Source organism: Camellia sinensis, unplaced genomic scaffold (assembly GCF_055761805.1).
Source record: "Camellia sinensis isolate YWXY unplaced genomic scaffold, ASM5576180v1 Unanchor4, whole genome shotgun sequence".
NCBI classification, from domain to species: domain Eukaryota; kingdom Viridiplantae; phylum Streptophyta; class Magnoliopsida; order Ericales; family Theaceae; genus Camellia; species Camellia sinensis.
This window is the reverse complement of record NW_028129277.1, coordinates 12,223,933-12,368,111: the sequence shown is the minus strand read 5'-3', so window position 1 is coordinate 12,368,111 and position 144,179 is coordinate 12,223,933. Positions and strand designations below refer to the sequence as shown.

The following is a 144,179-nucleotide window of genomic DNA, read 5'->3' as shown; positions in this document are numbered from 1 at the left end:
GGGCCTTGTTAGCTTTGAGTTTTGAGCACCATAGCATGTTTAATTTGTGACATGTATATGATTTGGCATCATTTACCATGACATTTCAGAGTATATAGACTTGCCATGCTCCCGCTTCTTTCACCCTTTGAATGCCTCTAAGGGTTGTGCATTGTTGCCTAGCTTATGGGCCAATATGTGTGCATGCATGTCTTGCTTTTTGGTGCCTTAGTTTTGGTATGATGGTCACTATTTTGGACCCTCTTAGGTCTGTCCTTATGCAGTTTAAGTCCACTAAGTGTTGCATTACATGGTCCTTGCCATTGCATTGTTGTTCCATGCTTGTTCCATTATATTGTTGTTGCATGCTTGAGTTGCATTGCATGGTGCTTGCATGCTCATGTTGCATTACATTGTTTGCATGCCATTAGCTTTGTTAAGTTGTGCATACATTACATTGTGTTTGGTTTGGGTGTTAAGCCAAACACGAGGAACGAGGGACGTTTCATACTCGAAGTGATGAAACGTGCCTCAATTCTCGATCGCTGACACTCTTGATCATGCATGATAGAGTTCAAGGCATTTTTGTGTTTTTGTGCATTCATTTTACATTGAATTGTGCAATTTGGCTTCTCGGCCATCATGCATCGAGATGCATGATTGGTGGCTCGAGGGTCGAGCACTACACACCTTTGAGCCTTAGACATGATAAGGGGTATAGTTGCACACATATTTTCTTACAAATACATTGCTATGCCTCTGTTTGTGCTCTATTGCAGCAAAAAGGAGAGTTTGCAGGAAGCAGTGGCCGATCGGCTATCAATAATTGGCCGATAGCCTCAAAAGTGGTCGATGACCATTATCCTTTGGCCGATGGCCATACCTCTTGGCCGATGACCTCTCAGCATGTCCATGAGGTGGATCAGAAGTGTTTTGGAGATTGGCACAATTTTCAGTGGTGCAGAAGTGTGCAAACAGAGGCAACATGAGGCATGGCAACGGATTTCGGAGCGAGGCGATCGAACATGCATCTTCAAACTCTTTGAACTGAGTTGAGGCTTTGTAATTTGTAATTAGCTTTACTTGATTAGTTAGCTTTTGAATTTGTAATAAAGCTAGTTAATTTGTTAATTAGTTAACGTGTTGTAATAATTAGCTTAGTGTTATCTAGTTATTCAATTTGATTATGTAATAATTAGTCTAATTAGATTATTAGATTAGTTGCTTAGCTTGGCGTAGCTAGCATAGCGTATTCATTTGGACCCTCCGTCGAGAGGGTGAATTTTGTAATAAGTGTGTGTGAGTGTGTGAATGTCTTCCAACCCCACGTCTTTCTCCCTTTTACTTATCAGCTTTTGATAGTTAGTTTTAGGGCATGTTTCAATTAGCATCCTTATGTTTGCATGCGTGCATCCATTCATTTGTCTTGCATGCACCGGGCTCGGCGCATCATACAAACAACATTATATTTCAATACATTTGCTTGAATACGTGTTCAACAGTATGTTATCAAGTTGCATCTCATATGCCATCTTAGAATAGTCGAGCCTATCTTAGTTGCATTTTGCATGTGTTGCATTAGCCATTTTAACATGAATTAGGATCATGCATGATTTTTAACTAGTTCTCTGTTTTGGCTCAGAGCACACTGTAAGTGTTTATGCTTTAGCATCTTGCATGAGTACAATTTTATGTTGCCATGATAGCATGCTTGCCATGAGGCTAACTACTTAAGTGTTAAATTGCATGAATGCCTGTGGATGAAGGTTGGATTTCTTGAATTGGAACAATTTATCGAAATGCGAGTTCTAAGCCCACTTGAGCTGGCAAAATCATGTTTTCTAAGCCCACTTGAGAGTGGCAAAATCCACGTCTTAGCCTACTTGCAAGTAGCACCTTCAAACCATTTCCAAACAAACAAACATGAGATGTTTTGTTCTAACTTAGTTGGTTTAGTCTATACTTGTATGTTGTGCGCATCACGTAGTAATGATAGATTAATAAACCGGAATAAGAACACATGTGCTTTCAAAAACAAAATATCATGTTTGTAAAGGCCGATCTTTGATCGGGCGAGCGGGGGTGCTCATTGCATGACCTTACCCTCTCGTACCCAAGTTCCCGAGCCGAGGCAACTTTGGTGATGACGGACACGTGGTGTTAGGCACGGGTCAGGGTTTCCTAAATTTCCCAAAAATAAAACACTTAGGTGGCGACTCTGTATCTAGTAAAGCAGTCAATGTTTGGCACTTCTTTATAAAAATCAGTTTTCCAAAACGATTTGCCAGATTTGGACTCTTTGGTGATTTATCCGTCTTGCATTGTACTTTGCGAGATTAGATTCAAAACTGTGACATTGAGTCCGAACTATAGTAGCTTAAGAACAAAATAATTTCGTGCCTTCGCGGGCGGAGCCGAGACGTTCGGGCACATCTACATTAGCCTGTCGGGTTGTTGTGTTGTTTATCGAGTTGTTTTACTCTGTTTGTTATTTCAGTTGTTTGTTGGTTCATTACCTGATTAAGACAATACCAATGGAATGTGCATTTTTCAATCAAGATCAATCTCTTTTTTTATGCTATGCGACACTCAGAATGCAAAATATAACACTTTCATCAAAAGCTGTTTTCATTCCGATCATGGTCACTTTTTACAAAAGAGTAGAAGTTTTTAAGGAAATAAAACTAGTCTGAACCGTACAATATGCCAACGCTACTAGCAAAAAGAAACTAAGTTAAAACGCATGGATAGATCAGTGCCGACTATCTTAGGCTCGAAAGGCCCTTTTCGTCCTCTTCCTCGACGAAGTGGACTCTGTAGCACTGTCTCCATAGGCACCATTGTCAGAGGCCCTTGTATCCGAGCTAGCTGCCAAACCTCCCTCAGCATCATCTCTGCCCTCAGAATCCAAGCCAGCGTCGTCGTCTCCATCCTCAGATGACTCTGACTGTAGACCCGCTGCCTCCTCATCCTCGCTCATCTCATTATCATCATTGTCTACGACGGGCTCTGAAAGGCCACTTCCGCCACGGGTGCCTCTAGCTCTGCCTCGACTGCGTGTTGGAGCCTGTCTCCCTCTCCTCCCTGCTGTTAGAGGAGGTACTGAAGGTCCTGCTGCGGCTGTCGCCGCTGCTGTCGGTAGAGGTGGGGTAGTTGGTATATGCCAGCCACAATATGTGTATCAGATGCAAGTGCGGTGTGCAGAATAGGTACATGCAAAGTATGAATACAATGCGAGAATGCAGTGTGTCAAATGAGCTCTATACATGCAGTGTATCAGTGCAAGGTGAAGAAGTGTTTAGTTAAAATGCCAGTTTCAGTATATCAGCGTAGATATGATGACCGAAATACAAGAAGACTGAAATTTTTACCTCAATACCATGGAAGCCGAGTATCGCCTCCCTCCTCAAGATCATGCCCTCAAATGAGGCCAATATCTTGAGTAACCCCTCGACGTACTCTGTGGAGGCCTGCAAATGCAGTTTGGAATGATCAGTGTCCAGAATGAATGAATGTTTGAGTATCTAAGCAAGAATAAAAAATGAAATGAAAACTGAAGTACATACTGGAGGTGAATCGGCACCCTGACGTATCTATGACAGCCAACGGAGGCTCGATCGGAATCTGATAAGCCTCTCCGGAGTATCGCCAACCAGTCAGCTCGGTCGGAAGCTCTGGCCAACCAGCCTTCTGCTCTACTTGGGAAGCCCTACTGTCACGAGCTATGCTCACCCGACTCGCTCTTCAACTCACCCTCATGGCAGGAGCTCTTACTCCCTCGCCCCCACGAGCGCCGGTCAGAGGCGGCATCAGGTGTGTTTGGATAAAGACCGCATAATCGCTCTCTACACGGAAATACTCTGCCTTTAGCTCTACCATGAACTGGATCACCTTGTCGGCAGACAATCTGTGTGTCACTCTCATGGACACTAGAGGTGCATCAGTATGAATGGGGCAGGTAGGCCCAAAGTCTGGCGTGCGAAGCGCTCGCCTAAGAACCAGGTGCGGCAAATCGGGCCCTCGAGAAGAATGCGATGGCGGGTGATGACCCGAGCTGTATCATACTAGGCTCGGAGCCCTGACGGTATCATGGCCCAGGGCTGCCATGTGATCTAAAATAGAGAAGTAACAAATGATTAGTCACTGTCAATCGTTAATGTGTGGATTAAAATGATTGAAAAGTAGGATAACTTTGTTTTGGGTTACCTCATGCACCGCAACCACATCAAAATACTGGCGGAAAAACATGAAGTTCTCCTAGGTCCTACGGCGGAGCTGGCCGTCGTATACCCGAGAAAAGGAGGCTGTCGCTGGAACCTCCTCCACAAGCTCTAGAGCAAGAGCCGGGAAGTACGCGTACACCCATAGCTGTAAGGAAAGTGCGATGGTATGCGATCAATACAGTGCATGAACAAATGCAGAAAATGTAAAGCAGAAAGCATACTGTAGACCGCCCGAACTCCGCTCCGCGCGCAAGGGCGCGAATTGTAGTTCTTAGCTACTACAGTTCAGACTCATGTCATGGTTCTGAATCTAATCTCACAAAGTGCAATGTGAGACCGATAAATCACCAAAGAGTCCAAATTTGGCAAATCGTTTTGAAAAATCAATTTAAATAAAGAAATGCCAAACATGGACTACTTTGCCAGATTTCAGAGTCGCCACCTAAATATTTTGTTTTGGAAAATTTAGGAAACCCTGACTCGTGCCTAAGGCCACGTGTCCGTCATCACCAAAGTTGCCTCTGCTCGGGAACTTGGGTACGAGGGGAGAAGGTCATGAAATGAGCACCCCCGCTCGCCTGATCAAAGATCGGCCTCTACTAACAAGATATGTTGTTTTTTAAAACACATGTGTTCTTATTCCAGTTTATTAGCTAGCTTACTATGTGATGCGCACAACATACAAGTATAGACTCAATCATGCGGATTGGAACAAAATAACTCATATTTGTTTTTGAAAGTGGTTTGAAGTTGCTACCCTCAAGTAGGCTAAGACGCGGATTTGCCACCCTCGAGTGGGCTTAGAAAATTATGATTTTGCCACTTCAAGTGGGCTTAAAACTCACAATCATCGAGTTCTTCCAATTCAGACAATCAAACCTTCACCCACAGACATTCAGACAGTTAAACACTTAAGCACATAGCCTCATGGCAAGCATGCTATCATGGCAGTCACTTACACACATGCATGGATGCTAAAGCGAAAACACTTACAGTGTGCTCCGAGCCAAAACAGAAGCTAGTTAGTAATCAATGCATGATCCTAGCTATGTTAAGATGCCTAATGCAGCACATGAAAAATGCAATTAAGATAGGCTCGGCTATTCTAAGATGGCTTATGAATGCAACTAGATAACATGTATTCAAATTGGTATTGAAACACAATGCAGTTAGTATGATGCGTCGAGCCCGGTGCATGCAATACAGATGAATGAATGCTAACATGCGAAGCATAAGGATGCTAATTGAAACATGCCCTAAAACTAACCATCGAAAGCTGGTAAATAAAAGGGAGAAAGAAATGGGGGTTGGAAGACATGCATCACACACACGCACACTTATTACAAAATTCGCCTTCTCGACGGAGGGTCCGAATAATAAGCTAACTAGCTAACCTAAGCTAATTAAACTAATTATTACATCACAAAACTAATTAACTAACAAGTTAACTAATTATGAAGCTAATTAACTAACAAGTTAACTAACTAGTTATTATAACACAAATTGAATAGTTAAGCGCATTAACTACTTAAGTATAAAAATGAATGCATTAGCTAGCTTAAGCAAAGAAGCTAAGTAAAGCAGTAAAGAGAAGTCCTCAGGGCGAGAAGCGCATGCATGCTCGGTCGCCTCGTTCGGAAATCCATCGTGATGCCCCAATTTGCCTCTGTTTTCAATTGTTCTCAGAGCACTGTACAAAGCTCCAGATAGCTTTTGCTCCACCATGGGAACCTCCAGGAGCATGGCCGACCACTTAGTGGTGTTTTCAACCACTTGCTGACCACTTGCCTTTGCTACAGACCAGAAAAAGTGGTCGGCCAGCCACCTTTACTGGTCTGCCGACCACTTGTTGCTGCACTTCTCCAGTTTGCTGCAACAGAGAACAAGAAGGGGCATGGCAATATATTTGCAAGATATGTGTGCACAACCACCCTCCCTATCATTTCATGATCTCAAGGGAGTGCAGTTCTTGATTCTCAGGCCACCAATCGCGCATCTCGATGCATGATGGCCAAAGAGGCAAGATTGCACGAATCAATGTAAATGAATGCACACATAACACATAAAGCCTTAACCTCTATCATGCTTGATCAAGAGGGTCGGCGACTGAGAATCGAGGCACGTTTCATCACTTCAAGTATGAAACGTCCCTCGTTTCTCATGTTTGGACTAGCACCCAATCCAAACACATGCAAAGCAACTCAAACATACTAAACACAATGTAATACATGTATACACAATACAATCCACACACAATGCAATACGACATAAGCAACCTATCAATGCTAATGGCATGCATACACAATGCAATGCAACATAAGCATGCAAAAAACATGCAAACAAACATGCTCAATGGACTTAAACCGAATATGGACGGACCTCAGTCATGCCAAAACAATGGCCATAATGTTGAAATAAAGGCATAAAAGCAAGAGAAATGCTTGCACATGCATTAGCTCACCAATTAGGCACAAGAACACAACTCTCAAAAGTGCTCAAGGAGTGATGAATGTGGAAGTGTAACAACACTATAAGCACTAAAATTAGGTATGAAATGATGCCAAATCATTTAATCAACACAAGCAAAGCATGCAAGAGTCCTTAAGGCACAAAGCTACCAAGGAGGACTACTCTAGAGACATACAATACATGGCACAAATGCATGAACCAAGCATGGACAGAGTTCAAATAGGTCTAAGCAAAGGCCAAAACATGCTGAGATGGGGGCTCAAAGGTCTAAACCTTCATGCATGCACACTAGGCCACAAGCAAGGTAACAATGCACAACCCTTAGAGGCACTCAAAGGGTGAAAGAAGTGGGAACATGGCAATGCTACATGCTCTGAAATACCATGTTAAATGATGCCAAATCATCCAAACAACACAAATGAAGCATGCTAGGAGGCTCAAAGCTTGAAACTAGCATAAGCACTTGCACTATAGCTATGAAAAACATGAAGCACATGGAAAATACAACCCGAAATAGTCCTAGAGCATGTTAAAATGATGCTAAAACATGTATGGAAGGAAACCAAAATAAGCTAGCATGGTGAGCATGAAGCATGAAATATGCAAGGCCGATAAGGAGGTTTACACTGCACCTACCAAAGCCAAGCATGAGATGGCTTTGCCAACAAAAATTAGAGTTATATCATGGCAAAATAACCCCAAAAACACACTAAAATGATAGCTCACAAGCTTAGGCATGAAGGCATACACAATGGCTCATGTTTAAGGCATAAAGCACAAACTCTCCAATGCATTAAAAGAGTGAAAGATGTGAGTGTATGGAAATGAAACATACTCTGAAATCACATATGAAATGATGCCAAATCATGAAAATAGTCCAAGCAATGCATGCTAGTGGACTCAATAGACAAAGCTAACGAGCTAAATTGAACCATGGCTATACAAAGCAATGCATACATGACCAAAACAACATAAGTCAGACCTAGAGCATGCTAAAACATGACCAAAAGCTTCTCAAAGTTAAGCCAAAATCATGCTAGAATGATGGTCCAAAGCATGATGTATGTTAGGCCAATGAATGGAATTGCACTACAAGTGCATGGAGCATGCAAGGGGCTATCAAAACAAACCAAAAAAGAGTTATCGAATGCTAAAACAACACCAAAAACAAGCTGAGATGGAGCCAAAACATGCTAGAAAGACATGCTACTTCATAAGACACACAAAGCTAGTTTGCAAAATTTACACTACAAGTGTATAGAGCATGCAAGGGATGACCAAACGAAATCAAAATAGTGGTATGCGATGTCAAAATAACCCCAAATACATGCTAAGATGGAGTCAACATCAGCTTAACAAACATGCTCAAACATGAGGCAAATGAAGCAAGCATCCAAGATATAAGGAGAGGAAATGACCCTCCCCTATTTAAGACCTCAAAACACAAGTTTTACCACTAAAAATCCACTGGATTTTAGTGGTTAAAATGCCAAGAGAAAGTGATCTCAAGGGCCTAAAGTGATGGTGTAAAACAAAGCCAAACAAGGCACAAGAGGGGGTAGACCACCCCCAACACAAAAAAGACCTTAAACAAGCATCACAAGCATGCAAAATCATAACTTTTTGTAGTAGAAAGTCAAGCCAAAATAAGCATGCAAATAGGTCCAAAAGCTTAAGCAAAAACAAGGGTTTAAGAGGTTAGAAGCTCACCCTTGTAGAACCACTTTAGAGCAACAACTCCATCAGCTTTCTTGGATTAAAACCAGTCCAAAAACACCAAAACTAGCTTCAAAGTGCCTCAGAAACAAGAGTATGGTGTTTGAGTGTGTGTTTGTGTGCAATAGTATGATGAAAATGCACTTTTAAGCATAAAACAAGAGTGAAGGAGCAAATATAGAGATAAGTGTGTCTCTACAACTCAAGCACAAAATTCTGAACCTAAGGGAAGAGGGGGGAGGTTCTCTTTTATAGAGAACCAAAGTTTAAGCTTGTTGAACAAGCTTAGGCCTTCAAGCCATCCCTCCATACATGGAGGATGGTTTCTGTGCCCTCTAGCTGTTACAGCTGGCACCAAAAGATCTTCAAAAAAGTGGTCGGCCAGCTACTTGTAGTGGTCGGCCGACCACCACAAGTGGTCTGCCAGGAAAGAAAGTGGTCGGCAGGGGGCAGGAGTGGTCTGCAGCATGAAAGCAAGCTAGTGGTGTGGTGGCCGACCACTTTTGGTGGTCCAAAGACCACAAAGGCCAGTTGGCCGACCAAAAAACTGACTGGCGGGGAAGAAAAGTGGTTTTCAGGGAGAGAAACTGGTCACCCACCCTTATTCCACCCTCCAAGCAAGGAAAGCAAGGTTTGTGCCAAAAACAAACCAAAAAGGATGCAAGTCAAGAGTCCGAAGGTCAAGGCGCGCAGCCGGAAGACTCAAAAACTAGTCTACAGGCACCAAAAGTGGTCTACGAGGGAAAAGTGGTTTGTGACCACAAAAAGTGGTCTCCCAGACCTCAGTGTCCCTCTAGACCAAGGCAACAAGGCATGGTTCGAAAACCGAGCCAAAAGGAGAACGCTAAGCGGTCCCGAGACAAGGCGCGCGGCCTAAGGCTCCGAAAACCGAAAACTAGTCTCTAAGAGGGAAAAGTGGTCTACGAACCTCTCTCTCCCTCCAGGCAAGGTCAACAAGGCTTGGTCCACGAACTGAGCCAAAACACAAAGAGTTCAGAGGCCCGGAGGCAAGGCACTCAGCCGAAAACTCCAGAAACTCGAAACGAGCACAAACATGCACAATCACCGAGCGCTCAAATGATGACGTCTGAATCTTAAGGTTGGTCAAAATTAGGGTGTCTACACATACAGCATGAACAGGTACATAAAATGTAAAACAGAAAGTACATGTGTTGAACAAGTGTAAAGCAAGAAATGCTGAACAGAAAGTGTAAAGCGAAGAGGGGGGAACTAAGTTGTGTACCTCCCAAGCTCGCCAGTAGCCTCCAATCAAGCTCCCAGTCCTGTGGGAAGTCGAGCTCATGTATCCGTACAATGTGGTGAGGTCGGCTCCGCCCCAATCATAGAACTGAACTCGATGAAGCACTACCAAGGCGCTCAGCAAATACAGGCGCACAGTATTCCACCTATTTGAAAACAAGGTGGTACCAAAAATGAACATGAGGAAGCCTCTAGCATACTACTCTATCTCCTTGATCGTCTCGGGTTCAGTCCCCCTAAACTGCTCCTCAAACTAGCTGTACCGGACCATGCCTGCCCAGAGTGTCGATGGATGTGCCCCACGCAGCGCGACCCATGTTGCCTCCCACTCTCCCATATCAGTGTCGAGAGGGATCAGATCACCCCCTATGGCTAAGCCGGTGATCATGGCAAAGTCGTATCGGGTCAGCATCATCTCCCCCATGGTGGAAAAATGGAAGGAGTTGGTGGTGTCCCACCACCTCTCCACTAACGGCTCGCTATAACCCGAGTCAGGCTGGAGCAGAAGAGATCGAAGCCTATCTCATCAATGATGTCGCGAACACCAATTGGGAGCTCACCATACCAATCTCGAGCGGTCGTCGTGCCATAGCCTCTTAAGGCGTGAGACCCGTACTGTGGTAATGCATGAGATACAATACGATCAAGGCAATGCATGAGATGTAATCAGATCAAGGTAATGTATGAGATACAATCGGATCAAGGCAGTGCATGAGATGCAATCAGATCAAAATAGTGCAAGAAGTGCAAACAGTTAAGGGTAGTTGTAGACACCCCATTTTTGACCGTCCTCAAGACTTGGACGTCACCGTTTGAACACTCGGTGATCATCCATGATTGTGTTCGTTTGGAGTTCCCGGAGGTCTCGGCTCGCGCGCCTTGCCTCAGGATCCCCGAACTCGACTGTTTAGTGTCTGGTTTTGCACCAAACACTTTTGTTTTGCCTTAGAGGGGCAGGGAATGCCTTGTGAGATATCCCCATACACCACCGGCAGTGGCTGGAGGCCACCGGCTGGTCTTTTTCTTCCATCGGCAATTTTGTTTGCCGGTCGGCACACTTTATTGCCGGTCGGCATAATATGTTGCCGGTCGGCACTGTTTTTTGCCGGAATAGCCTTTTTGGGCAGCCGACCACTGTTCCTCCACTTTATGGAGATATTTTGTGCCAGCTGTGATAGCTGGCACCAACTCCTTTCCCCTCCATACACGTGTATGGAGGGATTTCCCTCTAGCCAAGCTTGTTGAAGAAGCTTTGCAAGAGGGATCCTTATAAGAGGGAGGCTTTCCTCTTGGTTCTAGGTTAGAAAAACAGAAGCAAAATCAGCCTTTAGAGATATAGATACATATTATCTCTATACCTCTCTCCCTCTCCCTTCTTGTGTGTGTTTCTTGGCCCAAAAGGTGTGTTTTACCTTACTTTTGCACCATTACACACACCATTACACCTTAGTCCGAGATTGAGGGGCTTGGGGGAGTTGTTTCTTGAGTTTTGGACTGGTTTTGATCCAAAGAAGGAGGTTAGGCCATTTGTTCTTCAAGGGTTCTTCAAGGGTGAGCATCTTCCCTTTTATTCCCCAAACTTGCATTGATTTTCTACCTATTTTGTTTATTGTTTTGGCTCTTGTGTATAACATAAAAAAGGCTCATATTTTCCTGCTCTAACACTTTCATTAAGGTCACTTTGTGGTTAGATTGCAAACTCACCCTCATAGGCCTTGTTTGGCCTATTTTGGTGCCTTTTTGATAAGGTTTCGTTCACTTCAGCATTTTGATCTTTTGATCACCAAAAATCAGTGTATTTTAGTGTCAAAAAAGTTGGTTTGAAGTCTTGCATAGGGGAGGGACACCCCTCTCCCTTTATGGTTTTGTTTCCTTGCTTTTTGGGCTCAAAAGGATAGCATGTGTGCTTGTTGTTTCTTGGCTTCATTTCAGCACTTTTTTAGGCATCTTAGGTCTTACATAACCTCTGTTTTTGGCCGGATTTGGCCCTCTTGTATGCTTGTGATATTTGCTTTGTATTGCTCCATCTTGCTTAAAAATACATCCCATGATTAGGCCATGATTTTTGTGTGTGTTGGCTTGGTTCTATGGAGCATTTAGCATTGTTTTTCCATGCTTAACATCTGTTGGTTATCAACTTGGTCATGTTTAGCATGTTTGTTAGAGTTGCTTTGTATTTTGGCTTGGAAGCTTTGAGCATTTTGACCTCTAGCATGCATGGTTGTGTTTACCCTCTTGATTTGGCATCATCTAGGGTCATATTTTAGTCCAAGAATCATGCTTACATGTGTGCATGCATGGTCTTTTTCATGTCTTGAGGGTGTGTCCTCTTATGCCTAAGAATGAGCCTTAGTGTATTTGCTTCATGGGGGATATCTTAGTTGCCATATTAGGAGCTTTTGGGGTCCTATTTTGCATGCATAGATTCTGTTTTTACTTGTCTTGATCATGCCATGAGTGGTCATGTCATTGAAGGTAAGTTGTCTCCTTGTGTGCCTTAGCTTTGGGACCATGAATTTGCTTGTTAACATGAGTTGATTGTCTATCATTTTGAGCACTCTTGGCCACCGCTTTGAGGAGGGTAAGGGTCTGCCCTTTTGCCATTTTTAAGCCCTCTTGCATGCTTACTCCATGTTTGTTGCATAGTTGTTCCATTAAGCTTTGTAGCACATCAATCCCATAGTCAATTTGGTCCATGTTTGCACCATTTTTGTACCTTGTATGCTTAGCATTGTACATTTGTCATGTTGGTTGCATAATGTTTGTTGTGCTTTATATCTTGGTGGCATGATGTATTTGAGCCTTGTTGAGCATTACATGCATTGCATTTACTTGGTTTGGGGTGTCAAACTAAGTTCGGGAATCAAGGACCATTCATACTTCAAGTGATGCAACGCGCCTTGATTCCCGGTCATCGGGACCTTTGACTCTAACTTGATAAGGCCTCGGTTTTTCATGTTGTTTGTTGCATGCATTTTCATATCAAATGGCAAATTCGATCCTTTGACTCATCATGTACCATTGATGATTCAAGGATCGAAAGTCATGCTTCTTTGAGTCTAAAATATGATAAGAAGTAGGACCATGCTTACATGTGTCCAAAAACTCCATACTATGCACTGCCTGTCCTCTGTTTGCTGTCAAACTGTCTATTGCAGGAAGTTTCTGCCGACCGGCAGAATTTAGTGCCGACCGGCACTATCTGGAGTGCCGATGAATCTGATAAAGTGCCGACGGGAATTTCGGAGTGCCGGTGGCAATTCTGTCTGGCCGGTGGTGCTCTGCAGGATGCAGAGAGCTTGTTCCAGCACTTTGGAAATTTTCAGAAAGACAAGGCAGTACAAACAGAGGCGACAAGAGCATAGTACGGGTTTTCCGGGCAGGACGGATTCGAGCATGCATCATCTGTGCGCCCCGAGGCAGAGGCTGTGGCCACCCTCTTCATTCTTTTGCTTCCTCTTTCTTTTTTTAACTAATTAGGAAATTTTGTAATAATTTTATTTGTTCATTATTTTGGGACTGTAATATTAATTCGAACCCTCTGAGTGAGGGTAAACATGTAATAAGTGTGGGTGAGTGTGTGTATGTCTTCCAATCCCCGTTTCTTTCTTCCCTTTTATTTACCAGCTTATGATGGTAGAATAGGGCATTTTTGAAATTAGCATACCTTATGATATGCATGCGTGCATTCATGCGTCTGTTAACATGCACCGGGCTCGGTACATCATGCTAACCGCATTCGTATTTTCAAATTCCAAAATTGAATACATGAATTAGTTGGTTGCATATCGTATGCCATATTTAGGTTAACCGAGCCTAACTAGAATTGCACCTTGTATGTGTTGCATTAGGCAAAATAACATGAACTAGGACACGCACATTTGCTAACTAGTTTATTGTTTTGGCACGGAGTACAATGTAAGTGGTTATGCTTTAGCATCCAACATGCGTGTGAATGTTGCCATAAGAGTATGCTTGCCATGCGGCTAAGTGTTTACATGAGATAAATTGCCTGAATGCCTGTGGGTGGAGGTCAAAATGCTTAAATTGGGATAATGCGTTAAAACTATATTTGTTAAGCCCACTAGATAGTGGCAAAACCGTCTTTTCTAAAAAGCCCACTTGAGGGTGGCAAAACCTGCATTTTAGCCTACTTGCGAGTAGCAAACCATTTTCAAAACAAACATGAAATGTTTTGTTCCAATTTAGGCGATTTGGTCTATACTTGTTTGCTGCGCGCACAACATAGTAATTCTAGGCTAATAACCGGATTAAGAACACGTAAAGTTTTCAAAAACGGATATCACTGTTAGTAGAGGCCGGTCTTCGGACCGGGCGAAAGGGGGTGCTCATAGCTGACCTTCCCCGATCGTACCCAAGCTCCCGAGCCGAGACAACTCCGGTGATGACGGACATGTGGCCTTCGGCACCGAGTCAGGGTTTCCTAAATTTCCCCATTTTAAAAATATTTAGGTGGCGACTCTGTATCTGGCAAAGCAGTCCATGTTTGGCACTACTTTTCTTTCAAAAATCTGTTTCTCAAAACGATTTGCCAGATTTGGACTCTTTGGTTTAGATTAAGAACCGTGACACAAATCGAGAGTCCGAACTGTAGTAGCATCGAGGCCCTTCCGCGGGCGCGTCTACAGTAGTAATGCAGAAAAATAGTTTTCATACCTCTACAGCGATAGCCGACAAATGAGACGCTGGTTCCCTCAGCAAGAGCTCCTCTGGCGCATCCTCAACAAAGTCGGTAAAGGATTTGATGCCTTCCACGGTGGGCACTATGTGTGTCTGAGGATGGTACCTCGCTGGATCAAAAGGGCGTATACTCAACGGTAATGGCTCTGGCTCAGCCTCTGGCTCGACCTCGAACTCCACCTCAAAATCTATTAGAGGAAGCTTGGGGGGAGCCCCATCATGGGGAACATCGTCCACCATCAGAAAATTGGTGCAAGATGGGTGAAAATGAAGAAAAGTGAAGAAAATGAGAAAAACTTTGAAAAAGTCAACCCTAGGAGGGAGAAAATGGAAGAAAAAGTCAAAGCCAAAAAAAGTGCACGGAACTCGAGAGAAACTCGAGGGGAATGAACCTAGAATGGTGGAAATGAGAAAAAAATAGTGGAAATCAAATTCCAATCGGTTCAAAGTGAAGAGAACTACGAGGGTTTATCGAATAAAGTTTGTGTGGGGTGTTGGAAAACGCATAGAAAACGCGGATCTAGAGAGAAGGGGCACCTAGAGAGAGAGGGAGGTCATTTTCGAGCAAGGGTTTGTGAGGAAATGAAGTTTTGAGTGTTGTACTTAAAGACCCGAATGTGAAAAGTCATTTTTGCCCAAATCTACCATCGATGGTCGACAGGGGCACACTGGTGGCCGGTAGGTGGTCGACGGCTCCCCCTGGTGGCCGGTAGGTTTCCACAAGTCTCTCCTGCATCCCTGGCTCTGTTTTGTCTCCTTAGATTCCAAGAAGTGCAGGGGTTGTTCAGTGTTTGATTCAGAACGTCTTCACGGAAGCTCATAATTGCATTTCCAGTGCGCGATGGTCATCGCTCATCAACATAAACAAGGTATATCCTTTGTAACATATGGCAACTCTTCCGAGTGGTAAATCGAAAGTTGTTCTCGAAATCGGGTTTAATGATTATACTTTCATTATTGCATAGAATGTGCATTTTCCAATGTTTCATAGAACATGCATTTGATACATTTGCATAGAATTTGCATTTTGTTGTTGCATTGCACATGCATTTCGCCGTTGCATGTGTTGGATTTGCTAATCTTGTATAAAAATGTGCATTTTGTACTATTGCATAGTTGCATAGAATATGCATTTTGGTGTTGCATGGAATGTGCTCATGTTTTCAACTTTGCATAGAAAATGCTCGTCTCTTGCGTAGAACATGCTTTCATTTTCGCATAGAATATGCTATCACCTTTATACCTCGATTGTTTGTCTTGCATGGAACATGCATTCTTACTATATCACACTTGTTAAATGTCTTTCTTTACATGCACGATATTATATGTACGGTTCATTTAGAGGAATTCCAGGTGAGACCATTCCTGTCCTTAGAACACCTTGATTTGGTTAAAAGCATGTGGGTGTGTCGCGGTGTTTACACCACTCATTTTTGGCTAGAGACACGCGGGCGCGTCCCGGTGTTCTCATTACCCCTTTCTCCTTTCGCGTGGGACGTGTTAGGACGCGTTGTCTAGAGACACGCGGGTGCGTCCTGGTGTTCTCATTACCCCTTTCTCCTCTCACGTATGACGTGTTAGGACGTTTTGTTTAGAGACACGTGGGCGCGTCCCGTTGTTCTCGTTACCCCTTTCTCCTCTCGCATGCTACGTGTTAGGATGCTTTGTTTAAAGACACGCGGGCGCATCCTGGTGTTCTCGTTACCCCTTTCACCTCTCGTATGCGACGCGTTAGGACGCTTTGTTTAGAGACACGCGAGTGCATCCCAGTGTTCTAAATTACCTCTTTCTCCTCTCGCGTGTGACGCATTAGGACGTTTTCGGTTAGTGACATGTGGGCGAGTCCCGATATTTTCGCTACCCTTGCTCCTCTCGCGTGCGACGTGTTAGGACGCTTTGTTTAGAGACACGCAGGTGCGTCCCGGTGTTCTCAATTCCTTCTCCTCTTGCATGCGACGCGTTAGGATGCTTTGGTTTAGGAACATTTGGGCGAGTCCCCAGTGTTCACATCATCCCTTCTTTCTTTCCACGTACGATGCGTCAAAATCTTGTTTGAGACCTCGAGTGTGCCCGACAATTGCTCTTAGCCTTTCTTGCTCGTTGCATTGTTAAGATTGCATAATTTTCTTACATCCTTTCTGCATGAAATGTGGCTTGGTTCGTAAATTCTCCTGCGTAACATGTTTGTTTACTTACTTTCGTGCATGAGATTGTTGTATCTTGTTGGTTTGTTTAAATGTGGCATTTTCCTTGCATAACATTTGCATTTAAAATGCTTAATTACAACCTCATTGCATGATCATAAGTTATGTTCTTGCATTGTGCACATCATTTGCATCTTGCCCCAGCCTGCGAGCGCAACCATATATTGTTATCTTGATGCTTGTCTAAATCTTGCGGCCTTGTCAAAATAGGTCGTCTCTAGCCTTTGACATTCCCTTGCGTCATTTCGTGACTTCGAGTTCTATCAAAGAGGGGCAACTGTAGACACCCCATTTTTGACCGTCCTCAAGACTTAGTTGTTCTTGCAGGTACATCTGATAGTGAGTCTGATTGCTCACCGAATGCTCGAAGTCCACGGCGGAACGCCACAAGTTTGAGTTTTCCAAACCCTGCACCTTTTTTTGTCCCATCTTTGGACCATGTCTAGGTCTTTGCAAAGTGATGTTGTTGATGGCATGCTGGTCATCTTTGAGGGCTGTCGACCATTGATGTGCCCTGCCGACCATCAGTGTATCAGCAGATATTTTGTGATATTTTGTGCCAGCTGTTTGCACAGATTGAGGCATCTTCCAGCACGTGTATGGCTAGATCTTTATGAGGGGATTTTACATCTTCTATATATAGAAGCCCTCTCTTGCATGTGCAAGGGTTATAAAATTTTGAAGACAAAAAAATTCTCTCTCTAGAATTCTCTCTCTCTAGATATTTTGTGCCTTATAGCCTAAATTCTCTACACTCTTGCATATAAACCCTTGATCAAACTTGATCACCATTGAGTTGAGGTTACTTGAGGCCCTCTTTGAGCTTTAGAAGAGGATATTGGCTTGGTTTGGCTTGATTTTGGTGCCTAAATTGCATCTTGTCTTCAAGAGGTAGAACACTTGAGTCCATACATATGTACAAGTTATGAGGCCTATGGCCATTCCGGATAAGTTATTATAATATGAAACAAAGTGCTACACGGAACTAAGTGCTACGATGTGAGTCACCTCTAGAGTCCGTGTGAGACACCTATTGAATTCATACACATGTTCAAGGGCTTTATGCCATATGTTCAAGGGCTTTATGCCATATGTTCAAGAGCTTCATGCCATATGTTCAAGAGCTTCATGCCATATGTACAAGGGCTATATGCCAACATGTTTAAAAGTTTAATGCTAATATGTTCAAGGGCTATCGCCACTTTGTTCAAGGGCTTAAAGCCATTATGTTCCAAGATATTATGTTTCAAGTCAACATGTTTCAAGACTGGGCCTTAGGCCGTTCAAGAATTAATACAGAATCAATTAACCTTATGCCTCATTATTTATGTATGCATTGATATGTATTATAATTCAAGTTGAGCATTGAATCGTTTATGTACTATTATTCACTGAGCTTCGCTCATTTTATATTATGTCTGTTCTGTAGGTAATCACTTTGGGAGTCCGTCTTAACCCTTGACGCTCACCCTTTAGTTGTCAACCTCAATATGCCCAGGCTCCCAGACCAAGTCTATGCATTTATGTCAAGTTTTGTTAAGATTTTGGCTTGCACTTTAATTATTTACCTAAGGTTAAAATGTATGTATATGACCCCTTTCTATACCAATGTTTGTTTATGCGATCATGTATGTGTATGGGTATGTCTAAAAATAAATGGCACTCACGAATGTGATCCTGGCATGTTAGGTTTAGCTCAATGGATGCTTTTCTGTGTTATTTTATTATGTTAAATGCTTCCGTTCAAACCCCATATGATATGTATATCAGGTTAAGTGTCCGTTTCTGTATGGGTCATGCCCGAACTTTTAGAGACGAGTTTGGGGTGTGACAGGATCCCTTCTATGTTATTGAGCCTACCCATGTGGTATTGAGTAATGATTACACTTATGAAGAACAGCCTATTCAGGTCGTAAATCGACGAATCAAGAAGTTGAGAAATAAAGAAATCCCGTTAGTGAAAGTGGATTGGCAAAACCACGGTGGCGTTTATGCCACTTGGGAAAGGGAAGACGATATGATGAAAAGATATCCTGAATTGTTCCCCTTGAATCTAGTGTTCCTCCAAAATGAAGGTAATTCAAGTTTAAAGGACCAAATTCTTTTTAAGGAGGGAAGATTGTAACAACTTTCACCTCTGATTAGTGTTAACCTGTGATTAAGCATGATAGGTAATTGATTAGGATGAAATCCTAATTCGTTTGTGTGAGTGTGTTGCTTAGAATGCATTTCTATCTGTTTGTCATTGAAAGATCTGTTCATGCTTTAATTTCGGATTGCGAATTGAAAGCCTTATCGGCGACCGAACCAGAAATCGATTAGTGTTATATGCTAATTAGGATTTATGTGATTTTATGGTAGATTTAATTAAAATTCAACTTGGAATGATTAAATTAGATTAAATAAAGTTAAATTACATTAGTTTGCATTTACTACCAAATTGCCATTGAGTGGACTAATGCTAGGCCATTTATTTAGCCTTGATTCATATATGTTAGCATCATTTTCATCACTTTCTCTAGACCAAACTGTGAGCAAGAGAGGAAGAGTAGGAGAGCTTTGATTCAACAAGGTTTAGCTTGGAAAATTTAGAGGATTTGAAGAAGATTGCAAAATTAGACTTCCACACTTAGAATTCAAGACTTAACGTAAGGAGTTCTTCCTCTTAATTGTAAATTTAAGTTGTTTCATGCATGGTTCATGGAAATTTGGAGTTTAAAGTCAAGAATTAATTTAAAGAGTTTAATTGAGAATTAATTCATGCATGCATGTACACACTCTTGAATTTTGAAGTTGTTTTCATGAGGATTTCAACATGCATGTCTATATTTTGGTTGTAGTCCATGAATTCACCATGTTTTAGAGTTCAATCTTGCATTTGACCATGTTTTGGAGCATTAGAGTTCATGGGAACTCATGCATGTGATGTTCTTGCATTATTCTTCAAGTTTCTTTGAAATTGGTGTTAAATTGGCTTACTTTTGGGCTTGATTTCATAAATGATCCTTGAAACATGTTTTATTCTGGGTTTCTAAGTGTTTTCCAGAAAAATTAGCCCAAAAAAATCGAATTTGAAGCTTTAGAAGTTGAGTTTTGTGCTTGAGGATCAATCTGGAAATTCCTGATTTTGGATCCACGCTCGAGCGAAGGACTTCACGCTCGAGCGTACACTTTGAGTACATTCACTTCCGCTCGAGCATAGAAAGTCACGCTCAAACGTGAAATGCATATGCCCAGAAGTTCATGTGTTTTGCAATCCGCTCGAGCGAGAGAATTCACGCTCAAGCGAGGGTTTGAGTCTCACTCTCGAGTGGAGGTAGAGCGTCCGTCGAGCGTGAATATCATGCAACCAGTACTTTTCATGAGTTTGCAGCCCGCTCGAGCGAAGGAAGTCACACTCGAGCGGAGCTTCATTGTCTGCATGTCCGCTCGAGCGTAGAAAGCCACACTCCAGCGTGGACCCCTATTTCAGCAAATTTTGAAAGGTGTTTTAAAGTACATTTTTGCATCCTCATTTCAGCCTAGGCATTCCTAGGTCAAGTTTAGGGCATCTTAATGAGGATAATGTTATAGAACCATACCAAGTCAAGTTTAGGGGCTAAGCTATAAATGCCAAGTGTGTAACTTAGTATATGTTCGTTCTGCAACTGTATAGGGTTGGCACCCGAAAACGCTGTCTAGCCTGTCCATAGCCCAGTACTCTATGAGTAACAATGTTGTAAAGATACGTTTAATTATAATTATTTTTCGAACGATTAACTGTACTGCTTTCTGAAGTAACATTACTTACTGAATGGATGTTTGTCCTATTTATGAACTGTACTCGTGGCATCCATAGCAACTTACTGTTACTGTTACTGTTACTGTTACTGTTACTGTTACTGTTACTGTTACTGTTACTGTTACTGTTACTGTTACTGCTACTGTTACTGCTATTGTTATAGAGATCTCTATTAGTTCCAATGTTTGGAACTACTACTGTTTACTGTTTGATGGCCATCAACTGACTGTTCGGTCTATTAAGACCTACTGTATTGTTTTGCTATTGGATGTACCACATATGATTACTATGGTTTCTAAATGACTGATATGGCATTAAATATGAGCCACTGATTGAATAACTGATTTACCGATGCAAATGACTGTTTTAAATACTAAAAGGGCATTCATTCTTAACCCCTTTACGCATTTGTTATTCACTAGGCTTTAGCCCACTGTTTATATTTATATGTAGGTGTCCAGGCACCGGATCGAAGCTAGGAGCGTCAAGTTAAGCTCTCGTTTTGTCAAGCCAACCTTTGTGCCTCACTTCGAGGTTCCAAGTCTGTTCAAGCTAAGGCTGTTTTTGTGGTGTTTCAGATTCACCCTTTTTGTCTCTGTTATGTATTGACTGAATAAGACTTGACTGTACAGTTATGGTGCAGGGATTTGGATCCCTAACCTGGATGTTATGTGTATATGTTGTATGTATATATGTTTGGTTATGAATGTGGCTCGTTCATAAAAGTCTTTTTGCATTCAGATTTTCACAGCTCATTGGGCATCTTTTATTACTGTTTGGCTTCTGACAGCCCCTTACTCTATATTACTGTCATTACTATTAGGTAGGCCTTTGGTAATCGCGGATTACTGGCTGGTTGCGATGCTAAACCCATAGGGGCGGGTTTTGGGTCGTGACATTTAGCCATTTATAACTTAATTTGCATCCGGGATACATCTACTGCATCACAGCTGCTTCGAGGGAGTCATCATCCAAGGCTTCCTCACTGGAGTTATCCTCTTGGTCCACAAAGCTTTTCTTACTTAGTGGTGGTCCCTGTGTGTTCTTCTTTAGGGCAGTTTGGCTGGCCACATGCATCTACACATTGACCTCATCTAATTCCTACAGAGGGAGATTCTCCTCCACCCTTTTAGCAAGGAAGTCTGGTGTACCAACATTTGTTGCCGCTTCATTGATCTCAAGGAATGGATTTGTGTCAATTTCCATTACCTTGTCTGTTCTAGCTAGAAACTTCAATCTCCCTTTCTTGATCTGTTCCTAGATCTTATCTTGAAAAATACTGCAATTTTTAGTTGAGTAAGACCAAGAATTATGCTATTTATAATACATTTTGCCCTTAAGTTCTTCAGGAGTAGGAATCTTAATCCCCTTAGGTAATTTTAGAAAATGTGCTGCTACCAAATGATCAAATATGTCATTTGCCTTTGATATATCAAAAGAATATTTCCTATGGAGGTCTTTCTTTTTAATCTATTGATCTATGGTAGTATCCTTCTAGATTAGTGCTTCGCAGGTCCTAGGTTCTTTTCTATGATCTTCACTACATTAATCTCAAAGTTAGGGTCTCTATAATAGGTCTTATAGGATGCATTACTTCGATCTTGTTCTTCTTCAAGTAAAGTTTCATATCTAGTGACTTTATAGGTTAGCTCTACCAAATCTCAAAACTCTATTAAGTCAAACTTCTTTCGAAGCCTAAATTCTAGGCCATTTTGGGCCAATCTTACAAATTCAGGTTCAGGTAACATGACCCTGCATTTGTTTCTTGCTCTTTTGAATCTGGCAATGAACTGAGTAGCCTTCTCATTAGGCCTTTAGATTAGTCTTGCCAAGTCTACCATAGAAACCTCAAGTTCAGTTTGGAAAAACTAGGCATGAAACACCTGCTTCATTTGTTGCCAAGTTTGAATAAAACCAGGTGTGAGGTTTGTGTACCATACAAAAGCTGCCCCAGTTAGAGAGTTTGGAAAAAGTCTTAATTTCATGAAATCATTATTGGTGAACTCACCACATTGGCTTGTAAATCTGACAATGTGCTCAACAGTTGACGGATTTTCATTCCCATAAAAGAGAGCAAAATCTGGTATTTTATATCTCTTTGGGTACTCATATAACCTATCTACCCATTTTGGGTAAGGCTTTCTATATACAAGGCTCTGGACCCCCTAGGCCATAGGTCCACACATCTCCCTGACTATATCAGCAATTTGGTCCCTGGGTACAATATTTGGTACTGGTTGAGCCGCTATTGGGGGAGTGAACACTGGGTTTGGAGGAACCACTTGTGCTTGGAGTCCCCTTGGTCCAGGTAAAGGCACGTTTGGGATTGGTTGTCCTTATGGAGCAGGTTGCCCCTATTGTACCTAAAGAGCTTGAGGGTATGGTTGACCTCTTTGAGCAAGCATAGGCCCTACGAAAGAGGCCACTGGTGGAGGGGCAGGTGTTGTCTCTCTTCCAATTGTAGGTACTCCATCCAACCCCCTAGGTGTAAATTCGAACATGGGATTGGTATATGCCCTGCCATTTCCTTGTGTTGACCTTATTCCGCCAATGTTCATGGCTTCGCAGGTGGGTATAGGCATACTTTGAGTTAGTCGTACTCTAGGGATGGGTTTGTACCAAGATTGGGGCACTGGTGATGGTCTTTTCAGTACTTGATTACTGGTTTGACCACTAGTTTGTCCATTATTTTGCATAGGCTGTCCATTTTGAGCCAATCTTTGCTGAAGCATATTTATGTTTTCTTCAACTTGCCTAATGATGGGTGGTTAATATGTGTTCATTCGATCCAAAAAGGACACTGCCCATCTCTCCATTGTATACATTAATTGTTGCCCCATAACATCAACCAAACCTCCCCACGGATTTGCTGGTTGGGTGAATGGAACATTCGAAGGTCCAGTTTCTTGGCCTAATCGAATATTTTGCTTTGTGGTATATATCCTGAAGTTCTGGTCTCTACGACCAAGTGTGTAGGAACATTTAGAGCACACCCATCTACTAGACGTGTCTCACTATTGTCCCCTGGGTTATTTAATTCTAAATCTCCTTTTACACCCTCTTTCGAGTGTTCAATTTCTCGTCGTCTCCTTCGTGTATTCACCATTTTAGTCCTACTAGGCGTACCAAAAAATATATGTTGGCTTTTTTGGCTTTCAAAGGTTAATAATGTAATTTAAGCGTGCCAGCAAAGATCAATAAGTCATTACAAAATTTTTAATTGCCAACCAATTATCAGGCGATTGTGTTGAGGTTCTTTTAGCCTTAATGAAGAGGACTTTTTCTAGTGGTTTTACTTAGAAGAAAATCGCAGATGTTAATGATAATAATGAACAAAAATAGTTTCAACAACTAAATTTCATTAAGTAATAAGAACTTACAATGGTGCCTTCGCACTTTCACAGCCTCAAAAAGGTTTACAGCAATAGACTATTTGAAACTACTCCTAGGAATTGAACTGCAGTATCGGAAGTAAAGGACTGGAAATATAAAGACTGGAATTTAAATGATAGGGAAAAGTAAAGTAAAATAAATTGGTTCTGGATCTGAGTCTCGATCCCTCTTTTATTAGTCTTCTCCTCTATTTATACCCTCTGCTAGTAACCGTCGAAGTGGCTGAATAACCGTCGAAGTGGCCCTCCATGATCGCAGGACATGGCTTCACACATTTTTCTCCCACTACGTTACTCTGATAGTTGGGCTTTCCTCCTAAATTTGAATTTGAGTTGTGAACAACCGTCAAGCCACATCATCTTGCATCTTTTAAATGCTCCGGTGTTGTGCAGATCCATCGCCACTAATATAAATTGCCACGTGTCTGTTGCTAATTGGAGACTTGCATTAATTTCCCAAATTATCCTTTACGGGCCTCGTGTCAGGCCGCAATTGGCTTATACAAAATATATAGCCAACAGTAACATATCTAGAATTTCTTTGATAATAATGAATTCTTTGTAAACAATAACAACCATCAAAAATCATTAAACAAACAAAATACGTAAACTTTATTAAAGCTGAAATGGAAATAGGGTTACGGATTGAATTTTGCATGCATGGAGATGAAACCTTGAGATTTGGAGAGAGGTTGTATGTGCCTAATGATTTAGAGCTAAAGAGAAAAATCATAAGAGAAGCTCACAATTCGGGGTATACTGTACATCCAATGAGTATTAAAATGTATAAAGACTTGAAGATGAACTTTTGATGGAATAATATGAAGAAGAAAATTGCTCAATATGTTGCTCAATGTTTGGTATGTCAATAAGTGCAAGTTGAACATCAGAGACCTGCAGGTAAGTTATAACCTCTTCTTATTCCTGAGTAAAAGTGGGAACATATTGCCATGGATTTTGTGACAGGGCTGCCTAAAACGCAAGGTGGTAACAATGATATTTGGGTTATCGTTGATTGATTGACCAAATCCGCCCACTTTCTAACTTTTAAGGTTGGGTCCTCTTTAGAATGGTTTGCAATATTGTATATCAAGCAGATTTGTATCTATGTTTTGGAGGAGTTTGCATATGACTTTAGGTACTAGTTTGAATTTCAATACTGCATTTCATTCTCAAACTAATGGACAGTCAGAGAGAACTATTCAGACCCTTGAAGACATGTTGAGGGCTTGTGTTATTGATCTTGGAGGTTCTTAGGATGAGCATTTAGCCTTAGTGGAATTCTCTTATAATAACAGTTTTCATACGAGTATTCAAATGGCCCCATATGAAGCTTTTTATATGGACAAAAGTGTAAATCACTTATTTGTTGGGATGGTGTAGGTGAAAAGAAGTTGTTAGGGCCTGAGATTGTACGACAAATAGTGGACAAGATCAATCTTATTAGAGAGCAACTTCACACTACACAGTGTAGACAGAAAAGTTATGCATATAACATGAGACGTTATTTGGTGTTTAGGGTTAGAGACCATGTGTGTAATAACCCACGTTCATGTCTTAGTCATGTTCATGTACATTGCGTGATTTTGTCTTGTTAAGCTTGCATTTGCAGACTTTGACTTGTTTTGCCTAAGTAAAGGTGCCTGTCTTGTTTTGTGCTTATGAGATTTGCCTAAGTGTTGTATGCATGTTTTGTTCCTTCCTTGCTATGCCAAGCCTAGGTCATGTTAAGCCTAGGTCATGTTAAGCCTAGGTCATGTCAAGCCTAGGTCATGCCAAGCCTAGGTCATGCCAAGCCGAGGTCATCTTAAGCCTAGGTCACACCTTTGAACCTCTTACACCTTGGACCATCTTGGAACCGATTTTGTGACCTCCACCATCACCTAGGCATATTGGCCGAGATGTTATCACCTAGGCATCCGAGATCCTTAATCCTTGCACCTAGTGATCTTGTTCTGGGACTGGAATGACCTAGACCGAGGTGTGGCACATCTAGGCCGAGGTGTGGCACAGCTAGGTCAAGTGTTATCCTTCCTAGCCGAGGTCATTGGAACCTTACTTGCCGAAGCTTTGTCCTAAGCCGAGATCATTACTTGCCGGAGTTCCCTTGCCATCTAGCTTGTTGAGTACGCCTTGTCAGGGCCTTGTCTTGTCAATCTATCACCTTTTTGAAGAGAACCAACCAACCGTTGCCACGTGTCCGAGCTGAGAGTTAAGTCAGCCGGCAGAGAGAGAAACCCCTCATTTGTTGTATCTTGTTTTGAAGAGTAGAGAGAGAAGCTCTAGAAGGGGGAGAGGAGTTCTTGAGGAAGAGTAGATTTGCAAGCTTGATCCCTAGAGATCGAACCGTTAGATTCGTGTTCTAAGGTTAGATTCTTGATCTGCTCATGTTGTTCTTTATGTTCATGTTACTGCATTGCATGATTGAATATGATTTGTAAGCCATGCATTGCTTTGAAGTTCGGTTTTAGAAAGAGAAAATGGTTTTCATGTGTTCTTCAAGAAAAGTCATGTTTTGATCCGAAAGCTCATGCCAAGATCCATGTTTTTGTGTTTGTTTCCACATGATTTCCAAGTATGGGTACCCAGGTCCATGTTTTCAAACTCATAGCACGAAAACCTCAGATTTGTGATGGCAGATTATGATCAAGCATTCGCATTTTTCATGTTTTCACACTCATGTTCTTCATGTTCATCAACAGAGGGAAACCCAGAGTTTCCCGACCTCTTTCCTTGCATGTGGCCCTCGGGAACACACCTCGGCAAGGAGGTGTGGAACCTCGGCCTAGACCTGGTTGGTGCCCAGCATGTTTTCCGAAAACATTTGTGTATATGAGAGACTTGTTTGAAAGCACATTCAATAGGCTTTGCCCTGTGTTTGTAGGACTTGGGCTTGCCTCAACCCCGACGTGTGAAGAAACTATGTGAGTGGTATTTCTAATAAAGATATGTTCTTAAGGTTTTGATAAAGCTTTGCTTTGGTTTGATAAAAGTATTTGTGAAGCATGAATGATATCCCTATTATATATATCAAGTATAAGCTTTGTTTTGAATGACAAGTTATCAAGTATAAGCTTTGTTTTAATGTCAATCTTTGAAAGTCCGTACGTGCTAGGGGACTTTAAGCATTAGTAGCACACATGTGAAGTCCGTACGTGCCAGGGGACTTTAAGCATTAGTGGCACAAGTCCGTACGTGCTAGGGGACTTTAAGCATTAGTAGCACACATGTGAAGTCCGTACGTGCCAGGGGACTTTAAGCATTAGTGGCACAAGTCCGTATGTGCTAGGGGACTTTAAGCATTAGTAGCACACATGTTAAGCAAGCAAGTTTTGAAGGACCAAGGTTATGCCGAGGTTATGTTATAAGTTTTGACGCATGTTAAGTATGTAAGTTTTGCAAGATTAAGTTTGATGAACAAGATTTATCTCATGTTTTGTACAAGCTATGATAGGTATGGTTTTGACAAAATATATTATGTATTGTTTTGAAAGACCTCGGGAATCATTCATGTAACCCCTTTATTACTTGTACCATTCACTGAGTATCCAAGCTCACCCTCCCTATGTATATATGCAGGTAACAAGCAAGAAGTCGGCTACGCCGAGATGTGTGTTTTGCAAGATGTTTTGGATGCATGTTATGTCGGCAATGTTTATGTCGGCAATCCGAAGATTATATTTCTTAACTTGCATTTCATGTATTTTGTTTATGTCGGCTTGTGAAAGCCCTTTGTAAGATGTAATATGTATTTTTGTAATTGGCTTTAATTGTGTTCAAGTTGTAAAGCTCTGTAAAGATGTATGCCATTCCATTTGACTTATGCACTGCTCTTATGGACCACTTGTATTTTAGATTATTGCTTCCGCACTTGTGAGCCCCCTATATCTATACTCTGATTATGTGTGAATTTTGAAAGTTGGCCTTCGGTAATTACGGATTACTGGCCATCACGGCACCAAACTACTAGGGGCGGTTTGGGGTCGTGACAGAATGGTATCAGAGCACAAGATCCTTATAGTACGTTATTCACACACTTTGAGTCCTAAAGAGCATAGGATGTCCCTTAGAAGAATGTTAGGATTGCATCATGTTGCTTGCTACTTGAAAAGGTGTGCATCATCTCGGCATGAGCATTTTGTTACATCGGCATGATCATGTTTACTTGCATACACGTTCATTTGTTCATTTTATTCTAAGAGTCACACCCTGCATACCCCCAGTATCATGAGAAGAGGTAGACCCCCAGTTGGCCGAGATCAATCCGAGGACAGAATAGACAGATTAGAAAGATTGGTTGAAAGTTTGACCGACGAGTTAAGGCAGGCAAGGCAGCAGAACACCGGTACCACCTCCACCCAGGCCGAGCAGACAGATGGCCAACATGCAGTTCCACCACCGCCAGTACCACAAGTGCCTCCGCAGCCAGCTTTGTATGGAGATGACACATTGACCCTGATCAGAGAATTTAAGAAGATGAAACCGCCAAAGTTCCATGGAGGTATAGAGCCGATGAAGGCAGAAGCATGGATTCTTGAGATGGAGAAGTTGTTCGAGGTTTTTCCCAGCACCGACGCTCAGAAAGTGTCATTAGCAGCATTCACTTTGGAGGACGACGCTCGAAGATGGTGGATGATGATCCGAGAAGGTAACCCAGACTTGACTTGGGCCAGATTTTTGGAGCTGTTCTATGACAAGCATTTCCCACTCAGTGTCCGAGATCGCAAAACCACAGAATTTCAGATGTTGACCCAGGGTAGCAAAACAGTGGCGGAGTATGATCGTGCTTTCACCGAGTTGGCAAGGTATGCACCTCACATGGTCGACAACGAATACAGGAAAGCTCGCAAGTTTGAGAGTGGACTTCGAGGGCCAATTCAAGACCGGGTTAATTTGCTTAACATGCCGACGTATGCTGGAGTGTTAGATAAAGCCATCCTTGCAGAAGCCAACTTGAACAGAAGTCAGAGTTTAGGGGAGAATCAGAAAAAGAGGCAGACCTATGACAATCGCCAAGACCAGCATAATGCCGAGAAGAAGACGAATGTGGACAATTCCAATAACACAAATCGGGAAGGTGGCGCCAGGCCGACATGTACAAGTTGCCAGAAGCGACATTTTGGAGTTTGTCACTGGGCATCGGGGGCTTGCTTTGAATGTGGTGAGATGGGTCATCGTATTAAGGATTGTCCCAAGGTAAAGGCTAAGGATGATAAGAAGAGATAAGAACTCGACATCGGGAGTCGTTTTGGAACAAGGTAAGTGAAGTTTGGGGACCAAACTTCTTTAAGGGGGGAAGTATGTAATAACCCACGTTCATGTCTTAGTCATGTTCATGTACATTGCGTGATTTTGTCTTGTTAAGCTTGCATTTGCAGACTTTGACTTGTTTTGCCTAAGTAAAGGTGCCTGTCTTGTTTTGTGCTTATGAGATTTGCCTAAGTGTTGTATGCATGTTTTGTTCCTTCCTTGCTATGCCAAGCCTAGGTCATGTTAAGCCTAGGTCATGTTAAGCCTAGGTCATGTCAAGCCTAGGTCATGCCAAGCCTAGGTCATGCCAAGCCGAGGTCATCTTAAGCCTAGGTCACACCTTTGAACCTCTTACACCTTGGACCATCTTGGAACCGCTTTTGTGACCTCCACCATCACCTAGGCATATTGGCCGAGATGTTATCACCTAGGCATCCGAGATCCTTAATCCTTGCACCTAGTGATCTTGTTCTGGGACTGGAATGACCTAGACCGAGGTGTGGCACATCTAGGCCGAGGTGTGGCACAGCTAGGTCAAGTGTTATCCTTCCTAGCCGAGGTCATTGGAACCTTACTTGCCGAAGCTTTGTCCTAAGCCGAGATCATTACTTGCCGGAGTTCCCTTGCCATCTAGCTTGTTGAGTACGCCTTGTCAGGGCCTTGTCTTGTCAATCTATCACCTTTTTGAAGAGAACCAACCAACCGTTGCCACGTGTCCGAGCTGAGAGTTAAGTCAGCCGGCAGAGAGAGAAACCCCTCATTTGTTGTATCTTGTTTTGAAGAGTAGAGAGAGAAGCTCTAGAAGGGGGAGAGGAGTTCTTGAGGAAGAGTAGATTTGCAAGCTTGATCCCTAGAGATCGAACCGTTAGATTCGTGTTCTAAGGTTAGATTCTTGATCTGCTCATGTTGTTCTTTATGTTCATGTTACTGCATTGCATGATTGAATATGATTTGTAAGCCATGCATTGCTTTGAAGTTCGGTTTTAGAAAGAGAAAATGGTTTTCATGTGTTCTTCAAGAAAAGTCATGTTTTGATCCGAAAGCTCATGCCAAGATCCATGTTTTTGTGTTTGTTTCCACATGATTTCCAAGTATGGGTACCCAGGTCCATGTTTTCAAACTCATAGCACGAAAACCTCAGATTTGTGATGGCAGATTATGATCAAGCATTCGCATTTTTCATGTTTTCACACTCATGTTCTTCATGTTCATCAACAGAGGGAAACCCAGAGTTTCCCGACCTCTTTCCTTGCATGTGGCCCTCGGGAACACACCTCGGCAAGGAGGTGTGGAACCTCGGCCTAGACCTGGTTGGTGCCCAGCATGTTTTCCGAAAACATTTGTGTATATGAGAGACTTGTTTGAAAGCACATTCAATAGGCTTTGCCCTGTGTTTGTAGGACTTGGGCTTGCCTCAACCCCGACGTGTGAAGAAACTATGTGAGTGGTATTTCTAATAAAGATATGTTCTTAAGGTTTTGATAAAGCTTTGCTTTGGTTTGATAAAAGTATTTGTGAAGCATGAATGATATCCCTATTATATATATCAAGTATAAGCTTTGTTTTGAATGACAAGTTATCAAGTATAAGCTTTGTTTTAATGTCAATCTTTGAAAGTCCGTACGTGCTAGGGGACTTTAAGCATTAGTAGCACACATGTGAAGTCCGTACGTGCCAGGGGACTTTAAGCATTAGTGGCACAAGTCCGTACGTGCTAGGGGACTTTAAGCATTAGTAGCACACATGTGAAGTCCGTACGTGCCAGGGGACTTTAAGCATTAGTGGCACAAGTCCGTATGTGCTAGGGGACTTTAAGCATTAGTAGCACACATGTTAAGCAAGCAAGTTTTGAAGGACCAAGGTTATGCCGAGGTTATGTTATAAGTTTTGACGCATGTTAAGTATGTAAGTTTTGCAAGATTAAGTTTGATGAACAAGATTTATCTCATGTTTTGTACAAGCTATGATAGGTATGGTTTTGACAAAATATATTATGTATTGTTTTGAAAGACCTCGGGAATCATTCATGTAACCCCTTTATTACTTGTACCATTCACTGAGTATCCAAGCTCACCCTCCCTATGTATATATGCAGGTAACAAGCAAGAAGTCGGCTACGCCGAGATGTGTGTTTTGCAAGATGTTTTGGATGCATGTTATGTCGGCAATGTTTATGTCGGCAATCCGAAGATTATATTTCTTAACTTGCATTTCATGTATTTTGTTTATGTCGGCTTGTGAAAGCCCTTTGTAAGATGTAATATGTATTTTTGTAATTGGCTTTAATTGTGTTCAAGTTGTAAAGCTCTGTAAAGATGTATGCCATTCCATTTGACTTATGCACTGCTCTTATGGACCACTTGTATTTTAGATTATTGCTTCCGCACTTGTGAGCCCCCTATATCTATACTCTGATTATGTGTGAATTTTGAAAGTTGGCCTTCGGTAATTACGGATTACTGGCCATCACGGCACCAAACTACTAGGGGCGGTTTGGGGTCGTGACAATGTGTTCTTTAAGGTGTCTCTTATGAAAAGAGTAATGAGGTTTGGTGTTCATGGTAAATTGAGTCTTAGATTTGTTTGGCCATTTGAGGTTTTAGATTGAATTAGAGAGGTAGCTTATAGACTTGCCCTACCACCTTCACTAGCTGGAGTTCATAATGTCTTTCATGCCTCAATGTTGAGAAAGTATATACCGGATCCTAGTCGTGTGATTGATCATGCAACGATGCAGTTTAAGGAGGATTTGATCTATGAGGAACACCCTATACGAATTGTTGATAGAAAGGAACAAGTTTTGAGGCGTCGAGTCATTCGCTACATTAAGGTTCAATGGAGCAATCACTCGGAAAGAGAAGCAACTTGAGAACTCGAGGACGAAATGAGACAGAAGTATCCACATCTTTTTGAGACCTCAGGTATGTCAAATTTCAAGGACGAAATTTCTTTTAAGGAGGAAAGAATGTAAAACCAAGTTGCTTGAAGAATTATTTTTGGATAGATTAGTAATTAAACTAAATTATATGGGTAATTTTAGTTATTTTAAGAAATTAGGTTAATAACCCTTTAAAAAAAAGGAGAAAAAATAAAAGGAAAAAAGGTTTCACGATATGTTTTATCATAATTTTACACAGGATTGGAGTGGAAGGCTGTGGTAGGGAATTGAGAGCTCAAAATTTTGGTGATAGTTTGGCCCCCATTGTTTGAGGTAAGACTCTTCTTGTACCATTGGTTATTAATATTTTATATTGAGGAATAAACAGTTCATATCATATAAGAAAGAAAAGCTTGTGCCTACCTACATTTTGCAAAATCAGTGTATGATGCAATGTGTAACAATGGTGTGTGTGGGCTATAGGAAAAAGTGCAATAGTGGTGTGTGTGTAGATGTAGTTTTGACTGTGGAGTTTTGTATAATGAGTAAGGTGTTGTTTGGTATTTGGTTGGGTTGAATGCTTTGCATTTTAGGATTTTTAAGTAGTGCATAAAACAAAGATGCGGGTTCCTATGGGTGTATGCAAGAGGTAAAAATATTAATTTATTTGAGGTTCTATTTATTAGGTTTGTGTGATTGAAGTGGTGGAGCTGGGTGTTTGGAGTTAGTGTTGGAATATTATTTTAGCTTCTTGAGGTAAGTAACCCTCTGTTATTGTTGGTTCATTTTTATTCCTATCGAATCGCTTGAAATTATAAATATTTATTTATAGTCATCCTATTCTCTTAAAATAAAATACGGGTCAAGTATAAAATAGTATCAAAAATTATTTGAAAATTTTGTGAAACTATTTTGAAAGTGTGTGCCAAATATTTATTCTAAAAATATTGAACACTTTATTTAAACGGAGTTTATTGCTTGAATTTTGAATATCACTCTAGTCTGACTATGATTTAAACCCTAGCCAATGAGGGTTATTTATTGACACAGAAACTAGTTTCTTTTGGGACTTTACCACTAGCCTATGTGTGGTTCTGGGCCTTGTCACGGGCTAAGTGATCATAATCACCAAGATTTGAGTTTTGTAAATCGAATTATTGAACCACCGATTTGAACAACGAAATTATTTTGAATTATCTTAATGCCTTTTTCAATTAAAATGTATGGCTACACTGTTTATCTTCAACTATGAAACCATCTTACAAAATAATAGTTCTTTTATTGAATTGTAGCAAAAATATATTTATTGGTTATCAACTATTTTTTTTATATACTTGATCCAGCTAGCAATGGTGGTTGGTTATTTGCTGAGCTGTCTAACTTACCCTTATTTTATTTTATTTTAAAACTATAAGGAATAGAGCTGCACGGGTTTTTACTTGTGGGAGTGCCAAGAGTAGGACTATGGTTTTAAGTCACTTGGATTATTATTTTGTTAGTGGATTATATTAGTGGACTTGGTGGACAGTTTCATATGATAAAGATTGTTTATTATTTATGGATTTTGACATTCTGATAATTAAATATTCAATTTGAGTATTTTATATTGTTGGTTTATTTGATTGGAATCTTAGTTTTACATGCTCACTTAAATGAGTGTGTGGCATTGTCACGGGGCTTGGGACGTGACACACACATACCTAAGTTCTCGAAATGAGACGCGTTGGTTGTGACGGACAGTGGCCTTTGACACGAGTCATGAGTTTCCTAATTTTTCCAAAAGATTAGGTGGCGACTCTGAGTTTGGTGCTGTAGCTCATTTTTTTGCATTTATTGTGATTAGTGAATTTTCTATCAATTTTCTAGGTTTGGACTCTCATTCTGTTTGACATTGCACTTGTGAAACCAAACCTGAGGGTTCGAACTGTTAGGAGCGCTCAAACCTCTTGTCCAGGAGATCCTACACTTCGTATTGAGCAATTGGAAAAGCGAGCAGTTTGTTGACTTGTTTCAAATGGACATAAGGTCAGCGAGCTAACTTGTTGGGTTGAGGAGGGTCTGCACAGAAGAACAAAATTGGTTAGATATTTGATTATAAGATTAAGTTTAAGACAAAAGTGAAATATTTTCTAAGTTTGAAGCGACCCTCGCCTAGGTTCAAGAGATCTCTTAGGAAAGAGGTGAATATTGTCTTCTAGAGCAAACTCCCAATTGCCTAAGAAAATGAGGTAATCATCCCAACACCCTTGTTGGAATTAGGAATATTGACAATGAGTTTGAACTTCTTGGACTGAGGTTTTAGGTAGAAGGTTTTGCTTTTCTTGGTGGATAGATCACACATGGTATAATAGTATTGGACATCTCTAAGGGTAAGTTTTTTTCCATGTCGATGGATTAGTTCAGCTACATCCATGATTGTCCTAAAGATATTGATGGCTAGTTGTATGGGGTTAAGCTTATAAGATTGCATGACTTCTCGAAACAGAATGTTGAGGGAGAATCTGATGCCATCTTCGACGATGGCTACAGTGGAGAAGGGTATGTAATAGTCACCAGGCATTATAGAGTCATTCTCACTAGCCAGACATATCTGGATGTTGGTTGAAATCTCATTGTAAGATCTCTTGTTTGGTGGGAGAGTATACTCTTTGACTATGCATTCCCATGATGAGTATGTGTTCTTTTCAAAGGGATTTTTGGGGATTTCTAATAGAATTTCTAAGTTTTTAGTTTCTTTAAGCAGATTTCAAATATTAAACTTATATTTGGGCTAGAGAGTGTAAGAAATCGAATAAAGAAACTCGAAATATATAAAGAAATGAAGAACAAAAGCAAGAATTTGAAAGAACCAAAAGGCTAGGGTTGTGGTGACTTACGGGTGGAATTGAGCGAAATAGAGATAAGATTCGAGATTGCCAAAGTTAGACAAGTTGATTGATCGAAATGAAATAATGATTTAGTTACTAGAAATGACTACCGGAGAAATGGTATTGGCAGGTTTCAAACGAACACAATTGAGATTTAAGAGAGAGAAACTCTAAAGAAGAGAGAGAGAGAGAGAGAGAGAGAGAGAGAGAGCAATTGCAGAAGTGAAGAGATAGAGAGAGAGACAGACAGGGGGATTTTGGAGGAAAGAGAAAAGGCAGCAAAAGAAATGATTCCAATTCTTCGGGAACTATGTTGACGGTTGGCATTAGTTGAAACAACGTCTGGTAGTGAAATGACATCTGATAAGCCATTCGTTAGATGTCATGTGGTAGTGGTAGTTATGGTATCAAGCTTAAGGTTTGACATGATGAGACATTTGAGTTCTTTTCTTTTGAGGCCGACAAGTCATGATCTCAGTCGGGGGAAATATCCATCAATATGTGTTTTTAGCTGCCATATTAGGAGATCGGATATAGTAGGTCCCATCACCTTAGTATTGCCAAGGTAATAAGAACTAGGGGCGGTTGTGAGGACACAATTTTGAGTTATCCACGTGGCCTTGGTTGTTAGCTATAGTTGCACAGTAATGATTAGCCAATGTATGATGAGATCACATCGGAATCCATGATATTGAAAGGAGGACTAAAGTCAAAGGTGATGGTAGGTCTTTTGTTTGGATGAGATAGGACTATTGAAAGAGTTTATCTTATTCAAACTAGAGAAGTTTTCGATAACAGTTATCTTCAGAAGGCATCTCCACGAGTCCTATAAAATGAGACTTCTAGGATGATGAGGACACATATTACTATAAAAGGTAGGCATCCCCGTGGATCTAAGGGACGTTTTAATTGAGCGTTAATTACTTAAGTTAATTATCTTGTGAGATATTGCAGGTTGTGGACTTCATCTAGGCCTATGCTCTTCGGCTTGGTTCCCGGAATCTTGGAGTTAAATTCACTGGTTGTGTAATTATATTTTAACACAAACTAATGTAATATTATATTTTAACTCACACAAGATAATCAACTTAAGTTATTAATCCCAATTAAAATGTACCTTAAACCCATGGGGATGCCTTTTTTTATAGTAATCCATGCCTTCCTCATCCTAGATGTCTCACTTAATAGGACTCTTATCCCCTTTTAAGATAACTCTTATATAGAACTCCTCTAACCTGAATAAGATAAACTCTCTCAAGTCTTATCTCATCCAAAACAAAAGATTTGCCATCACCTTTGACTCTAGTCCTTCTTTGAATATCGTAGATTTTGGTGTGACCATATCATGCCTTAGTTAATCACTGCCACCCACTTGCAACTTCGACTAACAACCTAAGCCATATCAAAATTATGTCCCTAGAATTATGTTTCAATATATATATATATTTACAAATACCAAAAATTGTGATTTCCTACACATCTCAATATTAAAAATTTGTCATTTTTTTGTTTATTTATTAAATTTTTTTTACCATATATAAAATCTAATAAATTTATTCACACACACAAAAAATCTCTAATAACATATAAAACAATATTGTCTAATACGAAAATACAATAAAAAATAAAAAACAAATATTATAACTACATCTTGACTGCATGTCGGGTCAACTAATTTATTAAAAGGAGGAAGATCCTCTCCAATTCAGATTTTAGATTAAAGGACGCTATTTGGGCCCATAGGGTCATCATGGATCCCATTTTGATAATTTGAACCATTTATTTTATCAGGCATTTTGTGTATATTATCCATACAAAAAATTAGATCAATCCAATAACTGTAATTTATTTAATTAATCTTGTTTTAAACTAAAAAAATTATATTTTAAAAAATAAATCATATATTTTTTTATAAAAAAAATTAATAAATTTTAATTATTAAATTGACTTAATTTTTATACAAATAAAATATATAAAATACTCGAGAAAATAAACAATATAAATAAGAGCATTGTTATTAACTCCTACATTTTTTCTTAGAGTGATTCTACGTACACCACTATTTTACCTCTTTACACCTTCCATCTCATTACACCAATTAAAAAAATGTAATTCTTATTACACCCCTAATATATTGCCAAAACTAATCCTAAATTAACTATTTCATCTCTTTACACCACTAATTTTTGGAAGGAAAAGAGAGAAGCAGCAGAGGAAAAGAGAAAACAGGGAAGACGGGGGGTTTGGGAGCCCATGGTGAGTTGTCTATTCGGTTACGCAGTACTAGACTTTTTACATTCTTCCGATGCTATGTTGCCGGGAAAAATAGGTTTGTCCAGCGTTTTTTTCTTATACATTTACAGAGCCACTTTCTTCCAAATAATAATTTGGACTTGTTCGATAATACAATGCTAACAAATTTGAATTCATCGAGTGCCATGTTACCAGACAAACTTTTTTTTTTTTTCCAGTAATATGTTGTCGTTCGATTGGATGATAATAAGAAATTAATTCCGGTTAGTTGTGAAGTGCCTATTCAGTGATACATTGCTATACAAATTGAATTATTCTAGTGTCATGTTGCCAAATTATAATAGATTTGTCTAGACACTTGGCGCTATATATTGAAAGATTTACTTTTTACTTCAAACATCCATAACAAACATCCAAAAATCAAAGACGTATCCATAAAATCATAGATAAAAAGTATCCATAAAATTAGTCATTAAAAAATAGTGTACGATTATCCATAAAAGCATCCATAAAATTTGTCATTGTTTGCATCTTTTAATCAAGCATGTTATCACAATTCGTCTATATCGATAGTTTCGGTAGTTATTATATCAGTGCTGACAAGAGTACAGAATTGATAATAGGGATAGTATATACTTTCTTCTATCCACTAGTACACGGGTGATGAAAACGAATCCAATTATTTGTTATTGGAGGTACTGGATGACCAGGTGTTGCAATCGGTACTGCTTTAAGTGGTAGAAATGTTAAGCATTGTTGCATGCATAAATAATAAAGAATGACTCGATAGTATGATGCTATCAAATGGCCCATGTCGAGCATAGTCATCCAATGATTGAATCCAGGGTCAGGTTTGAAGTAAGATAAGATAGATGTAAGGTCATCAATCCTTTCTTGTGAACCAAATAGTTGCACGTAGTGCACTACATTCGAATACAGCTTAGTCAACAAGTTTCAACTAACTTGTGGCCAATCATTTTCATCTAAACCAATCAATCTAGCTATTGTCCTGAAACCACAATTGCATCTACTTGTACATCTTTTATGTGATGGAGATATGGTCTCAACTTCTCCGGAAATTGTTCGAAGTAAGAGATACAATTTGATTTAACCAATATTTCTTCGTTTTAATGTAATCAATATTTCTTTTGGTCGCACCATACTCTTTGACATGTCAACTAATAAGAATGTTTTCTTCTTGGATAATCTGCCAACAAATGATCAGCAGGCGGATGATTGCACACTCCGCATAAGGCATGCAACATCCACTCATTATTTGTAGGTAATTTTTTCCCCTTTAATAGAAATGGACATCCATACTTTTTAGAACCAGTCAACCTTAATCGTTTCCCACTGATCTTCTTGCTGTCTCTATAGTGACCACTTCTTTCACAAGCAAGTGTAAGTCTTGGTTTTCTGTCATTACCTCCCGCATCTGATGTCCTTATAACAATGACAAATCCAGTCTTCTTCCCAACGTTAGAAGCCCATGTAATTAATGCTTGACGACTACTAAAAATCTAAACATAATAAATACAGTTATACATCAAATTATTAATAAAACTCAATATAAATAAAAAAAAAATTGTATTCATAAAAACACTTAACAAATCTCGTCTGTAATGAATTCATGACTGGAGTCCACTAATAATGTAGTACTTGCGTTGTTGCAATGAGTATAAGTATAATCTTTCAAAGAAAAAAAATTTAAAATATAAAAAAAAATGAAACTGAAAAATACATGGTAATGAGTAGCTGAACAAATTTAAAAAATTCGGCCTTAGGTTACTGGAAATGCATTTTTTATTCGACATTTTGTTACCAGACTTATATTTTTTGTTCGACAATGTGATGCCGAACTATTTTATTTTGTTCAATTTCGAAATACCGAACAAAAGTCGAAGAACAGTCTTGAAAAACAAAACAAGACCTACCAAACAAATAAAAAAAACTTCACAATTTCACTTTTTTGATAGTTCCTCACTACCATTTCTTTATCCATTGCTTTTTTGATGATCAAAATACTATGATCCTCACTTTTTAAACAGAGATGTGTAAAAGAAAAGAAAAATTGAGAAAGGAAAAAGAAGAGTATGGATTAAAGACCATGGGGTGTAAGAAGATAATAAAATATATTTAATTTTAGTATTTTGTTCTTAATAGTAATTTCACACATGGATAAAATTAAAAGAAAAAAAGCTCATATAAAGGGTGTAAAGAGATAAAATAGTAGTGTAAGTAGAATCACTCTTTTTCTTAGAACCCCCACCACATTCATTTTTTTTTATTCCAATTTTGTCCCAATCTAAAATTTCACTTTTACCCTTATTCCTAATCTTCTAAACCTAATTTTCCAAACTTTAACCCTAATCCTAACCTTAATCACCTCCGGCAATACCACTATCTCCGACCACCTCTCACCGCTGCAACCACCACCATCTCTGACCACCCCTCATCACTACAACCTCTACCATTTCTGACCACTCCTCACCATCATAACCACTACTCCCTTTGTCGCAATCGACCATCACCTCCACCGACAAGCACCCCCATCCCCTTACTGCAGATCTGAATCCCATTCAGCATTGTGTTATTGAACTAAAAGGATTCATTCAGCACTATGTTGCCGAACATTCAGGATTCGTTCAACACTGTGTTACCGAACATTCAAGATTTGTTTAGCACTGTGTTGCTGAATCCACTCCGCCATCGTGACCTCTCTATCCATTGCGAGAGAAAACGAGCAAGAGAGAGAGAGAGAGAGAGAGAAAGAGAGAGAGATATGAAAACCTATGGTTTTCAAAAGAAGATAAAGAAGAAAAGAGAGAAGATAGAGAAGGAATGGAAGAAATCACTCGCTATAGCCTGTGATAGAGGTTTTAATGGTGGCCATTGTTGATGAGTCTTTCTCTTGCTCTGTTTCTTGCTCATACTTGATTTGAATGCAAGAAAACAAAGAAAATAGAGAAAGAATCCATATTAGAGAGAGAAGTGAAAGGGGTTAGGGTTTGGGTTTGGTTTTGAGATTAGGGGTATAGTTGATATTAAGGCGGGGGTTTAAAAAAAAATGTAAGAGTTTCATTTTGCTGAGTGGGAGTTTAAAGAAATGGATGGGCCAAACTAATTAGGTGGGGGCAAATATTAGCGTTCATAAATAATTGTCAAAACAAAATCCGTGTGAGCAGCTCGAGTCCAAAATGTGGACCAGAGGGGATGTTCTTCCTTATTAAGTGGGTGCTTGGTAAAACTTATTTGCAGCTTAAATCAACTTATAGCTTAAAATAAGTCATGTTGGAGTGTTTGGTAAAAATTATGAGGGACGGATTATAGCTTAACTTAAGCCATTTCAGCAATAATCTGTTAAGTTGGTTCCTAGGTGCTTTTGAAAACTGATTATGGGCGCAGCTGTTTTTTGAGGCGTGTAAGGACTTAAATGACCCTCAGATATTTCAACTATTACCAAAAACCCACTATATGAGCCTTGTTCTCAACATTGTTCACTTGAGAGAGAGTGATAGCGGCGATTTCCGGCTCCTCAACACTGTTCTTAATTCTCTCTCTCTCTCTCTCTCTCTCTCTCTCTCCTTCTCTTTTTTAAACACACATACACACGAACCAGAGCTCTTCCTCCCCATCTCTCTCTTCATCGTGAATCAACGTCATTTCAGACCGGCGGCTAGCGTTTCACGAATGAGAGCTCTTCCTCCTCCCTCCCTCCCCCCCTCTCTCTCTCTATCGCGATCTGAAACCGAAAATCATCTCTGGCGTTCCCTTTCTTTCCGCTGGCTCCCACACCTGCATCGACGGCTCGCGCATCAACGCTGTTACATCAATGACGTTTCAGACCGGTGGCTAGGGTTTCGCGAACGAGAGCTTTGCGATTGAGATGAAAAGGAGAAGGATAATAAGGGTTTTTCAGATCGGCGACTAGGTTTCTACAGTACCAGCTGGTTACTAGTCTGAAATGCAAGAGAATAAGGAGGAGGAGGAGGAGGAGGGGGGGTCGGCGGCGTACGGATGGAGGAGAAGAAAGGGGCCCGTGGCTAGGGTTTTGTAATGAAAAAAAAATTGATTGTTTAATGAAAAAAAATTGATTATATTAATTGATACTAATTAATGAAATCACAATTAATATAAATATATGAATATAATTAATATGTAAGAAGAGAAGAACAAGAAAGAAGAGAATAAAAACAATTAAGAGAGGGAAAAAAAAAAGAAAGAAAAGAAAAGAAAATAAGTAAAAAAAGAAAAGAAAGAAAAGAAAAAAAAGGCAAAAAGGACGTTACACAACAAAATATTATTTTACAATTTATTTAACTAAATACTATTTTGCTAATTAAATTTAGAATTTCACAACTACATTAAATAAATTAACAACTTATATTATAATCAACTTAAGTAATTAATCTCAATTAAAATGTACCTTAAACCCATGGCGATGCCTGCCTTTTATAGTAATCCATGCCTTCCTCGTCCTAGAAGTCTCACTTAATAGGACTCTTATCCCTTTTTAAGATAGCTCTTATATAGAACTCCTCTAACCTGAAGAAGATAAACTCTCTCAAGTCTTATCTCATCCAAACAAAAGATTTGCCATCATCTTTGACTCTAGTCCTTCTTTGAATATCGCAGATTTTCGTGTGATCATATCATGCCTCAGTTAATCACTGCCACCTACTTGCAACTTCGACTAACAACCTGAGCCATATCAAAATTATGTCCCCAGAATTATGTTTCAATATATATATATATTTTTTTTTACAAATACCAAAAATTGTGATTTCCTACCCATCTCAATATTAAAAATTTGTCAATTTTTTATTTATTTATTAAATTTTCACTACCATATATAAAATCTAATAAATTTATTCACACACTCACAAAAAATATCTAATAACATATAAAACAATATTGTCTAATACGAAAATACAATAAAAAATAAAAAACAAATATTATAACTACATGATGACTACGTGTCGGGTCAACTAATTTATTAAAAGGAGGAAGATCCTCTCCAATTCATATTTTAGATTAAAGGACGCTATTTGGGCCCGTAGGGTCCTCATGGATCCCATTTTGATAATTTGAACAGTTTATTTTATCAGACATTTTGTGTATATTATCTATACAAAAAATTAGATCGATCCAATAACTGTAATTTATTTAATTAATCTTGTTTTTAACTTTAAAAAAAATTATATTTTTAAAAATAAATCATATATTTTTTTAAAAAAATATTTAATAAATTTTAATTATTAAATTGACTTAATTTTTATATAAATAAAATATATAAAATACTCGAGAAAATAAACGATATAAATAAGAGCATTGCTATTAACTCCTACGTTATCTCTTAGAACCCCCACCTCATTCATTTTTTTTTTTTTTCTAATTTTGGCCTAATCTAAAATTTCACTTTTACCCTTATTCCTTATCTTCTAAACCTAATTTTCCAAACTCTAACCCTAATCCTAACCCTAACCCTAACCTTAATCACCTTCGGCAATACCACTATCTCCGACCACCTCTCACCGCTGCAACCACCACCATCTCCGACCTCCCCTCATCGCTGCAACCTCTACCATCTCTGACCACTCTTCACTGTCACAGCCACTACTCCCTCTGTTGCAATCGACCATCACCTCCACCGACAAGCACCCTCATCCCCTTACTGCAGATCTGAATCCCATTCACCATTGTGTTATTGAACTAAAAGGATTCATTCAGCACTGTGTTGCCGAACATTCAAGATTTGTTCAACACTGTGTCACCGAACATTCAAGATTTGTTTAGCACTGTGTTGCTGAACCCACTCCGCCATCGTGACCTCCCTATCCATTGCGAGAGAGAATGAGAAAGAGAGAGAGAGAGAGAGAGAGAGAGAGAGAGAGAGAGATGAAAACCTATGGTTTTCAAAAGAAGATGAAGAAGAAAATAGAGAAGAGGGAGAAGAAATGCAAGCAATCACTCGCCATAGCCTGTGATAGAGGTTTTAATGGTGGCCATTGTTGATGAGTCTTTTCTCTTGCTCTGTTTCTCGCTCATACTTGATTTGAATGGAAGAAAACAAAGAAGAAAGTGAGAGAATCCATATTAGAGAGAGAAGTGGAAGGTGTTAGGGTTTGGGTTTGGGTTTGGGTTTGGGTTTGGGTTTGGTTTTGGGATTAGGAGTATAGTTGGTATTAAGGTGGGGGTTTAAAAAAAATGTCAGAGTTTCATTTTGATAAGTGGAAGTTTAAAGAAATGAAAGGGCCAAACTAATTAGGTGGGGGCTAATATCAGCGCTCATAAATAATTATCAAAACAAAATCCATGTGAGTGGCTCGAGTCCAAAATGTGGACCGGAGGGGATGTTCTTCCTTATTAAGTGGTGTTCGGTAAAACTTATTTGCAGCATAAATCAACTTATAGCTTAAAATAAGTCGTGTTGGAGTGTTTGGTAAAAATTATGGGGGATGGATTATAGATTAACTTAAGCCATTTCAGCAATAATCTGTTAAGTTAGTTCCCAGGTGCTTTTTGAAAACTGATTGTGCGCGCAACTGTTTGTTGAGGCGTGTAATGACTTAAATGACCCTCAGATATTTCAATTATTACCAAAAACCCACTATATGAGCCTTGTTCTCAACATTGTTCACTTGAAAGAGAGAGAGAGAGAGAGGCGATTTTCGGCGAGAGGCGATTTTCAGCGAGGGCGATTTCTAGCTCCTCAACATTGTTATCAATTCTCTCTTTCAATTCTCGCTCTCTCTCTCTTTGTCTCTCTCATTCTCTTTCTCAAACACACATACACACAAACCAGGGCTCTTTCTTCCTTCCTCCCTCTCTCTTCATTGCGCATCAACATCATTTCAGACCGGCAATTAGGGTTTCACGAACGAGAGCTCTTCCTCTCCTCTCTCTCTCTCTCTCTTCCATCGCAATCTGAAAATCGAAAATCATCTCTGGTGTTTCCTCTCTTTCCGCCACCTCCCACACCTGCATCGACGGCTTGCGCATCAATACCGTCACATCAATGCCGTTTTAGACCAATGGTTAGGGTTTCGCAAACGAGAGCTTCGCGATTAGGATGAAGAGGAGAAAGAGAAGAAGGGTTTTGCAGATCGACAACTAGGGTTTTACAGCACTAGCTAGTCGCTAGTCTAAAATGGAAGATGAGGAGCAGGAGGAGGAGGAGGAGGAGGAGGAGGAGAAGAAGGGGTCAGTGGCGTACGGATGGAGGAGAAGAAAGGGGCCGGCGGCTAGGGTTTTGTAATGAAAAAAAAATTGATTGTTTAATGAAAAAAATTTGACTATATTAATTGATACTAATTAATAATTTTAGTATTAATTGATACTAATTAATGAAATCACAATTAATATAAATATATGAATATAATTAATATGTAAGAAGAGAAGAACAAGAAAGAAGAGAATAAAAAACAATTAAGAGTTTCATTAATATAAATATATGAATATAATTAATATGTAAGAAGAGAAGAACAAGAAAGAAGAGAATAAAAAACAATTAAGAGAAGGAAAAAAAAAAAGAAAGAAGAGAAAAGAAAATAAGTAAAAAAAGAAAAGAAAAGAAGATAAAATGGAGAAAAAGAAAAAAAAACAAAAAGAAAATATTATTTTACAACTTATTCAATTAAATACTATTTTGCTAATTAAATTTATAATTTCACAACTACACTAAAAAAATTAATAATTTATATTTAAAACTATAATCTATCGACTATTAATTCATAATCTATAAATCACTTCACTAACTTATATTTAAAATTATAACGGTATATTTAAAACTATAATCTATCGACTATTAATTCATAATCTATAAATCACTTTGCTAACTTTTATTTAAAATTATAGCGGATAAGTCATAATTCATAATCTATAAATCACTAACTTATATTTAAAATTATAACCGATAAATCATAATTAATAATCACTATCCAACTGGCTTCCAACTGGTCTACCAAATGGAGCATAAAACAAGTTCGATTTGCACCGGCATGTGGTATAGAAAGCTTACGACTTGCCAGAATAAAAACCCTACCCTAGTTTTCAACTACTTTTGACTCCTTGCCTTGCTTTCGTTAGTTTCAAATTTCAATTAATCTATCCCCTGCTGTTGCTGTTGTGCCAATTATATATCCCAATCTGACTCGATTAGCTTCGAATTGAACCCCCTAAAGCAAGGGTTGATCGATACCAGACTGTTCTCACCAATGGAAGACGAGCAGGTTCTCTGGCCATCAACAGTCTCCAACTCCAACTCCAACTCCAACTCCAACTCGATGGTATCAGCGACGCTTAGTCGAGTGGTGAGCACTCTGCTCAGTGCCCGTCCCAAGAAGCTTCAAGACGCTATTTATCGACTCCACTCTCCTCCCAAAAGAGGCTCATTTGGTACGTTTTTCAAAGCCAAAACATTTCAGAGAGAGAGAGAGAGAGACAGCAAATAATCTTGAGTGATCTTTACAACTTTTGAAGAAAGACAAGTTTACTGAAATTTGGACAGAGAATTATTAAAACTTTGAATTTGTTCTTGTATGTTATTCAAGTTATGAAATAATCTTAACTTGGTATTATTGCATTATTGCAGTTACTTTGGAAGAATCACTGTGGATTCTTCACACCTACGTTTGAGAAGCAGCTCAGAGGGAGGATTCTTTGGATGAAATCCTCGTTCCCATTACTCAACATGTACATCAACTTTCAGAATTCATTCTTGTTTGTCCTTTCTATTTCAAGTTAATTAAATATCAAGAAGAAAATTTAATTTCATATTACCATTTTAAGGGAGTGATGGAATTCTGAAAAAAAAAAAAAAAAAAACAAACCCATTTCTCATTTCAATTTAAAAGTCATTTTAATTGATGTACTATACCAATATAATTTGGAAATTTCTTTTTATCCTTTTGCATTGCTGTGAACTCTCTCTCTCTCTCTCCCTTTTTCCTTGTCTCTTTCTTTGGGTTTATGGGGATTAAAATTTCTACTCCGTCACAGCACTGCACCCATTGTTTTCCCAATCCTTTTACCTGTTGCAAGTCCCTCCCTTCTTTATTCACTAGAAGGTTTATGCCTATTTGTTTTTAATAATATCAGTTTCTTTAAATTTTGTTTATAATTTGTCATTGATATCCTCTTTTGTTTTTTAATTTTTCCCCAGTCATTGAAACACAAGGAATCAAAGCATGGTAACCAAGCAATGCTACTTTTTAATTGGCTTTTTCAAGATGAAATTATTTTCCAAGCTCTTGCAACAAATCTTGCCGGCATCATAAGAAGAAAAGAGGACCGGTATATTGCCCTTGGCTGGTGTATACTTGTGCGTGGTCTTGTAGAGTATGAGATTACCATGAAACAATTTATAAATAATGGTAATATGACAAGTTCCTTTTTTTTTTCTCCCCCCTCTATATTTGTATAATTGATGTGGTTGAAAGTTTCTAATTCTTGAGATCATTAATGTACTATTGTTTTTATTTCATGCAATAAGGATATCCTTTCTTAAGATGTGCATGGAAGGTGTTTGGGTGGGGACAACCCTCCTCCCACCTTTTTATGAATCAAACCTAGGCAAACGCCACAAACCCTCCATAGGGGGAATGAGGTGGGGCTGCTGGCCTTAATTAACTGCATGTGGAATAATTATTTGAACTCGATCACTTACTATATATGTATATGTTGTGGTTTCACTGAAATTATTGCCGATGTTAACATAGGATTCATGCAGTCAACCCCATGGATGGTTGAGTTGAGTTGAGTTGTCATCATCATCATCATAATAGTATATTTGATCTAGATCAGTAAATGTATGTAGCAATGTTATACAAAATAATGTTAGATTTGGAGTGGGGTGCGCATGTGGTGGGGTAGGGGTGTTTAATTGAGATGCGGGGGTGGTTTAAGTGGCAATGTGGGGCTGATTTTGCTGGCAGCTGCTTGGGTTTGTGGTGGTGGCTTGGGTGCTGATGCTGGTGGACTAGTGGATGGGTTTTGTGAATGTAATTACTCTCTCTCTCTCTCTCTCTCTCTCTCTCTCCATATATATGTACTCTGAGTGTTGTGGTTTTTAGTTTTGGTGGCAATTATTGGTTTGATGGGTGTGGCGGTGGAGGGTAGAGGTAGTGGATTGCTGGACTCGGGCAAGAGATGGAGAGGCATGGATAGTGGAGTGTTGTGGTGGTGATGTTTCTTGGATTTGATGGTGGGGTGGAGGTGTGGTGGTTCTGTGGAGAGAGAAGGGGGCATGTGCAGTTGGTGGTTGTGATATAGTGATGGTCATGGTCATGGTGCCTAAGTTTGGGGGTGGGGTGGAGAGAGGTGTATGCACAAGGTAGAGGTGGTACAAGTTGGTTGGGAATGTTTAGCAGAGGTTTATGATTGTTGATGTATTCCAATTAGTTATAGACTAAGCATAGAGGTGAGGGAGAAAATCAGTGGGTTATGGGTTTTCTGGTAGTGGAGTTAGTGATGGTGGGGTCAATATGGTGTTTGTGTGGCAAGTTTGTGGACAAGTTGGAAGGGAGGGGGGTGGGGATCATAAGATGATGGTAGGAGGTTGATGAACGAGTATGACGTGGTGTGGTCAATCTTGTAGTTTTTAAAATGCTCTATTATGTCAAAATATGGTGGGAAGATATAAGTATATATTTTTAGTTATAGTTTGTATAATGTCGATAAATAAGTTATAGTATAGCATACATCTAAGGGCAATTCTTTTTTGAAAATTCCTTGGATTGCCTTGAGGCCTATTTGGTTAAGACAAAGTGACATTTCCGTAGGCTAAGTGGGTGACATTTCCATGGATTTTCCAAAGTGATTATACATACAAAAAGTCAAATTGTGTAAGGGCTCAATTGGGAAAATTTAAAGCTTAAGGGGTGAAGTGAGAATCGGTCAATATATTAACTATGTGAAGTGATATTTACCCTTTAGATTATTAGGATTTATGCTATTTTGTTTATGTACTTTGTTTTTCATAATTAGGTAGTGTCTATTAAATTTGGATTGTTTTGTTTTTTTAGCTTTGTGATGTATCAATCATTGTCAATAGAAAGACAGGGAAAACCTTTAGGGCATCTCGAGGTTTGAGATAAGTTGACCCATTATCTTCTTCTTTGTCTTTTTTTTTTGTCTCCCTGTTTATCTTGGTGGTAGATGTGTTGGGGAGGTTGATTGATAGAGCTAGGGAGGTTGGATTAGTTGATAGGTTTGTTATTGGATGGACAAGATTTGCATGCCTCATTTACAGTATGTAGGTGATACAATTATTTATTATTATTATTTTTATTATTGGAATGAGCCCTTTTACCCTGTTCACACCCTTCCCAAAGAAAACCTCTTATCAATTTCTCAATATTCCTCACAATGCTAATTGGAATTTTGAATAGGGAAAAGAAATAGGAACAGAGCCTAATACGGATTGTACCAGAGTATATCGTCTCCCCCTAGACAACAAAGCTCGCTTCCATCTCTCCAATCTTTTCCCAATTTTGACAAGAATAGGCTCCCAAAAGGACGTCAATTTAGGATCTCCTCCCATGGAAGCCCCGAGTATTTGAGAGGAAAGGATTCAATGGAACATCCCAACATATCCCCCACCCTTTGCACATAGCTATCTCCCAGATTAATACCCACAACACTACTTTTGCTATGATTGACCTTGAGGCCCGATACAATTTAAAAAATTCTCAAAATCTTTAGCAAACTACTTACTTTACTTTCCTCCTTTGATGAGAAAAATATGGTATCATTCGCAAATTGCAAATGAGTGACTCCAATCCTATCTCTTCACACCACAAAACCCTCAATGGCACCACACTCTTATCCCTAGCTTTGTCAATAATCCGACCCAATACATCAGCGACTAGAATAAACAAAAATGGTGATAAAGAATTCCCAGCCTTGCCATTCATAATGACTAACATAGTGCATGACGACAAGTACCCCCAAATCCACCTTCTCCACCTAGATCCAAACCCTTTCCTTTCCAAAACGAAATCCACAAAGCCCAAATCAACTTGGTCATATGCTTTTTCAAAATTAACCCGAAAAACAACACCCTCCTTATGTAATCCCCTATACTCCTCAACTACCTCATTAGCCACTAAGACAACATCCAATATCTGCCTTCCCTACACAAAGGCACCGTGTGTAGAAGAAATGGTTTCCCCAAGGACCACCCTAAGTCTCTTAGAAAGCACTTTTGTTAGAATTTTGTAGAGTGATGTAACAAACTTTTGGCCCTGCCTCTTGCCTTATATCCAGAAACAACTCCTCTCGCCCTAAAGTATAAAGAAATCTGTCCAACCTACAACACATAAGATTCTCCTGAAGATTAGGCCATGTGAACCGAGAACATCCAATATCTGCCTTCCCTACACGAAGGCACCGTGTGTAGAAGAAATGGTTTCCCCAAGGACCACCCTAAGTCTCTTAGAAAGCACTTTTTGTTAGAATTTTGTAGAGTGATGTAACAAACTCTTGGCCCAGCCTCTTGCCTTATATCCAAAAACAACTCCTCTCGCCCTAAAGTATAAAGAAATCTGTCCAACCTACAACACATAAGATTCTCCTGAAGATTAGGCCATGTGAACCGAGCATTACTCAAGGGAAGATCAATCAAATCGCACGCCCTTATAAAAGAATCAAAGTCCTACATACTCCTATTTGTGGAAACCCTATTGAGTTTTTCCGAACTAAGCCGAACCACATTGAAATCCCCACCCACACACCAATTAGGAGAACACAGCCCAAATAAACCCGCCAACTCCTCCCATCGTGCCTGACAACTACTAGGCTTGTTGGGACCATAAACCCCTGTCAACCAACATTTCTTGTTATCCCGGTTTCTAAATCTAATGGACAATGAAAAAACCCCAACAACTATCTCACACTCCAATACAACTATTTTGTACCATATAATCAAAATTCCTTGCGATCTCCCACTAGAAGGTAAAACAACCCATCTCTTAAACCGGGTTCTCCAAACACTCCTAATGAAAACCCTATCACAATCCTCATTCTTCGTCTCTTGAAACATCAGTATATATGGTTGATGAACTTTCAAAAACTCTTTAATTACTGCCCTTTTCCTACAGGACCGCAGTCCTCTAACATTCCAACTCAAAATTTTCATCGACAACCAACATCACCCCTTGTCTCTTCCCCCAACCCTCATAATTGATGCCACTTTCAAGATTCCTTAGTTTCCTTATCCCTTTTCTAAGCCCCAAACTTCTATGACTACTACCCCCTGAGATGCAAACCCCACACTCCTAGACCTAGGCTTCATTCCATTGTTCCTAACTAGTGACAGACCAAGAGTGTCAAGCAATTGTACAAAGTGAGGCACTTTTCCCTCCTTCAAAGGGAAAGACACATACTTGCTCATTTTCCTCAACCACATCTCAGATTCATCACCACCATTCCCAAGAACATTGCTCTTCTGAAGCTTATGATTAGTAGACACTTCCATCAGAAGATCATTCCTATGGTTATCCATGTTAATCGCCTGTGGGTTCGACCTATCACTAGTAGAGGACCTACTCGCAGATAACTGAAGAAAATTATCATTCTTTGTAGAAAACACTACTAGGATGTGAGAAAAAAGGGCCCAAGAACTGATTCAGATTGAATACACTGAAGATGATTAGCAAGTGAAGAGTTCATATTGTCGCTGTCAAAAGAGTCAACATACTTTTTCACAAGAGTCAAAGACTTTCTCACCCTTAGGCCTCACAGTGTGCTTAGAACTGGAAGAATGTGAATCTTAAACCTTTTCTCTGCATGATCAATCTTTTTGGAGTCGAAGGCCTTCTCACTGTCTAGGACCTCAGTGAATCTTGTGCAAGAAGGTGGCAGAATCTCATCATCCTGGAAAAGCCAATTCAATTTGGGATCACAATCCTCCTCTAACAGTTAGTTATTATCATCTTCATCCTTTGGAAATCTTGACTCATTTGAGCTGTAAATTAACCTGTAGCCTTCAAGAACTTGTAACACCTCATGGGTATTGTACTTTCCTTCCTCCACATCCTTCACTAGCTGATCTCTCCCAATGACCTCATCATCAAGTATCGCAGCCTCTCCTCCTATCTCATGCTTAGCCATCAATATTCCGCATAACAGAGCATCATCCTTTGATCTGTCGACAATGTTTGCTAAGCCCAAATGAATTTCGGATTCGTTGAGGACTGATTTTGGGACCTCAGAGATCTTTTGCCTGTCACCCAGTGCTTCGCTAGGCCTCGCACCACCCATCGACCTTCTTCTTCCTCCATCAAGTGTATCAGGTGAACAAGAAGCCCTAATCCGTGAAATATCATGATCTGACCCATTTCCCCTTTGGATGAAAGCCTGGGTTTGAGAAGATTGATCCTCTTGTCTTAATAATGGGCCATTGTGCTAATCCCCTTCTTCTATAATAACAAATGGGCTCATTTCTAATCTTGGCCCAACTTCTAACTCTAGCCCCTTTGCAAAGCCATGGGCTGAAATTTGCCAAGCCCATTTGACATTCAAAGATCATTTGGGCTGTGACCCTAAAACTTATTCAGCCCAATAAAATCCTCGTCATCCCTTCTAACCTCTTCCGCATTCTCAGATAACATCTCGTTCGATTCAAGTTCCTTCGACACCTCGATTCCATCTCCATCTCTGATCCTTTGACATCCTACTATTTCCCTTTATTGTATATGCTGTGTGTCCTGCCCATCTCCTCCAGCATTTCGTCTTCCCCACCTCCGCTGCTGGATCTGCCTGAGAAATCTTGCCGGAAAATCCATTGCCCATCTTCCTAATAGATCTTGACAATGGCTTAATGCGAATTTGAACAAAGATCCCAGCAATCTCCAACTCCATTCTTGCTGGCAAAAAGCCACAATCAGAGCCTCTTGCCTTCAGTCTTGCTTCAAACAGGTTATCAAATGTTTTGGTTCTTCGATCAATCTCCGGTAAACCTCCACATTTTTTTCCAATCAACTTGAAAGTCCCTTGATTCCACAAATTGAAGGGTAGATCACAAACAGCAATCCAACCTGCATGCGATGCAATAAGCTCTGAAGAATTGTGCTTATATCCCATCCATTTCTCCACTGTCACTGCAATTCCTTTATCAAAGAAGTGCTAACCATATTCGCCAAAGGATTCCGCCGCCTCATTGTTTTTAGCAAAGAACAAAGCTCGGTTTAACTGGAACGGACGAAGAACAATAATTTGCTTAAGATATTTGCTCACTTCCTTCTCAATTTGATCCCAGCTGATGAAAAAATCACTTCTAGTACAGATCACAGCTTGATCCATATCCAAATCATTAGATAATCTCTTGTTTTGATGCTTCAGCTTTGAATAAGTCAACGTACTCTGTTTATCCCTGTTTCCTGACATTCATCCTAATCAACATGAGAAGAACTTCTTTGAGCCCCATTCATCAAACTCCCTCTCTGACTCTCCCCTTCCCTAATCATTTTCCTCATATCCCCCTCCGTCGTCTTATCATTGAAATCTCTATTAATAATTCTTCCAAGCATCTGAACAGTTTCTGCCCAACCAGAACCATTATTTCTTGCCGGAATCACTATGTTACTGCATTTTCCCCCTGAATTCCATTTTGATAACTCTATGAAGATTCCTCTCTTGTTGTTGAACCTCTGTAAACAAAATACTACTGATTTGCTACTGTATTTGCCGAAAAATCTTTCATCCTTGATTTTCCCCCATTCTTCTCTCAGAGATTGCATTGCCCAAAAAACTCCTCCCAGATCAATCTTCAAAGAGAAACTTCATATTCGGTTCCTTTCAATGATCTCTACTAGCTCCCCTCTTGACGCTTCATCATTCTGAATGATAATAATCTTGTGCTCAATTTTCACCTCTGAATAATTTCCCCTGTAAACTCCCATCCTAGAGAACTCTGATAAAAGAATGGCACCTGCCTTGTGACAGTTGTGGCAAGTGTAGTGTTTTGATACCATGTTAAGTCACCAATTATTCCAAAATCTTAAGCTGTTAGGCAATGGGCCCAATAATGTATATTAAGCTATCCAATAATTTGATTGGAAAGGAATGCAAGGATATTTAAGGACAAGTTTGATGGCACAAAGCCATTGTAGGATAGAGTGTGTTACTTGGCATCATTTTGGGCTTCAGTTTCACCTGCGTTGAAAGGATTCCATGCCTTTTGATATATAGAGATTGGAGAGCTATTTGTGATGCCTGGTTTGTTTATTTGTTAGGCTTGGTGGTGTTTTTTTAATTTATTTTTATTTGAAGAGGACTGTAATAATATTCCTTTTGTTGTCGATCAAAACAAAAATAAAAATGTGTGGAGTGTTAACATCACTAATTGGCAAGATGTTTGGCACATGGCTGGCTTAGTGAGACAGCACGTTGTCTTGTGAGGTCTTGACACGAGCAAGAGGATACCGGGGCGGGGTCTTTTTATTGTATAATCCTAACTTGAAAGATGAGGGTTGCCTGGATCAGAAGAAAAAGTTAGGTAGTGTTTGGTAGAGTTTTCTAAATATGATTTGAGAATAGAATTGTATTTTGAATTTGTGAGTTTTGGAATTACGATTTGAGTATGGAAAATTTGTTTGATTATGAGTTTTGAAAATAGTTTTGAATTGAGTTTTGGAGGGAGTTTTGAGTTTTTGAAATTAGAAAAGTTATTTGATTAAAAAACTTACAACTCATAACTAAAAACACAATCCAAAATTCTATTCAAAGCTCATATAAAAATTTAAAAAATTCTGAAATTATCTTTTATTTACAATATAAAAATAATAGCTGTCAAAAAAAAAAAAAAAAAAAAAAAAAAAACCGAACACTGTTCTGGTTAACCAGTCGGACGTCCGGGTTAAGCCCAATTTTCCTGCCTGGAAAGGAGTTTTTAAAAGTGGGTGTAGAATTATAATTTGAAAGCTCAAAACAAACACCACACTTAAATCAGTCGGTGGAAATGTGTTTGGAACATAACAAAGCACAGCCTTAATGTTGCTGCTTTCTCTCTCTTGCTCCCTCAATGTCACATTCTCTTCTCTTTTGTCCTTTTCTTTTCTTGAGCTTTTGCACATTTCTGCCTCTTTTTCCTGCTCCCTCTCCTACTTGATCATCAGAGCGAACATATGGTGTCATAAATTGTTGATGCAACAACAAATCTCGTATAAAATGACAATCAATTTTAATATGCTTTGTATACTCATGAAACACGGGGTTATTAGCAATGAAAATAGCAGCTTGATTATCACAGCTCTTGCTCATAGGAGTTGGAACACGAATACCAAAATCTTGCAGAAGAGAACAAACCCATAACATCTCAGAAGTGGTATGCGCCATAGCATGATGCTCAGCTTCAACACTTGAACAAGCAACAACTGGCTGTTTCTTGCTACGCCAAGTAACAAGATTACCTCCAACAAAGGTGTAATATCCAAATGTAGAACGACGGTTAGTCTGACTGCCGGCCCAATTAGCATCACTAATGCTAGTGTTAGTCAAGGAAGAAGGATGATAAAATAAGCCTCGACCTAGAGCACGTTTGAGATAATGCAAGATACGACACACACCATCAAAATGTGGTTGATGAGGGGCATGCATAGTAAGATAAATCAACTTCCCAACTAAATGACAATACCGACCAATATCAAGAAACAACTCTCTAATCTCACCATCAAGTTTAACCGAGGAGTCCATAAGAGTATATCACTAGGACGAGTGCCCCGAAGACCAACCTTAACAAGAAGATCAAGAACATACTTGCGTTGAGAAAGAAACAAACCCCGTCCCAATCCCAAGAAAATGCTGTAGATTACCCAAGTCCTTTATGTGAAATTGCTTACCCAAATAAAGCTTCAGATCAGCAATACCGGTGGAGTCACTACCAGAGATGATGATGTCGCCCACATAAACAATGAGAACAATAACCCCAGTAGATGAGTTGTGAATAAAAACAGAGTGATTAGAAGTTGAACGGTGGAAACCATATGCAAGCACAAAGGTAATGAAGCTATCAAACCAAGCATGAGGAGATTGTTTGAGACCATACAAAACCTTCTGTAACTGACAGACCATATGCACATGACTAGGAACAACATAGCCAGGGGGCTGATCCATATAGATCTCCTCGTTGAGATCGCCATGAAGAAAGGCATACTTTATATCAAGCTAATATAAAGGCTAAGACTGACTAACTGCAATAGAGAGGAGAATCCTAACAGAATTAAGGCGAGCCACAGGGGAGGTCTCAAGATAATGAACGCCATAGGTTTGAGTATAACCTTTGGCCACGAGACGGGCTTTAAGCTGCTCAACAGTACCATCAAGAAGATACTTAACAGTCTAAATCCAATGACAACCAATAACAAGTTTCCCAGAAGGAATAGGTGTAAGTTCCCAAGTCTGATTCTAATGAAGAGCACTCATCTTCTCATCCATAGTATGTTTCCAACCCGACATCGATATAGCCGGTTGATGAGATGGAATAGAAAGATAAGACAAGTTATATGCAAAAGAGTGAAAACTAGAGGAAAGACGAGCATAAGAAACAAAATTAGAAATAGGATGCTGAGTACAAATACGTTTATCTTGGCGCAATGCGATAAGTAAATCATCATCAGATGGCATAGGTAGAGGAGGGGTAGGAACCTCAAACACAGAAGATGAAGTAGCTGGGCCATAAGAAACCACGCGACGGGCTTGGGACCGCTGATAAACCTGTAGAGGAGATGACGGAGAAGAATCTAAACCGATGGAACATGACGGGGGAACAAAGGGCACTGGAAGAGTAGCAGTTGGAACGGATGTCTCCTCATGACAAGAGATAAGATCCCCTAACAACTGCTGACTAGGTGAGGAGAAAAAAGAGGTGGATTCTAAAAAGGTAACATCAACACTAGTAAAGACTGAAGAGACTAAGGGTGATAACACCAATAACCTTTCTGTGTATGGGAATAGCCGACAAAAACACATTTTCGAGCACGGGGAGTTAGTTTATACAACCTTGGATCCAGGACATGGACAAAGGCTAACCAAAAGCACGAGGAGGAAGAGAAAACGGAGAACAATTGGGGTATAATTGAGAGAAGGGAGACTGATTATGTAAAACAACGGCGGGCATGCGGTTAATAAGGGAACATGCAGTAGGCACAACATCACTCTAAAATTGTTTGGGAATATGCATATCAAACATCAAGGTCCGGGCAACATCTAGTAAATGTTGGTGTTTCCGCTTAGCAAAACTATTTTGCTGTGATGTATGAGCACAACTAGTTTGATGGATAATACCACAAGCATCACAAAAAACATTCACAATAGATTGCACATATTCTAAGGCATTATCAGACTGAAATATTTTAATGCATTTCCCAAACTAAGTAAAAATTTCATTATAAAACTTAGAAATTATTTGGGGAAAGTCAGATTGCTGCCGTAATAAAAACAACTAAGTCATCCAAGAATAATCATCCACAAAAATAAAAAAATAAAAAAAACCATTAACAGTGGGAGTGTGAGAAAGACCCCATATTCTGTATGGACTAAATCAAAACACGCTGACACACGACTAACACTACGACTAGAAAAAGAACTACGGTGATGCTTGTCGAGCTGACATGCTTCACATTCAAGTTGAGACAAATGGCTTAACTTCAGAATAACTAACTTACGGGTGACCCATACGGAAATGCCATTGCAAGGGAGACACTGTTGCACACAGAACAACAGAACTAGGAGGAGAACTAGCAGTGTCCAAAAAATATAATCCATTCTTCTCATGCCCCGAACCAATCATCTTCTTGGTTTGGAGGTCTTGTAAAACACAAGAAGAGGGAGAAATGGTTATAGAACAATGTAGAACTTGAGTTAATTGACTAACAAAAAGCAAATTAAAAAGAAAGGACGGAACATAAAGACTAGAGGGTAAGGAGAGAGATGAAGTGGGTTGAAGAGTGCCTTGGTCACTAACAGGTCGGGAGGATCCATCAGCGAGTATAATATTACGGGTAACAGGACGAAGAGTATGAAAAAGAGAGGAATTACCAGAAATATTAGAACTAGCACCGAAGTCTAAAAGTCAAGGTTAAGGGGATTGAGCCATATATGCAATATTACCTGAGCTAGCTAAGATAGCAGTAGAAGATGAAGGAAAAGTAGTATGAGAATTGACTAGCTCTATCTCAGTAAGCTCACTAATCTGGGTGGTGAGTGCATCATTAGAATCAGTTGGGGAAGCACCTAGTCCGAGGGAACTAAAGTCGACGGAGAGGATGAAGCATCCATAACCTGATTCATATGATCAGGTTTACCATACTTCTGCCAACACAGAGGTTTAGAATGACCCAAGGAACCATAATGAGTACATTTTCGATCACCACGAGATACAACACCAGTACCACGTCCACTGCCACCACGAGGATCATGAGAATAACGACCACCACGAGAACCACGTGAACCAGTATGGGATTCATGAGAACTAGTGCTGCCAGGAAAATTACCCCGAGGAGGCCATCGATCACTACTGTTAGAGATCAAGGTAGAAAAGGACAAAGGTTAACCAGATGTGGAAGAACCCTGGCCCAAAGTAGAACGCAACAATCGAGAATAGACTTAGCAGCAGAAGGTAAAGTCTCACTAGTGAGAATCTGATCTTTGAAACTCGTAGATCAGAATCTTAGCCCAAAAGTAAAGATGCCATCATAAACTCCTCCCAATACTTTTTTTGTTAAGCCAAATCAGTAGTAAAAGGTCGATGCTGTAACAATTGATCCCACAAAGTCTTCAGGTCACTATAATAGTCAGGAAGAGGGCGGCCAAACTGGCGAGTAGCAAAGATCTGCTCATACAACTCATAAACATGAGAGACATTATTTTGATTGGAAAACGACTTAGCAATGTAGTCCCAAATGGCCTTAGAGAAGTCACAAAATTCTATTGTAGTAGTAACATTACGCTCCAAACTATGCCAAAGCCATCCCATAACACATGAATCCTCACTCAACCAATCATCATAGCCTTTATCATCCTCAATAGGTGGAAGGTCAGTAAGAAAACGCAACTTCTTGCCACGCAAGAAAATTTTAACTGCATGAGCCCAAGCTAGATAATTCAGAGCATTAAATTTCTTAGTGATAATAGACTTGGGGAACTCATCGCCCTTAGTTATGGAAGATTTCACATCATGTTTTGGATCAGCCATGATCAGGAGAACAACTAGCAGATGCAAAGGAAAAACAACAAAACACAAGGATAATCAACCAACAAGAACAGAGTGGAGTAAGGAAATTACCAACCAATAGTAACCAGCAAGTAGCCAAACAGCCCAAAAGAAGAGCCAGAATGATCAACCAAGGCAAAACAAAGGTGCCGAACAAGGAAAATCCACTAGAAATCAGCAAAAAATCAACCCAGCAGCAACACGAAGCAAAAACAGACTCAAGGATGGCCTCCTAGGGCTATTTCGGTCCCAAGGAAGAGGTTTCAACAATCAAAAGAGTCTTGCTTAAGGAGCTTTATCGCAAATCAGAAATACGATACCATTAACTCGAAAATCTTTCAAAAATAGAAACTCACACTAGATGATTTCAAAAAAATTCACAAAAATCACCATTGAGATCAGAAGAGGGAGACGACCAAGAAGGGGTTACCTCGTCCGTACAGTTTGTGATGTCATGCTGTCGTCATCGTACGAAAGATGACGTCAACACATCATTGTCACCTCAAAGGAATCGTGAGTGACCGAAGAACATTTTGACAAGGTTGAATCGTCGCTCTGATGCCATGTTGAAGTGTAAAAGTATGGAAAACTTTGATTAGGGCTAGAGAGAGAGAGAATGAACAAAGAGAGGACTGCTATTATTAAACGTATGCTTCTTGGTTCCTTTGATAAGCCTAAAACATCAGCAAATATATAAAACACAATACGACCATAGTACCCTCACTCAACACAAAAAATAACATATATCACTATATATTCTAACAGTTACGTTAGGCTGATTTGTTTGTTTCTATTTATCTAGTTGTGTGGAGCTTGTTGCATACTTTATTGTGTGGTGCTTCAAATTGCACTCACATAAATTTCCCACCCACTTTTTGTAGCAATCTTTTCATAAATTGTGGCTTTATTAGACTACAACCAGGGATCCTTTGGAGTAAATGAGCTAATTAACAATTAAAAAAATTCCTGACAGATGCTTTCATCAAAATCTGGGTTAATTAGGCTGTGTAAATTTTGTCAAGGATCTTTTGGCCATGTCATCCTGGATTTACCAAGCCGGCTGGTCAGAGCTTGAAATGAAGCAGGAATAATGTGGTTGTTTAATTGGGTTTTAATTTGGCCAACAATTTGTGTCTTACTTCTGCGATCTGTTAATTGTTAATTGCAATTATTGTATTATCACCAGTTGGTATTTGGATGCGCTGTATAGCCTTCAGGGATATTCTAAATTTGTGATACCTGGATTTCAGATATTTTTTAACATTTGCGAGTTGGAATTTTGCCACTGAAGCAGAAATTACATCTGCTTTCCCTATATTCAACCCCTGTATGTAGAGGCCTTTGTTATAGAAAGGAGTCGCTAAGGGGTGAGTAATATGTGAGCAATATGTTTAGTGTCGTTGTCAAATCTAATCCAATTTGTACTTGAACGTTGCCAGTCACCACTGTGTATTGGTTTCCATCATTCTGAGATTCACAAATTGTCAGGTCTCTGTCATTGTGAAAACATAAGTCGCCAAATGCTTTAGATATTCAATTATCATTTTTTGAGAAGTTTGATCTTCCTTCTTCTTGTTCAATATTCAAATAAGTTACTTTTGAAACAGAGCATTTCTACCTAGTGGGCCAAATACTTAGTTGCCTAGTGATCCCTTACCCATGACAGCTCTAGGTAAACTGGGAGTCGGGGTTCAGAGATAATCTCTTGTTTTATGTGTACAAGTGGCTGCCCTTGGACTCGAATGTTTCATGCTTGACTGCCCAACTTTGTGTAAATGCAGCAAGCAATGGACCATTTGGAATACCTCCATGTGAAATTTTATTCATTGTTTATCTTCGGCTCTGTTGGTTTATTGTTTTTGTTCTGGAGTTTGTATGCTGTGGATGGATTTTGTTTTTGCACATTCTACTTGTTTTAAAAAATTTGTTATCTAAAGAAAGAACATAAATGTGATATTGGGCTCAACTAGTTTTTATTTATTTATTAATAGAATGCAATACCCTTCTGCTGACCATTGGAAACCTGCCAACCACAGTAACCATATTTTGGGCATTCTTTTTACTGAAAGGGGAGCATGAAGAGCTTTAGTTGAAAATTGAAATTTACTTTTAATAATTGTGTTTAAGCCATTTCAAACTAATGACATTTGTACTTTCAGTAGAAAGAATGGCAAAGGGGAAAAAATCCATCGTCTTCTAGTCAGTACATAGATCCTGATTTCTCAAAAGAAAATATAAATATGTTTGCATTTCTTCTTAGTTTTTGTTATGGAATCATATTTACAGTTGGCATTCTCCCTTCTCTGCGGAAGTGTAATGGATTGTTTTTTTTTTTTGTTTCCCCCCCCTGAATGCAGGAATAAAGGACAAGTATCGTTCATTACTGAAAAATTTTTCATCATGTATCAGTCATCTCATATCTATTGTATGTATTGGAAGGTATGTCTTTTCACATCAAAATGTGGCAGTGGCGTTTGGTAACCAGGCATTTAGCTGCAAGTTGAAGGAAGCTTTTTTTTGTTTGTGTGTATTGCTTCAGTATTTGTTGCCTGCTCTGATTCACCAGTTGTTTTGAGACTGCCTTATAATTATAACTGCATTCTCTCTTTACCACGCTCAAGCTGCATGGATTCCTAATAGGTTGCCTTTAATTGAAGTTCAAATTCTACACACTATGATTTCTATTGTTTGTTTTTCCATTTATACGATAATTTGCTTCTCATTTTGGTCTTCCCTCAATGTTTTGGTGTTTATTTTAAATTTTTTTTTTTTTTTTGGGGGGGTGGGTTGGTGGCCTTTGGGTTAGCAGTATCTGGTCATCTCTAAGTTTGAGCCATTAATATTATCTGGTGAAGTGTGAGCATGCTTGGATAAAGCATCTTGGAATTAATGACTGGGTTCCCACCTGGAGTGGTCTAGTCTCAATTTGTAGATGAAGAGGGCATAAAGAGCTACAAGGATATAATTCTAAAATGGGGACAACTCTGTCTGGACTTGAAATCCTTACTTTGTTGTTAAACACTAATTTAATATAAGATAATAAGAAAACAATCACCTCATTCTAGACACTGTAAGGACCCATACAAGACAAGGACAACTGTATTATATGTAAAATCCTTACCTATTGGTACGCACTGAATACAAGTTAATAAGAAAAGAACACCTCAAGCAACAATTTTAGAAATATTTTAATTTTGTTACGAAAAGATGAGTATACTTACTCTTTGATATTTACTTGCCAATATGAAAGATATCCTTGTGATAGATGAACACAAATATTTTTGTGTTCAAATGTATGAAGCTACGGACTTTGCAGATGCTACACACCTAGGGGTATAGTGTACCACATCAATGCTTCTATTAGTCCTTCCATTCCATGATTTTGGCACTTGGCATATGCGATATGGGATTGTTTTCGTTTCTTTGGAAGAAGGATGTGTTTTATGGTGGTGTGGAAATTCTCATTGACGATTGATGGTGGACCATGTGAATTCTTGTTAGGATTGATGATGGAACATGTTTTAGACCTGTTCAATAGGAACCTGCAAATCAAGTTTCAAAATTGGGTGATATTTTTCTTGGTATGGTTTCTTCATGATGGATGAGGGCAGGAAGTGGACTAGAAGCCTGGAATTACATTTGCTTGTGTAAGACTGTTACAGATGTTGATGGAAGGGGTCAGGATTGGGGGATTGACTGATGTTGAAAGGACTTTGTAAAGCTTGCTAAGCCATGTGATCTTATGAATGTGATGTCAAATGGGTGCCTCAATAAATACATATGAGCCAATCAGTCGTCTAAAAAACATGCTAGTGTTCTGCATCCATCACATATCATGGGACCCATTGTGCTGGAACTCTTGGATATGCGTCTAGTTTCGTTAGATTTAGGCTTTTTGGCTTAGGAAATACGAATGACGATCTTTGTCTTAGCGTTAATGAGAAATGTTCATTTCGGATTGGAAGTAAATGAGTTCATTGCTCAAGCAATTTGGATAACTCTCAATGTAAACTTTCTTGTTGCATGAGCTAGGGAGGATGTTGTGTTAACTTGTTGATGTGTTGATATCTTTGTTCTTGAGTTCTGGGTTCATCCATCCTTTATTGAAATTTTTTTACAAAATTGACTTAAATATTTCTCGACTTATTAGTTGGTGAGACAACTCATTTTGTTGACATCTTGGTGGGATTGGAACATCACACAGCTTATTAAATTAGTCGTTGAACATTAAGTATGGGTGTTTGTGTTTCTGGATGAAATTTGCTGGTAGTTTTATTCTCTGTTCTTAAGTAGTCATCTCTTGGCTTACTGATGATATGATACACTTGGTTCTACTATCTTGGTTAGTTAATTCTTTGACTGAGTGTATCCCTTGTCCCACCTTTCCAAGATCAAGGCAATTACTCTGGTTGTGCCTCTCCATGGCAATTGGCTCGGTGTTGATCCGACCGAGTTATGCTAGGCAATATCCATCAAACGGTATCCATCGTGTGATTTCCTTTGAGCAGTGTACACTGATTGGCCTTCACCGAGCTGATCAACAATCTATACTCAAGGAACCTTAGTACTACTACATCAAATCTAGGCTAGGGGTAGGGCCTATGAACCTTCATCAAGGACTTGTGGTTTGGAGTTGAGACTTGAGAGTTTAGGGATTGGTAAGGTTGCCTGCCTCACCCTCACTTGGTTGAACCTTGATTGACTATAGAGAGAGAGAGAGAGAAGAAATGTGATGATGTGACACCTCGAAGGATCCTACAATTGCAGAGCGTTGATACAACGTTTGAGGATGAACATAGCTACGTACTGTAGTCCTATGAGATGACCTCTGAGGTTTGATCATGGGCATAGTAAATAGTTGGGAAGACTTTGGTTTGTCAAATCCAGGGGTTAATAATCCACTTGTCCGCCAACATGGTACATTGTGCTTTGGCTAAGCTGACCCCCATGACCTTCTTCATGCATGCAAAATAACACAAACATGTTATCAATTATCTCCCAACAAGCTAAGAGGGTCTATCTCTAGTTTGTACTATCATCACCCTCTCTTCTTCTAGAGAGCTGCCTTAGCTCTCACCAACTCCACCTCCGATGGTCCCTGCCGTCTCAATGCCTACCATCTTTCCTAGAAGATCCTATGTAAGGGCCAAACATCCATACATTTGAAATATAATGGCTTTAGATTGAGCATGGAAGCACATGAGTCGTGCTTTTGCTATATTCTTTCAATATTTAGGCTCTGTTTGGAAGGATTTTCAAATCCTAATTCTACCCGCACATTGTAACATCATGTTTGGATAGAGTTTTGTAATTAGTTTTCCACAACAAACACAAAACTCTGCAGAAAACTCTGTAAAGCGCGATTTTTGAATTTTTTTTTCTTTTTGAAATTTGGCCTAACCGGACGTCCCACCAGTCGTCCGGCCGGTTGACTGGAATAGGGGAATTTTTTTTTTGACATATGTTAATTTTTATATATTTGAATAAAATATATTCTTAATTTTTAAAAAAAATTTTATGTGCTTTAATAGAATTTTGAGTTGTATGTTTGGTTATGAGTTGTAAGTTTTTGTATCAAATATCATGTCACATCAAAAATTTCCCATTCAATTCAAAACTCTTTTCAAAACTCTTTCACCAAACAAATTTTCCACATTCAAATCATAATTTCAAAACTCACAAACTCAAAATACAACTCATACTCTCAAATCATATTTACAAAACTCTACCAAACGCAACCTTAGGCTTTTAGATTTGGTTTTGGAATCAATTTTGTTCTCGACTTAGTTTAAAATCCCTAGACTTGGACTTATCAAAAAATAAAAAATCCGAAACTTAGAATTTTCATACATTTAGGTGCTGTTTGGTAACGTGTACAATTTATTGTTTGTTATTTATAGAAATATCAAGCAAAAGCGTGTTAGTAGTACACGTGTCTTAAAATTGTTTGGAAAGCAAGTGAAATGGGTGACTGGTGGGAAGTGGTGATTGAAAGTGTTTGTTGACAATCCTGGATTGTGGTCGGATGTGGTTTTTTACCGTGCGAAGGTGGTTATCGGAGGTTGTTGCCTACCATCGAAGGTGAGTAGCGGTACCCAAAGGTGGTTGCTGACGGTTGGTCGCTAGATATGGTGGTCAAAAGTGGTTTCTAGTACGAGTATTAGCGAAAGGTGGTGGTGGTTAGTAGTGGTTGGTGGTGGTTGGAGGAGGTCATCGGTGATGGTGTTGGTAATGAGCGCGGTGGGTGGAGGAAGGGAAAAAAAAACTTTTTCTAAACAAAATGAAAATACATACTGTGGGTGAGAGGTGTTAGAGGTGCTCAGTTGTGGGCCTTTATGAAAATGGCAAGCACTTCAATGACTCAATATCCCTGGATCTAAAGGATATGAAGACCAAGGCACCCTTAGAGATAGAGAGGGTGGTAGTGAGAGACCTTGAACACTTACTATTTGTGTACAAGATAGGTTAGTGCTCTTATCTTGCTATTATTAGTTTGTGATTATGATGATAGTGTTGATTTGTTGTGGTTGCGTTCATGATACCGTTATATATACTCTAGGAGTGTTGATGCTCAAGGAAGCTATGGACATGTGGAAAGCTCTTGTCGACTCGACAAATAGTGATATTAGTCCTACTGCTATGTTCTACGATTCAAGCCTTTGGGCAAGCTGCATAATAGGAACTCCAAAGGTATAGGAATGATATCTCGGGGATTATATCAAGTGTGAGTGTAAGGTCAACGCCCTCTCTCTAAGTTTGGCCAAGGTGGAGCTATGATCCTAGGAGAGACAACCAAGCGACTTTGGTGAACCGATGATCTTATCCTTTACTTCACAATCCTCTAATTATCCTGAGTGGGGATGCCTAGGCCTTGCTTCCAACCTAGGCAGCCAAGTGGTCAAGTAGAATGAGTGAGCACATAGGTGAGCCAAGGGCCCAGCCTAGCAGTCAAGTGAACATAGGTTAGTCAAGAGCCCAACTGTGTTGTCATTGAGTGAGAATGAGTAGGGAGAGAGTGTTCCCTGTTAGAATGAGGCATAAAGGACCATGGCTATCTAGTGCTCCAAGTGAGTCATGGTGCTGCCAAGTGAGCAAGCTTACCTCCACTACATGAGCCATGTCGAGCTCTTCATATTTTGGCTCATTTGTCTTGGAGCTCCTATGATTGGGCGGCAACTACACTAGTAAACTCCATACTTGGTTTGCGTGTATGCCTTTTCTTAGGCTTGGCATGCAACCCTAAGGGTTATGGTGTCTTGGGGGTTTGCCATGTGGGGGTGTGATAGTGATTATGTGGCGCCCGTAGGGCTAGCCACGTTTAAGTTCCTGCTGAGTCATTAGTGTGTCTTAGTTGTCTAGAAATAAATAAAGAGAAAATTATATTACTTGAAGTGAAAAGTAGAATTAAACAATATGAAGTTACAGAACCTCGAGATATGCAAAAAACCTTCGATATAGTGAACGTTATTAGTGCATACGCCCCCCAAGTAGGATTTGATGATCAGACTAAGAGAGATTTTTGGAACCAAATGGATAAGGTATTACAGGAGATACCCGTAGAAGAGAACCTAGTTATAGGTGGAGATTTCAACGGCCATGTAGGAATAGATAAACTAGGTTATGAGAGAGTGCATGGTGGGTATGGCTTTGGTGATAGAAATGAGGCTGGAGAGAGTGTTTTAGATTTTGCGTTGGCTTCTGACCTGGTGGTGGCCAATACTGTGTATAAGAAGAGAGAAGAACATTTGATAACCTTTAAGAGTGGGTCAATTAGGAGTCAAATATATTACTTTTTAGTAAGAAAACTGGACCGTCTAAAATGCAGCGATTGTGAGATGATTCTGGGAGAGAGCTTAACGTCTTAACATAGGATTTTGGTACTATATTTATGCTTTAAAGGGCAATATCGAACTAGGAAGGATAGTGGGCATCGTAGGACGAGATGGTGGGACCTAAAAGGGGATAAACTGGAAATATTTAAGAATAGAATGAATAAAGAAGGTACTTGGGACTTAAAAGATGAGGCTAACACTATGTGAAACTCAATGGCTAATTGTATGAGAAGAATCTCAAGGGAAGTCCTTGGAGAGTTGAAAGGAAAGTGACCTAACTCTAAGGGAACTTGGTGGTGAAGGAAGGAGGTTCAAGAGGTAGTAAAGGCGAAAAAAGAGTGCTTTAAAAAGTGGCAGAAGGATAGAATTGAGGAAAACCATAAGAGTTACAGATTGGCTAATAAGGAAGTCAAAAAAGTAGTGAAAGGCTAAGTTGAAAGCCTACGATGACCTATACATTAGACTAGGTAGTGAGGAGGGAGAGAAAAGAATATACAAACTTGCTAAGATAAGAGGGAGGAAAACAAGATATGTTAATTAAGTTAAGTGTATCAGGAGTAAGGACTCTAAAATGTTGGTGAAGGATGAAGAGATTAAGGAGAGGTGGAAGAACTATTTTGAGAAGTTGTTAAATGAGGAACATGGAAGAAGGTCGAAAGGGGAGGAAGTAGCTAGTAATAAGGAAAACCAAAACTACAGGTTCTATCGCAAGATTAAGAAATTTGAAGTGGAGATTGCGCTTAAGAAGATGAAATCAAATAAGACTTTAGGACCTGATGATATCTCGAAATGTTTGGGTAAGAAGAGGGTTGCTTGGTTGACTAGGTTATTTAGTAAGATTTTGTTGATTAGGAAAATGCCAGAGTGGAGGAAGAGTATTTTAGTACCAATTTATAGGAATAAAGGAGATTTCCAGAATTGCAACCATAGAGGAATCAAGCTGATGCATAGTCGATTGTGAGATATAATAGTGGTGAGAAACAATTTGGATTTATGTGTGGTAGGTCAACAATCTTGAGAAAGCATATGATAGAGTACTTCGGGATATAATCTATTGGGTGCTAGAGAGCAAAGGGGTGACAAAATGTTACATTGATGTGATTAGGGACATGTATGACGGTGTGGTGACAACTATTAGATTGCCTGCTGGAGAGACAAGTGAATTTTCAATTACTGTGAGGTTACACCAAGAATCAACCTTAAGTCCTTATCTTTTTGTTTTAGTTATGGATTAGTTGATGTTAAAACCTATCACCTACTTCACCCACTTAAACCTACTCCACTAAACCTAACCCACTACACCACTACCACCTCACCTACTCCACTAAACCTAACCCACTACACCACTACCACCTCCACTTCACCTACTCCTTACCTACTACACACTCACCCTCTTCTATATATAGGAATCATGAATCATTGTAATATAAATAACATTAAATCAATAATATCAATCATCAATACATATTTCATTCTCTCTATTTTTCCATACATCAAGTTTAACATGGTATCAGAGCAGGTTTAGAACCTAATATTTTCGCTTCACCGGCGGGCGGCAACCTCACCTTAGCCGTCCGCCGGACCTCAACCTAGTCCGCTAGAATTTTCTACACATACCTTGAAATTTCTTCGAGTCCACCACCTTCACGCCCAACTCCTTCGAGTCGCTGTCCTTGACTCACTCAGTCAACCCATCACCACCTTGGTCCGAGCCTTCTGCACGGGCCGCAAGTTCCGGACCCAACTCGACTTCCCCGATCCTCCTCGGTCTTCTCCTCTTAGGGCTTCAACCTCTCCGGCAACCCGTGGACCGCGTTGGTACCTCTGGACCTGAGTACACGTTCGTGCTTGTATTCGGTGTTGACAAAGAGCTTCATCGCCATGTCTCAGGTGGATAACAGGAATTCTTCAGCGGCAAAGCGAGCTCGAACTGACGGCGGTCTGCTCCCTTCTACGCCGTCTAAGCGCTCCAAGAACCTTCTCTCACTGAATTCTTCCAAACCATCTCTCCATTAAGGAAGGTAATTAAATAGAAATAATGGTGGCTTCTTCTTCGTGTTGATGAAGACCCTGTTTGGCAAAAAAAAAAAAAAAAAACCAGTAAAGCTTGAAGAAGATGATGATTCAGCAGATGAAGAGAAACCCCTGGTTGATGAAGATATTGAAGTCAAGCGGATGAAGAGCCTCGAGGAGCTTAGGTCCAGACGCCCATATGGTGCCATTTCTGAGGATGGAAGTGGTTGGATTTCAGTCTCTGATACTCCTACGCCGTTGGATTCAAACAACCATAATTCTGAAACAGAACAGAGCTCTAATCTCTTTTGTCTCGATCTCTCTCAAATTTTGAGCCTCAATTTGATTTCATAGCCATGGCTCCAATGTTTGTATCTCCGATCCATGTTGGGCACATCGACGATGTCCAAGAACTCAGGAAGTCCAAACTCACTTCCATTCCTCAGAGGTTCATCCGCGACATAGCCGAAGACCCTTCACTCTCCACACTCACTCCTCCATCACCATCATCAAAACCATCATTCACAATGGACAACCACTCACATGCCTTCTCTCTCTCATCTCACCGCCCACTTTCTGAATATAATATAACCCACTATGTTTGTCCTCCACAATGGACAACCACCCACATGCCTTCTCTCTCTCATCTTTTCACTTTCCAACCCACTTTGCATCCACCGCCACTTTCCCCACTTTCTTTATTTTATATATATATATATATATCTCTTTTTTATTATATATTAAATTAAAAAAAAAAAAAAAAACATCATCTGTCCTCCGTTTGATTTCACACTCCATTATTTTTATTTATTTTCTCCAACCCACTTTCCTTATTTCCCCTATCTTTCATTTTTGATTTCAAATATATTTTTTATTATTTCTTTTCTTTATTTTTCTTTCCCATTATTTTTAATCTCTTTCCAATTCCATTCATCCCATATAGCTTTGCACACCAACCATATTTTATTCATCTCCGGGATCAACCCCGATCACAATTTTACACCAAACACAAAAAAAAAAAAAAAAAAAAAAAAAACGACCACACAAAACGAAACAAACCAAACAACCACATCCACAGGCGGGATTTTTCTCTACTCTGCCGCCGGTCTTTTCTTCTTGCCTCCGTCCTGGGCGGTCCTTGCCGGTGTTGCCTCCGTGTTTCCCACTCCACTGGGCACGATCACTACTCCCTGCTCCTCCACTGCAGCATATGGCGGCCCTCCAAATCGGAACATCACGGTGGCCTTCCGCTTCAGCTCCTTGTTTTCTGCCTTTAGCACACTTATCTCTGCTCGCGCATCCTTATACATGCGTTGGAGCAGAGTCAGCTGGGAGTTTAACTGCTGCACCTCATTTGTCCTGCTCTGCAGCCGGTGCGACAGGTTTGTGACCGCAGTCATGGTTTCCACACATGATTTCAGAGTATACTGATTGGCCTCAATATCAGTTTGCACCGCCATTTTTTGCTCCACCAACCGCATCGGAAAGTTCAACGGAGCAAAACCAGAGGTGTTTGGTTGAGGTTCACTGGCCACCGCACCAGTTATTTCTCTTGTGGACTCGTTCAATTCTGGAAAGAGCGTGAGCAGACCACGGGAAGAGGAGGCCATGTTCTGGGTCGCTGGACGGGAAGAAGAGGCCATGTTGCTGAGTGTTTCAGAGACGGGTTGGTTACAGAGTATTACAGAGTTTCTCTCTCAGCAAAGGAAGAGTTTTTTCAGAGGATTTTCTGAAGTTTTTTGTCTGCCTCAGCCTCAGCATCAACCTTGGTTAAATAGCCGAGGCAGCCACGCGTCTCGCGCGCCACTTGACGCCAGACGACAAACGGGCGCGCCAGCCAAGGCACTCACGTGCCTCGCCATCATGTCCGGCACACCTTTTTATGACTTGGGCTCGCCTTTTGATGGCACGCCTTTTTTTGACAGATTGGGCACACCTTTTGAGGGTGCGACTTTTTAGGGGTCCGACAAGACTCTGTAAACTGTCCCGACATTGATTCCGGTTAGTTTCTACAAGGGTCCGACAAGACTCTGTAAACTGTCCCGACATTGATTCCGGTTAGTTTCTACACGGGTCCGACAAGACTCTATAAACTGTCCCGACATTGATTCCGGTTAGCTCCTTTATGGGTCCGACAAGACTCTGTAAACTGTCCCGACATTGATTCCGGTTAGTTTCCACAAGGGTCCAGCAAGACTCCGTAAACTGTCACAACAACTATCACAACATTGTCTGCTACAACGGTCCGACATGACCCCATAAACTGTCTTCTACATCGGTCTGACACAACCATCCAGTGTCCTCTACAATGTTATGACACCACCATCCAGTGTCTTCACCAATGGTCTGACACGACCATACAGTGTCTCCTATCCTCTTTTATTTTTATGTCTTTTCTTGTTTTGTTACTCTCTCCAAACTCAAGTTGGCTAGTTCCTATCCCCCTTGAGTTTGCGGGGGGCTGTTAAAACCTATCACCTACTTCACCCACTTAAACCTACTCCACTAAACCTAACCCACTACACCACTACCACCTCACCTACTCCACTAAACCTAACCCACTACACCACTACCACCTCCACTTCACCTACTCCTTACCTACTACACACTCACCCTCTTCTATATATAGGAATCATGAATCATTGTAATATAAATAACATTAAATCAATAATATCAATCATCAATACATATTTCATTCTCTCTATTTTTCCATACATCAAGTTTAACAGTTGACGAGAAATATTCAAGTTGATGTGCCATGGTGTATGTTTTTTACAAATGATATCGTGTTAGTGGAAGAGACTAGAGAAGGAGTTAATACTAAGTTGGAGATTTGGAGAGAAGCACTTGAATCTAAAGAATTTAGGGTAAGCATAACTAAGATAGAGTATATGGAGTGTAATTTTAGTAATAGTATCAATGGAAGTAGAGGAGAAGTGAAGATTGAGAACCAAGAACTACCTAAGAGTGAGCATTTTCGTTATTTAGGATTGATTATCACAACAGCTGGGGAGATTGGAGCGGATATGGTCTATAGAATTGAGACGGGATGGCTTAAGTGGAGGAGTGCGCTTGGGGTACTATGTGATAAAAGTACCCACTAGACTAAAAAAAAAGTTCTATAGAATGATTATTAGACCAGCGATGTTGTATGAAACGGAATGTTGGGCAACTAAGAAGCATGTAGATAAGATGAGTGTTGTTGAGATGAGGATGTTACGGTGGATGTGTGGCAAGCCTAGAAAAGGCAGAGTTAGGAATGAGTATATTCGTGAATGGGTAGGAGTAGTACTGATAGAAGATAAGTTGAGAGAGAATAGATTGAGATGGTTTGGTCATATACAATGGAAACCAACAAAGACAATAGTGAAAAAATGCGATACAGTGACGGTAGATGAAAGTGTTAGGAGGTAGACCTAGATTGACGTGGGCTATGTAGTAAATAGAGATATGAATCTTCTGAATTTGACTAACCAAATGGCCGTTGATAGAGTCGAGTGGAGAAGAATGATTCATGTAGCTAACCCCATTTGATGAGACTTAAAACTTGGTTTGGTTTATGGTTTGAAGTTGAAGTGGAACCCATTATTCTCATTAATAAAACATAGTTCTGCACTAGAACTACTTGCCTAGCCTATCAAACTGTGATGAATATTTTTAAGGTAGGCTTGGTTTGATATTCTCTTATTGAGAGATGTGTGCCCTTTGGGCTGCGGGTACCCAGGGATATGTGTAATGAGCTTTACTGAAATATCTATTCTTTTTGGTGATAAAACACTTGCAAAAAATGTAATACAAAAGTGGCTTGTTGAATTCACTGGTTCTGTTACTGTCTTGCTGTGTAATGTCATAGAAATTTATATGCTAGGTGGGAAAATTTGTTTGCCAACTTGCTCTAAAAGTTATGGTAAGGCTTAGGGTTCTAATAATGCTTCTTGGTTGAGAGCAAGACCCTCATCTTTGTCTTAGCAGTGATGATGTAATGATTTGTCCTAGTAAAAGAATAGAAACTACTATGAATTGTTTGAGATGAAAGTCAACTCCAAGATGTTATCATTATGCTATCAGACCAATTCAATTCTCTGAAGCAATCTGAGAAACATCATGTATTGTGTGCCTTAGAATTTTTTTTTTTTGATTACGTTGAATCTCTTGTTAGAATATTAGTAGTTCAGTCGTTGCATTAGTTCTGTCATTGTTGCATGCATGTGTTGACTCAGAAATCCTTTTGACAACTTTATCCTATGCTTATATTTGTTTTCCTAATGTTTGATATTTTTAGTTGTAGCACTTTGCAGGGGTGATTTGAGTTGCCAACTCGCCTTTCAGTGGCTGCTGCTGATTGCATTTTAGCTCTCACTGAGGCATTGACAAAAAAGGATCTAGTTTCTGACGGGTCAGATGATAGGCTGAAACCATCTAATCCAAATTTATCATTCCTGCCAATTACTTCGGCACCTGCTGCTTTCATTGAGAAGAAAGTGAAACCAACTAGTAGATCTCCTGATGTGTTAAACAACATGGAGATGAAGTTGTTGCTTTGGGATCATTTAGATGAACTTATTATTCTTGTGCAGAGACTCGATGCTGTATCTTCCTAACTTATCTACTATATATATAAAGATATATATTTTGAGATCTCTTTCGAATTTGTTATCATTAGGTCCCATTTACTTTAAAATTTGTAGAAGTTGATTTGAGGTTCTTTTCATTTGCTGGCATAAAAATAGAATAACTGAGGATAAAATTGAGAAGAGAAGGGAAGGAACTGTGAGATAGCTTTCTTTCAGCACATTCAATAATTTAACTGTCTGGGTGGAATTGAAGGTGTATATATGTGTAGGTAATGTAAGAATTTAAATAAAAAATTTACTTCACATTAGAATGAAAAGGAAACAAAACCAAAATCTTGCCATTGCATTTGATTGTTTCATATTGCCAAGTATGTGAATGCTTGTTCAAGTTTGGGAGCTGCCACATTGTGTAAATATTGCATAGTTTTGTGATGGAGTTTGAAGTTCTAGTTTTATCAGTTTAGGAAATTTAGTTTCTTTTGAAGTCTATTTCATTCTGTTGTCCTAATTTAATTTGGATTGGTGTTTTGCAAAAAGTATTTCTATGGGGCTTGATGTAATGACATTGATCAGGTCAGATTTGAAATTGAATCGAATTACAAGGAATTTTTCAGCAGTCTCCTTCCTTTCACTGCTAGGGTTTTACACCAGTTAGGTTTGTTCCCCATGTTCCCCTCCCAGCACTGTGCATTAACAGGACCAGCATTTCATAATAGCCTTTATCAGCATAACGTAATACCCTTTATTTTTTAATAATCATTTCTTTCATCACTCCTAACAGATTTTGATTAATGAAAACTAAAAAGGAATGAGCGTACATATTCAAAGATTATATTTTTTGATTGGCAGTTCAAAGTATTAGCTTGTTGACCACCGACTCATCTAAAAGCTTAAGCTATTATAGGGAGGGCCAACTTTATTATTTATATTATATTCTTAAGACACCGCTCATGTGTGGCCAAACTCTTCTTCATAAGTGGGGCAAGCACACACAAGTTTTTTTGTTTTTGTTTTCTTTCCTTCAAAGAATTGGGTAGACGGTGACATTTGAACTCAGGTTCTATTGCCTCCTCTGATACTATATTAGATTGTTAACCACTGACTCATCTAAAAGCTTAAGCTATTAGAGAGAGGGGCAACTATTCTCAACACAAAGATTGTATTGGCTATAAAGATGCACATATCTTTATGCTTTATTGCCCCTGCTTTTGACCTTTTTGTTGACACTTCAAATACTATTCAAGGGTGGATATGCATTTTCCTCACTAATTCCATTATAAAATAAATGGTAAAAGTAAATTTATGGGAGATGAACACCTTAATGACGAAGAACTCGTTCAATTTGAATGCTTAACTGAAGGTAGATATAAGATAATGAAGTTGTTTAAGTTACAGTTGTAAATTATGACAACCTACTTCTGTTCAAGAAATTAAGTGAAAAGAAGTCTAGGAGCCATAATCTAGGAATATTGGATTCTAGTATGCTACGTGGAAATCAAAAGCTTGTTGTGCTCCTGTTTGATTCAACTCATTCTAGTCTTCTCTTGCCACTGATTTTTGACTAGGCTTGGATCATTTTGGACATAATCCAAAGGCTATCTGTTCCTTTGAATTAGACAAGACCCCTGTTCATCACTCTCAGTATGATGGAAAATAAGCTAATTTTGTTCCCTGTTATTTACAGAAATACCGTTATTTCACCTCTTCATCATTTTTTCAATGGAACCAAGGGTTTTCATTGTCTTGAATTTTCCCAGCCTTTTGGTGAAAATTTGAGATAAGTTGGATTTAAAAAAATAAATAAAAATAAAAATGATTACAAGTTCTGTATGTTTGCTGAATATTATAACTGACTAGGGTTCTTCATTATGTGTTTGAAAAGGGTGTGCAATCTCTTCTTGGAAAAACCTTGTACTATCTCTAGTTTTGTGATCTTTTTTGTGTGTTATCTTCACTTGCTTTAGATTTATATCAGTAGTTATTTATGGATGCTTGGAGCTATGAGTTTTCTGATTTCAGAATCCAGATGGCTCTTACTATAAGAATTGAAAGAATTCACACAGTATAAATGTTTGTTGGGTTTGAATTGCTTCCTGAATAAATGCAACTTTCTGCGGAATGTAATTTGATTTCCTGTTTGAGCTACTGAAAGCTTAACACATGAATAACATTTTTAGTAATTCATGTTATGCAGTGGAGCAGAAAAAGCCGTTCTTTACATGCATACGGGTTGGAGAAAGTGCTTAAGTGGTTGCAAGGCACAAAAGGGCATTTTGTGCACATTCAAACTGAGGCTGGTGTTATTCTCATCACATACCAAAGTATTTCATAGTCTGTAGTTTTTGTTAATTATCTCTCCAAGATGATATGCTTGTTTTTTAAATGAAAGTGTTGGACAATCTTCACTGTATTTAAAAGATTTAATTCTATTGTGTACACAACAACAAATAGAATTTAAAGAAATAAAGAAAAAGGAGAGAATTTGTTTGATTACAAAAATCAAACTCGAAATAATAAATAAATAAATAAATAACAGATTTTATTTTGTTACAAAAACAAGATTTAAATCTGATTTAATAAATAAAAACAACACTGAAAATAAATTAAATAACTTACTTGATTTAATCTCTTCGAATTATTTTCTGATCAAGTCCAGTGTTTGACACTGTGTCCTTAAGACAGATTCGTCCTCTCCACGGTGCTTTCAGAATTTGGACGTCTATCTCCCAGGATGAAATGATCTTACCACAAACAATAGCAGCACTACAAATTGTTTGCCTTAAGAACACACTAAGTGTTTACACTATTTCTTTCGGAAATAAAATGCAGCAAGATGAAGAATATAATTAGCAGAGGTGAAATCCGAAATTTTTGAATGAAAAACATCAAATGAGGGTGGTCCTATTTATAGATGTAAAGGTGACTCTTGGTTTTAAATTGAACAGGTATGATACCTGTTGGTTTTGAATTCAAACAGATTTGAATCTGTTAACAATTCAAACAGATAGCAAAAGGGGAAAGGGCCCTGTTTGGGTGTGCACTAATTCCAAACTAGTTTATTTCTGTTTGAAAACGGGAAGGGCCCTGTTTGGATATACAGAAAATCCAAATCAGTTTAATTTGAATTCTGAATTTTATTTTACCAAAAAATAAAATTAAATTCAAATGTTTTTTGCCCAAAAAGATTAGAAGCCCAACCCAACCACACACCACGCACCCGCGCCCAAGCCCAGCTCAGCCCGCCCGACCGGACGGACGGCGGCGCGCGTGTGGTGATTTTTGGATCCAATGGGTCTAGCCCATTTTGCCCATAATCTCTCCCTCTAAAACACTTGGGTACCCCTTGGGGCACACCCCAAGTATCTAACCCAAGCCTTATAAACCCTTTCAAAACTTTCCACCAAATCAATGTGGGACAAGTCAATTTACAACCTTAAGGAATTTCCACCAAAACTCCATTTCTATGGAGCACACTTTGGCTTCAATTTCCCATTCACTCGGTAATGGTTTTGAGCAACCAAATATACTACGTGAATCATAATGCGGCATAGAACGCGTTACCACTTTGACCCGAGTAAATCGACACTCGGGGCCCACCTAAAAAATAGACCAAACTTGAGAAAAAATTCTGGTTTTACCCAGAATTTTTCTACCATTTCCAACAATCCCCCACATGAATGGAATTTGATGACAACGGAAATGCAACAATATGCAGACTTTAACGAAAGAGTATAAGTCGAAAATATCTTGCATCAGGATAGGTAGTTTTCGGCCTTGAACCTTCCCTAGCGATAACCTATCGGACTTACTGGCTAACCAATGGACGCGATGCCTTGAATTGTTCAGCTGTTTGTGTAAGCCAAGACAATAGATTTCACACAAAATATCTTCTAACACATCTGGTTCTCACTGTTGTGTTCATTTTGGCCTGAACACGCTTGGTTTTCATAAGTGTTTCTAGAGAATTTAGCCTTTTCATTCTCATAGAACCGGCCCCAGTTCAACACTCATATAGGTGATTCTTATTGTGAGTATCTCCTTATACTCGTCTTGATTTTATACCTTAATCAAGATATAAGTAATCATTAAAAGCAAAGCTTATCCTTATACCCCTGCAGACAACATATGTTACAGATATCACTCTCACCATAGGAATGGGTAGGAATTTTAATCCCTTGGTGATTTTTGGTGAGCCATGCATAACTTAGTTGTCCCTTTGAACTTAGTTCTTGGGATCTCCAGTCATATAAGTAGGGTTACCATTATGACGACTCTTATGTAATAAGCTTTAATCTCATCCCCTTTGATGAACTATACACTAGCTCTTTTGTCAAACCTTTTGTTAACGGATCCGCAATATTCTCTTTAGATTTTATATAATCTATCGAGATTATTCCGTTTGACAACAATTGCCTTACGGTATTATGTCGACGATGAATATGTCGTGACTTACCATTATACATATGATTCTGTGCCCTGCCTATTGCAGATTGACTATCACAATGAATGCAAATAGCTGGCACAGGTTTTGGCCACATTAGAATGTCTTATAAGAAGTGACGAAGCCATTCTGCTTCTTCACCTGCTTTGTCTAAAGCAATGAACTTAGATTCCATTGTGGATCGTACGATGCAAGTTTATTTCGTGGACTTCCAAGAAACAGCAGCGCCTCCTAGAGTAAAGACATATCCACTAGTGTATTTTGAATATTTAGCATCCGATATCCAATTGGCATCACAATAACCTTCGAGTACTGCTGGATATCGAGTAAAGTTCAAACCATGATCACGAGTAAATCTTAGATATCTAAGAACCCGAATGATCGCTTTCCAATGGTCTTCTCCAGGGTTACTAGTGTACCTACTCAATTTACTGATAGCATAAGCTATATCAGGACGTGTACAATTCATTAGGTACATTAGGCTTCCAATGATTTGGGAGTATTTTAACTGAGACACTGCATCACCTTTATTTTTCGATAAATAAAGACTGATGTCTACAGGTGTTCTAGCTAAATTTAAATCATCCTTGATAAATTTATCAAGAATTTTCTCAATATAACGAGATTGAGATAATGCATATCCGTAAGATGTTTTAGTAATTTCCATTCCTAATATAACATCTGCGATCCCCATATCTTTCATATCAAATCTTTTGTTAAGCATCTGATTAGTTGATTTGATCATATTTTGACTGCTTCCAATAATAAGCATGTCATCCACATAAAGACAAACTATGACATATCCTCGGTCAGTGTTTTTAACATAGACGCATTTGTCACATTCGTTTATCTTAAACCCATTAGTAAGCATTGCATGATCAAATTTTTCATGCCATTGCTTAGGTGCTTGTTTTAATCCATAAAGGGATTTTACAAGTTGACAAACTTTCTTTTCTTGCCCCGACACTACAAACCCTTCGGGTTGCTCCATATAGATCACTGCATTTAGATCACCATTTAAGAAAGCTGTCTTAACATCCATTTGATGTATTTCTAAATTAAACAACGCTGCTATAGAAATAAGCATGCGAATGGATGTTATTCTTGTCACAGGGGAATATGTGTCAAAATAGTCCAGACCTTCCTTTTGTCTGTAACCTTCAACAACAAGTCTTGCTTTATACTTGTCAATTGAATCATCTGCTTTCATTTTTCTCTTGAATATCCATTTATATCCAAGAGGTTTAGAACCTGGTGGAAGATCCACCAATTCCCAAGTATGATTTTGCATAATGCATTCAATTTCATTATTAACAGTCTCTTTCCGCAAATGTGCTTCAGGACCTGTCATTGCTGCCTTAAAGCTTTGAGGTTCATTTTCTAACAAGTATGTCAGAAAATCTGGACCAAAGGATTTTGATGTTCTCGCTCTCTTACTTCGTCTTGGTTTATCATTAGTTAAATCCTGTTGGTCAAGACTATTACTAGTCTCTTGTGTTTGATTGTCATTAGTCTCTTGACTTTGTGTACAATCATAAGTTCTTTTCTGTGAACTTAATTCATGTCCTTTCTTGTAAGGAAAGACATGTTCAAAAAACACAGCATTCCTTGACTCTATAACAGTGTTCACATTTATATCAGGTATTTCTGATTTATAAGTCAGAAACCGATATGCACTACTATTCTGAGCATAACCAATAAACACACAGTCTACTGTTTTTGGTCCAATCTTAGTCTTTTTAGGAACAGGAACTTCAACTTTTGCCAAACACCCCCACACTTTTAAGTATTTGTAGGAAGGTAGTCGACCTTTCCACAATTCATAAGGAGTGCTGTTGGTTTTCTTGTGGGGTATTCTATTAAGAACATAATTAGCAGACAATATTGCTTCCCCCCACAAGTTCTGTGGTAAACTTGAACTTAGTAACATGGCATTCATCATTTCTTTTAGGCCATGTTTGATTCACAATACTAATAGTGAGGTATTAATAATCCTATCAAATTAGTGTGGTATTAACTATCCCACCCCTACCCCATTACTAATTATCCTACAAATTTGTTGGATTAATTATCCATTGGATTAATAGTCCTAAACCAAATGTCAAAAAAAACATAGGATGGTTGGGCCCACGGATTAATAATCCTAATCCCATACTTTAATCCTTCCAATCAAACATGCCCTTAGGGTTCTATTCTTCCTTTCAGCAATTCCATTTTGCTGTGCAGAATAAGGGGCTGTAGTTTGGTGAATAATGCCATGTTGTGCACAAAATACATTTAATGGTGCATCATATTCACCACCCCTATCACTTCTAATATAAATCAATGAATTTTAAAACAAATTCAAGAAAAAACCAAAATAATTATGACTACTCAAGTCAGAATTAATGTTTTGACAAAATCATATCCTCATAAAAAATTTTGCCTAAGAATCAAACAATTCAAAAACCCATTTGATTGTATAGATTCTTGCAACTCAATAATAAATAAATGTCACTGTCATTAAAATATTTGTGACAGAAGAAAATTAAATTATCTCAACTAATGCAAGAGATACACCCCCATATTAATAAAATGGTTCATGGTTTAACAAATTCTACTACGCAAGTAAAATAATTATTAATGACATCTCATGTCGCATAATTCAATAATCAACATAAAAGATTTCTTAAATTACTTCCCAATTAAACGGAACGATATAATTACATACATCTTCATGTTTAAATTTCTCTGGTGTTTAAACACCCATTCAAAATTGATTAGAAATATTCAAATTAACCTGCTTATGTCCAAAGTCGACATAACAATTTATCATTCCAAATCACTTGAAATTATTGTTAAGAAATAACTTGAGTTGATATCATACATGCATATCAAACGCATCAACTAAAAATAATGAATTAACAAAATAAATTAATCATGCATGATCTCATCACTTGCATCATGAAATAAAAGTATTCTCAACTCATAAATAAAATCCAATGCATTTAAACTTTAAACTTCAAAATGACAAAACATACCACCATTTAATAAGTTTGATTTGTACATAAATAAACAAATTAAATATGCATTAAAATGTTCTTCTGAATATATATATATATATATATATTTATTTATTTTTCGACTCAAGTGCAGAAACAATTCAAGACTATGAATCCACATTGTAAAAAAAATAAAATTAGTTTGTAAACTAATATTTTACTCTAGAAATAAATTCTTCCATGTATACTTACGATGAACTATGATAAAGTCAAAATAATTAACACCTTTTCACAAATGGTTCAAAAATAAGTGATCTACCAAACGAAACCATAAGTTACTTACAAAATTAATAGATTGTGACCGAGTCACAAAGTTACATGATTGATTAACAAAATTAATTTTCTAGTTATTAAAACCAGAAAATAAATTACAATACAAAATAATTTTATTTTCCTTGTTACTAAAACTAGTAAAATAAAATACTGAAATAATATCTGATTACAAAAATCAGAAAACCAAACCACAAATTAATTTCCTAGTCACTTAAACCAGAAAATAAATTATAACACAAAATCATTTTATTTTTCTTGTTACTAAAACTAGAAAATACTGTAATTTTATTTTCCTTGTTACTGAAACTAGAAAATAAATACCACAAAACTATCTGATTACAAAAATCAGAACAAACACAAAATAATTTTCTAGTTACCAAAATCAGAAAATAAATTAAAATAGAAAATAATTTTATTTTCTTTGTTACTAAAACTAGAAAATAATATAATTTTATTTTCCTTGTTACTAAAACTAGAAAAATAAAATACCAAAATAATTTTCTGTAACACCAAATAATATTCTGCAATAGTTAATGACACCAGTATATTACTACTAGTTGTCAAAAAAAAGAGACAGTATATTACTACTATCTATCAAATAGCATAAATCACTATTTGTTTTTCCAACCAGAATATTAGTTTGAAAACACAGAAAATTAAATACAATGAAGATACCAAAAAAGAATCTGTCTTAAGATTGTAGGACAATCTTCACTGTATTTAAAAGATTTAATTCTATTGTGTACACAACAACAAATAGAATTTAAAGAAATAAAGAAAAAGGAGAGAATTTGTTTGATTACAAAAATCAAACTCGAAATAATAAATAAATAAATAAATAACATATTTTATTTTGTTACAAAAACAAGATTTAAATCTGATTTAATAAATAAAAACAACACTGAAAATAAATTAAATAACTTACTTGATTTAATCTCTTCGAATTATTTTCTGATCAAGTCCAGTGTTTGACACTGTGTCCTTAAGACAGATTCGTCCTCTCCACGGTGCTTTCAGAATTTGGACGTCTATCTCCCAGGATGAAATGATCTTACCACAAACAATAGCAGCACTACAAATTGTTTGCCTTAAGAACACACTAAGTGTTTACACTCTTTCTTTCGGAAATAAAATGCAGCAAGATGAAGAATATAATTAGCAGAGGTGAAATCCGAAATTTTTGAATGAAAAACATCAAATGAGGGTGGTCCTATTTATAGATGTAAAGGTGACTCTTGGTTTTAAATTGAACAGGTATGATACCTGTTGGTTTGAAAACGGGAAAAGGGGGAAGGACCCTGTTTGGGTGTGCACTAATTCCAAACTAGTTTATTTCTGTTTGAAAACGGGAAGGGCCCTGTTTGGATGTACAGAAAATCCAAATCAGTTTAATTTGAATTATGGATTTTATTTTACCAAAAAATAAAATTAAATTCAAATGTTTTTGGCCCAAAAAGATTAGAAGCCCAACCCAACCACACACCACGCACCCAAGCCCAGGCCCAGCTCAGCCCGCCCGACCGGACGGACGGCGACGGCGGCGCGCGTGTGGTGATTTTTGGGTCCAATGGGTCTAGCCCATTTTGCCCATAACCTCTCCCTCTAAAACACTTGGGTACCCCTTGGGGCACACCCCAAGTATCTAACCCAAGCCTTATAAACCCTTTCAAAACTTTCACCAAATCAATGTGGGACAAGCCAATTTACAACCTTAAGGAATTTCCACCAAAACTCCATTTCCATGGAGCACACTTTGGCTTCAATTTCCCATTCACTCGGTAATGGTTTTGAGCAACCAAATATACTACGTGAATCATAATGCGACATAGAACGCGTTACCACTTTGACCCGAGTAAATCGACACTCGGGGCCCACCTAAAAAATAGACCAAACTTGAGAAAAAATTCTGGTTTTACCCAGAATTTTTCTAGCATTTCCAACAGAAAGGCAGGTTCACAAATGCACAAGACTGGAGTTTTGCTTCTCTCTTCTCGTTGGAAACATTATGGCATGTTGATGCACTTGGAAGACTACAAATTTTATCAGCATTACAAAGAATTGGTGGACCAGTACCTGTCTGGGATTCAGGTGATCTTCCAGAAGTAATATTCTTGTTATATAGTTATGTTCTATTGACTTTGAACTAGCTAGAGAAGCATGATGTTGCTATTTGATGTTTTGTTACATGCATGCTTGTCAATTAATTTTTTTTTCTTTCCCTTTTGATATTGCTATTTGATGTTTGCTACATATAGGCTTATGGGAATCTATGAATGGTCTAAAGTATGCTATAAAATTCTAAAATATACAAAAAAAAATTTTGGATGCATCGTCAGTTGGAATCGTCTGATGCTGGATTCATATCATATGATATGATACAATTCGGCAAGGTTTCCATTCGAACAGGTAGAGTGAACCCTAAATTTTTAATTTTAACAATTTAAACCCTGCATTTTACATGCAACTCAATTCACCCCATCTGTGCAAGTTTGTTTATTATAACCAATGGAGAAAGGATAAGTTAGTCTTTTTACCTATCATCCTATGAATTTGTCAATTTACACTCTTTTTTCAATTATTATTATTATTATTATTTTTTTGATAAGTACACTCTTTTTTTAATTATTAAAATCACTTCCCAAACTTTTGTTCATACCCACATTTACAAATAATTTTCCATAATGTTTTTCCTTCCCCTTTCCAATCTCCCTTACCGCCCACCCCCAGCCTCTCTCTTTTTTCCGTCACACCTCATCCTAATGCCTCCCCATTGTGCTTTTCACATCATCCCTACCACTACCGCTCCCACTCTTTTTCTCTATAGCCTCCAACTCCTTTCACCCCCATCATAACCACTCTATGTCCACTGAGTCGCCAGAAATGGAGCCTCTTCCCACCATCTGCCTCCCCTTTTCCAATGTCTCCCCATGGATTCCTTTTCCTAGTCTCTCCTTCCTATTAGTGTTCATTGGTAACATCGAGATGGGAATCAATATAGCCTCACAACGAATTACAACCAAATTACACATACACACACAAACACAAATGTATGTAGATAGATCTATTTTAAGAGAAGTAATTAATACATAGATATGAAGATCTTGAGTATGAACCTTTTGATCCTTTGGTGCATGACCTTTTGTAGCTAGTTTGTCAGGATTGAAGTTGTTGATGTCAAGATATGAGAATCTTAGATTGAAAGAGGATATCTAGGATACATTGGAGGCAATTGGAGAGAGGCGGTTTGGGTTTGGTGGAGGCAATTGGTTGTGGTGTGGGTGTGGCAAAAATTGGTGGAGTTGGTGGTGGTGGTATAGTAGAGATGTCATTGGTGATGGTGATGGTGATGGTATGGGTGTGGTAGAGATAGTGGAAGGTGGGCGGTTGGTGGTGTGGGTGAATGAAGGAGAGGATGGGTGGAAGCATAGTAGACTAGAACTAAACTAGTTTATTTTCTTTCACATATTAGTAAGCTAGATTTAGGATAAACAGAACTAAAACAGAATACATGGAGTATAATTTTAGTAGCAGTAACAATGGAAGCATAGCAGAAGTGAAGATTGAGAACCAAAAATTACCTAAGAGTGAACATTTTCGTTATTTAGGATCGATTATCACAACGGCTGGGCAGATTGGAGCAGATGTGATTCATAGAATCAAAGCGGGGTGGCTTAAGTGGATGAGTGCGTTTGGGGTACTGTGTGATAAATGAGTACCCGCTAGACTAAAAGGAAAGTTCGATAGAATGACTATTATATCCGCGATGTTGTATGGGACGGAATATTGGGCAACTAAGAAACAATATGTGGATAAAATGTGTTGCTGAGATGAGAATGCTAAGTGGATGTGTGGCAAAACTAGAAAAGACAGAACTAGGAATAAGTATGTTCGTGAATGGGTAGGAGTATTACTGATAGATGATAAGTTGAAAGAGAATAGATTGAGATGGTTTGGTTATATATAATGGAGACCTACGTTACACGGACTCGGGTACGGGTGTCGGGTGCGGGTATGTATCTAAGAGTCAAACTCGTCAAATCTCTAAATGAGGGATACGCGGGTACGTTTGAAAAGTACCCAAAAATTAGATACGAGTACGTGGATACGGCTAAACAAAAATTAGTATAAATGCATTTAAATTGTAAAATAAATCAACTCTAAAATTATGTGCCAACCAAATAGATAATTCATAAAACATCTAGTAAATGTAACTTCATTACATGCCACAAAAATAAATTATCCAAAAAACATATACCAAAATAAATTATCCAAAAAACATAATATCCTTAAAGGTCATGCATAGTTCTTGAAATGAAAAAACACAATTTCTTTGAAGTCTTCTACTCCTAAACCAAGAATAGATGACTACAAAGAAACTAGTTGACTATTTATCAAAATAAAAAAAACAAAAAAAAACTAGCTGACTGTCACTCTTCTTCAATTGGTTTAATCTTCAACAACAACTTGCTGACTTTCATTGTCATCATCAAAAGTCATGGTTTGCATCTCTGGATCATCAAGGGAAAGTTGTGCCAACTCCATTATGTCATGCCCTTCTATATCAAACAAATCTCCACCTATAAAGGAAAAAAAAACATAGAAAAATTATTTTTGGCCAATCATAAATAATACTTGCATTACTATTTATTGAATTGAAAGCGAGTTAACTTACATATGTCCCAATATTTTGTGGGTCCTTCTTTATACTCCTTGCTCTTCCTTGACAATAAGCGAAGATTGCAATGCACAAACACCAAGTCTTCAGCTCTGCTTGTTGCTAGTCGGTTTCTCTTAACACTTTGAATTAGAGAATATGTGCTCCAATTTCTCTCGCAACAAGAGGAAGATGCTAGCTGCACAAGCAATTTAAAAGCCAATGCTTGTAGTAATGGTGCGGAAGCACCATGATTGGCCCACCATGAAAGAGGTTCCTCAAATATTCTTGCATCAATGACATGAGGTTGGTTGAAATAATCCGACCCACTAAAAAATGCTCCATATTCAGCATAAACTTTTCGTAAATCAGTTTGATTAGGAAACAACCTCTTCAAACATTTACTTCTATTCATGGAGACTTCATGATCCTCATGTGGTGATATTCTTGGAATTTCATTACCACCATCTTGGAGCCAAGCATGACAGTAGTATTTTGGAACCAATGAATGGGCCATACAATGTAAAGGGGTATTACTTTTGTTCCATCTACTCTCCAAAATTTGGTGAATGACATTAAAGAAGGTTGATTGGCCAACAATTAAGTCTATCCCTTCATGGTCAAAGATGATTTTTTTCACACTTTCAATCATGGTATCCCGCATGTCATATACCAGATGTAAAACAGGAGAGTCTGTGTCAGCTTCCCTTAACATGTCAATGATAGGTTTAGTAAAGCTTATAAGGTAATCTATGCTATCCCACCATGAGTCATTTACAATGCATTGTTTTACCTCACAAGCTTTAATCTCAGCCACACTATTGCCATCTTTCCTATAAATTTTCCAGTTTGCATCCATCACCATTTTCTCAAGGGATGTCTTAACTTCCCTCAAACGTACATCCATGATGATGTTGGATGCAAACCTGGTTTCTGCTACACTCAACAATCTCAAAGTATAATATTCATTGAAAATAGACAATGCCATGCTATGGTTGAGAATAAAATTACGAATATTCTGCACCTGAGAAACTAAATCTAAAATCCACTTACATTGATCATATTGAGCTGATTTATCTGGTGGGGTACATATGCTCTTCAATGCCAAATTCAAACTATGCACCACACATGGAGTCCAGAAAATATGTGGATGAGTGTTTTCAATACTCAACCTAGCAGCTTTGTAATTTGATGCATTAATAGTTACAATCTGCACAACATTTGCTTCCCCGACCTCTTTGATGGCTTTAATGAACAAACTTGCAACATATTCTTCATCTTTTACAATTCCACTTGAATCAAAGCTTTGACAAACATTGATCCTCCTGCAGATGATGCCATGACATTGATAAGAGGGCGTCGTTGCCTATCTGACCACCCATCAAAAAGTAATGAAACCCCTTTCTTGTGCCATGAATCTCTAATTGGTTGCAGTAGCCTATTAACATGCGCTTTTTCTTGGGATAATAATGTGGTACGTAGCCTATCGTATGAAGGAGGAGTGTAGCCCATCAAGCTGCTATTTGCTAAAGACTGAGAATACTTCCGAAAGTAAGGTGACCTTGCCAGATTGAAAGGTAAGCCACTTGCATAGAACATTCGAGCGCAATCTTTGTCAGCAATATCTCTTTGAGCAACATTAAATGACTTTTGCAAAGCACCTGGTGGAGCCATTCCCTTGCGTTTTTTCTGTTGCAGCAAGTCTGAGCCTTCTGATAAAGTAACATATTCTGCTTTTTTTCTTGCATTTAATGCTTGTTGAGCTTTTCTCACTTCAGCATCATCATGCTCCTTCCTTATAGCTTCAACAACATCATCTCTTATGGATTTGCAAGGTTCAACTCCATGATTTGAAAGCTTCAACAGATGAGCTTTCACCTTTGTATATGACCCAGTTACTTTTTTGCTGCAGTAATTACAGGACCAGGTTCTATTTCTACCTCCACCTGAAGCCACATTGAGAACCTTCACATGATTCCACAATGGCTTGTCATCAAACTCTGCTCCTTGACATGCTGCTGGACGCAAGGTTTGCTTTTGCTTGGCTGAAGATTGGGAGGAAGACATTTCCCCTGTAGATGAAATTAATAATGGAAGGAAGTTTTGAAAGATTTTTTGGGGCTAAAGATACATACAGCCGAAGCCTCTGTTTTTTGGGGGGCTAAACTGTTATATGCAAAAAAAAAACGAGCAATGCTACGTATCATGAAAAAATTTTCATGAAAATGATCATAAAAGATTTATGACCTTTGGATTACACTTAAAATAAAGCACCACACACTAATCAAGATAATCAAAGGGTCATAAATTTGTCATGATCATTTTCATGAAAGTTTTTTTATGATCCCTAATTTTTCTCTAAAAAAACATATACTGAGTGGAAGGTGAAAAGGTGAGAGTTGTTTGTATTCTTTGTACTCTTGGGAGTTGGTTTGTTTGTACTCTTGGGAGTTGTTTATCCGAGTGATTAGAAGTTTGTGGCTGGCAAGTAAAGCTTCCCAAGGAAGGAAAGCAATTGATGGAACAAAAGGGGTAGATACAATGATTGTATTTTATTTGAATAATATTATCTGTATTAATTGATATATTAATTAGTGTATTAATAGATAATGTGGATATAATTTTAAAAATTTTAAATTTTTATAATTTATATAATATATGTGATAATAATTTTAAAATAATAATATTATAAATTGATACATTAATTAATATACTAATTAGTATATTTCAATGTTATTGTTGGTGACTGTACGTAGATGACAACAAATAAATGAAATTTTTATAAGTGACGTACAGTAGCAAAGAACTGGCAATTTGTTCCAGTTCAACCAAAAAAAAAAAAGTGTTAGTATCTTGTTGGCAATAAAGTTAGTATCTGGTTTGATTATAGCTTTTTTAAAATTGTATTTTTTGTTTTTTAAATAATTTGTTATTTTTAAAATAATTTGTTACAGATTTTTATTTAATCCAGTTAAACAAATTATGCACTATTTATGTTTATTTGGATTAGATGTATCTAAAACAAAAGATATGTGACTATTAAAATATATACGTAATCAAAAGATTAAAACAACTAATTTGGTTTGATATGTGACTATTAAAATATATGTGACTATTAAAATATTTTTTATCAATAATATTAAAACAACTAATTTGGTTTGATTTTTGAATTGAAAATAAATAAAAATTAAAATTTAAGATGTAATCAATTTGGAAATATTCGGATTTACATGAAATTTTTTATTGAATCGATAATGTTGGTTAAGTTTGCATACGCTCAATAGGTGGCAATGATAGTGTTGGTAGTATAGTGATGGAAGTTAGGGGGTGGTGGATCTAGTGATGGTAGTGGTATAGGTGGCTGTGGTGGTAGTAAAGGTAACTGGTGGTGGTGGTGCAGATGGTAGTAATAGTGTTGGTAGTATAGTGATGGAAGTTAGGGGGTAGTAGATCTGGTGATGGTAGTGGTATAGGTGGTTGTGATGGTAGTAAAGGTAGAATGGGAGAGGTGGTTGGAATTGGTGGTGGTGGTGTAGATGGTAGTAATAGTGTTGGTAGTATAGTGATGGAAGTTAGGGGGTGGTGGATCTGGTGATGGTAGTGGTATAGGTGGTTGTGATGGTAGTAAAGGTAGAATGGGAGAGGTGGTTGGAAGTGGTGGTGGTGGTGGTGCAGATGATAGTAATAGTGTTGGTAGTATAGTGATGGAAGTTAAGGGGTGGTGGATCTGGTGATGATAGTGGTATAGGTGGTTGTGGTGGTAGTAAAGGTAGAATGGGAGAGGTGGTTGGAACTAGTGGTGGTGGTGGTAGTGGTAGGGTAGGACAGTGAAATTGGTGATGATTTTAGGATAACTAAGCTAGTGATGGTGATGTTAATAGTATAGTGGAACTAGTGGTAGTGATAACAATAGTGTTGTTGGTTAGGGTAGTAGAGCAAGTGGTGACGGTGTTAGTATTTACATTTTAGACAAGCTTCTTTTAGTTTTGCATGGTATTGTAAGGTCCAATTTTTGGGCTAATTCAAACTCATGTCGGCGATTTGAATGAGACTTAAACACTCCTAAATGTTTATCTTGTAAGAGTATCTGATCATTCATATTTTCTTTCATTAAATTAAAATTTGATGCAAAAATGTTCAAAATTTAAATTTGATGAAATTTTAAAAAGATGAATAATATTAGATGATTTCTTTCATAAAATTTGATGAAAAGAATTTTATGTTGATTGATTTATTGTTTTGTTTATTATTTAAAAATTTAGATCACCTCATTGAGTAAATAAAAATTGAAATTTTTTTAATGAAAATTTAGATCACCTCATCTTAGTTATGTTATTTTGTGTTTTAGGTATGATTAATTTTTTTTTATAATTATGATAGTATTATAAGTATGACTCACGAGATATTTGGTTATATTTCATATGGTATTTAGTTATGATTTTTTTTTTTTAAATTTATAATTATGGTTCAAAAAATATAAAGATAATGTCTCTTCAAGTATATCAAATGCTATTGGACCATACAGTTGGCACATCATTTAAGGCGATTTGGAGGGGAAAAAATTAATGGATGAATCGTTTTTTTATAAAACATATTAAATATATTTTTATTACAATATTACGGATTTTTATAGTGATGTTACACATACTATGGTTAAAAATATTTAAATATAAAACATGTCACATTATAAAAAAATAATCTTGTTTGGTTTCATATGGTTCCATTTTTCTGAATTTAATTTTTAAAAAATTAAGGTACATCTAAAGAATAAAAAATTTGTTGAAAATATTAAAAAAATTCACTAAAAATAAAAATTCAATTCAAAAAATTAGAACTAAACAAGGTAAATCACTCTGTTTGATTTTAATTTTTAGAATTTACTTTTTTGAAAATTCTTCTTTATTGTTTTTCGTATTTTTTTTTGTTCTTACTATTTTTTTTTAACATTTTAAGCAATTTTTTTAAAAAAATTTTTAGATACACCTAACATTGTATAATTTTTTGTGAAAAAAATCATTAAAAAATTCACTAAATACCAAAAATATATTTAAAAAAATAAAAATTCAGTATATTTTTTATATTTTTATGTATTTATTAATTTGTTAAAATATTTTTTTACAAATATTTTACTTTTTGAATATATTTAAGTAAGGTGCATCTAAAAAGTAAAAAAAATACTTAAAATATTCACTAAAAAAAATATGAAAATTAAAAATCTCAATTTTCACAAAATGGAAACCAAACAAACTCATTAGTTTTAAATTATAAAATTACTATAACTCTATTAAAAAAATATGTAGTATTTAGAGATTATTTAAAATAATCTAAATAAATAAATATATTTTTTAACTTTTAAAAAAATGCTAACGGTGGTGTTACATATATTAATTGACATACTAATTAGTGTATCAGTATATATTATAATATTATTACTAATTTCATTCATTATACAAATTATAAATATTTAAAAAATTTTAAAATTATATCACATTAATTTGTTAATACACGTATATCAATTGTTAATAGGGGAATGCACCAATAAATCCCAAATTTGTATCTTGTAACCCATTTGGTCCTATGAATTTTCTTATGAACCGTTAGGTTCTATCCCAATGTTAATGACCATTGAACATCATCCACATCAACTACAACTTCAATAACATCAAACGGATTTTGAGTTTTTGATGATCTCTATCTGATTCATCAGATTCAAACATCAAAACATCAGATTCAAAACATCAGATTCATTAATCTATATATATATATATATATGTTGATTTCACATTGAGAACATCGGATCGGAGAGAAAAATGGTGAACATCAACGTCTACAACATCGCAACATCAGCGTCTGCAACATCAACGCCATGATCAACATCTCTCTCTCTTCACCTCCTTTTCCGACGCCTCCCACGTCGTCACCTCCTCCTCCTCCCCCACCGTGACTGCCGCGTAACCTCTGTGCTTCCTCCGCCATCGGAAATCACCACCATGCATCATCTGCTTCGCGTCTTTCGAGATCGTTGTGCACAGATCTGTTAGATCAAAGACCAATCCCTTGCCATATCATGGCGGCGATGGCGGATTCACCACCGAGAGATGTACTGAAGCTTCAAAGCCCTTCAATCTGAGAATTTCAGATCTAGCCATAGCGATGGGTTGATGATGATATATGGCCATAGCGACGGGTTGATGATGAGAATTTCAGATCTGGCCATAGTGACGAGTATGGCCATAGCGACGGGTTGATGATGAGAATTTCAGATAAGATCCCTTGCCATGATGTTTAATGTTGATGATGAATAATGTTTAATATTTAATGTTTGATGATGTTTAATGTTTAATGTTTGATAATGATGAATAATATTTAATGTTGAAGAATAATGTTTTATGTCTGATATTTGATGTTTGATGGATAATGTTTTGATGATGTTGATGATGTTGTTGATATTACTGATGTAGGTAGTGGGACTAAACGGTGCCTTGCCATGATGTTTGATGTTTAATGTTGATGATGAATAATGTTTAATGTTTAATGTTTAATGTTTGATGATGTTTAATGTTTAATGTTGATGATAATGTTTTCGAACATCAAATTAATGTTTCAAACATTAGATTGATGTGCAAATGGGACTAAATGAAGCATAAAAAAATTTTTAGGACTAAATGGTTCAACTTTTCAAAAACTAGGACTTATGGATAAATTTTCGAACATCAGATTAATGTTTCAAACATTAGATTGATGTGCAAATGAGACTAAATGAAGCATAAAAAATTTTTTAAGACTAAATGGTTCAACTTTTCAAAAAGTAGGACTTATGGATAAATTTTCCATGTTAATACACGTTTATCAATTGATTATATTAATATTAATATATAACATGTATATAACATTATTCAAATATTAATATATAACATGTATTATGATAGGAAAAAAGTGGTGCCTGCCTGCCTGCTGTCTCTCTCTCTCTCTCTCTCCAAGTTCCAATACACGTTTTCATCCATTTTTCATTCAAACGATAAAGTATTTTCAAGGAAGATGAATCAGCCCAGAGGAAGGAAAAAAAAGAAAAAACAGAGGAACACCACAAATTCATCGGAAGAGAAGTTCATCAAGCTTCTGAACATATGCACCAGAAGATGCATCGGAATGACAGAAGACCCAGCAAAAATCATGGGAATGCATCGACGAAATAGAAAAGGTTGAACTAAGCCACTGGCGACTTCAACTCTTCAGCTTTCTGGTGAGCTCTGCCTTCAACTTTGCTTCAACATTTCAGGTTTCTTTTCCTTTCCTTTCAAATCATGTTGTGAAGTTTTGTATTTTGTTGGTTTGTTTCTTCTGATCTTACTCTCTTCCTGTTCAAACGAAGAACAAAAAAGAAATTTTGTAACAAAAATATTATAGAAAACAATCAGCCGTAGCCGTTTTCATTTGGCCGTATCCCGTACGTATCCCGTACCCGTACCCGTGTCGTGTCGTGTCGACACGGGTACCTCCCAAAAATGAACGAGTCCGTGTAACGTAGACGGAGACCAACAGATGTGAAGAGATACAATACTGTGACAGTACATAGAAGTGTTAGTGCAAGGGGCTGACCTATATTGATGTGAGCTAGTGTAGTAAATAGAGAAATAAATCTCTTAAATTTGACTAACCATATGGCCGTTGACGGAGTCAAGTGGAGAATGATTCATGTAGCCAACCCTATTTGATAGGACTTAAGGTTTGGTTTGGTTGGGTTTATTGGTAGGCCAACTTTTATCAACCTTAGCATTTCTTGCTGGCATTCCAAGTCTCCAAGTGGGCCCTCTTGCCCTATCATGACCTTGGCTTTTTAGAGGATTCCACTCATGTGTCATAGGACTTGTGGCTTGGCAATTCACCAGGTGGATTTGTTTATCCTTTGAGTTTTGTGTGTCTTCTTGGATAGTTATAGTAGCCCATATGCACAAGATGTACCTTGTGCTGGGGTGGGGGAAGCATTGGAGTGACTGTTTAGTCCATGGTCCATTCGATGGTTGGTGCAGGGCCAAAAATTGGAACAAATCGATTCTGCTTGTTCCCATCCTTCGCTTCAGGTGCACACACTAACCCTGCTCAAAAGCCCCTCTCTTTACGATGTCCAATGAACAGCCCTAATAATCCAATGATGTCATGCCACCAGGACTCCAATCTCATCACAAATATGTCACAAATTCAGCTTTATGTGTGCTGGTGCCAAATATATGTGGGAAAACATGTTTAAGTTGAACATCCCAAGGCCAAAAAGTTCATGTCAAATCAACATCTATGATCATGACCTGCTGAGAATCCAACATGCTTCTTGACTCAGCACAAAATTGTCAGATCCCTTCCTCATCCCTGCAATGATTCGACTAGATTTTTCCAGTTCCCAAATGCTCATATTCTTCTACTCATTGAATCTTTGTTGCATCTAATCAGGTATAAATCGTTAGGTGTGGGTGTGGTTCTTGGTAAGGATCCCATAAAAATGTTAGCTGTGGATTCAAGGTGTTAGACATTTATGTAGTGCTTAGAGCATGCTATGTCATGTCGCATCCACTCTTACAGTGTAGACAATGAGTTGGTGTCTGTGTTCAGCCACTTGATGGAATTTCACTATCTTGTATAAGTTCTGGCATTCTATGCAGACTGGAATGCATTTCAATGTAGGTAATTTCTTTCAGCAATTTCTACAACAGTATTTAAAACCTTTGGAAAAATTTGTGCTGGCATGTTACCAACATACAAGGATCCAGCCAGCTGATTGCATTCTTAAAGCATGTTACTAACTTATTGAATATGGAAAGGTGGTATTGGCCTTGTTTGGGAAGTTGGCTATATTTTAGTAGGCTATTTTAATTTTTAACTATTTTAGTAGGTTTAAATTTTTGGGCTTGTTTGGTTTGTTTTTGAAAAAAAATTTGGGGAGAGAGTTTAGAAATTTTTTTGGTTTGTTTGGTTGTATATTTTGAAAGTAGCTTTGGAGTTTGGGAGTTTGGGATGATTTGATATTTTGTTGTAATTGAGTAGATGTGTGTGAGAGAAAAAGTGATTGAGAAGGAGAGAGGGGAGAGAAAAAGTGATTGATTGATGTGTAAGAGAGAGTGATTTTGGAAATTTTTTGAGAAAAATCTCAAACCAAACAATTTTTTGGAATTTTTTTTCTAAAACTCATCTCTCAAAGCTAAACCAAACATACTCTTTGTGTTTGGGAAGATTGTTGGATTTTTTTGTAGTTGAATGTGATGTTTGTGAGAGAAAAAGTGAAATGATTATGGATTTGATGTGACATTTTGTCTTATTAGCTATTTTAGCCTATTTTGTTTTTTTTGTGAATTTTAGCCTAAACCCACCAATTGTAGCCTTTGCCAAACAAGGCCATTGTTTGTGCACCTCTTTTAGCAAGGAATCGAGGATCAACACTAGGTAGTGATTTAATGGGGACCGGCACTCCTTGGCAAAGAGAAATTTTACCATTCAACCATGGTATATAGTATTATCAGGAGCTTTTCTATACACCACTTTCTCTCAATTCACACTTTTTTTTTTCTTCTTTTTTAATTTTTTTAATTTTTATATAAATAATTATTTGGATATCAACTTCCAACCAAAATTACATGATTTGGAAATTAACTTCCAAACTGATGGTTCGGCTACAACTTTAGTTTGGAAGTTGATTTCCGAACCATATATTTTCATTTAGAAGTTGATTTCCGAACCATATAGCTTTGTTTGATATTTGAACTAAAAATGGTGTGTGAACTGAGAAAAGTGATGTGTGGAAATAAAAGCTCTTGTGTTATGTGTCTTGTTTTTGTTATATACTATTGATTCCAATTTTTCTACTTGGAATTGATATCAACAAAGAAAGGGGAAAAGCGAGGCATTGGCACTGAACCACGATCCTGAATTGGTGATAGACATTGTAGTTGATATGATTAATTATGATCTGAAGATCTAGTGTCACTTACTTGATGTCCTAGATTAGGCAATCAGATTTCATTTTATAATATAATGTTACCACCTATGAAGCACTGGTATTCTAAAAATATTGCTGTACAAGTACTAGGTACTTACTAGGTGCGGGTATGCGTATTGGTATGGCTACGCGTGTATCGGGTACGTCGTGTACATACTAGGTACATCATATACGGTCTGGGGAAGTTGGGGGTATGCGGTGGGTACTATTGTTTTGAACTTTGATTTGTAGGTGGGATGTTTAGCTATAAATTTTTAAAAAATAAAAATAAATAAATAAATATTTGACGTACCTTAGTTGTATCCGTACCTTATTTTTTTTTAGATTTTAGCGTATCGGCGTATCCGTATTGTACCCGTACTGGTATCTGTACCAGCACCAGTGCTTCATAGGTTATCACATGTGTACTATTATGATTTTGGTTGATGAAGTTCAGTTGCTGATAAGCCTTATATGCAGTTTTATGCTGACAATTACACTGAAGAGCATACTGAGAATAAAGAAAGTGGAGTAGAGACTATAAAGTTTTTCCTAAATTGTCTATCCCTTTTATTGGGGCGTTTTGATGGCAAGCAATTTGAAAATGCAATGTCAGAAGATGGGCTGCGGATATCTCGTGTTCTCATATCACAGGTAGCTATTGTTCAAATTCTTAAATAGATATGCTGCAGTAATTTTCTTATTAGAATCATCAAATTGCATTCGTTACATCCTAATAGATATCAAAGCTTTCATGTGACAAAAGTTCTTATAAATGGCTTTTAACATTCAAAGTTTTCATGTGACCAAACTTCTTATAAATGGCTTTGAGTTTCTTGATTAACGCATTGCCATGCCTATTCCATCTCTTTTCTTTTCTTTTTTTGTTTTGTTTTGTTTTTGTCAGTTCTTATTTCAATAGCTGTTTGAGGGACAGTGAATGTAGTTGAACAGTTGAACTTTTTATGAATCAAACACGTGTAATCATAATTTTTTCTACTCATGTAGATTCTTTTAACAATATTGTGTTGATCTTTGTGATGCTGGTTTTGATTTTACCTTATTGCACTTTTTGTTGAGCAATGGAGGTAGAGAACAAAATAGCCACTTAATTTAGTACACCTTTGAAAATTATTGACCCTATCCCAATTTGTGATAAAAATCAAATTGGTACATGTTAGTGGTGGTTGATCGTATCTTCACTGAGGAGGTATTTCTTGACATTACACCTACATTCAAACGCAGTGTTGGGAGTAGATGGATGCACTAGTTTAAACAGGTGATGGTGGGTCAATACGATATAATGAAATGTAAACAGAAACAATGAAGGGTGGAAAAGAAGGATGGAGTGTTCTGGATGCTAGACACTGATTAAATGAAGAATATGCAATCCTTGAGTTTCAGTGCGGGCAAGTTTGAAATAATTACATTGATATTATTTAAGAATTTACTGAAAAAATACTAAATGCTAATAGAATGGTGGTAGTGCTTGGGCCATTAACAGAAAATTTTAGTTTGGCAATCTAAGAGGACCATACATTGGTAGGTAGCTTGAGTTTAAGAAAACATCAATGACAAACAGCGTGGTGGGCTTTACAGAGTGCGAGCATTACAGTGAATACTGAAAAACAAAGTTCCTGGAAAATGAGCTATGTATAACAGTGCCTCCAAGAGTAATTCATTGTATCTTTTATGAGCCCTCGAGTTAGAAGAAAAGAAAGAGACAACTAGAGGTTTAAATTTTGTTAGCTGTACAAAATATGGTGAGTTAACGTTTTTATGAAGATTAGAACAAGCTTGCTTCCTAATCTTGCTTTAGTGTTATATGATATCATTTTTGAAACTTAAATCACCCAAAAAGATATCATTTTTCAAAGGTGAGGTTTTGATAAGCATGCTGGTTGTTGCTGAATTGTATTGATGGATGGATATACTACTACAAACTGTAAATGTGGATTGAGGCCTATGAAGCACAGGTACTTCGAAAATGATGCTGTACTCGTATTGGGCACTTACCGGGTACTGGTATGTGTACCAATAGGGCTGCATGCGTACTGGGTATTCAAAATACGTACCGAGTACTTGTTATATATTTTTTGGCAGTTGGGTACTCCATTGGTACTTTGTGGATAACGGATGGGTACATCGGGGGTGCATCAAGTTATGGAATATTGGTGGAGATACGTTTAATTTATCAGAGAGTTCTGATTTCCTTGAATTACAAATTCTTTACTTGATGTGCTAGATATGAAAGATGTATTATTCAATGATGAAGTTAATGAAAGTAAAAATTGAAACTTGAAGTTTCTAAATTTTGCTTAGCTTGCTTTTGGAATGAAAATTTGTTTTGTAATTTCTCCTATTTAATGGCATTAACATAGCTTGTGAACTTTGCTTTGGTATTGGTATTGTTAAATTGTGATTTCTCTTTTTGTTTTGTAATTTCTCCTTTTAGTTTTGGTATTGAACTTTGATTTGTAGGTTGAATCTCAAACTATAAATTATAAAAAATAAAAAAATTATTGACGTACCCTAGCTATACTCATTTCCTATTTTTTTTAGGTCTTGCCGCATTGACGTACTAGTATCCATACCCGTACTAGTACCTGTACCCGCACCCTCTGCTTCATAGATAGATGGTACAGGAACTTGAAGATGTGTGCATAATGTTTAATGTCATCCATATTGAAATGAATTGTGCAACATGTAAAACCGTGGGTTGGATTTGGACAAGAAGGATGAAACCAAGAGTAAATGATTCTGAACACAAAGAAACCAGGGATTTTGGTGGCACATAGTGATGCTGAACAAATATCAAGAAACTCATTCAACAAACTAATTGATCCCAAAACTGGAAATTATGGAGAATTGATCCAAAGAAAAATAAAAAGTTCTAAGAAGAATAAGAAGAGTGAAGCACATGGGTCAAAACCCTAATCTCACAGAAACGGCCACAACCAATATCAATATTCCATAGCTAACCTAAAAATATTCCATAAAGCCATATATAGGGAACTTAGAAAACCCTAGTTATGTTTATCAAAATAGGACACTAACCTAATAAATCCCTAAATTAAAAAACTTATAAATAAATAAAATTACAGAATCTTCAATTTTTCTGTCCAACGCCTTTTCGTTTCCCAGCACATAGTCTTTTTGTGACTTCAGGGATGATTGGTGTGTACCAATGGAGTGATGCAAGATTAACCAGGAACTTGGATTTGACAGGTAGAGTGATCCAAGATAGCTGATAAACTGATGTAGGATGAGTAGAGACAGCAACAAATTAGGCTTTTGGGGTTGATTTTAAATAGGTTTTATAGCCGAAAACGCAATACGAATCTATGTTACATGGACTCGGGTACGGGTGTTGGGTGTTGGTATGTATTTACAGGTCGGACTCATCAACTCATAAATTTAAGAATACATGGACTTAGAAAAAAAATGTCATATTTTTATATTTTTAATCAAGTATGTGAGATAAAATGGTGTTGTATGTTTCTAATAGTGTTAAAAAGATATTTATAACAATTACACAATAATATGTACATATAACAATAGTGTTATATACAATTATATAAGAAGTATCCGACACATATCCCATACTCTTGTCCAAGTGTTGGATGCCCGACACGGGTATTTGATTTATTTTGAAGAGTCTGTGTAACATAGATAAGAATATAGGGTTTTGAAGAATTTGTATGGGGGTAATAAAGGGGTAAGCGTTTAAGGGGACATGCAAGTGTATTTGCTTAAAGAGTCTGTGTAAATTTGTATGGGGTAACAAATGTGCAAGTTTATTTGCTTATTTATTTATTGATAGTTAATTTAACTATTGTTATATTATCTTATTAATCCTTACTTCTATGTAGTTATAGGGGACATGCATGATACAATGAAGATATGTCAATTTGATAAATTTTATTACTTTAGCTTACTATGTTATTTTTATAAAAAAACTAAGCAAAGTATTGTAAAAATATCCTATTTATCCTCGCAATTATATTATATTATGATGTTTTGCAAGAAATGATACAATTATAATTTTGTAAAAGGAGTAATATGTGACTTTGAACATTTGATACTTCAAAATTAATTAAGAAGTATCCGATAATATGTGACTTGGAGCATCCGATACTTCAAAACTAAGTATCCGATACTTCAAAATTAATTAAGAAGTATCTGATACTTTTAGTAAGTATCTGATACATATCCGTAAGTATTTAAGGAGTATCGGTATCCGATACGGATACGTCTTCCTATTTGAAGTATCCGTGCTTCATAGGTTTCTAGGAATCACTCCTAGAGGCCTTAGGCATTACACTTAGGGTTTGATTGTATCACACAATCTATAAGAAAGTTTCAAGTCTCTGAATATTCTATATAATATTAACTCTACTAAATTAGAAGCATTACATGATTTTATATAGATTTTAAAAACTTCCTATTTCAACTTTAACTAAAAAAAGGAAACTACTAAAATATGTTGACTTCTAAAACCAATTTAAGACTAAATAAGAAACATAAATAAAAACCATTTAAATAACTTGACCCACATGACAACCCATGGGTGACCCCTTCAGCCCGTGTCAGCAAATGTTAAAATTACCAAAATACCCCTAACCAAAAAATTCTAGAAAATATGAAAATAATCATAAAATAATACTCTAGTAACACTAGAAATATAGTTTTCTATTTGAAATCAAGTTAATGTCCAAATATCATTACTTCTTTGAATTTAACCTTCCTTGAGCTTCGTATACTCTGCATCATAAACTAGGATGGTACAGGACTGAAGTGTGCCAATAAACTTCATAGTGGAGACAAGAAGAGTTCTAACATCTGCTTGTGGATTTGGAATGAGTAGTCTGTGAAAGGGAACCTCTTTGGGTTCTTTGGAATTGTTCTCATTCCAAATTGTGGTGACAATAGTCAATTTAAGAGTAATGGCTTTTAAGTATGGGAAGTTGGTCTTTTTGTGTGTGCGAGGTAAAGAAGGTAGGATTCATGTTTCAATCTCATTTTCTCCTAATGGTAAGCAATTTAACTGTTTAGAACTTTTTTCTCTGATGCCATCTTGAAAATTGAGAAGTGTTGTGTTTTGAGGATTAACTACTCTATATGTCAATCGCTTATATCTTTGCTCCCTTGTGGCAGTCTTATGAAGTTGGATATTGTACAAGTTTTGCAGGTTCCTGTAAACCATGTATTTTTTTTTTTCTTTTCTTTTCTTCTTCTCTCTATTCTCTTTTTTTAAGAAATGAGGATGGTTTTTGGGGACTGCTTGTTCTCTGCCAAGCTTAGTTAAAAAGAAGTAGAAGAAGAAGTATAAGAACTTGAAATTCACGGATAGACTCTTCAAGAAAAAGATAGGAACTAAAAATTTATGGATGGAAGTTGGGAATGGGAATGGATGCTGGATACAGAAGGATTTGGTGTTTGCTGTTTGTTGGGTTCTTTTGGAAGGAAAAACTGAGTGTTTTTAATATCTATCAGTCTTTATAGTATTTGTTGGATAGAAGATGTTTTCCAAGTTACTGTGTGGATCTCCATGTCTAAAGGTTTTTGTTATTTTGATTGTCATTGAAGATATGCAATGTTTCATGGAATCTGTTGATCCTTTCTTTTGGTATGCTTTGTCTAGGTTTACAGTTTGGTGCATTTATGAATATTAACACTTGCTGCTCAATTTTGGATTAGTTAGAACCTTCTCTTTGATGGAGCCAATTTAGGAATGAATTTTATTAGAGAGAGAAAATCTCAATTAGAGATACAAGATCTCTCATGCTCACAAAATACAATGTAAAAATATCATCAACTACATTTCCAAGACTCTACCTACCTATTTATAGGCCAAGAGACCCAACTAACTCTTATGGTGCTAAGACATAACTACACCACTATTTCTAACTACATCACTCTTAACCTCAAAACTGACAAGTTACCATATCACATAAATTGATTCAGAATTGTGAGTCGTACAATTGTATCATGACATGCATAGATTCATTGATATTCATTAAAATATGTGAGTTTATCCTATGCATTTAAATTGAAAAGGGCTCACAATCGAATTGAATTGAATGATTCAAATTATGAATCTTAAGATTCTGACAGTTATGTCTGTGGGTATCTATTTTATGCTTGACACGTGGCGAGCCCTACGGGCGTCACGTCAGCACCACTACACATCCACGTGGCAGGCCCTTGAGGCACCACGATGAGTATGTCATCACCACCACACATCCATGTGGCAGACCCCTGATGCACCACGATGAGTCGGGGTCATATGCCTAGCCTAAGCGGGGGCATGCACACCACCAAGTATGAAAACAATGCCACAACTCACTTTGATAAAGCTGGCTCACCTAGAGCTCTCCATTGCCCTTCATAACTCAAGAAATATATTCTCTACCCACTCACCCCAGCTCCATAGCAACGTAGTTGGACTCTTGGCTCACCTATGTTTACTTAGCTGCTTAGGACGAGCCCTTGGCTCACCCATACACTCACCCTCTTGGCTACCTAGGTTGGGAGCAGGACCTAGGCGCTCCCCCCTTGGGATTATTGGAGGATTGTGGATTGGAGGCTAAGACTTCGGGATCGTCAAGGTTGTGTAGCTGTCTCCCTACAGTGACAGCTCCCCTTTTGACCTGGCTTAGAGAAAGGCACGTTGACCTTACACTTACATCTGATGCACATATGATACGCCTCTCTCAAGATGTCATACCTACAGCTGCAGCTCCTATGATGCAACCTTACCAAGGATCTGAATCATAGGACACATCTAGTAGGGCTGATACCACCCTCCTGTCGAGTCGAGGAGAACTCACTGTTTGTCTTGAGGTTGCTTGGGCTCCAATACTCCTGGAGTCTATATAACGGCATCATAAGTGCAACCACAATAACACAACAAGAGCAACAAGAATCACATGGCATATACTAATTGTTCAAGGTCTTTCACTGCCACCCCTTTCCTCTCTAAGCTTGCCTTGGTCTTTTCTTCTTCCATCTCTGGTGATCTCAGGCCATTGAAGTGTCTACCATCTTCCAAGAGGTCAACGACTGATCGCCTCTAATCTCTATCACCCACAATGTCTAACGGCCTCAAAATTGGGCCAAATTTGAAATTGCTTGACTTCAGTGGGCCACTGTTATATAATTGTCACTGAGTGGTAAACTGAGGAAAATAAATAATATTATGTCAAACTTTTGAAAGAAATTCACTGGGAGATATTCAGTGAGAACATGCCCTTGTTAAATCCTAATTGATGTGAATTGTGGAATTGGAGACAAGACAACACTTTGCAGGTCCATGGTCCGATTGGTCAATCACTATTATACTCCTTGTTAGAAAGAAATGGATATTCTATTTTTATATCATATTCAAGTGTCAATTCACTTCATAACCAATATAGTTTTCTATGTGTAACAGGCTATGATGCACAGACACGGACACGGACACGGAAAAACGCAAATTTTCAAAAAATAAGAGACATGACACGATGGGGACACGTTCAATATATATAATTTTATTTATTTATTATATGTAAAATTAAAAAATATAAATATTATTCACAAATTAAAATTTTTTTATAAATAAAAATAATTTATTTAAACAAATAATAATATCTAAAAAAAAGAAAAAAAAAAGAAAAAAAAAATGTTTGTTCAAATATATATCTAGTATATAATATATATACTATTATTATTAGTATATAAATATATATATGTATATATATTATTAGTATATAATGTAATACAACGATCGATGGTCAAACGAGGGCGCCGAAAATTTTAGCGAGAGAGAGAGCAGAGAGGGCGATTGATGGTCAATCGATGGTCAAACGATGGTCAAACGAGGGCGATCGATGGTCAATCGATGGTCGATCGAGGGCGCCGAAACCCCATAGCGAGAGAGAGAGAGAGAGAGCAGAGAGGGAGACGACACAGAGAGGAAGACGAGGAAGACGACACTTGATCGAAGAACATACCTGATCTAGGGCTCCATTTCAACAGGTTCTTCACCCTCTCTCTCTCTCTGTCTGCAACAGGTTAGGGTTTCTCTCCCTCTCTGTCCATAACGTGTCCATAGCGTGTCCAACAGTGTCCAAACGAGTGTCCGGCTGCAAAAATTCAAAAAAAAAAAAAGGGACACGTAGGGTAGAGTGTCGGACACGTGTTCGACGCGTGTCCGTGTCCGACACCCAAACGTTGCCTTAGGAGACGTGTCCGTGCTACATAGGTAACAGGTATATAATGTTCATATGTAGAAAGGTTATTGCATGATTTAAAGCGTACGACAAACAGTTGTGTCTAGTTTGTACAAGCTTGATTTGATGTCAATATATGCTGGTTTGTTTGAAATTTTTGGCTCAATTTGATTACATATGCTTCCCTAAGGTCGTGTCTACAGCCATTGTGGATTGGTTGACCAAGTAACCTTTGCCACCCTCAGTTGTAGTAGAAAACTGTGTAGGTTTCTTCTATTTCCTGGGATACATTGATTGCATTAGATACCATGAGCTGCACTAATAGGATGTAGATAATTTGAACAACTCAAGGAGAATGAATCAATATTCTGTGTTTTCAAATTTATTGGGGCGGTTGTATGCTTTATATTCATACTCACATCCTGGCTCTTTTTGAAGCTTCACTGTGCTGATGTGGATGTGGTTGATGGCGCTGTTTGCATCTTGAAAGCAGTCATCTTTAGAAGCAATTCTTCCTTGGCTGGAAGCAGTCTCACTGATACTAGAAAGATGGATGCTGTATTACCATTGCTCTTACACCTTTTAGATGAACGTGATGGCACAGCTAGGGCTGTTGTTGTACTCATTGCGGAACACTGCTCCATGTATCTTTTTTCCTTTTTAAATTTTTTTCATTTGCATTAGTAATTCATGTTCTAGATTTTTATCTTTTCAAATCTGACTGCTAAACATTGGTTTACCAGAAGCACAGATAACCAGTGCCTTGAGGAAGTTCTACAGCGTCTTGCTTCTGGAGCTGTTTTACAGAGGAGGAATGCCATTGATGTTATTTCAGAACTATTTCATATATCACCAGATTCGGTGAATATACTTTCCAGTCTAATGTGATTCAAGGTTGCTTTTGATGGCAATAAGCCTTTTGATAAATTGCATGTCTTTACCCCCTTGGCTATTCTTCAGGTTTATTGCAGGCAAGATATAGCAAACCACTTGCTGAAGCTCCTTGGAGATGAAGAACTGGTAATTCGAGCACAGGCAACAAAGTTGATTCCTATGATGGGTTAGTATGAGATTTAGAATTTATGATTCCATGTTAAATCTAAAATGCTTGTGATAAGTATTTCATTAGAGTTTACGTAGAAACATGCTTATTAGGAAACAAAACCAAAAAAAAAAAAAAAAAAAAGAAGAAGAGAAAAAGGGAAAAAAGGTTTACTTGAAGATCTGTTGCTTCTTGTGGCAACTGTCATTACTGATTAGTCGTGGACAGTAGCTTTGGCCAGTCTCGTAGTCTTAGTACGCTAGGTTGAATGCTTTAGGAAGGAAAGGGGTTGGGTTTGTGAGTTGGAGTTGTTAAGGTTAGGAGTGAGGTGAAAGGATAGTAAATTGCCATGGGTTGGGCTTGTGAGTTGGAGGATTTAAGGTTAGGAGGAGTGAGGTAAAAGGATAGTAAAGTGCTAAATAAAGGAAAAGGAGAAAGCGGAGTAAAATTTAAAGTGAATTTGTAAAAAGGAGAAGGAAGAAGGCAAATAAAGCTAGATGTGTTAAAATTTATCACCTACTTCACCCACTTAAACCTACTCCACTAAACCTAACCCACTACACCCACTTAAACCTACTCCACTAAACCTAACCCACTACACCACTACCACCTCACCTACTCCACTAAACCTAACCCACTACACCACTACCACCTCCACTTCACCTACTTCTTACCTACTACACACTCACCCTCTTCTATATATAGGAATCATGAATCATTGTAATTATAACAACATCAATATATCAATCAATAATAATACATACAATTTATTCTCTCTCTTTCTCTATACATTATTTCTTACATGGTATCAGAGCTGGTTTAAAACCTAGTATTTTCGCTTCTCCGGCGGGCGGCAACCTCACCTTAGCCGCCCGCCGGACCTCAACCTATTCCGCTGATAAAATCAACAAAGATTTGTGCAACTGTAGTCATGTGTGAGGCTGATGGAGAAGAATTCTTCACCTCATATGACGAGACAGTCTGGAACTGGAAACATTGCAACATTCTGCTCTGGAATTCTGCAGCAGCTAGATTATAGCTTGGTTGAGTGCCAAGCTTTGGTTCTTCCACCCACTCTTGAACTTGCCCAGCAAAGTGTGAAGGTTCATGCTTGTGTTGGAGGGACTAGTGTGCGCGAAGATCAGCGCATTCTCTCCAGTGGGGTTCATGTTGTTGTTGGTACTCCTGGTCGTGTGTTTGACATGTTGCGGAGACAATCACTTCGCCCTGTTTACATCAAAATGTTTGTCTTGGATGAAGCTGATGAAATGCTGTCACGAGGTTTTTAAAAATCAGATCTATGATATTTTCCAGTTGCTGCCACCCAAAATCCAGGTTGGGGTGTTCTCAGTTGCTGTCACCCAAAATCCAGGTTGGGGTGTTCTCTGCCACAATGCCACCAGAGGCTCTTGAAATCACCAGGAAATTCATGAATAAGCCTGGAAAGAGAAAAAGCTCATACTAGGATTTGCGAAGTGATTCGCTGCAGGAATTTTGGCTTTGGATGAAACCCTTACCATACTCCACTCATTCTCTCCAACTGTTCTAACTTTTTATTTTTATTATTATTATTATTATATCAAATAATCAATGCACTCATGTTCCCCACTAACAGTGTCCACTTTTGACCCAAACCATTTTCAATCCATCATTTCTCCTTCACCTTTTGCACCCCACTCACCGACTCTCTCTCCACTTTATCACATGGGTTTGTCCCTCTCTCTCCTCCATTTGATTTCAAAAATCACTTATTTTTATTTATTTTTTCCAAGTCACTTTTCCTCTTTTTTAAATACTCCACTTTATTTTGAAACAATCGCACTGATGTTTTTCATATAATCCATCTATAAATATTTTTTATCTATTTTCTTTCTCCCTTGTTTTCTTTCATTTTATTTTTATTTTTTCAACAAAACACTCCCAAAACAAAAACAAAAAAAAAAAAAAACAACATTTTACAAACTTGTTATTTCTTCATGCCGGGGATCAACCCCGATCAGCATTTTACACCATAAAAAAAAAAATAAAAATAAAAAAAATAAAAATAAAAAAACACAACAAAACAAAACACAACCAACACAAATCGGAACAGTGGGATTTTTCTTCTCGCCTATTCCGCCGGTCTTTTCTTCTTGCCTCCGTCCTGGGCGGTCCTTGACGGTGTTGCCTCCGTGCTTCCTCGACCACCAAGCAAGTTGCCTCCTCCCTGCTCCTCCACTGCAGCATATGGTGGACCTCCAAATCGGAACATCACGGTGGCCTTCCGCTTCAGCTCCTTGTTTTCTGCCTTTAGCACACTTATCTCTGCTCGCGCATCCTTATACATGCATTGGAGCAGAGCCAGTTGGGCGTTTAGCTGCTGCACCTCATTTGTTCTACTTTGCAGCCGGTGCGACAAGTTTGTGACCGCCGTCATGGTCTCCACACATGACTTCAGAGTATACTGATTGGCCTCAATATCAGTTTGCACCGCCATTTTTTGCTCCACCGACCGCATCGGAAAGTTCAACGGAGCAAAATCAGAGGTGTTTGGTTGAGGTTCACGGGCCACCGCACCAGTTATCTCTCTTGTTGACTCGTTGAGGTCTGGAAAGAGAGTGAGCAGACTACGGGACGAAGAGGCCATTTTCTGGGCAACCGAGTATTACAGAGTGTTTCAAGATTTGCAGCTCTTAGAGACACTCTCTCAGCAAAAGGAACTATCTCTCTCAGCAACACGAAGAGTTTTTTTCAGAGTTTTTTAGCGGGTTTTCTGCCTCAGCCTCAGCCTCCGCTTCGATTTATAAAGACCTTGACGAAGAGGCAGACACGCGCATCATGAGCCGCTCGGCGCTCGCCGACAACTTGGCACGCCTTTTGATGGCACGTCTTTTTATGGATTGGGCACGCCTTTTGATGGCATGCCTTTTTATGGATTGGGCACGCCTTTTGATGGCACGCCTTTTGAAAGATTGGGCACACCTTTTGAGGGTGCGACTTTTTAGGGGTCCGACAAGACTCTGTAAACTGTCCCGACATTGATTCCGGTTAGTTTCTATATGGGTCCGACAAGACTCTGTAAACTGTCCCGACATTTGATTCCGGTTAGCTTTTCCAAGGGTCCGACAAGACTCTGTAAACTGTCCCGACATTGATTCCGGTTAGTTTCTACAAGGGTCCAGCAAGACTCCGTAAACTGTCACAACAACTGTCACCATATTGTCTGCTACAACGGTCCGACATGACCCCATAAACTGTCTTCTACAACGGTCCGACATGACCCCATAAACTGTCTTCTACAGCGGTCTGACACCGCCATCCAGTGTCCTCTACACCATTATGACACCACCATACAGTGTCCTCTACAACGTTATGACACCACCATCCAGTGTCTTCACCAATGGTCTGACACGACCATACAGTGTCACCTATCCTCTTTTATTTTTATGTATTTTCTTGTTTTGTAACTCTCTCCAAACTCAAGTTGGCTAGTTCCTATCCCCCTTGAGTTTGCGGGGGGCTGTTAAAATTTATCACCTACTTCACCCACTTAAACCTACTCCACTAAACCTAACCCACTACACCCACTTAAACCTACTCCACTAAAACTAACCCACTACACCACTACCACCTCACCTACTCCACTAAACCTAACCCACTACACCACTACCACCTCCACTTCACCTACTTCTTACCTACTACACACTCACCCTCTTCTATATATAGGAATCATGAATCATTGTAATTATAACAACATCAATATATCAATCAATAATAATACATACAATTTATTCTCTCTCTTTCTCTATACATTATTTCTTACAAGATGGTTGGAAAGGCCTTTTGATGAAATGGAAATTAAACGTAGATTTTGATTTTGAGAACTCCCTAGGTCCAAATGGTTTTATTATGGCTATTTTCCAAAATTGTTGGGACATTTTGAGGTTTAGTTTGATTTAATGAGGGGTTTTACTAAATTTTTCAAAAATGGAGTTGTCAATGCTTGTACAAATGCTACATTCATATGTTTGATTCCTAAGAAGGAGAATTCTTTGAAGATTGGGGATTTTAGGCCTATTATTTAGTTACTTTCTCATATAATATAGCATATATGGTTATTTCTAGGAGATTGATGATTTCAGGTGACACTATACTTGTTTCTTAGGGAATCTTTTGTTGGGGGTTGTCGGATTTGGATGTAGCATTGGTGGCAATCAGATAGTGGAGTAGGATTATATATCTCAAGGCGTGTAAATTGTTTTTTTTAAGATTTAATTTTTGAGAAAATTTATGATCATGTGGATTGGGGTTTCTTTCATTTTTCTATGGATAGGAAAGGATCTGGAGTTAGATGGAGGAAATGGATTCATGGTTAGCCTTCTTCTATTGAGATGCAACAAGGATCTAAGACAAGGTGACCCTTATTCTCCTTTTTGTCCACGATTGTGGTTGATGTTTTGGGTTGAATAGTCTATAGGACTAAGGAGAGAGGCTAGGTTAAGATTTCAGTTTCTCATCTTCAATTTGTAGATAACACCATGTTTTTTCTCCATTGTGGAGCATTCTAAAATGGTTAGTTTGCATTCTGTTTCGAGGAAAGACGTGTGCTTTAGATTGGGAATAACCACTAGTGATAGGGAAAAATTCAGGGGGAAGGACAAAGGAAAGAGCAATGCCTAAATCAAATCAATTGATTTGTCATGGTGGAGAATAAAAGCGGCACACAGACTATACTTGAGCTTCGGATCAATGTCCCCAAAAGCAAGGACTACGCGCGCATGTTTCAACGAGAACACTGAAAAAACCTAATTGAGCTCTACATAAGATAGCCATGAAACTATGACCGATAGATTCAGACACTTGGCCACAGCTGCATGCAAAAGGAATGTAGTTCTGGTTGAGGCTTTCTGTCGCGAGATATATTGCATAGGATAGTTGGCTTATTAGGTTGTTCCGTTGAATCTTTGCCATTGAGATATTTAGGCCTTCCTCTGGGGTTAATCCTAGGGCTGAAAGTTTTGGGGATCTTGTGATTGTAGGCATTCATCTACTCTCATTGTCTTGGTGAGAAAAGAATTGTAATAACCTTTTGTCTTCGTGCTATTGTTTGTACAAATATAATCCTCTGCTTTAATGAATTGTTTATTTCTTCTTGCAGACCCATCTCTGCTTTTGCCTGCATTAGTTCGTCTTGTTTGTTCATCAGATGAAGTAGTACATTCATCTGCCAGAAATGCATTTGTCGCAGTGCTCAAATATCATAATAAAAAATTTGAAGTTTTATGCATGCTGCTCGACTGTCTTAGGTATATTGCTAGTTTAACTTGTACTTGTTTCTTTGTTTGTTTGTATATGGCTTCAAAGGCTTGATTTGTTTGCAAGTGGTTTGTTTCTGGAAATTTTAGAGTACCAACTCATTTGGTTCTCAATATCATTAATACATCAGGCAGCTGTTTTACTTGTGTAACTTTGTAATTTGTATTTTCTTCAGCAATATCTGCCAGAATCCAGATCTTCCTCAAGCTCTAGGTGATAGAGGGAAAGGTGTGTCTCTCCTGTTTTGATTATAGAATTGATCAACATGCTATCACATCCTTGTTCATACTCTTTTTTTTTTTTTTTTTTTTTTTTTTTTTTTTTTTTTTTACAGTTTTATGGAAAATTTTGAAACAGAAATTCTTTGATCTTGTAAGTCTGCAAAAAATCTAAAAAGTCATAAATGGATATATTATACATAAACCACATTTTTCTGACTACTTCTGACATTTTTGGAAATATCTTCTCCTATTCTTGTACAAGTCAAACATTTAGCATAACTTGGGGATACTTGAATGGGGCCATGAGCTGCCTTTAAGTAGATCATTCATATGGCCTAATAACTTTATTTTGACTACTAAATTATATACCCTGCATTATGATTAGGTCCCATTAACTGGACCTTATTTTTTTGTTAATTATTTATAGAGTCAATTTTTGAATTAGGCTGATCAATTGGCTAGACTATTTGCACAAAATATGGATCAATCTTCTGAGACCTACCTTGAATTATTTGCTCCAGTTGCTGCACCAAAGAAAATTCCAATTAAATGGACCTTAGGAATGTGGATTTTTTGAGTTAGGATATTTAATTTGATGACCTTGCAAACTTATAACCACCATTGCCATACCAATTCCAAAATTGTCATAAGGTTCTGAATTTTTCTTTTCTGTTCCTCCATCGAAGCATTCAATGGAGGCACTTTTATGTCAAATACTGGGTTTTAAGTATTCTTACAAAATAGTTTCAAGGTACTGTCTGTTGAGTGATTTTATTTTCAATCACATTTTCTTTCTTTTATTTTATTTTTTATTTTATTTTTATTTATTTATTTTTTTCCATTTATGTTTTACCTCTTCATTACATTGTACAAGGGTCAAAGTTGGATGCTGATAGAGTGTTCAAGCTGATCCCTCAGTGGTCAGAAAGTGTAAGCTTGATTATTTTGCAATTTGTGTATTTTATTTTATTTTATGATAAGTAATTTCTTCTATGAAAATTTGATGTTTCTTTTTTTATTGGTTTGTAAATTTGATGTTTCTTGGCTATGGTGTTCTTTCATGTGCGTGTGGCCTTTGTTCATTACCTTTCTGAGTAGTGTTTTTTGTATTTGCCTGTTTAATGTATTCATGTGTTTCTGTGCTTGGCTTAGGTTATTTTATTGTGCTAGATTATCACCTTATTAATATTGCTATTAAGCTTGTGTACTGTTCTCTTGTTTTTGGCTTGTCTAGGTAATGTCAGACATATTTGGTTTGTGTAACACATCAGTGCATTAACAATGCCTTAATTACAGAATTTTAATAATTATTGAACATATATACATGCATATGTATCTATGTAACAATGGAAGTATATTTTTAAGGTAGTCCTTTATAGGACTTCATCCTTCATATTTTAATAAATGAGCCACATACTTTTCTTCACTATTCATATAAATACATTTATGATGAACTATTCTAGACTTCAAGGGAACAACATACTTTTTTGGATTCATGGTAGACTTCTATGTTAAACCAAAAGATTGAGATTGTGATGAAGAAAGTCGTGCTTTTCAATCTGTTCTTTTGTCACCGAAGAAGCACAGACACTTCTAAAAATGTGGCGTGCCTGTGTCAGACACTGACACTCATTGGAAACTTCCCGACACATGTTTGACACTCATCAAAACATGTCCAATTTTTTTTTAGAAAAATTTGGACTCTCTTTGGACATTTGGAGAACACATATGTCCTTCGCTTAAACAAAGGTGTCTATTGATTAAACACACATGAAACTAATTGTAAGTTTAAACAAAATAACCTATGATACAATAATAAAAGAAAAACAATATAAATTTATAAAAATAGGTGTTATATTGTATTTTTTTTTATTATCTTTGAATAATATATTCATATATATGACATATAATTAATATATAAAATTATTTATTTTATACATGTCCCCCACATGTCGTGTCCTGCATTTTCTGAAAATTGACATGTCGGCGTCTGTGTCGTATCCTTGTTGCATCACATGTCAGTGCTTCTTAGTCTGTCACCATAGGTTAATGCTTATTGTGGTAAAGGCCTAGGACTTGGGGGTGTGCTCCCTCCAATGTCTCAGGTTGAAAACTTCCTAGGTGCAAACAATTTCTTGGCGCCAATCCATATGAGGCTTTGCCTCGGCTTTAATTGGGTCCCCCCCATTAGTGGACAGTGGGTTTGGTCCTCTGTACTAATCAGTGAGCCAGATACCGAGTTATCAAAAAAATGTTAATGCTTATTGTGGCCATCCAATTTGTTTGTGAATTGCTTTTTAAATTAGATATTAGGACTTTTTGTCCACTTTTCTTTTCTAAGACATACGTGGAAAAAGTTTTTTTACTATCTTGGTAATAATAAAAATACGATTGTATTTTGTCTTTCAAGTTTTTATTTATTGATGTGTTCATGCTGTGTCATGCCATGAATTTTTTGAAAATTGTTTTGTTAGTGTGTCTATTGTGTCATATCCATGTGCCCTTTTCCTTATCCATGCTTCTTAGTCTATATCTGCACCAATCCCTTGTGCTGTCTCAGGTCTGCATGTAAGTTATTTATTGACTTGAGGCTAGCATAACATTTTCAACTTGTCAATTGGTGTCCTTAAGTTGTGTCTAGATGACTTCTTGGACTTGCTTGCACTAACGGTTCTATTTCTCATAAGGTCTCATTTTCTTTCAGCCTATATCTGAATTTTTTATTTTGTTGTGCTATATATAGGTTGAAGACTGGAACTCGTTAATCGAACCATTGATTGACAAGATGTTTGCAGAACCATCAAATGCAATTATTGTCAGGTTCCTAAGTTATATAAGTGAACACTTGGCAGATGCTGTAGATGTTGTCTTTCACCGACTTCTGTTACATACAAGACAGCAAAACAGGTTAGTGTGAATTGCGTTATAAAATGTTCTCTTTGATTCCACGTGTAACCTCTCGATGTTCGAAAAATCTCATTCATAATCTCTGATAGTTCAAATGCTATAATTGAATTGTGTACTGGTTATCTTATGTGCTTGATTTACTGTTATATATAATCGTTAGTTAAAAAGTTAATTCAATGACCATGAAATACATAGACTTCCTGTTTCCTGTTTGGTATGCTGGTGTATGGGCTGGCAACATTGCATATAGGTAATAATTAACTACTCAAGCTAGATTGCTGAAGTGTGCCTGTGTAAAAGAGCCTAACAACTAGTAAATCCACAACATATTTTTTCCCCCTTCTTTTTCTCACCTTGTGTGAACCAGCACCTTTGTCTAGTTTACAAATCACTTAAAAGGATCCAGATGGTAATAACTAATTACTCTAAAAGCCTAGGCTGGAAAGTGATGCGACTTTCATCGATATAGAATTACTCTAATGGGTTTTCTTTGTTATTTTCGTCCTTTTTTCCTATCCTCTCTGATTGTCTCCACTCTTATTTTCCCTACTGAAGTTGGAGATGAGTGGTAAATCTATCTAAACCACCCCATAATTAATGTGTACTTGGTATTCAATTCAACCTATTGGTAAATCAATTTACTTATTCAATTGCACATGTACCATGTGTCCTTTGTTTGAGAACTGCTTAAGGTACTCCAACTGTATCATTCCACTGCAGCATTTTATTTCAACTCTTTGGCTTTTCATTTACTTGTCTGAATCATGCCATAATATGGGGCTATTGAGTATATTCCTTACCATCTTCAGTGAATATCCCCATCATCAATAAAGGAAGTGGACATGTTCTATTCCTTTCTCTTTTATTAGTCTGTTTTTTTCAATCATTTGGTCAGTGCTAGAAGTCAAGAAGTTGTTTCATATTTTACTTGTGATTTGTGTGCATCCCACTTATCCACTATGAAACATGAAAAGAGTCTTGATTCATGTTTTCACATGATGCCATAGTTCTGTAGGATGGGTTTCAATTTTGTACCTTAAAACAATTGCATCTGTTTTCAATGTTTTTATGTTTGGTGTGTAAACTGTTCTCTCTCATTATTATTATCATAGTTTTCAAATCTGGATTCATATCGTGAATCGAAATGGCTTTGTACCGAATAGTGAATTGAATCGAATTGTGAATCGTAAAGATTCTGTCACTTTTTCTAAATTATTTAAAAATATATATCTACACATTTAGATGTTAAATATATCTTATGAATATGACATATTTACACTTAAATCAATGAAAATGTTATTTTGAATGATAATCACGTAGTTTAATAGGTAAGAAGTTAACAAAGGTTCCTATGTAAGATCACTATCTTACCTTTTTTCTTTTTTAGATATTTTTTATTAACAGTTCTTAATAAAGATAATAACCAAATAGACAAACTATCAATTTCCAAAGTAACAATAATTAACAAGGATGTTGATATTTGGACAATAAGCATACATAAGTAACAGTGAAATAATAAGAAAGAATTATTTAAAATATTTTATTTTAAAGCGTAAAACATTTTATAAGGTATAATTGACTTTACACATGTAATATTCAATTATATTCAATTTAATAAAATAGTAATAGATAATTCATAGTGTAACTTTAATCTTAAATATCTTTAGAAGATATATTAAGATTTTTTAAAGGGAAAAAAATGGAAAGAAAGGTTAAAAATATATTGGGTCTGACTGAATTTGATTGGATTCTATTAAAAACTCCATGATCACTAAAATAATAATAATAATAAATCATGTATATATGTTGGTTATTTTGGTATTAAACGCTATCACAATTTGTATTATGTCATTTTTACTAAAAAGATAGAGAAAAGAAGAGTCGAAAACATGTCGGACACAATAATTTCAAAAATTGCATGAATCATAAAAAGTGAATTGAATCGTGAATCGTGCATCGATTGTGAATCGTGCATCGATTGTGAATCGTGCAATTCATTAGAGATTCACTTCCAAAATAGATTCACCCATAGATTCGTACCGATTTTTCAAAAATGGTGAATCGAATCGCGAATTGTAAGATTCTGATAACAGAGATTATTATCATTATTATTTTTTTCTTGGGGTGAAATTGATGAAATTTTTTGCAGATGGGAGAATCGAAACTATGAAGTTGATAATCCTCTGAAATTGGAGCATTCTCTCTTTGATCGCCTTTGTCCATTACTTATTATCAGGCTGCTTCCACTAAGAGTTTTTAATGATCTCAATTCTTCACTTATATATGGTGAACTTTGCAAACAAGGTATGATGATCTGTGCCTTCAGTGAATTCATTTTTTCTTTTTTCTTTTTTCTTTTCTTGTCTGTTTATTCTTTGCGTCTTTCAAGGTCAGTTCATTGTTCTTGTGAATTTATAAAACATAATAGTTGTAAAGTTTGTCCATCTCTAAGCCCCTTTCTTCTTCTTTTATTTTATTTTATTTTATTTTTTTATTTTTTCCCCTAGTGAAATTTGCAAGTATTTGGCAGTTCAACGTAAATTTCTCTGCTTGTTTGCTTGTATATTGTCATCTCTAAAATGCTACATTAGTGACTGATAGTATTTTTAATTTTTCTGTGTGGGTGTGGATACCAGCTTATGTGTGGTATTCTGGCGCACCCCCCCCCCCCCCCCCCCCCTTCTTTTATCCTTATTCTTTTTCGGTTGCCTTGTGGACTTGTGTCACACAAGGGAAGGGGTTCTGGGGGAGGTATGAAATATGTTTGTATTCTGCCTTGTTGCAACTGGTTGAGGAAACTTTACTCTGTTGAATGTCAGCCAATGAGAACTTGTGTTTTTTATCCTGTTTAACTGGAGTTTTTCCCTTAATTATAATACTTTTAGTTGATGGGCCGTTTATTCCTCATCTTTGTAAGTAGTTATGTTATTACCATGTCATGTTTTGAATAACTAAGATTAGAAATCATAAAATTAATGTTTGTAACTGTAAAATTTTTTGTATCCTTAGTGGCATGGTCTAAATACTACTATCAAAGTCAGCTTTCCGCTTTGAGACGAGTTCTCACTGCCAATCACTGATCTATTAGTCCATAACCATTTTTTCCATTTCATTTAATTGCTGAGAATGCTGCTAAGAATGCTTCCTCTAATTTAGAATCTCACATAAACGAGTTCCTAGTTTAATCCTATTGCAGTCTTATTTATTAGTTATGTGGTGCAAATTCATCGGAAGTGTGGATTTGCACCCATGACTCTTTTCATCTCAGTCAAACCTGTAATCATCGTGAATGTAGCTATTCATCGGAAGTGTGGATTTGCTCTCGATATGTGTATCCCTTGTTGTTTGGGCCATGATAACCTCTTAGCATTAAAAAACAAAAATAAAAAGGAAGCACATAACACAACTCCATGTGTTCTTTCGACTAAAGTGTGCCGTTGCAATTTCTGTCCAAATTAATTGGAGATGCAACTCACGCACCTGTGTTGAGAGTGAGTATACAACCATTTTCCTGGGTTGAAAAATATCCTTAAAAACCATCCGTATTACAAAATGCCAGTGTCTTCTTTCTCTCCCTCTTCCGTCCATTTCCTCTCTTCTTCCACTCCAACCACCTCCTTTCTCTATACTAACCCCTGCCACCCCTTTCCTCCTTCCCTGCCGCCACCACCACAATCTACATCTCTCACTCCACTGATTCTCTCCCTCTCTATCTTTTCTCATTTCTGAACAAATGATGCAAGTCAACGACCAGTTAGAAAATTATTAAATGATGGGGCCATCTCTTTCACTCTCTTTGGATATTCACATGGGATGGTTTTTAAGTTGCTTGACTTGGATAGTTTTGAAGTTTCCTTTAGAATTCAGAAATTTTAAATCAACAACTGGTCATTGATTGGCCTTTAACAGCAACGGCTGGCAAAGATGCGTGGGAAAGATTATAAGATAAGAACTAGTCCCAAAAGCTTAAGATGTTAGAAAAGGTGCTCAACAATGCATATCAAGATCTCGAACACCCTCCCTCATATCAAGATCTTGAACACCCTTCCTCGTGTAACCCTGTCCTGCCCGTAGAGATGGAAACATCCAAACATTTACAAAAATAGAATCCAAACAGGGAAACAAATGCAAACTGAGAGACATGAACCCAAGACTTCTCCAAATCTAAACCCTGATACCGTGTTAGATCATCAATAGTTCCAAAAGCTTAAGCTGTTAGGAAAGGGGTCTGACATACATATCGGGAATGATGACTAAGTGCGACTTACATACGAGGGTATAATGACCTTTTTTTCTTTTACCATTAATGATGTGAGCGGTGTATTTTAGTCCAAAAACCACAGGGAGTTGTGAGCTTATTTTTTATTGTCAGGGGAGTGATTAGTACATGGCCCAAACCACCGGGGGTAAAGTGAAATATGCCTTTTAAAAATAAATACTAAATGAGGAGCTGATGTTACCGCTACTATCTATTTCAGGGCATTTAATAAGTTCGAATTCGAAGATGTTCGGAAACTTTCAGCTGAGCTTTGTGGCCGGATTCATCCCCAGGTAATTAGCGATGCCAAATGTTCTCCTTATTTGCAAGAGAAGTTACTTTGTTTTTACAATATTTTTTTGGTTACAAATACGCACTTACCAGTATATCAAGTGAAGAATGAATGCTGTTTGGAAAATAATAATAATAATAATAATAATAATAATAATAATAAGGGAAAGAAAATGCTGGACCAAATGCTATTGCTTAGATGACGTTTTAATGCTTGATTACATTTGCTACAAAACAAATTCCATGGTACATGTATTTTTTATAATTATTTTTTGACAATTTCAAATTCTTAAAGTCTGCCCAGTTTAGTCCCCACTGGATGCTATCCCTTGGCATAATTTGCACAAAGTGATTGCCCTTAGGTTCAAACCCGTAACCTAAAGATTAGTAGGTCAGGTTTTAACCACTGAATAGATGCTAAAATTTTAAAGTTGATGTTTGTTGTGCGTGACATTTTATGGGGCTTAATGCATTATCTGGTTCTTACAATTTTACCGAGTGCTCTTTACAATGAGGGGATTGTAAATTTTTACTGTATTAAGCACTAGAAGAAAGTTGTTGCCTATTCTTACAAGGGCCTTTTCCTCTATTTTCTTATTAGTTCAAAGAATTTTTGTTTGTGCATCTATATACAATCTTTTTTCAGATAATCTTACATTGAGGGTCCCCTCTCTCTTTTTCAAAGCTTATAGGCAACAATACGCACAATTTTACTTATCCATTCATTTTTAGAGTTTGATATGCAGTATATATATTATTTATTTATTTATTTATATGTTTTGTGCATAAGGATAACTAAGCATTATGGAATTTCTTACCCTGAAAAGAGTTGCAATTATATGATTCTGCCAAAATTTACATAGATTGAGTTCTGCTGTGCTTGAGTTCCCTCTGGGTTTACTATGTAGGGCCATATTGTATTAATGATGAATTTCTAAACTGTAGTATATTCATATAAATAAAATGTAGGAGCGAAAAATTTGAAATTCTTAGTGAATTTCAATGCCCATATTAGTCTGTCCCCAGAAAAAGATCCCTGCTTAGATAGTGCATCACTGGATTATTTGCAGATAAAATTTAACCAACTCTATTATGTTGTTGGTCATACTTTCCTGAAGTGTAATATTTTCTAGAAGGTTTTGTTTGTAGCCCCCAAGATTGCTTTTTATAAAAAAGTGTCAAGTTAAACCTTATTGCACCTTTTCACCTCTTTTGCGTATTTAGTAGTTATTGAAAGATTCCATTTGTAGTCCTTGTGTACTTGATTATTTTAACTAAGGTTTTTTGCAATCCAGTTAATTATGCATTTAGCACTTTACTGATACAAGAGTTTAACCCATGGACACTGGTTTTCTACGTTTGAACAAAGGTAGTGAAGAGTTTATTTTTTCAGATTTTGTAGATTTACACATGCTTTAGCATTGTTCCCTGGGGTGAAGTATGCACTTTTGGTGCCACTTGGGACATGATTGGAAACAGAGAAGGCTTTGTTCCCTTTTGATTTGGATTGCTGGAAGTCCATAGTTGTTTCTTTTATGTTTTATTTTAGGAGGGGGAAAAATAAAGAAAGAGCAATTGTTGTGTTTCTATAGGAAACTTGAGGTATATAGATAATCATCACTTGCTACATGCCGACTCTTTGGAAAAAAAGTGCAGCTGGTCTGTTTCTTCTTGGTATTGTTATGATACTCTGCATGAATGCTGTGTTCTGTGTCAAATTCAGTTCTTCTTGACTGAGTTGAGTCACATGTAGTAGAGCATCCTCCTTTAAATAGTCGACATGAACCAATATTCCATTTAATTTTATTGTAATTTTTTATTTATTCAAATATCTCTTGTTGTCACTCTGCTATTCAGTTCTATGCAAGGGTGTTACTTTCTAATTTCATATTCAGTTGTTGTCTAATTTTACCTTCTAATCTTCCTGCCTTGTGATTTTGCAGGTGCTATTTCCACTTATTGTGGCCTTCATCTGATGGGGATGAAGGTAACAAGTTTGCTTTTCTAAATTTGCCAATCCTCATACTGTTACTAAAGCCTGATGGCTGCAAGTATCTTTCTGTCTTTCAGTTTCCAAAGCTCAGCATGGGTGTATTGATTGTCTAGCACTGATGATATGTACTGAACTACAAGCTCTAGAATCATTCAGAGACTTGACCTCGAAGAACACATGCCTTGTGAGAATGGACAGCTGTTCCCGTCAGTATCTTATTTTCTCTTTGTATAAGCACTGTTAAAATATATGTATTATTGATTTATTGATTGATATATTACAAGATTGTTGTATTGATATATTGGATTACAAATCAGAGTGGCATTATATAGGAGAGGGTTTGGGTAGTAGGTGTAGTGTAGTGGAGGTGGTAGGTGAAGTGGGTGCTAGTGGAGATGGTAGGTGGAGGAGTAAATTGGTAAATTCTAACAGCCCCCCGCAAACTCAAGGAGGATAGAAACTAACCAACTTGAGTTTGGAGAGAGGAACAAAAACAAGAAAATACATAAAAAAAAAAGATAGGAGACACTGTATGGTCGTGTCAGACCGTTGGTGAAGACACTGTATGGGGTGTCATAACGTTGTAGAGGACACTGTATGGTGGTGTCAGACCGATGTAGAAGACAGTTTATGGGGTCATGTCGGACCGTTGTAGAAGACAGTTTATGGGGTCATGTCGGACCGTTGTAGAAGACAGTTTATGGGGTCATGTCGGACCGTTGTAGAAGACAGTTTATGGAGTCTTGCTGGACCCTTTGTAAAAACTAACCGGAATCTATGTCGGGACAGTTTACAGAGTCTTGTCGGACCCATAAAGGAGCTAACCGGAATCAATGTCGGGACAGTTTACAGAGTCTTGTCGGACCCATAAAGGAGCTAACCGGAATCAATGTCGGGACAGTTTACAGAGTCTTGTCGGACCCATAAAAAGTTGCACCCTCAAAAGGTGTGCCCAATTTTGTCAAAAGGCGTGCCATCAAAAGGCGTGCCATCAAAAGGCGTGCCCAATTCATCAAAAGGCGTGCCATCAAAAGGCGTGTCCACTTTGTCAAAAGATGTGCCATGAAAAGGCGTGCCAGTTTGTCGGGCGGCAAGAGGCGCGCGATACGCGTGGCTGCCTCGGCTATTTAACCAAGACGAAGGCTGAGGCTGAGGCATACCATTCTGAAACCTCTGAAACCAACCCTTCGCTGAAAAAACTCTGCCTCTGCGGAGAGAGAAACTGTGGAACACTTTGTTGCCATTCTGTCACCAACCCGTCCGAACATTACCAGTCTGAAATTGCTATTTCGCTGAAACACTTAGCAATCCAAAAAACATGGCCTCTTCTTCCCGTCCAGCTACCCAGAACCTGCTCACGCTCTTTCCAGAACTGAACGAGCCCACAAGAGAAATAACTGGTGCGGTGGCCAGTGAACCTCAACCAAACACCTCTGGTTTTGCTCCATTGAACTTTCCGATGCGGTCGGTGGAGCAAAAAATGGCGGTGCAAACTGATATTGAGGCTAATCAGTATACTTTGAAGGTATGTGTGGAAAGCATGACGGCGGTCACAAACCTGTCGAACCGGCTGCAGAGTAGGACAAATGAGGTGCAGCAGTTAAACTCCCAACTGGCTCTGCTCCAACGCATGTATAAGATGCGCGAGCAGAGATAAGCGTGCTAAGGGCAGAAAACAAGGAGCTGAAGCGGAAGGCCACCGTGATGTTCCGATTTGGAGGGCCGCCATATGCTGCAGTGGAAGAGTTTGGGGGAGTGAACGTGCTGGGCGGCGTGGAAAACACAGAGGCAGCACCGTCAAGGACTGGCCAAGACGGAGGCAAGAAGAAGAGACCGGCGGCAGAGTAGAGAAGGGAAATCCCACTGTGGCGATTTGTGGTGGTTTGGTTTTGTTTTGGTTTTGTTGTTGTTTTTTTTTTTTTTTTTTTTTTTTTTTTTTGTGTAAAATTGCGATCGGGGTTGGACCCGGTCATGAATAAAATATGATTGATGGTGCAAATTTGTAAATTGTTTGCAATGGTGTTTGGTATTTGTTTTTGTTTTTGTTTTTGTTTTTTTTTTTTTTTTTTTTTTTTTTTTTTTTTTAATAAGAAGAAGAATAATAATAAGAATAAAAAAAAAATAGGTATGGAGTGGGCGGTGGAATGATGATTGTTTTGGAGTGGAGAATATTTTAAAAGATATTTCTTCTCTTTTTTTTTTTTTTTTTTTTTTTTTTTTTTTTTTATGTATGATGATGTCTGCTCCTCTACCACTCACGTGAGTGGAGAATATTTTAAAAGATATTTCTCTCTTTTTTTATGTATGATGATGTCTGCTCCTTTACAGCTCATGTGTTGCAGACTCGCTTCCACTTGCGTCCCTCTCCTTCCACGTTTGCCGACCTCACAAACACCCCCTTCAGTATCCCGTGATCGCATGCCACACGTACATGTGTCTCAGCCTGTACTTCTCCTTTGCTATCTTCACTATGTTCTCGATCCCCTTCCCTGGATCCTTCTTGTTTTTGAACTTGGCGTTTTCTTTGATCGCCGTGAGTCTCAGATCTCTCAGCCAAACTTTGTGAGAGTATAAGCAAGAATGGCGAGTGTCGGTGAGGAGGACAACGACGCCGTTTTGAGCGACATTGAGGCCGACGATCTGGTGCCAATTTCCATCAAGTCGCCGGAGGATTTGATAGAAGGGCTTACTGGAGAAGTTCGGCCATTGGTAGAGAGAGAAAGGCAGCGGCGACGCGAGAGAAAATCGCCAAATCGGCATCCTCCGTCGTCACTCTCGGTGGACCTCGGCTACTGTATGGGTGAGGCCATCGATGTACTGAAACTATGATGAGTGAATCGTGTACTCCCAATGTGTTCCACAGCTTGACTGATCGATCTTTGGAGGTTGAAACGATTTGACGATTGTCAATTGAGAAAGCGACGGAGACGATATCTTTGGTGTGGCTGACAAAATGGCGAGCGGTGGTGTCAGTGGCGAGGTCCCAGAGACGGAGCTCGCGTTCACCGACGAAGTGAGAAAAGCCGGTGAACGTCGGCAAGGGAGAGGGCTTCGATGGAGGTGGCAATTCAAAACCCTAACCCTAGAGAGAAGAGAGAGAGAAAGTGCAGACTGGTGAGAGAGTCGAAAGTGTGAGTTTTGTGCTTGGACAGCAGCTGGGGGAGGAAGCACATGCAGAGTGATCAAGGTATGTGTAGATGTCCGGCGGGCGGCCAAGGCGAGACTGCCGCCCGCCGGTGAAGCAGAATTACTAGCTTCTTAACTTGGCTCTGATACCATGTTACAATATATGTATTATTGATTTATTGATTGATATATTACAAGATTGTTGTATTGATATATTGGATTACAAATCAGAGTGGCATTATATAGGAGAGGGTTTGGGTAGTAGGTGTAGTGTAGTGGAGGTGGTAGGTGAAGTGGGTGCTAGTGGAGATGGTAGGTGGAGGAGTAAATTGGTAAATTCTAACACTTTTGTGGGGGCATTTCCCTAAATAAGCTAAAATAATAAATCAATTCTCAAACTAAGTTTAGTTTTTGAAAGAATTCTCAAAATAAGCTAACTCGCGGTTCACAATCGCGATTTCAACATATTTGCATCTATCTCGCGTGAAAGTTGGTAAATCTTAAATTCGTGGTTACAAAAAGCGCTTTTGATTAAGAAATTGCGGTTACAAAACGCGATTTTAATTAATTTTTTTTTCTTCTGAATTCGCTGTTCTGAACCACGATTTTATCCAAAAAAATTTTTCTTCTGAACTCGCTGTTTCGAATCACGCTTTTAGACCAAAAACTTTTTCTGCTGAAATCGTGGTTGTGAACCACGATTTCAATACTGATTTGCCAAGACCAACTGATGGCTAATGTAAAGTATACACAGTTGGACTAATAAAGCTATTTCATAAAAAAAAAAAAAAACCTAACAAATAAATTTCTAAAAATAAAAATAAAAATAAAATTCTAAAAATTTACGCTACCTTAGTGTTTAGGGATAAAATTTATTTTTTTTTATTTTACTAAAATAAAAATAAATAAAGTAAAATAAAAAAAAATAAATTTTAAGAATTAAACCCTAAACCTTAAAATAAAAAAATAAAATTTATCCGTAAAAACTAAGGTAGCGTTTGGTAACGTTTACGTTTTTTGTTTATATTTATGAAAATTTTATATACTAGTTTTTATTTATTTTTAGAAAAACATAAATTACAAACGAGTTTGGTTTGAACAAAATGTTTAAAAAAATTTATAAAATTTAAATGCGTTTAGTTTTAAAATGTTTAAAAACGTAAAATAAAAAATATGTTTGTTCAAGCCTAAAATATTGAAAAAATAATTATTTGAAAAAAAATTTAATTGGGAAAAAAAATATTTCAAAAAAATTTAATTGAAAAAAAAGATTAATTGAAAAAAAAAACTAATAGAAACAAAAATTAATTGAAAAAAATTATTTGGTCTTAATTTCAATTATTTGGTCTTATTTTTTTTCAATTATTTGAAATTAAGACAAAATAATTTTTTTTCAATAATTTTTTTCAATTAATTATTTTTTTCTATTAATTTTTTTTTTCAAATATTTTTTTTCCCAATTAATTTTTTTTTTCAAATAATTATTTTTTTCAATTAAATTTTATAAATTTTTTTTAAACAATAATTATTTTATAAAATTTTCTTTCAATTATTTGTTTAGGGATAAATAATTGTTTAGGGATAAAATTTTCAAATAATTATTTTCTTTCAATAATTATTTTATAAATTTTTTTAAACATTTTGTTCAAACCAAACTCGTTTGTAATTTATGTTTTTCTAAAAAAAAAAATAAAAACTAGTTTATAAAATTTTCATAAATATAAATAAAAAAACGCAAACGTTACCAAACGCTACCTTAGTGTTTACGGATAAATTTTATTTTATTTTTATTTTAAGGTTTAGGGTTTAATTCTTAAAATTTATTTATTTTTATTTTAGTAAAATAAAAAAAATAAATTTTATCCCTAAACACTAAGGTAGCGTAAATTTTTAGAATTTTATTTTTATTTTTATTTTTAGAAATTTATTTGTTAGATATATATGTATATATATTTTTATGAAATAGCTTTATTAGTCCAACTGTGTATACTTTACATTAGCCATCAGTTCGTCTTGGCAAATCAGTATTGAAATCGCAGAAAAAGTTTTTGGTCTAAAAGCGTGATTCGAAACAGCGAATTCAGAAGAAATTTTTTTTTCCATAAAATCGTGGTTAGGAACAGCGAGTTCAGAAGAAATTTTTTTTTGGATAAAATCGTGGTTCAAAGAAGAAAAAAAAATTAATTAAAATCGCGTTTTGTAACCGCGATTTCTTAATCAAAAGCGCTTTTTGTAACCACGAATTTAAGATTTACCAACTTTCACGCGAGATAGGTGCAAATATGTTGAAATCGCGATTGTGAACCGCGAGTTAGCTTATTTTGGGAATTCTTTCAAAACTAGGCTTAGTTTGGGAATTGATTTATTATTTTAGCTTATTTAGGGAAATGCCCCACTTTTGTGTTTTACAAGAATTCAACCGATCTCTGTAATTCTAAATGCAGGGGATGCTGCAATGAGAGATTCAGTACGCAGTTATGTGATCCATCAATTAACACCTGATAAGGACTGCACATATGAGGCATCGATAGCTATGTCATTTGTTCTATGCATGGCTAATGTTCTCATCAGTGCTTGTCAAAAGATCCCAGACTCTTGCAAGAGACCCTTTGCTCGGGAAATTCTTCCACGTCTCATTCAGTCTGTAGAGGTATGTCATAATAAAGGTCACAATTGTTGGGTTCGAGTGGTACCGACTTTCAATATCTAGCAGCTCCTCATTTTTAATATTACCATTCCTCTTTATTCATCTTGGTGGTGATAGCAGGTGATGATGGAATCAGAGTATAGAGCTGCATGCCTCCAGGTTTTCTTCTCAGCAGTATATCATCTGAAGTCTACAATTCTTCCTTACACTTTTGATCTTCTCAAAGTCTCTCTGAAATCTCTTAGAGAAGGATTAGAAAAGGTAAGAAGTCCACTATGATAGACTTAGTACGTCCATTTTTGGTTTTCTACCAATTTATTGGCAAAAGAAAGCAAAAAGCAAAATCAAAAGCCTCATATGTGGGGCAACCTTGGATGACTTCAAAACTCGGTACTCTTTCACATTTACACTAGGGCTGGGGCTAGATATCCCGTTGCTCACCTACATACATATAAATAAAGAGTGAGTTAATGCCCAGTGAATAATATCAGAGTAAAGGGGTTAATGAATGAGATTCGCATGTAAATAAATAATACCTGCATTTAATACATATGGAACAAAATTCCCATTCATAACGTACTTAAACAAATCATAGCAGAACGACCTCAGGTCTAATCCATTATACGTAGTACATGTTGAAGGGACAAAACGACCTTGGGTCCAAATATTTTTCATAACTAATCGTAACGTATGTACTAAATGACGTCGGGTCCAACATTTCCATACTCTTATCCATGCGCATATGCAAATTCAAGATCATATTCACATTTAATGGATCCATGCACAAATGACCATCTGGTCCTTCACATTGTATGTACAAAATGACCTTAGGTCCATTATTTCCAAATTCATACTTACGTGTGTGTTTATAATCATGATCATGTTCACATTCGTATTCACATTCAAAACGACCTTTGGTCTAATCAATTCTTTGTTCAAAATGACCTTTGGTCCAATCAATTCTTTGTTCAAAATGACCTTTAGTCCATTTAACAATCATACAAAATGACCCTCGATCCAACTCATTTGTAAGATGACCTTAGCTCTATCTTGTCAAATATTTTAAACGGCCTTAAGCTCATTCTGTGTCCCTGTCAAATATACCAAACGGCCTCGGGCCTATTACACATTCTCATCTATTAGACCAAACGGCCTTAGGCCTATTGTGTATTCATACAAAACGACATTTGGTCCAATCTTATAATTTCGTGCTTATCAATCATGTTTCAAGTCTTTTACGAATTAGACAGGTAGAATACTCATAATAAAAATTCATGATTCGGGAAAACTTGCCATGTAGGTAATATTTTGAAAATAAAATACATGAAAATATCTTTACTAAGATATTACTCACAATGTTCAGATGATTGATTCGTCCTCGCGATTGACCCTACACAATCCATAGCACATATGGAAATCGGGTCACGATACAATTCAATCCGTTCTTTACTTCATTTATCTTTCTTAGGCTTCTTCCCACCTCTTTAGTTTATTTAGAATGTTCAATGTATGTCTAAGAGTGCTTAGAAATGAAAAAGAACAGAAATTGAAACATAAAACAACTTTTCAAAGTTCCTGAAATGCGGCACTTCGCTCGAGTGCAACATTAGTCACTCGAGTGAACCCCTTGGTCTGCGAAAGTACTGGATGCTCTCATTTTATGCTCGAGTCAACTTTTTGGTTATTCGAACCAAGATTGAGAATAAACGGTGGTCGCTAGAGCGGTCTTTTGGTCGCTCGAGCCAACCCCCAATGTCTGCAAAAGTACTGGGCGCTCGAAATGTACACTCAAGCCACCTTTCCATCGCTCGAGTGATAGGTCGAATTTCTGGAATTTCCAGATTTGAAGAACAAGGCCCCAAGCTTGATTTTAACACTTAAATGCATGCACGACTCACTCAAACATGCAAGAACACTCCCAAATACATATAATTGAAGCTAGCTTCACCTATAGTTCAAAATTTCATGAATTCAACAAGATTCAAACCTTAAACTTTATGTTTGTAAAATTTATGTTTTACATCTTGCATTCACAAGCATCAAGGCCTTAAAATTGGACTTCAAAACTTTACAATTGATGCATGCATGTGAGATACAACTCTTAATTCTACATGAGTTACAAGATTCATGTTCAAAAATGAGAAAACATAACAAATTCATGCATGTATTTATGTTCGACCTCCCTATTCATCATCCTTAAGCCATTTCTTACATTAACTCTCATAATCTTCTTAAATTCATATCTTTGATAACTTAATTTCATGAATTATAAGTTCATGACTTACCTAGAGTTTTCAATCAACTCTCCACAAGTTAGTTCCTGAGTTCTTACACAATTCTTCAAGCCCCTAGCCAAATCTTCAAGATTGAGCCTCACTCTCTCTAGAATCACACTTCTCTCTATAAAATGCTCTCTCTACAAGCTGAATTCTGAGCTCAAAAATGAGCTAAGCACCTTAATTAGCATATATATAGGCTAGGTTAACTTAATTCACTAATCCATGATCAAGTTAAGTAATTGGAGCTTATTTTAATTGAAGTAATCTAATTAATTCAGTCTGAATTAAATTTTAATCAAATTTCACTATAGGCTCTAAAAATTATGCCGATCACAATGATTCAATCAATTTTGGTTTCTAAAACCGATAAGGCCTTCAATTTCATATTATAGTCGCATATAGAATAGATCTCTCTACGAGGGATAGATATAAATTCAAAAACATATATAATCACATGCTTAGTATCCAAAATCATATTAAGTACATAATCACAAATATAATTAAAGATTAATGGCATCAGACAGAATGGGGTTATCACAGTGTTAGTGGAGAAGAAGTTAACACTAAATTGGAGACTTAGAGGGAAGCACTTGAAATTAAAGGATTTAGGATAAGCAAAACTAAAACATGGTACATGGAGTGTAATTTTAGCAACAGTGACAAGGGAAACAGAGAAGTGAAGATTGAGAACCAAAAACTATCTAAGAGTGAATATTGTCGTTATTTAGGATCGATTATCACAATAACTGGGGAGATTGGAGTAGATATGATTCATAGAATTAAGGCGGGGTGGCTTAAATGGAGGAGTGCGTTTGGGGTACTATGTGAAAAATGAATATCCACTAGACTAAAGAAAAGGTCTATAGAACGGTTATTAAACCAGCGATGTATGAGACAGAATGTTGAATAACTGATAAACAATATGTAGGTAAAATGAGTATTGCTGAGATGAGAATGATAAGGTAGATGTGTGAAAAGACTAGAAAAGACAGAGTTAAGAATGAGTATGTGTGTAAATGGGTAGGAGTAACATTGATAGAAGATAAGTTGAGAAAGAATAGATTAGGATGGTTTGTCATATACTGGAAGTGTTAGGGAAAGTGGCAGACTTAGATTGACCTGGGCTACTGTAATAAGTAGAGACATGAATCTCCTGAATTTGACTAACTAAATGGCCTTTGATAGAGTCGACTGGAGAAGAAGGATTCATGTAGTCGACACCATTTAATGGGATTTAAGCCTTGGTTTGGTTTGACTCTTTGTAACCTGCAAAAACATTAGGGTCATATTTGAGATTAATCAACGAAGAGGCATGAACACAAACATGCATACATGACAATTTTCACAAAAATGTAGGACAAAACGTATGGGGACAAAGCATATTGTTTTATATATTTATTATATATTATCTATGAAGCATGGGTAATTTGAAAAATATTGCCGTACTTGTACCTGGATACTTGCTGGGTACTGGTGCTCGTACCGGTAAGGCTGCATGCATACTGGGTATTTTTTATCCATTCTTTGGCAGTTGGGTACTCTTTTGGTACTTTATGGGTACATCAGGAGTGCACCAAGCTATGGGACATTGGTGGATATATGTTTAATTTATTAGAGAGTTCTTATTTACTTGAAATTGCAAATCCTTTACTTGATGAGTTAGGGATGAAAGATGTATTGTTCAATGATGAAGTTGATGGAAGTGTCAAATTTTCAAATTTTGCTTAGTTTGCTTTTGGAATGAAACTTTGTTTTGTAATTTCTGCTATTTAATAGCATTAAAATAGCTTATAGACTTTGCTTTGGTATTGGTATTAGTATTGTTAAATTATGATTTCTCTTTTGGTTTTGTAATTTCTTCTTGTAGTTTTGGTATTGAACTTTAATTTGTAGATTGAATCTATACTATAAATTATAAAAAATGAAAAATTTATTGATGTACTTCTACAATATCCTATTCTATTTTTTTTAGATCTTGACGTATCAGGGTACCCGTATTGTACTCGTACTAGTATCTGTACCCACACCCATGTTTCATAGTATGTTATATATATATATATATATATAAATATTGGGCAAACTTCATTTTACTCCCTTATGATTTGGGTCATGTGCGGTTTACCCTCCTAACATTTAGAAATGACTACATAGTCCCCTTGCGGATTGTGGACTGAAGTGCAGTGTTATGTCTGTTAACAAATTAATGAAAAGACTAAAATACCCCTATATTTTTGTCGTTTCTTTTGGAAGGCAAAGTAAACTTTACTCTCTGTGCTTTCCATGTGCGATTTACCCAATTGAAATTTGAAAATGAGCATATACCTCCTTTATGTCTGCCACGTGTTTCACATTTACTGTTAAGTTAGACAAAGTGTTTAATGGTTCACTTCAATCCACAAATCACGTGGGGGTTATGTGGTCATTTCCAAACATTAGAAGGGTAAACCGCACATGGCCCAAACCACATGGGAGTAAAGGGAAGTTTGCCCATGAATATTTCATTTAAATTTAATAAAAATACGCCACATAACACAAATTTCTAGGGTTTAAAAGAGAATTCATTAATAGGTATAAATCTACATTAATTTTATTTTATCAATAGATTCCAAGTTATTAAACTTGTAATACATTTCATATGTTTAAACAATAAACATCTGTTTTCCAAGAGTCTGAAGTTTTGTCCGACTTTAAAAATATTTACATGTTAGAGGTGTTGGACACGGACACACGACCATAAAAGTATCAGTGCTTCTTAGGTAATCAAGTACAATGCCTTTTCAAATTCTTTGCTTCTGAATTTTCGAATAAACTATGATTACTGAAGAGCATTTTAGTGACCCTATTTATAGTACAAGTACACATTACATCAAAATTAAAAAGTCATGCTTGGATGCAACTTAGAAGAGAAATCATATTACTGTTGTTTAAGAACCCAACTTCTAAAACGTATTTACCATAAAACAAATTTGGCATGAAGTTTAATTGCGAGTTTACATGCTTCATTTGACTATAGAACAAGCACTACTGTTGGCTTTCAGGCAGTGGATATATTATTCTACTATAGCTTTGTCATTCTTTGTTTAAATCACATACACATTAATACATATGTTCACAGACTTCCTTCTCATGGACGGTTAGCTATGTAGCTCTTGAACTACTAGATACTATTTGGCATAGAAAAATTGGACATCAGTCACATATGTTTGTTCAATATTGAGGTTCTACTTACCCATGCAATGCAAGCTCCCGATAAATTTGTAGGCCTCGGCCTGAATGTTATAGAAAGGAGAAAGAGTCATAAGATGGTTGAGGTTGGGCGTTTAGAGAATAAAAACTTTTCCTGTCTTCTTTTTTGTGTTCTATGGATCAGAGACAATCTAAAGATGGAAATGAGATTGGTGTTTTCTTCTTTTCCTTTTATTTTTGAGTTGCATAATAAACAACTACTGAACATTTGTTGTAAATGGCTGCACTTTGTTGAACAGGAAAAAATGGCAGGTGCGAAGCTAATGGCATCTCTAATGGCAAGTGAAGAAGCCATTGTCAACAGTATTGCTGGAGGACTACTAGAGGCTATAACAGTACTTTCTAGTTTATCATCTTCTGATCCATCACCAGACGTACGCCAAGTGTCCGAAAAATTGCTTGCATGTTTAACTTCTCTCTAAAAAATTGCTTGCATGTTTAACTTCTCTCTAAATTTTGTTTTACTCCTTTTCTTCTTGTAGTTTTCTCTCCACTTGCTACATTTTTCTTATCTTTGAAGTACTTGTACAAATGTATATAATTACAAGGAAAGCTGCTACTTTTAAGTATGTGTGGTTTATATGCATATTATGGGCCTAATGTCTCACCTTTTCACTTAAGAGAAGTGAGTACACCTTAAAATTACACTACCTTTGCTTCACATTTGAAGAATAGTAAGTTTCACAAATTTAACATAGTTATATTGGACTCCTTGGTGATATAATTAACATAACACTTCATATATGTAAAAATGGTCAGGTCACGGGCCTATTGGGCTCCTGCTAAAAATTGGTTCGATCTAACCCATTTGTGTGGAATCGTGGCCTAGGTCCAAGCGCAGGCCAGATCCAAGGGGTACTTGAGCCTAGATTTGAGGTGGGTTTGTGCCAGGCTTGATAATTTTTTTTTTCTAATTTTTTCACCAAAATAGCTTGAAAGTGACGTTTAGGCAGGTCGGGCCTCAGGGCGGGCCTCATATTGGGCTTGCTTGTTGGGTCAGACGTTTAGGCAGGTTGGGCCTCGGGGGGGGCCTCATATTGGGCTTGCTTGTTGGGTCAGAAAAAGCATGACCTAGGTCCTGGGCTTGGGCCTCGGGCTGGCGGGCCATTTTTAAACCTTTAGGGTCCGTTTGTTTTCAGAGGTAAGGGATTGTTACTGAGGGGATTATTAGTGGGAAGATTGTTAGTGAGGGGCGTGAGGGGACTGCTAGTGAGGGGATTAAGAAAAATTGTGTTTATTTGACAACCAGTGGACTAGTAATAGTTCATTTTTGTTTTCAGAGTTACGGGTGAGATGAACCATGTAAAATTATACAAATACCTTTGTATTAGTATTGAATTTGAGCTTATACCAACCAATAAATGCATTACTCAATTAAACTATTCAAAAATTAAAATTAAAACTACATAATTAAAAATAATAAAAAAGTTCAACTATTATTATTATTATTATTATTATTATTATTATTATTATTATTAAAGAAGCCAACCAATGGTTTCTCCAAAACCAGTCCATGGTTTTGAAGATGTGTTCATTCGATTAACAAAAAGATGTTACCTTTCACTTCATCCATTTAAGGCCAACCCAGTAGCTTTTACTTCATCCATCTAAGGCCGATGATGATGGAGAACAAGATCGAGATCAACCTTAATGAGAATGGTGATGTTGCTTCATTCGAGTATGATTTTTTTTTCTTGCAAATTTCTGGGTTTGTGGATGAGAACAATGATGTTGCTTCATTTGTGCTAATTTTTTGTAAATTTTCGAGTTTGTTGATATTTTCTGAAGATCAAAGGAACATTTTTGTGGACAAAATTGTCATTCACACTCTAATATCAATGACTTAATTTCTAATATCAAATCCTCTGGGCCTATGCTAATCCTTTTGTTGGAGGGGATTTAGAGTCTGAATGGATTATCATTCCAGTGGCTATTTTGCAAATGTGATATTGTGAATCCGACATTACTACTAATCCTAATGCCAAGCCTCAACTCGAAAAACAAACGGGTCCTATAGTTAACTTATTTTTATTAGTAATTTGTTAATCATATGGATTGAAAAAGGGGAAATTATTTAACAGTGGAGTAGAGAAAAATAATTACAAACATATGGAGTGTGCAAGTGATTGTGTGGTGGGGTGTAAGTCCCACTTGCATCCCATGTTTGTGTAATTTATTTATTTATTTTTCTTGTTACACTATTAAGTAATTACCCCATTAAAAAAATGATGTCATTATTGTTATAATGAAATGTAAATTTTATCTTATTTATTTTTGTGTGTTTATAATATTTACATTAGTTTTGGTAAGTTTGACTAAGTGACAAAAGTTTGTTCTATTTTACTTGGAAAATTTGCTATGGCACATTGAAATAAATTTTTTCAAAAATGCTAATTAGTTACGATGAATGCTGGTAGTCTTATGTTGGAAAGATATACAAGTTTCCTCTAATATAAATTACCATTGTCAAAGTTTGGTCTTTTAGTATTCTCTTTAATATTGTTGTTAAATTAATACATTCTGTACAATTTAAAAGGAGCAAGCATGCAATTTCCCCCTTATACATATATATCGTTAAGGGTTAGGTTCCTTTTATATTCTCTCATGTTGAGTCTCAACATTAGAGAACTTGAGCGGCCTACAGGACCCGCTATGAGTTTTGTTTCGATAATTTAAACTATTCATTTTCCTAGGACTTTCAATATATATTATTCATAAAAAAATTAGTTCGATCAAATAATTATAATTTTTATTTTATTTTATTGCATTTTTTTTTTGAAAAAATGGACAAATATATTTTTGAAATATATAACTATTTTTTTAAAGACAAATATGATAAAATGAAAATGTTACATTATTGAATTGATCAAAAAAAATTATGAATGATATATATTGAGGATCTTATAAAATAAATGGTTTGTATCATTGAAATGAGACCCGTAATAGATCCTATGGGTCTCTCAAGTTCTCTCATGTTGAACTCATGTTGAGATCTCAACTTGAGAAACCCAACTTGTTAAGTTTATTGAATTGATCAAAAAAAATTATGAACGATATATATTGAGGATCTTATAAAATAAATGGTTTGTATCATCGAAATGAGACCCGTAATAGATTTTATGGGTCCCTTAAGTTTTCTCATGTTGAACTCATGTTGAGATCTCAACTTGAGAAACCCAACCAGCAAATTTTTTTTATTTTTTTATTTTTTATTTTTTTGAGAACATGGGAAATATTAGATTGATAAAACAATAACAATATATGAACAAGATTCAAGATTCCAAATAGTCATCCCAACCAAACAACAAAAAACAAATCCGTCAAAAAAACAGTTATGATCCAAGAAAAACTACCGATTTGCTCAAAGATGTAGTCTAGAAGTTAAGATCGGCTTGAAAACCCACCGTCCCTGTCACTGTTGCTCACCTCCGCCACTTCTGCTGCCAAGGAAGTATACTCACAATGGCATGAAAGAAGGCTTGAGAGATGAGGGAACCATTGCGAGTGTAAAAAATTTATGCCGAAACCGGAGGAGAAAACTCTCAAAATTCATATTTTAGACATAAAAAGTTTAGATGTACACCCTAAAAATGTAGATCTATACTCGTAAATCTATACTTTAAAAGTGTAAAATAAGTTGTTGGAATGTCGCCAAAGCATCATCGGAGTATCGCCGAAATTACCTAGAGAGAGAAGCTCTGCTCTCTCTCTCTTTGGACCTGTGCTAACCCGTTAAGGGTTGGGCTTTCTATTAACTTATTATGTTATTTAGGTTTGTTTTGGCAAATTATTAAAATAGTTAAAAAATCACTACCTAAAAGTTAATGGCTCTGTTTGGTTGTGAATTCAAATCAATTTTCAACACGTGAGCTCGCGCATGACGTTTGGATACGACGTTCAAAAGTTGATTATGCATGTTAATTCAAATTACATTTTGAAAATCTGTTTGGTAGCTTGTATCTCCACTTTCAACGTTTCCGCCTTCTTCATCGTCTCTGCAACTTTCAACAAGTGATTATCTGAAGCTGTTTGGAAATCTGTTTACAACTTTCAACAAGTGAAAATCTGTTTGGAAATCGTCTCTGCAACTTTCAACAGGTGATTATCTGAAGCTGTTTGGAAATCTGTTTACAACTTTCAACTTTCAACAGGTGAAAATCTGTTTGGAAACTGAGTGTGGTGTGAGGTGGGATGACCGGCCGGTAGACCTCCCGGTTGTCCCTACCGACTTCCAACAGGTGATTATCTGAAGCTAAGGTTCAGAAGGTTCAGGTTGTTTTTATTTTTTTTTATAGAAAGGCTGAGGTTCAGAAGGTTCAGGTTATTTTTTATTTTTATTTTTACTTTTTATTTCTTATCTATTATTTTTTTATAATATTAATAATTTTTATTTAATATTACATCTGTATACTGAGTTACTAAATTAATAACGTGTAATAAATGAGAAAAAAATTTGATAATGTTTTGTAAGGTTTACGTTATGATTTGTATTTTAAAATATTACACTTAGTGTATTTATGTTAATTTTTATTAATATGTATTCTCAAAAGTTGTTGACTTTAACAAAATTTTTTTAAAAAAATAAAAAACGTATTGTAGAAGATGTTTGTGCAAGCGTAAAAAATGAATTGATAGAAAATTTAATTGACACAAAATAATTGACATAGATTTATTTTAAAATGAAAAAAAAAATTGGAAAAAAAATTATTCAAAAAAAATTACTGAAAAAAAATTAATTTAAAAAGATTGTCAGATTTTTTTTTAATAATTGAATGTGATGTTTGTGAGAGAAAAAGTAAAATGATTATGAACTTGTTGTGATATTTTATTTTATTGACTATTTTAATCTGTTTTATCTTTTTATAAATTTTAACAAAAAAAAAAAAAAAAAGCCTTTGCCAAACAAGGCATTTAATTCGGAGACATAGGAAGTGGCCTTGGTGCCCTTTACTTGGGCTGTTCCTGTGTAATCATGATATAGAAAAATTCTTGAAATATTTAATTTATTATTCCTAAAATTCACTTTTAATGATATATTTCACAATTATCAAATTTTTATTTGTCAAATATTCTATTAGATAGGATATAACCTCAATACCACATCATTAGGAGTCATTTAAGAGAGATAAATTAAGGGTTTTATCATTGTTGCTATATATAACCATGGAATATTAGTGAGACTCATTTGATACTTGTTGTAATAAAGGAAATTGATTGAAAAGTCATATTAGGAAGATGGATGTATCAATAAGTCTTTTTTATTTTTAGTGTATTAAAAAATCCTATTCACTTTTAATTGTTATCGTATAGTCCTATTTTTTAATGTTTTTAACGGGCTTTTAAAGAAAATTATCACTAATTGTTAGTTTTTAGTAACAGTTAAAAAATTCGCTACCGAAAAATATCACTAAATATAAATTTTTAGTGACAAATTTAAAAAAAATGTTACTAACACATGTGGGACTTTTAATCTATACACACACTTGTGGGATGCACAGGTCCTTATAATTAGACCAGTAAATAATTATCCCTTGTAATAATGGTTATGCATATGCCAAATCATGTTATAAATAAAAAGTGGTATAACAAAATTACTTATTTGGTTTAGTCTTCAATCAATTTTTGGGAGTTCAAAATCTAAAATTTATTTGGTTTACGATTTTTTCAAAACTGTTTTTGAGAGGGTAATTTATAACTAAATAGGGCCGAGCTGGGTAAATAGGCCGTTCTTTGGGCCACGGTAAAAAGGGTTGGGTAAAAGGGGCTTGTGGTTAGCCCGGGCCCAGTAAGCCCTATTATTATCCCGGTCTAGAGGAGCCTTGCAGTTACTTAGGTCCAAGAGAACTTACGGTTAGCTCGGTCGCCGCACGCAAAGTTATCCCGGTCGTAGCCTGTTACGATTAGCCCGGTCATAACCATGCTATTGGTTAGCCCGGTCAGAACATACTATGGATAGCACTGGAGAAACCGGGGTAAGGGCAATGAATGGAAGAGCCGAGCTAAAGTTAGCTCGGTCTAGTCTGCGGCTTAGCATAACCATGCTTAACTCGATCGTATTGGAGTCCGACCATGGTAAAACCATCTCACTTGGTTTAAGCAGTGAGGGGGGTGTTGAAGGATAAGCATTATCTTTCAGGAATGTGATTCCTGGTAGGACTATACATGGTGGAGTAAAAGTCTTACTAGGATTGTGCCACACGGAACTTATAAAAACTCATAGCATCACATATGGAGAGGTAACACAACTTTGATTCCTGAATACACAGAGTTTTTTGTTTATTTGTCTATTGTTCTGACTTAGGCATCGGAGAGGTATCCAGCACACACCCGTCAGCTAGCTCACGTTTGTGTTTTTAGGAAGTAAAGCAACGACGCACGGAGGAGCGTATACTTGATCAACAGGATTACACGAGAAGATTATTTCTTTCCTGTACAATTGGTGCCATCTATGGGAATTTCCAGAACGAACAAAACCTCTTGATCAAATTCTCCTCGCTAGTTGAAAGCAATGGCGCACATTGAAGATTTGCCGCAGTCCGCCATCGACGGACAATCACCAGAGGGGGGGTACAAGACGTGAAGGTCTACCTTCTATCCCTCCCATGGCGGACTTAGAGCCCCAGCGACAGAACCCCCGGAGGGATGCAAGGGGGAGGCGGACTAATAGCCCTCGTCGCTCTCGCTCACAAAGTCCTGAGAGACAAAGGCGGAGGATTGATCCTCAAGTTCTGGAGGACCGCGTAAAGGAGCAGGACGAATTGATACAACGGATGGCGGCAGACATGGAGACTATGAAGCACCAGATGCAGGGAAAATGAGTGGCGACAGGAAAATGGTGCAAAAGCAAGACGCCCCCTTGCCACTCGGAAGATCATGGTAGGCATACCACGCCATCACAAGCAGAGAGTAGGAGCCTCAGAACGGGCGATACTTAATCAAGGACTTCTAGGACTCGTTGCTCCAGGTCTGAGAAAACAAGAACATTGAGGTCCTATACTGAGGGAAGCACCTATCGGCCCTCACACACGCACCAAACGTCATCCAGGCAAACGGAGTTGCCTAGATTGTCCGACTTACGAACTGTGCTAGAAGAAAGAGCACGATGGAAGGAGGAAACCAGGGCACGCGACTCGCGCAGAGTTTTAACCCTTCAGCGGTTGGCTCCTCGGTCGCATGGAAGCGTCGAGGTAGGAATGCCAGTAGCGCGCCCTGCTTACTAACCAACGGACAAAGCATTGGCAAGGCTGCAAGCCTCGCCATTCGTTCCAGCAATCGAGAACGCATCATTACCTGTGGGCTTTCCCCAGCCAAAATTCACCACGTATGAGGGGAAGACGGACCCCTACATACACCTAAGCCACTTTTGCCAAGTCATGGTAGTATATCGGGGAAACGAGGCCTTAATGTGCATCTTGTTCCCATCCAGCCTAGGTGACCTAGGATTAACTTGGTTCGAAAGGTTACCAAAGGGTAGCATCGCCTCCGGGGCACAATTAGCAGAAGCATTCGTTACAAGGTTTAGAACGAACACCAAGACGGCAGTGGAGATCGATCAACTTCTATCCATTGACATGGGTGAAAAAGAGACACTAAGATCCTACAATAGTCGTTACTGGGAGACTTTCAACCAGATAGGAGATTGCCCCACAAATCTTGCCATCGCGCAGTATAAAAGAGGCCTGCCAGTCGGCAACAAATTGAGGGATTCAATCACTATGATGCCACCCCTCACGATGGAGGCCTTGATGGAAAGAGTGCACTAGCACATTCGGGTGGAAGAAGATGGCAACCGCGCTAAAGCAAAATCTAGTGCAACGACAGCGCTAGACAAAAAGACTTCAGCAAAAGTCAACACGGTAGAACGACCAAGTAGGAATGGGCGAGGCAGGCAGTCTAGCAAAGAAGATCCAGACAAAAGGTGGCTAAGAGTTCGCACTGCCATCACCACGGTGTTCAAAAAACCAATCTACCGAATCCTCAGCGAGATACGGGATGAACCTTTCGTCCGATGGCAGCCAAGTTGGGAGAGGCACATAAAGACTATGACGAAAGATCCCGGTGCACCTTCCATAATGAAAAGGGGCACCTCACAGAGAATTGCACGCCGTTGAGACAACACTCGGAGGAGTTAGTGGCAACAGGGCACCTAGACCGATACATTGAAGGAGGGACACAACCAGCCCCCCAGAACCACGATCACCTAGACGGGATGCCAATCGACGCCCCACTTCAAGGCGTGATAAATGTAATACATGGGGTATTTGAACCCGAGCGAGTATGTGAGCTCAGAGGAATGATCAAAAAGGCTGAGCACTTAAGAGAGGTATTAAGTGCACAACCACCCATGAAAAAAGGGAGAACAGAGGCCGCAAATATCATATTTTTTTCAGACAGAGACTTAGCAAGGATATATTGCCCCCACAATGATGCCATGGTCGTCACTTTCCGTGTCAAGGATTATGACGTCAAGCGGATTTTGATTGACCAAGGCAGCTCGTGTGAGATAATGTACAACGAAAACTTCAAACAACTGAAACTGGAGGACAAAGACGTGGCACCTGCCGTATCCCCCCTGATCGGATTCAACTCAATGCCAGAGTGGCCAGTCGGCAAGATAATCCTCTCAGTCAGAGCAGGAAACATGACGAAACAAGTGGAATTCTGGGTATTGAAAGTACCCTCCATGTACAACATCATCTTGGGAAGGACATGGTTGCATGCCATGAGAGCGGTAGCATCAACCTACCATCAAGTAATGCGGTTCCCCAACGAAGTCGGGGAAATTGAAGAGGTGTTTGGAGACCAAATCATGTCCAAACAATGCTTCATAACGGTAAATGACAGCCGTGCTGCCAAGGGGTTTGTTCAAATAGTGGAAGAACCCGAGAGCAACGAAGTGTTTGCGGATGTTGCAAGGTAGCCGAACAGAAGACGGTGGAAGACTTGGTACAGGTAAGAATAGATGATGAGAACTCGAAAAAGTTCTTCTTGCTTGGCTCCTCGTTGTCCAGCACTGAGAGAATAGAGGTCATGGAATTCTTGACCTCTAATATCGAAATGTTTGCATGGACGCCATACGACATGCCAGGCATTGATCCAAACTTCATCTGTCATCAACTGAATGTCCACCCCTCTGCCAGACCAATTATACAGTGCACCCGCAGACCATCACTCCACCACGCCGAGATAGTGGTAGAAGAAGTGGAAAACCTGCTGGAAGCAGGAGCTATCAGGGAGGTACACCACCCTAGATGGATCTCCAATACAGTAGTGGTGCCTAAGAAGAATGGAAAATGGCGTGTCTGTGTAGACTACAAAACAGTCAACAAGGCATGCCCAAAAGATAGCTTTCCCCTCTCACGAATAGACCAACTGGTAGATCTGACCGTAGGACACAACAGGCTTAGCTTTCTTGATGCGTATAGAGGTTACCATCAAATCGCGATGTATGAACCAGACCAGGAGGTCACCTCTTTTATGACGCCAAGAGGACTGTATTGTTACAAAGTCATGCCATTTGGCCTAAAAAACGCAGGGGCAACATTCCAACGGATGGTCACCAAGATGTTCGAACCATTGTTAGGCAGAACAATGGAAGCTTACATCGACAATATGGTGGTCAAAAGCAAGGATGCAAACGACCATCTCAGGGACCTTGGTGAAGTGTTTCAGATTCTAAAGAAGCACAAATTACGCCTAAATGCATCCAAGTGTGCATTCGGCGTAGGATCAGGCAAGTTCCTTGGCTTCTTGGTAACCAACCGAGGTATAGAGGCTGACCCATGTCAGATCAAAGAAATCCAGGATCTAGAGAGGCCTAACTCAGTAAAAGAAGTGCAGCATCTCACCGGCATGGCAGCCGCACTCAACCGGTTCATAAGTCGATCATCAGACAGATGTCGACCATTCTTCCAAGCATTGAAAGCCAAGTTTGAGTGGGATGAAGAATGTGACCGCGCCTTGAAAAGCCTAAAAGAATACATGTCTTCTCCACCATTGCTGGTAACCCCTATACTAGGAGAAGAGCTCTTTTTGTACCTGGCAGTTTCACAGCACGCAATCAGCGGAGTGTTGGTCAGAGCGGAAGGAATCCAACACCTGCCCATCTTTTATGTTAGCAAAACCTTGCTGGACGCAGAAACCAAGTACCTTCCATTAGAAAAGCTAGCCTTAGCCTTGATGATGGCCTTAAGAAAGTTATCGCACTACTTCCACGCCCACACCATAATCGTCCAACAGCTTTTCCCTTAAAAGCCTTGTTTGAAAGGGCGGATTTTTCTAGGCGAATCTTGAAGTGGGCAGTAGAGTTGGGACAGTTTGACATCAAGTTCCAACCCAGAACCGCAATAAAAGCCCAAGCTTTGGTAGATTTCGTGGCAGAATTCACACCAGGAAGTCATCACATCTGTCCAGTCGACTTGACTGAAACAATGGAAGTAAGGATGGAAAGCGTCGCAGGAAGCACGCAGCCCCTGGTACAGGATGCCAAAATAGACCAGAGTAAAGATAGGCAGGAACAAGCAAACCATGCTACACCAGGCAAAGATTCATCAACAAGCAAAACCCTGGGGTACAATTAGTTGATAAGGGGCAAACAGTAAGCATGAAAATTGAAGAAAATACCAGCAATGCTCATGACCCCAAGGCATCATCCGATCCCTCCACTTGCTGGAAACTGTTTGTTGGGGAGATGTGGAAGCTCTTTGTGGATGGAGCATCCAACAGGCACGGTGCAGGACTCGGCATAGTCCTCATCTCACCAGACGGCCTAGTAGTGGAGCAAGCAGTCAACCTTGGCTTTCCAGCATCAAACAACGAAGTGGAGTACGAAGCGCTTCTTGCAGGACTAAAATCAACATTCTACATGAAGGCCACCGAGCTAATGATTTACAGCGACTCACAGCTGGTGGTAAACCAAATTTCAGGTGATTACGAGGCAAAGGATGAAAGGATGGCCAAGTACCAAGAGTTAATCAGAAAGGAGATCATTAAGTTTGAAGTAGTACGGATAGAGCAGATTGGCAGGGAAGAAAATAGCAGAGCAGATGAACTGGCAGGCTTCGTTTCGATGGCAGATACATCCACCCCTCATCCATTGTTGATTGACTACCTACCGAGGCTAAGCATTGAAGAACCTGAAGTAGCTGAGGTATGTTGCGCCGAATTTGGCCCCTCATGGATGGATCCCATTATACTATTCTTAAAAGACGGCATCTTACCTGAAGAGAAGAAAGAGGCCAACAGAATAAGAGCAAAGTCACAACGATTCTGGCTCTCCCCATCTATGACATTGTACAAAAAGTCATTTACAGGACCTTACCTAAAGTGTGTCCATCTCAGCAAAGTTGAAGCATTCTTGTTCGAGATACACGAAGGCGTATGCGAAAGCCACCAAGGAGGAAGATCACTTGCTTACAGAGCCATTTCCCAAGGATATTGGTGGCCATACATGCAAGCAGATTCTGAGAAATATGTCAAGAAATGCGAGAAATGCCAGAAGTTCGCACACCAAATACATCAACCTGCCAGAGAGCTTCTACCTTTAACTAGTCCATGGCCCTTCGCAATGTGGGGCTTGGACATAGTGGGACCACTTCCAACAGCCCCCGGCAACAGAAAGTTCTTTCTTGCAGCAATAGACTACTTCACAAAGTAGGTGGAGGCAAAAGCACTAGCATCAATAAAAGAGAAAGATGTAAAGAAGTTCGTCTGGAAAAATATCATCACTCGGTTTGGCATACCAAAAGCTCTGATATCTGACAATGGCACTCAGTTCGACGGCAAAATTTTCAGAGGCTTCTGCGAAGAGTACAAGATAGAGTTCTACAATTCAACACCAGCGTACCCCCAAGCGAATGGCCAGGCAGAAGCATCAAACAAAGTTGTCTTGGATGGACTAAAGAAAAGGTTAGAGAAAGCAAAAGGAAAGTGGGCGGAGGAGCTCCCCTATGTGTTATGGGCTTACCGTACCACACCACGGTGGTCAACTGGCGAAACACCATTTTCCTTGGCCTATGGCATGGAAGCAGTAATACCACTGGAAGTTGGCCTCCCCACCATTAGAAGTGAAAATTTTGATCCAGACTTAAATAAAGAAGCCATAACATTAGAGCTCGACCTTGCAAAAGAAAGAAGAGAAAGAGCACTGGTTCACATTGCTTCATATCAATAAGAGTTGTCCAGAAAGTATAATAAGATAGTGCACCCAAGACAATTCAAGATTGGAGATTGGGTTCTGCGCAAAGTAATGGGAAACACCGTGGTACCCGGAGATGGCAAGCTGGGATTCAATTGGGAAGGACATTACAAAGTGGTCGAATTAGTAGGAAAATGGGCATTCCACTTAGAAGATGAGGACAGCAAAGCCATTCCCAAACCATGGAACACCGCAAATCTCAAACTATTTTATTTTTAGCTTTTCTTCTGAGTATTTGTAACTTTCTTTTTTTTTTCTTCTTTCCCAATAAAAACACGTAGCTTCTTTTCAGCATAATTGTTTCATTTTGTAAAAGATTATTTTAGTGAGTTAAGGGCATTGTAAGCATAGTTGGCTGGAATAACCAACTTTGCACCCCTCCTAAGCCCAGGATAAGGATCCAGGCTACAGGACGTTTGGTCGGAATAACCAAACACTTCACTCTAAGCTGGCAGGAATAACCAACTTAGAGGTTGGCTGGAATAACCAACACCCCTCCTAAGCCCAGGGTAAGGATCCAGGCTGCAGGACGTTTGGTCGAAATAACCAAACACTTCACTCTAAGCTGGCAGGAATAACCAACTTAGAGGTTGGCTGGAATAACCAACACCCCTCCTAAGCCCAAGATAAGGATCTAGGCTGCAGGACGTTTGGTCAGAATAACCAAACACTTCACTCTAAGCTGGCATGAATAACCAACTTAGAGGTTGGTTGGAATAACCAACACCCCTCCTAAGCCCAGGATAAGGATCCAAGCTGCAGGACGTTTGGTCGGAATAACCCAACACTTTACTCTAGGTTGGCTGAAAAAAACCAACTTAGAGGTTGGCTGGAATAGCCAACACCCCTCCTAAGCCTAGGATAAGGATCCAGGCTGCAGGACGTTTGGTCGGAATAACCAAACACTTACTCTAAGCTGGCAGGAATGACCAACTTAGAGGTTGGCTGAAATACCCAACTCTTACCATTCTTCAGCTAAGGTACGGATCAAAAACTGAAGAATGGTTGGCTGGAAAAACCTAGTACTCTTTAACCAAGATAAGGAGCAAGGCTGAAGAGTGGTTAGCTGAAAAAACCAACTCTTAGTACCTCTCAGCCAAGATAAGGGACTAGACTGAAAAGCTGTTAGCCAGAATACAACTTGTTTTAATCCTCAGCTGAGGTAAAAACCCAGGTTGAAGAGGTTGGCTGGCGTGGTAAAAGATATCAAGGCTAAGACCGAGATAAGTATCTCGGCTAGAAAGTTTTAATCTTCAGCCGAGGTAAAAACCTAGGTTGAAGAGGTTGGTTGGCATGGTAAATGATATCCACGCTAAGACCAAGATAAGTATCTCAGTTGGAAAATATTGTAGCAAACTAATATCAATTAAAAAAGCAAGTACACAGAAATAAACCAAAGCAACAGTTGCAAACAATAAAAGATTTCATTGATAAGTTCAATTCAAGTACAAGGGAGGGGCCTCAGCCCGGTTACAGTTCTTGTTGAAAA

General features: G+C 37.9%; 2 protein-coding genes and 2 long non-coding RNA genes across 11 annotated transcripts; 2 read left to right on the top strand and 2 right to left on the bottom strand.

Moving 5' to 3' along the window:
- The first annotated feature begins 44,934 nt into the window (after nucleotides 1-44,934).
- Nucleotides 44,935-131,063, top strand: LOC114299145 (uncharacterized). 8 transcript variants are annotated; one of them, XM_082912675.1, is made up of 22 exons: nucleotides 44,935-45,370; nucleotides 45,567-45,667; nucleotides 46,137-46,347; nucleotides 60,542-60,623; nucleotides 72,312-72,618; nucleotides 74,798-74,900; nucleotides 82,310-82,446; nucleotides 95,457-95,630; nucleotides 103,628-103,833; nucleotides 103,933-104,050; nucleotides 104,150-104,249; nucleotides 109,369-109,516; nucleotides 109,702-109,754; nucleotides 110,622-110,677; nucleotides 112,491-112,654; nucleotides 114,804-114,958; nucleotides 117,133-117,205; nucleotides 119,147-119,190; nucleotides 119,274-119,402; nucleotides 124,767-124,972; nucleotides 125,090-125,230; nucleotides 130,734-131,063. In XM_082912675.1, exons 5-22 carry the CDS (start codon nucleotides 72,550-72,552, stop codon nucleotides 130,914-130,916), a joined length of 2,259 nt encoding a protein of 752 aa, XP_082768801.1. In that variant the 5' UTR covers nucleotides 44,935-45,370; nucleotides 45,567-45,667; nucleotides 46,137-46,347; nucleotides 60,542-60,623; nucleotides 72,312-72,549; the 3' UTR covers nucleotides 130,917-131,063. The 8 variants fall into 8 exon arrangements, with proteins under 8 accessions (XP_082768801.1, XP_082768802.1, XP_082768808.1 ...); XM_082912676.1 differs by lacking the exons at nucleotides 72,312-72,618; nucleotides 74,798-74,900; nucleotides 82,310-82,446; XM_082912678.1 differs by lacking the exons at nucleotides 44,935-45,370; nucleotides 45,567-45,667; nucleotides 46,137-46,347; ... (2 more) ...; nucleotides 74,798-74,900; nucleotides 82,310-82,446 and adding exons at nucleotides 92,572-93,093; nucleotides 93,180-93,684.
- LOC114314094 (uncharacterized) lies at nucleotides 84,533-87,192 on the bottom strand. The gene is made up of 2 exons (XM_028260537.2): nucleotides 85,031-87,192; nucleotides 84,533-84,935 (listed from the first exon to the last, which is right to left on the bottom strand). The coding sequence occupies exons 1-2, from the start codon at nucleotides 85,998-86,000 to the stop codon at nucleotides 84,805-84,807; spliced, it is 1,101 nt and encodes a 366-aa protein (XP_028116338.2). The 5' UTR covers nucleotides 86,001-87,192; the 3' UTR covers nucleotides 84,533-84,804.
- Nucleotides 104,735-106,103, top strand: LOC145816730 (uncharacterized). Its single transcript, XR_014358814.1, has 2 exons — nucleotides 104,735-105,566; nucleotides 105,604-106,103. It is a non-coding gene; the product is annotated as an uncharacterized LOC145816730 (long non-coding RNA).
- On the bottom strand, nucleotides 104,966-108,277 carry LOC145816731 (uncharacterized). The gene is made up of 2 exons (XR_014358815.1): nucleotides 107,847-108,277; nucleotides 104,966-107,804 (listed from the first exon to the last, which is right to left on the bottom strand). It is a non-coding gene; the product is annotated as an uncharacterized LOC145816731 (long non-coding RNA).
- Nucleotides 131,064-144,179: the final 13,116 nt, after the last annotated feature.

What these genes read in the sequence shown, in the direction of transcription:
- LOC114314094 (XM_028260537.2), bottom strand. Translation starts at nt 86,000, where the DNA reads ATGGCATTGTCTATTTTCAATGAATATTATACTTTGAGATTGTTGAGT. An exon ending in CACAAAATATTGGGACATAT is followed by an intron (nt 84,936 to 85,030) that starts GTAAGTTAACTC and finishes TTTCCTTTATAG; the next exon opens with GTGGAGATTTGTTTGATATA.
- LOC114299145 (XM_082912675.1), top strand. Translation starts at nt 72,550, where the DNA reads ATGGAGATGAAGTTGTTGCTTTGGGATCATTTAGATGAACTTATTATT. An exon ending in ATTGCGGAACACTGCTCCAT is followed by an intron (nt 103,834 to 103,932) that starts GTATCTTTTTTC and finishes TTGGTTTACCAG; the next exon opens with AAGCACAGATAACCAGTGCC. An exon ending in TCCCTCAGTGGTCAGAAAGT is followed by an intron (nt 110,678 to 112,490) that starts GTAAGCTTGATT and finishes TGCTATATATAG; the next exon opens with GTTGAAGACTGGAACTCGTT.